Source organism: Budorcas taxicolor, chromosome 6 (assembly GCF_023091745.1).
Source record: "Budorcas taxicolor isolate Tak-1 chromosome 6, Takin1.1, whole genome shotgun sequence".
In the NCBI taxonomy this organism is placed as follows: Eukaryota; Metazoa; Chordata; class Mammalia; order Artiodactyla; family Bovidae; genus Budorcas; species Budorcas taxicolor.
In genome coordinates, this window is record NC_068915.1 from 73,423,466 (window position 1) to 73,567,644 (window position 144,179).

General features: G+C 37.6%; 1 non-coding gene across 1 annotated transcript; it reads right to left on the reverse strand.

The window, feature by feature from the left end:
* Positions 1 to 53,959: 53,959 nt before the first annotated feature.
* Positions 53,960 to 54,066, reverse strand: LOC128050131 (U6 spliceosomal RNA). Its single transcript, XR_008199641.1, has one exon. It is a non-coding gene; the product is annotated as a U6 spliceosomal RNA (small nuclear RNA).
* Between the last annotated feature and the right edge of the window lie 90,113 nt (positions 54,067 to 144,179).

The window sequence follows — 144,179 nt, forward strand, 5'->3', positions numbered from 1 at the left end:
CTGAAGTTTTAGACAAGCCAGAAATGGTGTGAAAGCATTCAGTTTGCTCTGAGCTTCTACATATTCATTTCCTTGTTCTAGTAATAAAATTATGGCATATGATATGAAGATTATTACCTAAATAATTCTTTTTTGAACTGGCAATTAGCCAGCTTCTTCTTTATATACTGTCAGGAACATTTTTCCTTTCTTTTTTTTTTGCTTTATGAGCTCTCAGTTTGACTTCTATTCTAGCAGTGCATCTGTTGACTAACGGTATTTTTATTTGCCTGTGTTGTGTTGTATCATGTGTGTATGTGTGTGTTGAGAAAGAGCAGGAAAATAGTGCCAGAACAGGAGGGAGGAAGAAAGCACATTTACTTTGGATTAACATATGTCATCCTTTGTTATCCATCTGGGAATTCAGAGAGAGAATTATCTAAGGGAAAGAAAGGGATTACTCATTGAATTTATACATAAGATAAAGAATATTTATGTCCAACTCTGTTAACTTTCAAAATTGTACTAAAGCTACTAGCATTTGGAAGAAACTAGCAAAGCTTCAGTCAGAGACAATGCTGATACACGTAATTAAGATGAAGCATGATAAGTGCTTTGGTAGGGCAATAATAGTGTTTACAGAAGCACATAGAAAGGTCATTTAGCCTGAAGAATAAGTAGAAGGTGATGTTTGGTTGGCTTACCAACAATAGCATTTAATCTGCTCAATGTTTTCAGCATCAGGAATTTGAACAGAGCACTTCTGAGCAGCTGTGCTTCATATGGCATCGGATGAGGTCTAAGTGATGTTATTTATATACTGGAAATGAGTGCTCACTGTCACCTGGGAGCCCAGTGTGTGTTATCTGTTAGCCAAGAGCCTCAGTTTTCCATGTGGTCCTCTCCACACACCTACCTGTGCTTCCTCACAGCATGGTGATTGGGTTTTCAAAGGAAGTGTTATTAGACAGTAGGGCTGAAACATGTGTGGACCTTTTAAGACCTTGCAAGAGAAGTTATACAATATCACTTCTAATAGCACTTTATAGTTCAAAACAGATCGTAGGAACCATCCATTTTCAAAGAGAGAGGAAATAGACTCCACTTCGTGATGGGAATATGAATTCCTATTGTAAAGCAGGATGTTGAATGGGAGATTTTTCTGTGACCATCTTTGGAAATATGATCTACCACACTGGTCTACATCTCTTGGCATTTTGCCTGTTTTTTTTGTTTTTTGTTTTTGCCCTGAATTTGGAAGGCAACTAACACTTTCCTCTTGATAATGACTTTTCACACCATGAAGTCATGACGAAAATGATCTTTTCTTTTATCTTCTCTTTCAAACCTTCTTTCCAGGAATATTTGATTAAGTCCTATTTCACAACTTAAATTAGTTATTTTTTATTTTTGGAAAATGGATAATATATTAATATCTTTTAAATCAGCACCTTACATAGGATACTTGACTCTCGATAGGAATTGGTAAGTGTTAAACAAATACACAATAAACTGTGGAAAATTCTGAAAGAGATGGAAATACCAGACCACCTGACCTGCCTCTTGAGAAACCTATATGCAGGTCAGGAAGCAACAGTTAGAACTGGACATGGAAAAACAGACTGGTTCCAAATTGGGAAAGGAGTACGTCAAGGCTGTATATTGTCACCCTTCTTATTTAACTTAGATGCAGAGTACATCATGAGAAACGCTGGGCTGGATGAAGCACAAGCTGGAATCAAGATTGCCGGGAGAAATATCAGTAACCTCAGATATGCAAATGATACCACCCTTATGGCAGAAAGTGAAGAAGAACTAAAGAGGCTCTTGATGAAAGTGAAAGAGGAGAGTGAAAAAGCCGGTTTAAAGCTCAAAATTCAGAAAATGAAGATCATGGCATCTGGTCCCATCACTTCATGGCAAATAGGTGGGGAAACAGTGGAAACAGTGTCAGACTTTATTTTGGGGGGCTCCAAAATCACTGCAGATGGTGATTGCAGCCATGAAATTAAAAGATGCTTTACTCCTTGGAAGGAAAGTTATGACCAACTTAGATAGCATATTCAAAAGCAGAGACATTACTTTGCCAACAAAGGTCCATCTAGTCAAGGCTATGGTTTTTCCAGTAGTCATGTATGGATGTGAGAGTTGGACTGTGAAGAAAGCTGAGCACCAAAGAATTGGTGCTTTTGAACTGTGATGTTGGCGAAGACTCTTGAGAGTCCCTTGGACTGCAAGAAGATCCAAGCAGTCTATTCTAAAGGAGATCAGTCCTGGGTGTTCTTTGGAAGGAATGATGCTAAAGCTGAAACTCCAGTACTTTGGCCACCTCATGCGAAGAGTTGACTCATTGGAAAAGACCCTGATGTTGAGAGGGACTGGGGGCAGGAGGAGAAGAGGACAACAGAGGATGAGATGGATGGATGGCATCACTGACTCGATGGACATAAGTTTGAGTAAACACTGGGAGTTGGTGATGGACAGGGAGGCCTGGCTTGCTACGATTTATGGGGTCGCAGAGTCGGACATGACTGAGTGACTGAACTGAACTGAACTGAAGAAAATACCGAAAGATACAGCCCCTCTCTAATTTGTAACTATGTACTAATCAATACATCTCACTGTTGGTTGTGAGGTCTTAAAATGAATGATGTTTTTGTAGATAGGGACCTGATTCTGGTACTTAGTCTCTGATCACTACTCTATGTTACCTTGAGCAAATCACACATCTTTGGGACTCAGTTTTCTCTTGTGTAAAGATTTGATATCAAAAGCCTATTCAAACCTTAAAGTAAATTTATTTTCAGAAAAATGTGGTGAATGTTAAAATTTTTCGATAACTACTTAAAGATAGCTTTCTTAGTAATTCAGCTTGGAAAGAAGTTGTGCATTTCTTATGTCTGTTTAAGAAAAGTGACACAAATATTCAAATATTCTTTTTAGTCCCATTAAGATTTAGAAGCCAGCTATTTCCAGCTAATGTTAAATTACCTTGAGACTGTGGTTCATTTAAGCTGTTACTATTATGTGTGAAACACGTAGATTTTTCCAACTAAAAGTCAGAAACCCTTACCTTTATTTTCAAGCTGAATTTGAGTTTAGTCAAGTAATATTTCTAATGGCATATACAGGTGACAAAAACCCTTAGAGTTTATAGATCAATGCAACAGAAAGACATTCATGTGAATGTTGCACTATTTGATTATTTCAGCCATTTCTTTCTGTCCTCACCCATGAATTTATTGTGTGCCAGCATTTAATAGTCATGGCATGATTTATTTCTTACAGCAGCTCTATGAGGTGGATGACATTATTATTTGCATTTTACATGTGAGGAAGCAGATGCATGTTAAGAGTTACCAAGCTGCCCAATGTCACATATCTTAACTTGAGAAATCTGTATGCAGGTCAAAAAGCAACAGTTAGAACTAGACATGGAAAAACTGGTTCCAAATCAGGAAAGGGGTACGTCAAGGCTGTATATTGTCACCCTGTTTGTTTAACTTATATGCAGAGTTCATCATGCGAAATGCTGGACTGGATAAAGCACAAGCTGGACTCAAGACTGCTGGGAGAAATATCAATAACCTCAGATATGCAGATGACACCACCCTTATGGCAGAAAGTGAAGAAGAACTAAAAAGCCTCTTGATGAAAGTGAAAGAGGAGAGTGAAAAAGCTGGCTTAAAACTCAACATACAGAAAACTAAGATCATGGCATCTGGTCCCATCACTACATGGCAAATAGATGGGGAAACAATGGAAGCAGTGACAGACTTTATTTTTGGGTCTCCAAAATCACTACAGATGGTGACTGCAGCCATGAAATTAAAAGATGCTTGTTCCTTGAAAGAAAAGCTGTGACCAACCTAGAGAGCATATTAAAAAGCAGAGACATTACTTTGCCAACAAAGGTCCATCTAGTCAAAGCTATGGTTTTTCCAGTGGTTGTGTATGGATATGAGAGTTGAACTATAAAGAAAGATGAGTGCTGAAGAACTGATGCTTTTAACTGTGGTACTGGAGAAGACTCTTGAGAATCCCTTGGACAGCAAGGAGATTGAACCAGTCCATCCTAAAGGAGATTAATCCTGAATATTCCTTGGAAGGACTGATGCTGAAGCTGAAACTCCAATACTTTGGCCACCTGATGTGAACAACTGACTCATTTGAGAAGACTCTGATGCTGGGAAAGATTAAGGTGGTGGGAGAAGGGGATGACAGAGGATGAGATGGTTAAATGGCATCACTGACTCAATGGATATGGGTTTGAGTAAGCTCTGGGAGTTGATGATGGACAGGGAGGCCTGGATCGCTGGTCAATGGGGTCTCAAAGAGTCAGACACGACTGAGTGACTGAGCTGACTGACTGACATATGTTAACACTCAATAGAGCTGGAATCAAATCCAGAGTTTATGATTTAAGAGTCTCTTAATCCCTGTGGCATGTATTTCTTTCTAATCTTGGAATCACAATTATTTTTTTCTGAAATCCGTCCATAAATTCAATACTGTGTTTCCAGGAATGAGACCCTAACACTGGGGCCCTGAGTCTAATGTATCCTGGAAGCGCTGAGCCATTTGTATAATGAATCCCAGACTGAGTGATGAGACAGATATCATGAGGTTTGGAGACTTAACGGGCTTCATCTCCAAGATGTTTAAGAACTTTCCCCTGTGCATCTGTCATCCTTTCATAGTTCCGTTAAAACATCATCATTCTACTTCTACTCTTATCCACTGCCTGGCCAGAGCATTTCTTGCATTTCAGTTTTTAATAGTGTTGCTCCAAAGGAGGAGGATGATAAAAATGTCATATAAAAATGGACTATTAAAATAGTGCAAATTGCATAGGACTGCAAATATGTTTTATCTTGAAAATTTATCTGGAACATTTGCTTAACTGGAACAACTTTGCATATTCAGTTCCATCTGCCAATGAAATATTCCCTCGGATAAAACTGTTCCTTGTTCTGAATATTCAATGTTAACTTTTTTTTCTTGGCCCTTTAATAGATTCACATGTTTATTGCAGACAAAAATCAGGCAGTTTTACCTACTGCAAATATTATATGTGTGTATAATCTTCTGTTTAAAACATTTCTGAGTTATCCTGCCATTTATTAATATACTTTGAAACTGCATATAATAATGCATTTGAAAACAATTTCCAAAACATTGTAACCAATATACTTAATAATTTTGTGGACTCATTTGATGGTTTACTGTCTCATAATGTAGGAGCTAATGTAACATACTCTAAGGCAGCTGTTGATTGCAATCTTCTATTACATGGGTTTAGTCAAAAGATTGAGGTTATACTTTTTAAAAGGACACTTTTAATTTACATTTGTGACATCAAGTTACATTTTGTCTTAGGTTTAGTAAAGATGTAATGAGCACAAATAAGGTATTACATGTAAAGTTACCTTCACAGCTTTCTGACCGTCTTTATATCTTTAACCTTCTTCCTACCCCTTTTCCTGAAACAAGAGCTGCTCTTATCAGGTTTCCTGAAACTCGGATTCTAGTGAGGAGAAGAGTTCTAGATTCTGCTTTCAGTTCTCTGATATGATCCACTTGCTATACTCTTGATTTGCTTCTCTTTTTACATATCCATGCGTGGCTTTCACCTGCTCCTGAGCTAAGGACTCTTGGATTTTACTTTCTACTGGATTAATGCTGGGCTGTCAGCTCAGGTGATCAATTTTGGGTTATGCCTGATGCTGCCCTTTGGCTCTACCTTTTGCTTACCTCTGGCTCTACCTTTTGCTTACTTTTTGGCTCTTGTGGTTTTGTCTCAGACCACCTGTGCCCTACCTGGAATCTTAGAATTTGAGTTACCATCTGAAATACTGTTGCATCTAGAAAAGACATAGACAGGCTCTGTGTCTGGTGCCAACACCACAAAGGAGACCAGGACTCAGTGTCCGTCCCAGGAAACTGGTTGACCTGTTACAGTAAGGGGAGTAGAAATATATAGATTTTTTTTGATGTGATAAATGTAGTACAAGTCTGTGCATACAATTTTGTGAGAACACAGAAGACCAAGAAGTCAAGCCTCACAGTTAGAAAGATATCTGGAAGACTTGCCACTTGAGGCTTGATGATGTGAAGGCAGTAGCTTTGTGCAGCAAGTGTATAAGGGCAAAGCTGTTTTTATTTTAAGGCAAATTATGAAGTACAGAAATAACATTGAGTTAATAAAGAAATACAAGCATTTGGATATTGCCAGAATGTAATATGCAGTGTAAAATGGCAAAAATGACACTGGAGAAGGCAGAGGTCAGATCAGAAAAACTGTGCTATATGTGAAAAGCATGGTCTTATCTCGTACTGATAGAGAATCAGTGATTATAATGCTTTGCTGTTTTATTTAGTTATAGATCAAGTGGCATCTATTTACTCTTCTCCTAGAAGGAGCACTTTAATTTGATTTTGAAATCCTCACCGCTTGCTCATTTCTTGTCCATGGGATTGAGTTATGTTAGGTCCACTTCAAGTTCCAGCACATTAAACAGATCAGACTGGTAAGAACATCCTACCTATCTCACCATAACTGGTCCTTTCTTCAGGTAAAATTTGTGGTAGTGGCTGTTACTACAGTATGTATATGTGTAGGATGTGGAACAGGAATGCATGAGCTGGAAGAGAAGCTCTTATGGGGTAACCAAACCTCCCGAATACCTGGTTGGTGAGATGGTTCCATGGCTCTGAACAAGTAAGGACCTTCCTACTTTTTTCCTACTTGTTTTCAGCTTGTAGGTTTGTTTCATTTCAGATGGATAAATATGGATAGACCATCAAATCGTGTATTTTTTTGTCCTAACACTATTCACTGTGTAGTGTATGGCATTGTATTGTTGCAGATTCTTCCAGTATTCTGCTGCTTTTGGAATTATAATTCTTCCTTAATAGTTATTTTCCTAGGAATTTAGATCCAGGATGTCTAAATAGATCCTCTTTGAAATATGTCTCATGTAACTTCAAGATAGTAATCTAACATTAATAGCAGCAATTTACTGTTTGCAAATCAGTTTAACCATACAAGAAGTTTTTTGATTTGCATTTCAATTCTGTAAACTATGTATTATAAGATATTTCATTTTACATACGAAAAAAATTGACCTTCTCTGGGAGTGAAGGCCGTCATCCATACAGCAGCTTGAGACATGAGTCTCGAGCTTCAGAGGCTGGCATCTTTCTCTATATCATATTGTCTCTCAGTCATTCTAACAGTAAGTTTGGAAGATGAGTTTGAAACATATTCACTACCTCCCTTTGCTAAAAATGTCCCTGAAGTGCAAGATAAAACAAAATCATGGCTAGGGTTGAAATAAGAGACGAGTACAAGTCTTTTAACTTCTTATGAACTGTCAACTTTATCCAGGGTTTCTTTTACATATAGCTAATTTCTTGACACTCATAACACTTACTGGTTTTACTACTGCTGGGTTGTTCCGCTCTGATCTTTCGTCTAAATGCTGGGACACATTAGAAATGCCGCTTGTGTTGTGTTATCAAGTAGGGTATGAATAAGACTTTTTTAACCACAGGGGGGAAAAAAAAATGATAGCTATGTATCAGACTCAGATTCTGTATACCCAAACTGAATTCTAGCTGCAAGGTGCTTGTGATGAGCACCCAAAATATATGTATGGCATGCGTAATGGTAGCAATATGACAAATAATCACATATAAAAATCTGAAATGCACTTAAATTGACATGGTTTTGGAACTATAATTATAAGCAGAAGTCTCCCTGGCTCTTGGTTCACCTTGGGTTCATAATTTTATCTTTTCAACTTTCTCTTCTCTTCTCTGACTGGGTTTTCTTACTGCTTCCCTGTTGATCTCTAGTGTGTCTAGAGTATGTCAGGAAAATGTTTTAACTCTATCCTATTTCTGCTCGGCTGGAAAAAGCTTTTAATCTCTAGAAAGCTCACATTTTGTAAATGTGGGTTGTAAAAGTAATTTCTTTAAGAGAAAAAATGCCATTGCTTTCTAAATATGCAAAAAATTATATGGCTTAGATACATTTTTCGGTTTTATATCAACACACCCATCTCAGGAGAGTGCTTATTATTGCATGAATATGGTGTCTTATCCCTGGTTCAATGTGCAGGTTCAATAAATAGATATCAGAATATGGTGTACAATCATATTAAATGTTATATATTTTTTAAAAGACCAAATATAAGTTCTAAATGATTGAGTTTTCCAAAAATTGTATTAACATTTATTTATTTATTTTACTTTACAATACTGTATTGGTTTTGCCATACATTGACATGAATCTGCCATGGGTGTACATGAGTTCCCAATCCTGAACCCCCCTCCCACCTCTCTCCCCATATCATCTCTCTGTGTCATCCCAGTGCACCAGCCCCAAGCATCCGGTATCCTGTATCGAACCTAGACTGGAGAATCGTTTCTTACACGATAGTATACATGTTTCAATGCCATTCTCCCAAATCATCCCACCCTCTCCCTCTCCCACACCAAAAGTCTGTTCTATACATGTGTGTCTCTTTTGCTGTCTCGCATACAGGGTTATCATTACCATCTTTCTAAATTCCATATATATGTGTTAGTATACTGTATTGGTGTTTTTCTTTCTGGCTTACTTCACTCTGTATAATCAGCTCCAGTTTCATCCACCTCATTAGAACTGATTCAAATGTATTCTTTTTAATGGCTGAGTAATACTCCATTGTGTATATGTACCACAGCTTTCTTATCCATTCATCTGCTGATGGACATCTAGGTTGCTTCCAGGTCCTGGCTATTATAAACAGTGCTGTGATGAACATTGGGGTACACGTGTCTCTTTCAATTCTGCAATTTGTATGGAAATACAAAAAACCTCGAATAGCCAGAGCAATCTTGAGAAAGGAGAATGGAACTGGAGGAATCAACCTGCTTGACTTCAGGCTCTACTACAAAGCCATAATCATCAAGACAGTATGGTACTGGCACAAAGACAGAAATATAGATCAATGGAACAAAATAGAAAGCCCAGAGATAAATCCACATGCCTATGGACACCTTATCTTCAACAAAGGAGGCAAGAATCTACAATGGAGAAAAGACAATCTCTTTAACAAGTGGTGCTTGGAAAACTGGTCAACCACTTGTAAAAGAACGAAACTAGATCACTTTCTAACACCATACACAAAAAATAAACTCAAAATGGATTAAAGATCTAAACGTAAGACCAAAAACTATAAGACTCCTAGAGAAGAACATAGGCAAAACACTCTCCGACATAAATCACAGAAGGATCCTCTATGACCCACCTCCCAGAATATTGGAAATAAAAGCAAAAATAAACAAATGGGATCTAATTAAAATTAAAAGCTTCTCTGGATGCAAGACAGGAAAAAGACGCAGCTGTCTATAACGGACTTTTGGACTCAGAGGGAGAGGGAGAGGGTGGGATGATATGGGAGAATGGCATTCTATCATGTATACTATCATGTAAGAATTGAATCGCTAGTCTATGTCTGACGCAGGATACAGCATGCTTGGGGCTGGTGCATGGGGATGACCCACAGAGATGTTATGGGGAGGGAGGTGGGAGGGGGGTTCATGTTTGGGAACACATGTAAGAATTAAAGATTTTAAAATTAAAAAAAATAATAATAATAAAAAAAAAAAATAAAGTTAATGTTTGTTCCATGAAAAAAAAAAAAAAAAAAAAATAAAAGCTTCTGCACAACAAAGGGAAATATAAGCAAGGTGAAAAGACAGCCTTCTGAATGGGAGAAAATAATAGCAAATGAAACAACTGACAAACAACTAATCTCAAAAATATACAAGCAACTTATGCAGCTCAATTCCAGAAAAATAAATGACCCAATCAAAAAATGGGCCAAAGAACTAAATAGATATTTCTCCAAAGAAGACATACAGATGGCTAACAAACACATGAAAAGATGCTCAACATCACTCATTATCAGAGAAATGCAAATCAAGACCACAATGAGATACCATTTCACATCAGTCAGAATGGCTGCGATCCAAAAGTCTACAAGCAATAAATGCTGGAGAGGGTGTGGAGAAAAGGGAACCCTCTTACACTGTTGGTGGGAATGCAAACTAGTACAGCCACTATGGAGAACAGTGTGGAGATTCCTTAAAAAACTGGAAATTGAACTGCCTTATGACCCAGCAATCCCACTGCGGGGCATACACACTGAGGAAACCAGAATTGAAAGAGACACGTGTACCCCAATATAACATTTATGATGATGATGTTGGAAGATAAAACATGATGAGAACCCTTATAGTTAAGCATGTTATAATCTTTGGAGAATACATGCTTGATATCTTATAAAGAATAATTCTACCTTTCCTGTTTTTGTTGTTAGATACTGTGTGGTACTGATCTTGATTCTTTTAAAAAGTATGTTTATATTATAGTTCTATAGTTATAATGTCCATTATTATTATTTTATTTTGTATATAGGAATGTTTCAAATGGAAAGTGGCTCTAGTTGGATTGAATTTGAATCTTTTTGTGAGGAATCATTTGGTTTTCCCACTGGGTGATGGGCTTTTCTTCTCTTTACTTATGCAATCTCAATTAACAGTGAGAGACATAGAATCCTAGAATGTTAGAACTGGTACAGACCTTAGTAATCTCTGACCACAACTCACATTAAAAGTATGTTTTATATTGCAACCAAAACTCCTCTGCCTGCTCTACGTAGATGTATGCATGCATGTAAACAAAACTGGAAAAGAGTATTATGAAAGAATATTTATGCTTTGTGTGGTATACCTTAGCTTTTGAACTAATTTATTAAGAAAAAGAAAGCTGATTTCAACCCATCAAACTAACTACCAGGACCAGCTGTATATTTTGCAGATCCAAAAGCAACTATGGTTCTCCTTGGTCAAATTATTATTTAAAGATTTATTTAAAATTTTAAAGATTTCAAGATTGTGTTAGCAGATCATTAATCCAAGCTTGGGGCCCCCTGAGCATGAAGCCCTGAGAGGCAGCACAGGTTTTACACAAGTGAAACCACCTCTGCTCACCCCCATTCTGAATGGATTGTGGCCAACAGTTTTAAAACGCTCTAGCAACTCCCTCATTTTATAGAAATGAAGACTGAGGTTCATTAAAGGTGAATCACTTCACATAAAAATATGATGAAATGCAACAGAAAGGCAATTTTCTGACTTCTATTCCAGTGTTATTACCACTAATCTCATTAGCTTACTCTAGGGGCGGGATAATAGATTTATACATTTCCTGGCTTTTTGTAAACTATTTCCTCCTGTGATCCCAACTCTTTAGAATTTAATTTTATTTCAGATGTTGAAAATGTTCTTAATATCACTTAGTCTATTTTCACGTCTTGGTAAAAGTTGGCAATGATTTTCTTTCCTTCTTCTTTCTTCTTTTTTATTTTTTTTTACTTTGAGGCTTTCTGAACCACCAACTACTATTATATAGTATTGTAGTTGCTTGGAGGTAATGCAAGGAAAGACCAGGCATAAGTTTCAAGATCTGGGTCAAAGAAGAAAGTCATAAAAGTCAGGAACCTGTAATGCCCTATAGAAACTGAGAAACGATATGAAGGAGTGAAATACAGGGGTTATATTTAGAGAAGGAGGGAAGCAATTATTCCCCTGAGCCTAGAGGGATACATGAGAGGACAACTGTGTATGCTGAAATTACTTCTAAGTGTGTGGAGAAGAAATGTGTCCATTGTTTTTATTTCTACACAGAAATGGCAACCAAGATCATCATGTGGTAAGGATGGTATGGAGGAGGTCAGACAAAATAGAAGGCTTATAAAAGTAGCCTGGTGAGGCCAGAAGCCTGGTTCTTCATATAAGGGTCTGCAACCTGAAGACTTAAATGATGTATTCAAAGTCAAGTATCTGTATATCCAACTAAATCTGATAAAATGCATTATTGAATTATAACAATGAATAGAATATAAAATGATTAATAATTACATTTCATTGATTATTAAGCTGAATCCAGATTGTTTTAAAATAAAAGTGAATTTGAGCCTACTCACTGGAAAAGATTCTGATGCTGGGAAAGATTGAAGACCAAAGGAGAAGGGAGCGACAGAAGATGAAATGGTTAGATGGCATCACTGACTCAATGGACATGAATTTGAGCAAGCTTCTGAAGATAGTGGAGGACAGGGGAACTTGGTGTGTTTCTGTCTATGGCATCGCAAAGAGTCAGACACAACTTAGCAAATGAACAACAACAACAAAACAAACTGGTCTATCTGAAATAGGGTCCTTGATCTGAACCTATAACAATTTTGTGTGTGTGTGCATTTGTCAGTGAAGTTGTTTAAACTATTTTTATTTGGACTTTGTCTTTAAATTGGTGATTAATGTGTCAATATGAATTAAATTTTTTTAGTCCATCTTTATTTTTTAACAAGAGAAGTCAAGGTGGTGAAAATGGAGAGTAACTGGAGCAGGAAAGTGAATAAAATAAAAGAAAATCCATCAGAATGTCATTTTCTGTTGTTTCTTTATTGAACCTGTAGTGTTTGACCATGTACAGTCAAACCATGAGGGAGTACCACTTAAAAAAATGTGAATGAATATTAAACATTCTTTGTCAGACTTCCAGATATAATACTATGTTACAAAGGCTTTCATTTATTAATAGAAAAACTTTGAAAAAGGCACCAGATTTGAAAGTTTTAAAGTGTTTTCATTCACATCCTAAGTTTTTTCCTTTCACTCCAAGTTAGTTCTCTTACTCTTTTTTATTTACTTTTTCTTTAAGAACTTGTGTTCCAGTTTTAGGCAGGACCTCATTCATTCAGAACCTAATGAAAACATAAAGTCCTTTCACCCACTGTTGTGCTGCAGGGCTTCGTGATAGATATTATTAAATCAACACATACAGTACTTTTTTTTTTTTTTTAAGTTGCTGACCCTGGAGAATTTGGAATCCCTTTTGCAGAAACATTTAACCATGTGCTCTTAGCACATGTGTCTGAAAAACTGTGCTTAGCTGAATCTGAAAGAGAAACTGTTCTTTGTTTGTCTCTCCCTCAGGATCAAGTGAAGATCAAAAGTTAACATACTTCAGGAAGGCCTTTTATTCATTTTGAAGCCCCTTTGCATATCAACTTTTAGTAGAAAACAGTTATGTGATGATTGAAGGCTCTTAGAATCTCTTTATGGGACTTTTCAAATGTTAAATACCCAGGCACATAGTAGGTATAAAATGTCTTTTCCAATGATCAGAGCAAAAGTAAAAATAAAAAAAATTGAAAGTTTCCTTCTGATAGCCCTACTGAGATTTTAAGACAGCAATTAAAAATAATTTCTACCCATAATTTGCATATCAATATGCAATATTCATGCAAACCATGAAATATTCACTCTATTTACTTTTTAATTAAATTCTGATCACTATGATAATTTATTTCAATAATTTTTTGAAATAGCAATCCCTTAAAAAGATCAGTGGTGAACAGTGTTTAAGATCTACATAACTGCCTTCAATCTCTTGCATAGTTTCTCAGTTTACTTAATCTGAAAAGTAATCCAAGGAATCACAATGCCTTAATTAAAATTTGGATGATTCAAAATTTCTAAAATATTATTTTTTCAATGTAGTTATTGTTGTTTTTAATATGAAAAAATTTGTTACTTTAAAAAAAGCCATCTGAGTGAAACATACTTTAATATGTTTCATTTTGATGAGATTTCTAAGAGCCTTTAAAATGTTGGTATTTATTGTAAATTTCTAAGGGAGCATGCATGGGGAATACAGTAGTTTCCATGTTTGTTTGACTAGCTTTGAGAAAAGACACCTCAGGGGACAATTCTATAGAACATGTTTTGGCAAAAACTGCTATAGACGGTGTTTGTATTTCTGTTTATATATCCAAGGACATAATCATGGTATATAAAAAAAGTGTCAAATTTTTGTTAGGTTATGAGAAAAAATGTGTTGTCAAGGTGAAGCAGTCTCATGTGAAATAAATGGAATGGAAAATATTTATAAATTTAAAATAAAAGCAAAATCTATGCCCAAAGTTTCCTGTTAGATTATGAGCTTATGTTTTAACAGACTGTCTTTGAACAAAATTCTTTTGTATGTTTTTACTTAATATGGAGGATGAAAGTGGAAATCATGGGCATCTTAGCTCTAAGAAAATCTTAAGTGACTCAGGAAGATGAATGACTTTGGGGAAGCGGTTGTGTTTTAGGATTCTATGTGTTGAATGACACGGCCTCTGAGTCACTGTGTTGTAGGTGATCTTAAAAAGATATAGATATCCTAAGCTAGACAGAGATTATATCAAATCATTTTTCCATAGAGGGAAAAGAAGATAGAAGACACCCCACATGGTGATGATTGATAATATTATACAAAGTAAAAATTTGTAATCATAATTCACTCTTTTGGAGTGGCTTGCTGCTGTACTAAAGCACTTTATGTAGATCATTTTGTATAATCCTAAAAAAATAAAGTTAGTATAATATTCCCATTTTTAGACAAGAAAATTGAAGCCTGGAGAAGGCTTGGATTGTTTTACCCACATCTCACAGCTATGAATGAATGAACCAGGGAACAAAAGTAGTCTGACATCCAGGCCTGTGTTTCTAAACAGTAGCTGTTTGCCTTCTGTGTTGTTGGTTTTACCACCAGTAATAAAGTTTCCAGTAACAAAGCATGTTATTAGAAGGTCTGTTCTTTAGGAAATAGAGGCACCTTTGTGGCTACAGATGCCCCAGATTTCTTGGACACTTTCTAACTTTTTATTTACTAGTTACTGTTTGAATAGGCAATTTCTTTCTTCCTTGATATGCCACTGTAACTTGTATTTGTAAATAAGGTTTTGAGAGGTAAGGGATGATGTCAGGTAAGGAAGTAGGTTTATGTTTGTCAAGAAGAAAGTGAAGTTCTTTTTGAAATAGAGCAGAGAAAGAAGTGGAAAAAATTAAGCAAATTTTATAACGTTGAGGACTTGCAAAAGAGCCCAATGGGATAAATGTTACAATGTGGATATAGTATGTGATTTGGAGGTTCAGGATGGGGGGCACATGTATATCTGTGGCTGATTCATATTTATGAATGGCAGAAACCATCACAACATTGTAGAATAATTATCTTTCAATTAAAATAAATTAATTAAATTAAAAAAACATAAAAGTATTAAGTAAAAAACGGCATGGGTGGTCATGTGTAGTTGAATACATCCATGCAGATGGTGGCAGAATAAGCTTGCATTTGCTTTAGGAGTGGCTCCGAGGACCAATCAGTTTTTATGCTGTTGGAGCCACAAAGCAATAGAGTTAATGGAGGTGTCACTGCTGCTGTGATCAGATCAGTTACTGCAGGTGGTTCCTAATGGGTTTGGAGCTCAGCATTCTTTACTAATTTCTCATTTCCATTCCTGCTGTCATAGTTCAGGCCCTTATTACCTTTTGTCTGGACTACCAGCTGGTCTGACTACCTTTGGTCTCACATTTCTCAAATTTACCCTACAGAGTTTAAGGTTCTTGAAGCTCCTTTTTTATCATTTCACTCTCCTGATCAAAAGTCTCCAGTGGGTTTCCATCACCTACTGAATGAAGAACAGCCTTTGTAGCCTGGTATCTAATAGTTTCCTGAACTGGCTGTAACACACCTGCCCTGCCTTTTTCTCTGATTAACTTACCCATATCCTTCATCTGTGCCTGCTAACAGCTGCCTGTAGCCCAGGTTTCCTCATGCCATCCCCTTGCTTTCGCTTCTCTGTCAGCTAAAATCATTTCTCCTCTTTTTTTCCTATCAACATTCTACATAGGCACTATTTATTTTTGTCTTTGAACTACTTTGCTGAGGTGTGATTGACATGTAAATGCTGTATGTATTTAATGCATACAATTTGGTGAGTCTGGGGCTATGTACATACCAGTGAAACCTTCATCACCATCAAGGCCGTGGGCACCCATAATCTCCCAAAGTTTCTTCCCGCCCTCCTTATCATCATCATCATCATTTTTTTGGCATGTATATGGTATGAATATTTAACATAAAATCTACCTTTTAACAAATTTTAAGCACATATTAGGGCTTCTCTGGTTGCTCAGTGGTTAAAGAATCCATCTGCAATGCAGGAGACACAGATGCAGGTTCGATCCCTGGAAGATCCCCTGGAAGAGGGAATGACAACCCACTCCAATATTCTTGCCTGGAGAATCCTAAGGACAGAGGAAGCTAGTGGGCTACAATCCACAGGGTTGCACAGCTGGGCATGACTGAAGTGACTGAGCACACACACACACACACACACACACACACACACACACACGCCCATGTTATTGTTAGCTGTAGGCACTATGCTATATAGCAGATCTCCAGAACTTACTTATCTTTTGTAGCAGAAACATTCTGCCCTTTGACCATTACCTCCTTGTTTTCCCCTTCCTCCAGGTCCTGGAAACCACCATTCTACTCTCTTTCTGTGCGTTTGGCTATTTAGACTCTATATAAGTGAGATAACACAGTATTTGCCTTTCTGCGACTGGCTTATTTCAGTTAGCTTATTGTCCTCCAGGTTCATCCATGTTGTCACAAATGGAGTTTCCTTTTTGTAAAGGCTGAATGATATTCCATTGTATCTATATGCCACATTTTCTTTATCTGTCATCCATCAGTGGACATTCAGATTGCTTCACATATGCATTCTTTAATGCCATTACAAATGTCTCTTACTTCATAAATCCCTCTAATCATCTCAGCTATGAGGAACTTTTTTTTTTTTTTGAAGTAGGAAATGGCAACCTACTCTAGCATTCTTGCTTGGAGAATTCCATGGACAGAGGAGCCTGACAGGCTTCTGTCCACGGGGTCACAAAGAATCGGATATGACTGAGTGAGCACACATGCACGTAGTTGATTTGCAGTGTTGTGTTAGTTTCTGCTGCACAGCAAAGTGAGTCAGTTATACAGAGAAATACACCCACTCCTTTTTAGATTCTATTCCCATATAGGTCATTACAGAGTACTGAATACAGTTTTCTGTGCTATACAATAGCTTCTTATCAGTTACTACTTCATATATTTTATATAGTAGTGTGTATGTCAGTCTCCCAATTTAACCTTCCCCCAACATTTCCCCTTTGATAACCATGTTTGTTTTCTATATCTGTACCTCAATTTCTATTTTGTAAATTGGCTCATTTATACCACTCTTTTAAGATTGCACATATAAGCAAAATCACATGATATTTGTCTTTCTGTCAGACTTAACTTCACTTAGTATAGCAATCTCTAGGTCATTCCATGTCATTGAAAATGGCATTATTTCACTCGTTTTTGTGGATGAGTAGGAGTCCATTGTGTATGAGGAACTGTTCATCCTCTGAACTTTACAAGTGGACTTATGATCTCTTTGCATAAAGCTAACAAATTTTTCTTTAGATTATAGCTAGAGTACATGTTTATTACTGGATTGTAGAGGTTGCATTTTAATTATCTCTATACCCCACAGTGATGATCTCAAGGCCATAACATAGGAAATATTAAAAAAATATTTGTGACACTCTGGTGAGCTGACTCCCACAATTCTTGAGAATATTATCCACAAAATCTTAACTTCCCAAAAGCTGGTGGTTGTAATATTTATTTTGCTCTATTATCTCTTCTAGCAGCCTCCATTTTTCTTTTGTAAAATCATCACAATTGGAATGAAAATCTTAATTTGTACAATTATTTATTGGTGATCTTTGTAAGAACAGAGATGAAATATGTCTAGATCATCATTGTATAACTAGCATAGTATTCAGAACAGGGAAGTCACATAATAAATATTAATTGAATGAGTGAACAAGTCTCCTAACATAGTCTGTTTTCCAAAACACCTAAATAATAGTTATTCATTCCAAGATATTTGTTGGGTACTGTATTTGCTACATGGAATACATTGCTAGGACTATGGCAACAAAAATTAATTGGGAATACCTTCATGTCCAAATGTGAAAGCTTTATTCAACCTAGTCAACTGGCAAAATAAATTTAGTAAGCCACTTTAGCTTTAATGATGCCAGAAGTTGATCCATAAATGAATCAGAAAATCTCTCAAAGCCTGATTTACCATCTTGGAAAACAGATATGATCTACCTTACTTGTAAGGGCTATGCAACACCTTAAAGTTTAACTTGATTTGTCCGGTAGAAGTAACCACTTCTTCTTTGTAGTACATTTAATCTCACCTGAATACTGTCATTGGATATGTATCCAACAGTGTAAGACTCGATTGATAATACAGAATGTGCAAACTTCAAATGCTTGATAGCATCCCCATATTTGAATGATCTGTCTTGGCTCCTGCCGAAACTGCAGTTCAGTTCAGTTCATTTCAGTCAATCAGTCATGTCCGACTCTTTGCAACCCCATGGACCGCAGCACGCAGTTAAGATACTTAATATTCAAGTGAATTGCTCTAAGCATTATGTCATCCATAAATCCTGATTCTAAGCCTTACACCTATAGCAGGTTAGATATGTATCAGTTCAGTTCAGTTCAGTCACTCAGTCGTGTCCGACTCTTTGCGACCCCATGAATCGCAGCATGCCAGGCCTCCCCGTCCATCACGAACTCCCGGAGTTTACCCAAACCCATGTCCATCGAGTCGGTGATACCATCCAGCCATTTCATCCTCTGTCGTCCCCTTCTCCTCCTGCCCCCAATCCCTGCCAGCATCAGAGTCTTTTCTAATAAGCCAACTCTTCTCATAGATCTGTATATACTGGCCTATATCCTGTAGAACAACATTATAAAACTCTATCCTTGGATTTTACTGCAGTCATCTGGGAAATGGTCCCATGTAGTAGATCTCCATACTTTTTAATGAAACAGCAATTAAGGATATCATATATAAATTTATCATATTTCTTATATGAGAATCCATGTCCTCATATTTTTTTTCAGAATTTAGGTTTAAAATTAACTTTGTCTACTGATACGTTTATTTTTTTAATTGTAAAAAAATTTTTTTTGGGCTGCACCATGCAGCATTTGGGATCTTAGTTACCCAACCAGGGATTGAATCTATCACCCCTGCAGAGGAAATTCAAAGTCTTAATCATTGGAACACCAGGCAAGTCCCAATGATAAACTTCTTTTCAGTAGTTAATGAAAAATTTGCAACTCATCATCATATACATATATGTGTGTTTGTGTGTGTGTGTGTGTGTGTGTATGCTATTCAGAAAGTTCAAAGGTAAGCCTTTTGCTTGGGTTCCTTTATCTTGATTTTTATTCTATGATTCCTTTCCTTTCCCTCTTTCTTCCCAATTACTGCCTGACTCATTTTTTTTTCTGTGCTTTTGAAAATAGTTTTATTGTATTGATTACTTGCACTGCAGTTTGAATCAATTATTTTTCGATATAGTTGGAGGCATAAATAAATAACACCTAATAAATAATAGACTTGTCTTTAGGCATGCATATTCTCTTTTACAAACATTCGTTGCAGGAGTTAATTGGAAATGCAACTAAATATTACTCTGATTAATTAGTGTTCGTTAAGTTCCCTTGGTGTACTTTATAGAACCCAGGAAGCTTCTGGTGTCTGCCCTAGCACAGCTTGAAGGTACTTTTGGGGACACAGCATTGAATTTTTCTTGTATTTTAATGAGTGTCATATATACAGATTAATTATTTTCATTCAACATTTCATATTGTTCCTTTTGCTTTGAAATGAAAATTGTAAATGCTTAAATAAATTAATTGAAAAGTTGTTTACCATCACTGTAACTCATATAATATTTTCATGTCCTCAGCTGAAATGCAATTTTCTAATGCTTGACACAGGTAATACTGTTTAATGAATCACAGCTGAGTTCACTTTTAGCTTCTTTAAACTAGGGAAGAAAAGAACAAAACTCTCTTCCATTGTTCACTTATATGAGTACAAAAAATATGGAAATGTCCAAGCTACTCATGATCTAGGAAACAACCCTAGACTTATTGGCACACCTAGTCACATTACCGTTAGTGGAGAATATACTTCTCTAGAAACATATCTATCAGTCTCATCTGATATTGGAGCAAAATTTTCCTACTGATAAAACGCAGTATTTGAACATATAGACATGGTTAGTCATGGGCAAAAACTTGACCCTTGGATTGTGCCAGTGACTATTCTGTTTCTGGGGACTGTGCTCTCAAAAAAGGTATCATCTCTAATTTTTTTTAAAGGTATCATCCTTGAGTTGTGTTTCCTAGATAGTATTTAGGAAAATACTAAATATGCAGGATACAGCATGCTTGGGGCTGGTGCACGGGGATGAACCAGAGGGATGTTATGGGGAGGGAGGTGGGAGGGGGATTCATGTTTGGGATCGCATGTACACCTGTGGTGGATTCATGTCAATGTATGGCAAAACCAATACAGTATTGTAAAGTAAAATAAAGTAAAAATAAAAATTAAAAAAAAATTAGTGTTTAGTACTATCTACAAAATGCTGTTCCTACAATATGCTCTGTGAGAATGGGGATTGGGAACTACTGATCAAATACATGGGGAAAATAAAATGTATCACAGATACATTTTCTTAGAGAGTCATAGCTTCTGTTAGTATCAAGGCTCCAAGAACTCTTGCAGAAAATAAATGTTAAATCTAGCTTTTTCCTAAAAGAAAGATTTTCTTCTCAGAACAAGCCAACCATTAATACCCTGAGAAATTCTTCTAGTTGTTGTTGTTCTATGTTCACTTTGATTAGGAATGCTTTAGGGTTTTTTTTTTTTTTTCCCCCCACTCGGAGCTTATTCATGATCTCTTTATTTCTTACAAAATCATGGAGCATTGAAAGGACCTCAGAAGCTACTGTAGCTCAGTGGTTTGCAAACTGTGGCATTCATGATAACAGCCTTTGGAAGCTCTGTTAAAACAAGGATTGCTGGCTTCTTTCCTGGAGTTGGGCTCAATAAGTCTGAATTAGGAGGTTAAGTATTTGCATTCTAACAAGTTCCTGGGTGATTCTGGTGCTGCTGGCATGGGATGAGACTTGAAAACCTGTGATATAGGGGTGTTGTGTGGTCTACCATGTCTCCCTTCCACTTCTAGTGTCTGAAACTTTCATAGAATGTTTTACTCTCAATTTCCTCAAGTATCCTTAATTGTCTAGGACACATTACTTATTCCCAAACCATTAGGCTTGAATATGGGAACCAGGTGGTCACTCATTAGTTCTGGAGTTATTTCTGGAAAGAGAAACAGCTTGTTTTCAATGACCTCTACTGCCTCTGGCTGCTTTTGTTTTTTAGCTGTCTATCCATCTGGATGTTCATTTATTTACTTTTTGAATAAATGCTTACTGAGTACATACTATATTTGGGGCAATCTTTTAGGTGCTGGGCATATAGTGGAAAACAAAACATACACAGGTTCCTACTCTCACGAAAACTTACATAGAAGGGGAAACAATTTAAGAGGGAGATAAGTGAAAACAAAGAAGCAAAAAACAGGACATAGTAATGCTAGAGAGAAGGTCTGTGAGGGACTGACCAGTACTGTGGTCGGAAGATGACTTCGCTGAGGAGGGAGCATCTGAAGCGAATCCGCAGTGGCCAGTCGTATTTTTGAGATTATTTTCCTTTGGATTTGGCCACCTAATGTGTGGATTGTTAGTTCACTGTCAGCCTCACTCTTCTTTGGATTTGGATGCTGTGTGACTCCTTTCTCACAACTTTGCTGCTTTGCTTGCGGCTTTGGATAGAGGTTCTTCCAGCCCAGAGACCTATAATCCAGAAACTTCATCACTCCTGGCCATGCCTCCCTTATCAACTCCCCACTCTCCATCAGCTCTTTGACCCATCATAAAGAGTAAGATATTTGCTGCTTCACCAACTCTGTTCTTGAACAGCTCCAGGAAAGGAATGCTATACATTTTGAAGCTTGCCTTTTCATCTCTGAAATGTTCTTTGTGCAAAATCTCTTCTTCAGTTGTGTTTGACTCTTTGTGACCCCACAAGCTATAGCCCGCCAGGCTCCTTTGTTCATGGGATCCTCCAGGCAAGAATACTGGAGTGGGTTGTCATTTCCTCCTCTGGGGGATCTTCCCCATCCAGGGATCAGACCCACGTCTCTCAAGTCCCCTACGTTGGGCAGGTGGTTTCTTTACCACTAGCACCACCTGGGAAGCTTTGAAATAGTCTTAAAGGAACCTTTTAAAAATACAATGAGCTGAATTTAATTTCCCTGTCATTTCCCTTCCTAACTGTAGCCATTAGCGGTCATATGGATCTAATCTAACCTCTCTGCATGGGACAGCTCTTTGGATAATTGACGACAGCCACCATGTCCTCCACTTCTCTGGTGAGATTTCTTTTTCTTAGACCAAACTTCCACATCGCCTTTGAATCAGTCATTCCTCACTGGATGTGGCTTCAAGTCTCTTCTTTTTCTTGCATTCTCTCCTTCACATGTCCTTTACTTTGCCTTTAACCTATCATCCTGATGTGGTTTGAATAACAGAGAGCAAAAGACTGTTGCTTTTTCTTGATCAATTACTATTCATCTATGATGCAGCCTACATGCACAGACGCTTTTTATTTCTTTAATTTTGAATACGAATCTCATTTTTAAAACTCAAATTGAGTTTGACTAACCTCTTCTTCCCTAATTATGTTTTCCTGCACATTTGCTGCAGTGAAATCATGCCCTCTCCATCACTACATTTAACGTAGTGTCATATACTTTATGTCAGGCACTTTTCTAATGCATTAACTTATTTAATTCTTAAACAACCTTATGAAATGGAAACTATAATTAACTCCATTTTATAGATAGTGAAAGCAAGTCACAGTGAGGTCAAATGACTTGCCAAAAGTTACACAGCTACTTACAAGTGATGGTACCAGAATTTAAACCCCAGTATTCATGCTCTAGTGTTTGTGCTCTGAAACACTGTCTTATGATGCTCTTAATCCTGTTGCAATTGAGTACAAAACTTTTTATTATCCATGTAAAATTTCACATTGTAAGATTTAATTCAATCTCTTCAGCCTATCAAGATTCTTTTGTGTCCTGGCTGTGCCATCCAATGCATTCAATGTACATAACAAGTTCATGTCTTTCATAAATACGAAAAAAAATCCATTAAAGTAATCTATCTATCCATCAATCATTGATCTTTTTAGAAGTGATGTATCATCCATAATTATTCACAGGTTCTGAGAGCCTTCAGCTGATTAGAATTTTTTACTGTATCTCAAGTTAAATACATGCGGTCAGTGGCTTCTCTCTCTATCTTAAATGTTCTAATGAAGAATTTTGACCCATGATGACTGGTAGAAGGTACTCTGGAGCTCTTAAAAGGAAACAAAGATCACGTATTGAGATAGTTATTAAAAGGCAAATTGTATGACTTCAAGTTTTCTTGCAGGGCCCTACCCGAGTCGGGGCAGTGAGTGAGCATGTGTGTGCATGTGTGCACGTGTGGGCTTGCATGTGTGAGGCTGGAAGGTAGCCTGCTTGACTGTGGGAGAAGGAAATGGCAACCCACTCCAGTATTCTTGCCTAGAGAATCCTGGTGGGCTGCCGTCTATGGGGTTGCACAGAATCGGACATGATTGAAGCGACTTAGTATGCAGCATGCCAAGTTTCCTTTAGGCAATGATCATGGAAACAGAAGGTAAAACTTGTGTGTGTATAAGTAGCTTCAGTGTGTCCGACTCTTTGCAACCCTGTGGACTGTAGCCCGCCAGGCAAGAATACTGGAGTGGGTTACCATGTTCTTCTTCAGGGGATCTTCCTGACCCAGTGATCAAACCTGCATCTCTTAAGTCTCCTGCATTGGTAGGCAGGTTCCTTATCACTGATGCCACCTGGCTAGTCCCTAGGTAAAGCTCTGAAGACAATTAAGGTTGGTAGAAGTCCTTTGACGATATGAAGGACATCATAAACTTCTTTACATTTTGGAAGAATTTGGCCAACAATTGTGTAGAAGGTGTCCGGAACAAATGATAGAGTCATATTGTGAATCCAAGGAGTTAGAAGAAAATGCGAAAACTATTGCTGGTGTAGAATGCTGGGATTGTAACTTCTGCCTTAAAGACTCTGTATAATGATTTCAAATGGTGCTGATCAAGTTAGAAATGCATGTACCACACTGAAAGAGATATGACTATGCCTCATAATATGTAACATTCTATAGCATTTGGTCAAAACAGGTGGTCAATAACTGTCAGTTACTTTAACTGTCACCTGAGTCAAGTATTAATGTGCCTCCCAATTTTGGATTTCCATAGGGACAAAATGGCAGCTAGACAGTCTTCTAAACTATTATATTGATAATAGGTGACAACAAGTATAGGAATAATTATTTGTCCTGTTTATTATATCCGCTAGAGCAGGGCTTCTCAATAGCAGCACTACTGACATTTGAAAGAAGGTGAAAGTGAAGTCACTCAGTCGTGTCCGACTCTTTGCAACCCTGTGGACTGTAGGGTACCAGGCTCCTCTGTCTATGGGATTTTCCAGGCAAGAGTACTGAAGTGGGTTGCCATTTCCTTCTCCAATTGACATTTGGAGCTGGACAATTCTTTGTTGTGGGAGGTTTCTGTGATATTGTAGGATGTTTAGCAGAATATCAGCCTGGCTTCTACTCACTAGATTCCATAAGCACCCTCTCATTTGTGATAACCCAAAGCGTGTCCAGACATTGTCCCCTGGGGGTCAAAATTAATCCTGTTGAGAACCACCAGGCTAGAACATCAAACATAACAGACACTCAGATATTTACTAAAAGAGTAAAAAAAAAAATTCAACGAACGAAATGTTTCCTGCTGTCCACATTGTTATTAATTCTTTCTTGTCTAACACGTTAATAATCAAGGGGCAGGGCTCCTACACAAGCCAGCAGAAACTGTTCTCCCATCCAGTGAACCCTTGGATCACTCACTTACCAAACTTTCTTGCTGAAGGGTGACTAAAATTCCATTATTTGCAATTCACTCTTTTACTCAGTTTTCCTTTCCCTGAAGAGTTTCAAAAACAAAACAAAAATCTTCCTGAGTACCCCAGGAAGATTTCCTTAATCATTGTTAACAAGGGTGAGATCATTCATTTGATATTTTCTCCTACACAGTTAGATGTCAACGCTTGGTGGGGGAGCCCTTGGACCTTTGGAAGTTTTAGATGTCACAATGGAAAGAGGAGAAAGTGAAGAAGGCAAATTTCCCCAGCCACTTGAAGTTTCAAGTTTTAAGACTGCTTGAAGTTTCAAGGCTGCTTGAAGTTTCCATGCAGTCTCACCAGTGTGATTTGTTTATTAAATAAACATGCACAGTCTCTGGGACACAAAGAAAACATGAAATGCCCCAATATTCATATTATGATACATAGAAAGTTGTTTTCTTCTCTAATTACTAAGCTCATGGTCATCATTTAATACTTCAGTTCAGTTCAGTTCAGTCGCTGAGTCATGTCCGACTTTTTGAGACCCCGTGAATTGCAGCACGCCAGGCCTCCCTGTCCATCACCATCTCCCGGAGTTCACTCAAACTCACGTCTATTGAGTTGGTGATGCCATCCAGCCATCTCATCCTCTGTCATCCCCTTTCCCTCCTGCCCCCAATCCCTCCCAGCATCAGAGTCTTTTCCAATGAGTCAACTCTTCGCATGAGGTGGCCAAAGTAGTAGTTAATTTGAAGACTGCATTTTCCATCTTGTATTTTCACAACTGTCAATCTCTGAAAAGCTAGTGCTAAAACCTCCAGATTTAATTGTCACAAGAATTATCAGCCAAGCCACAGTCTTTGAACATAAGCTGCTAAGATACTTTCCTCAGAACAGACTTTGGTATTTGTTATTCAAGTCCTCACTTAAATTGATTTCAGTTTATTATTCATTAAAATACATTTGTTAAAATATATTTATACATGCCCTGAAATCTAAATCATGGATAATTTTGTGCTGTATTGACTGATTAAAATTGTGAGTTTGAGCCTTCTACTTAGAGATTGCCATTCTTGTCTTTTAAGCAGAGTTAATCATACCTACCTGAGAGAGGGTGTGTTTCTCTTAACCAATACAATTACCAAACACTATAGAGGGCAATGGGGCTTCCCAGGTGGTGCTAGTGGTAAAGAATCTGCCTGCAAATGCAGGAGACTTAAGAGGTGAGGGTTTGATCCCTGGGTTGGTTAGATCCCCGGGTTGGTAAGATCCCCTGGAGGAGGGCATGCCGACTCACTCCAGTATTCTTGTCTGGAGAATCCCATGGACCGAGGAGCCTGGGGAGGCTTCAGTCCATAGGGTCGCCAAGAGTCAGACATGACTCAAGTGACTTAGCATGCATGCACACAGGAATATTTGTCACAAGAAAAATATCACATGACACAAATTGAGATATTTGCCACAGTAGTACTTTGAAGCCATCCCTGGGATAGTATATTCAGTTCAATTCAGGGTTTACTTATTACATCTCTGTTGATACTGCAGAGAGAAAAGTCAAAGTTACTTACTGGGCAAGAGCGTAAATTTCCTTGCCAGATATTTAAATAGCATGGGATTTTCCTTTGTATGTCCACTCACTCAGACCTTGACAACACGAAAGGGAATTATAGTAGTATTAAGAAAGATTTCACAATCAGAGTAATCTATACATCTATGGCCTCTTGAAGATATGGGCCACATTAGTCTTTGCTATCATATTTCTAGGAATCTTTTATTTGTGTGAGAGCACTTTCTAAATGAATAATCTAGAGCTCAAAATGTCTATAACTCCAGTAACTTCATTAACCATAATAACTGTTTCCTTTGACAACCTGGATTTGTTTCATGAGAAGAAAGGGAAACTTATAACTTCTTCATTATTTGTTTCTGGACTTCCATTAGTATCTATCTGGTTTTGTTCATTATTTATGTCTCAAAGCAAGGCTATGAATTACCCACAAGAATCTGATGGATCATAGTTACGTTTATCTTGGGAGTCTCAGAATTTGCTTTGGCAAGGAGAACATATCCTACATCTTTCTGAGGAAGGTAACACATTACAATGTTCAAAATTCTGACTACTGTGTTGTGGATTGCTACACACACATTTCTTCACTTACCTTACATGTTCCATCTTCCTGTATTCTTGCTATCCCAGAGAAGACAGACTTTGCTGATAAAGCCAGACTAAGAAAAACTTTTACAGCCTCATTTTCTTTTTGTTGGATAATTTTTTTTTCCTGGCAGAAAGGAAAAGTATTTTGAAAATGTGATAAGTGACATATGTATTAGAAAGCATGGACTATCTCTGCCTTGGAGAGCTTTTAAAATTTTCAAGGTAAAGACTATTATAATTTTAATATTATCTGATGCATCTAGATATTTACCAAATAGTAGATCTAAACTCACAAAAGAAAGCATCCTTCATGATGGATAACAGAACTGGTTCATAGAGTTCTATCACCTAGAGTGTGACTTCTATCACTGTGATTTCTAAGAGAAATTCTATCAGCTATGTTACTTCAAACTTCAGTGGATTTTCCTTATATATTCAGGGGACAAATAACTTCCCAGGCAGAGAGAAAAGAAGGCTCATGTTGTTGGCTTTGTTCCTCTTTTTTTACACTTTCTTCCCATTTCTTCCCAGGTACATAATAAATATTATTAACTACTTCTTAAAGTCAAGAATTCAGGAGAAGGTGTTTGGTTGAACATAACTGTATTTGGGGCATGCACCTATCATTGGCTCCTGTATGTTGAGCCAGTGTGAGCTGAACCAGTGTGATCTGTGTTTGCAGTCAGTATGCTCCTCCCCCTTGGGAAATGACTCAGTGGGAGATATCCATTTGTGTTTATAGGAACAGAAGGAAAAACCAGCACACTTACACTTTCTTGTCTGCAGAAACTTTTATACTGGTGTCATTTTACTCACCAGTCCCTATCTTCACTTTTGATAGGACAGAGGATAGTTAAAGCTGTTTTCAGTTTAGCCAGGATTGTGTTTGGAAACACAACTGCTTGAGGACAAAGTGTGTGTGCAACTTGGAATGTATACTTAGAGAAAAACAAACTAGATCTACAATGCAGTTAGAATAAACTCTCCAAAAATGCAACCCGAGAGGAAGCATTTTTCCCATGAGTTTCATGACGCATGTCAGTGTGAGGCCCATACAATGGTTAAGATTGTTTTCTATATTTCCAGTAAATGACTGTCAAACCTAAAGCCTTTTTTTATTATAAAAATAGGCTCCGTGGTATTAAATAAATAATGCATAGATCCTGACATTCATCTACGGCCTAAGAGCTTGTTTTGAAGAAGGTGAGCTTCTTTTCTGTATCTGAACCTTAGCTTTCATGTTATGTACATACATTTTCACAAGTACAAGCCAAGGTAAATATCATTTCATTGTAATGTTTTAAAATTCCTCAGCATGATGACTAGCTATGACATGAATAAGTATGCAGAGAGAAAGCCTTCAACAAACCTATTCTCATGCTTCATTTACATTATTCCCAGAACACAAATAGTAAGATATTAAAACCGGCTAAGACTGTCAAATGAGATTCACTCACCTGACAGTTCTGTCACTTTAAATTGCTTTGTTGTTTATGCCAGGGTTGCAGTCTGAGCCCTGTTACTTCTTAATTGCTCAGTCAATGCAATTGTATCACGACAAATTTATTAGAATTTTTAGACAAGAACTGTCTCTTGCTTAGATATGAAATTACTATGATGGATTGAAGGTGATTACTATCATTAAATGTGACCAGCACAAAATAAAAATTCTGGGTTTGAATTCCTCTTCAGTAAAGACAATAAAATTCTGTTTGGAGCCTTCTGAAAAAGGAATTAAATGTCATGTGAGCAGGTGACCATCAAATCACATTAAATGAAATATTTATTGAGCAATTAAGAGGCGCAGAGCACTTTAAATACTGGTTGTTAAAAACCGAAAGCACTGAACTCATATATAACTTGTGAATATTTGTGTGTGTCTGTGTGGTCAGATTTGCGGAAAGTTTACTTGAGCTTTGGCACTGGGTGGATGACACTGAAGGATTCTTCAGACCCTAGCATCCTTGTTCTTCATTTTGCTGTATAATCATCCTTGTTCTTCGTTTTGAATTCAACTTTTGCCATATACAAACCCTTTTACTGCATTGCATTTATCTTATATTGTCTCCTTTCATTTAGAATAAAATCCCAGTAAAATCCCACTTTTTCAGTAGCAGAGCTGGAGATCATCCTGACCCAGAGATCAAATTTGCGTCTCTTATATCTCCTGCATTGACAGGTGGGTTCATTACCACTAGTGCCACCTGGGAAGCAGAAAGACCAGTAGTATATAGTGTTGGTTGCTCAGGCATGTCTGACTCTTTGCAACCCCATGGACTGTAGCCCACCAGGCTCCCCTGTCCATGGAATTCTCCAGGCAAGAATACTGTAGTGGATTGCCATTCTCTTCTCCAAGAGATCTTCCCAAGCCAGGGATTGAACCCAGGTCTTCTTCATTGGCTTCCCTGGAGGGTCAGTTGATAAAGAAAGAGTACTAGAGTCTAAAACTCAAGTTATACTTTGCACACATTCTCATCTTCTCCAGCATTCTCTCCAAACCTCTTCCTTGTCTTAAATTTTTATGATTCTTGCGAACATGCCTCGTTAGATTATTGACCCAGACTCAAATCTCATTGTCTTTCATTTCTCGCTCTTACCTGATCTGTTTTATTCAACTGTGTGCATTGTTATTTAGTTCAGGTCTTCCCATCATCTCTTCTTCTCTGGATTAGTTTCTTGATCTTCAAATTCTACCTCCAACTTAGATTGCATATTGCAAAACAAAAAGAAAGTTCATAGTACTGTTACAACTCCAAAATTTATTTCTGAATTACATGTGAGTGAAATTTGCTCAGTCATGTCCAACTCTTTGTGACCCCATGAACTAGAGCTCCAGGCTCCTGTGTCGCTGGAATTCTCCAGGCCAGAATACTGGAATGGATAGCCTTTTCCTTCTTCAAGGGATCTACTCAACCCAGAGATTGAACTCAGGTCTCCTGCATTGCAGGCAGATTCTTTACCATCTGAGCCACCAAAGAAGCCCGTATTACATTTCTGACCATATTACTTACCTTGCTTTAATTCACCATGGATTCCTACTAATGACAGGGTCAAATCAAAATTTACCTTAAAATAGCAGGTTCATCTTCTATTGGCCCATTCCAGTCCTATTTTGCATTTTATTCTTTTCCCACCACCCTAATTTGTCCTGTGTTATAAAAATATTCATCTATTTATGGTTTCTCGAAGTAGTCATAGAATTTTATGGCATACCTTAAGTTCGTGTCTTCTGTCTTCCTTCTTGTATGATTATCCAACTGTGGGTTCCACTGGTAGTCCATGATACTCTCATTTTCCTGAGCTATAGTTAATTCCTTCATCCATTTCACCTAGAAGATCTCTCTTTCAGCATTTATAGTAGCAGTTGATATTTTAAAGCACTTACTACATGCCAGGTATGGTTCTATGTGCCTCATTTGATCTTTATAACTAACTTACAAAGTTCAGGGTGTTCTTTTGCTAAGGGACTGAGAAAATTGCAGCCCAGATAGGGTTAGTCATTGGCTCAGCATGAGGAACAGAGCTGGAAAACAGTGATATCAGGATTTGAACCAAACTGGTTTGCAACTGGAATCTGGGATCTTAACCCTGTATGATGTGGTCACCCAATGGAAATGGTTTTGTAGACATATACCTCCTTTTCTGGACTGTGAACTCTTTACTCAGGAACTGTTCTTTATATTTTTAATCCCTGAACCTAGGACAGTGTTGAGATTAGAGTAGATATTTCAGTACACATGAGCTGAATAAATGGTTAGGAGATCGACATGGATTAACCCCCTATCTTTTGCATCACTGAAAAAACTAATTCAAATTTCTGGAAAATAATATTCTTCCTTATATGCAAACCTAGATAGAATTTTAATGCCAATCAATATATTTCAGAGTGCTGATGTGAAAAATATATAAAAGTACTTGAAAACATCAATAGTCATACAAATGAAAGAGAATAATATACTTTTATAAGTAACAGCTTAATAAACTGAATAATATGTAAAATCTACTATGTGCGAGACTCTATTATTGTTGTCTCTTAAAGATATAAGAAAATTAATATAACGTAGTTATTACCCAGAAGTTGCTTAGAATGAGGAAATTATCACTTAACAATTATAAATGGCTTTTCCGGTTACATAGTCTTAACAGAAGATGTAGGTCACCTTAGTCAGAAGCATATTGAAAAATACATTCATTCATCCATTCATATATTGTTGTCTGTACTCACAATGTGATAGGCAGTCTCCTAGGCCCTGTAGATATAGAGGTGAAGAAGTTATACAAAGCCCTTGTTATGTGAAGGAGAAAGATAACGGACATGTAAACTCATACTACAGGAGAAAAAGAAAGTAAAATGATAGAAAGTGATGGGGTAGGTGGGACAATTTCACTAAGGTTGTCTATTCTTTGAGAAGATGGTTAATATTAACATTCTTAGGTAATCATCACTGGAATCTATCTATAATACAATATCCTTTTAGCTTGACCATTGATCTAACAAGAGTGTAGTACACATGGCCAGTGCTCTGCCAATATCCCCTTAGATCCATTTCTGTGCATGTCAACGTCATTTAAAATGGACACCATCTATACCTTTGGACTGCTTGAACACACTGTCAGCTCATACTACAGGCTAGAAGCACCTGGCCATTAATGTCACTTCAAGGCAGTCCTTAATCAATAACATGGGTTGAGGGGGTATGCTCTATCTCTCTCATCCCTTGATCAAGATAGTTCTGAGGCATGCATTTTACACCATTTCCCAGATGTAAAGCTGCAGTTTCCCACTGTGGCAGTTTCCTCTACAATGTACTTCTTCCTTGCATCAAGCAGTCAAGCAATCCCTAAGCAGCAGTGTGGTGGTAGCTGTTGCACTGGCTTGCCATGCTTCCATAGATTTGGCTGGTAAGGAGAAAATACAGTAAACCCAAATGAATTTAGAGAGTTTATTATGCAGACAACAAAGGCAAGATCAACATGATGTCAGCTCCCCACAAGCTAGGCTGTCACAGGATGATTTAGAACTAGAGGCGTCAGATGACAGACCACCTGAGCAGGGTGGCAGGGTCACTGAGGAACCACCTCTGAGTTACAGCCAAGCAGAGTCTATGGTTGTACCCCAAGAAAGAGCAAAGTATTGGTTTGGCCAAAAAAGATCATTTGGGTTTTTCTGTAAGAAGTTATGGAAGATGTTGGGATTTTGGGCCCCTGTTTCACTAGAACCAGAGATAGATGAGAAACTGCTTCATAGCCCTCTACAAGGTATAGTCCCTCCAGGAAGATAGGGACATGGATGAAAGTGGTCTTGTGACATCTTCTCACAAGACTTCTTATCTCATCATGTACCAGAGTGGATCATACGATGTTCCAGTAAGATTTAGATCAAGCTGAAGTTGAGCCTTGACTGTATGGCCTAGCTGGAAACACCCAAAGTCACCATAGCACCATGGTGGAAGCATTCCACCACAGTTTGTTACTTCTCCCATGTAATGGTTAATTGTATGTGTCAGTTTGAGTGGGCTAAGGGAGGCTGGGATAGCTCTTAAGATTTTATTTCTGGGTGTGCCTGTGAGGGTGTTTCCAGGGGAGATTAACATTTGAATTGGTAGACTGAGTAAAATGGACTGCCCTCCCCAGTGTAAGTGGGCATCATCTAATCTGTTAAGAGCTTGAAGAGAACAAAAAGATGGAAGAAGGGCAAATTAATTCTTTCTGTTTGAGCAGAGACATCTATCTTCTCCTGCCTTCATGTCAATGACTTTCTACCTTGCTTTCCCTTTGGATACAGATGAAGACTATAAAACTGCCTGGTTGTAATTTAAAGTTGGCTCCTCAATGACATCGTGACTGGCTACTTATATGACATCAGTGTTCCTGGTTTTCAGGTTCTTGGGTTCCAGGGTCTTCAGAATTGAACTGGGACCTATACCACTCACTCCCTTGGTTCTCAGGCCTTCAAACTTGGGCTGAATTCCATAACTGGCTTTCCTGCTTCTCCAGTTTGCAGATGGCAGACTGTGAGACTTTTCAATCTCTATAATTCTGTGAGCCAATTCCTATAATAAATCCTTCAATCTCTTTCTCTGTGTATCTTCTCTTTCTGTAGAGAACCCTGACTAATAAACCTCTCCCTGCTGCCATCTACAACTTCACATCACGTCTTTACTCCTCTGCTTGCATTTCTGCACCTCCCAAATAACCTCACTGTGCTTATTGCTTGTCTCAGATCAGGGGACCCAACCAAGATACAAAATTATATCTACAACCACATCTAAGAGAGGCAAGTATGCAGAACTGTCAGAAGATTTTGTTACGGTACAGTTCTTAGCCAGAGCATATAAGTCACAAGATTCATTTTGATTTCAGCTATAGAAAGCACATTTGACTTAGAAAGAATAAACAGTAAGAAAAATAACTCAGTCTCACAAGATGTTTGTTTAGTGAAAGATGGAATCCTTTTTTATTTTTTGAAAGAAGAGCATGACTTTTAAATGGAAACTTTCAGCATGAGGGTTTAAATATGAGTGGGTAAAGGGGGCTGGTGTCACTCTAAGAGAAAAATATAAAGCAAATATGTGCAAGTGTTATTGTAGACATTTACCAAAGAGCTGTGTGTGCAAAGTTGGAATAGAACTCTTAAAATAACTGTGATAAGAACAGATCTCTTTTAAAGCAGAAGATGTATATTTTTTTCTAGCCTTGCCAACACCTACCATGCACAGGTGGGCTTTTGGCAGTAGGGAGTTCTTGCATATAAAGATTATTATTCAGATCCAGATTTAAGCACACAGATTTTACATATCCTAAGAATTCCAGTATTTGAATCTATGTAGTTTTTTTGTTTGTTTTTTAGATTTACTTTCTAACTTATTTTAATTGGAGGCTAATTACTTTACAGTATCGTGGTGGTTTTTGCCATACATTCGCATGAATCAGCCACGGGTGTACATGTGTTCCACAGGTGTACATGTGTTCCTCATCCTGACCCTCCCTCCCACCTCCCTCCCCATCCCATCCCTCAGGGTCATCCCAGTGCACTAGCCCTGAGCACCCTGTCTTGCGCATTGAACCTGGACTGGAGATCTGTTTCACATATGATAATATACATGTCTCAATGCTATTCTCTCAAATCATCCCACCCTCGTGTCTCCCACAGAGTCCAAAATTCTGTTCTTTACATCTGTGTCTCTTTGGCTGTCTTGCATATAGGGTCATTGTTACCTATGTAGTTTTGACTTGAAGGTACCTATTCTTTGCATTTCACTACTTTTTAGTATCTGTTTATGTCTAGAGCAATGCTGATAGGAATAATAGCTAACATCTTATACATTTACTTTGTGCTTGCACAATTTCAAATGCTTTCTGTATACCAACTCCTTTAATTCTCATACCAACCTGTGAGACATATCGCTTTTCATTTTAGGAAAACTGGAGCATAGAAACTGCATTATCTGCCCAAGATCAAAGATCTAATAAGTTGTGAAGAGCGTATTTAAATCTACACAATTTGACACAGCCTTTGATCTTAAACACTACCCTTGCATTTCACCAGTTTCTTTTAAATGATATAGTAAAATTACAGTTTAAAAACTAATTTTGGTAGTTGTAGAAAGTCTTTCTCTAGGGTGCTTGTAGAAAAGCTTTAAATTTAAGAGATATGTACAAAACTCAAAAGGCAAAATAATTTAAAGCAACTTTATTGAATATGTTAATATTTACAGGCAGAAATATTATTTGAGAATTGAACTAAAATGGTAGGGCTTGACTTAGTGTTGACAATAAACTGTTGTGATGATTAAAAGCAATGAAAGCTAATTTAAAAACATACCATTTTTCTGAAGATTAAAAAAGGATTAATAGAAATACAACTGTTCCTAAATTCAAAATGTAACTATTTATTTATTTTCCTGCACACTGATAGTAACTCAGTATTGAAACAATCACTCATCTTAGCTGCTCAGTTGTGTCTGACTCTGGGATCCCATGGACTGCAACACGCCAGACTTCCCTGTCTATCACCAACTCCCAGAGCTTGCTCAAACTCATGTCCATCAAGTCGGTGATGCCATCCAACCATCTCATCTTCTGTTGTTCCCTTCTCCTCCTGCCTTCAATCTTTCCCAGCATCAAGGTCTTTTCCAATGAGTCAGTTCTTTGCAATAGGTGGCCAAAGTATTGGAGTATCAGCTTCAGCCTGAGTCCTTCCAGTAAATATTCAGGACTGATTTCCTTTAAGATTGAATGGTTTGATTTCCTTGCAGTTCAAGGGACTCACAAGAATCTTCTCCAACACCACAATTCAGAAGTATCAGTTCTTCACCACTCAGCTTTCTTTATGGTCCGAATCTTACATCCATATATGACTACTGGAAAAAAACGTAGCTTTGACTAGAGGGACCTTTGTTGACAAAGTAATTTCTCTGCTATTTAATATGCTGTCTAGGTAGGTCATAGCTTTTCTTCCAAGGATCAAGTGTCTTTTAATTTCATGGCTGCAGTCACCTTCTGCAGTGATTTTGAAGCCCCACCCCCCAAAAAAGTCTCTCACTGTTTCTATTGTTCCCCCATCTATTTGCCATGAAGTGATGGGACCAGATGCCATGATCTTAGTTTTTTGAATGTTGAGTTTTAAGCCAGCCTTTTCACTCTCTTCTTTCACTTTCATCAAGAAGGTTTTTGGTCCTTTGCTTTCTGCCATAAAGGTGTTATCATCTGCATATTTGAGGTTGTTGATATTTCTACCGACAATCTTAATTCCAGCTTTTGCTTCATCCAGTCTGGCATTTCGCATGATGTACTATGCATGTAAATTAAGTAAGCAGGCTAACAATGTACAGCCTTGACATACTCTTTTCTCAATTTGGAACCAGTCCGTTGTTCCATGTCTGCTTCTTGACTTGCATACATATTTCTCAGGAGACAGGTAAGGTGGTCTGGTACTCCCATCTCTTTAAGAATTTTCCACAGTTTGTTGTGATTCACACAGTCAATAAAGCAGAGGTAGATGCTTATCTGGAAATAATCACTATATAGTTACTAATATCTGTTGTTAATTATAAAATTGTTAGTCAAAAATCAGCTTTTTATCTGATTTTGCTCAGGTTAAGATTATGAATTTATATGGGTAGACCTTTTAATATAATTGCAGATTTCTGTGCATAATGCCCCTAACATCAAAATCAAAGAATGATTCTGGCTCAGGTCTGGACAGCGGGTAGAAGAAGAATGTTTGCCTATAGCTATTAAATAATACACATGTCATTAATATACATAATAAAGAGAAAAAGATTAGCTAGATGTTAGTTTGCCTGAGTCCAATAACATGAAATCAGAAACATTCTCCTTTAGAATACAGAAAGGGAATTGTGGCTGATCTTCATGGTGCCAGTGTGTAAGATTTAGGGCTGAACATTAGCTTAACCAATTTCCTTGCATCTTCTTTAACACCTGTGATCCTTAGGAGTCATATTCCCTGGTAAGCAACATATTGATGGGTTGGGCATATTGAATCAATCATTTTCATATCAGTCAATTTATCATCAAATAGAGTAATATTAGAAGCCAGAAGCAGATGGGCTGAATCCAACTCATGATAAAAGGAAGAGAAATGGCCCAGGGCTAGACCTGGACAAAGGAGCTTCAAGGTTCTGACTACTGTACTAATGAATGAGGTTCCCAGGTGGTGCTAGTGGTAAAGAACCAACCTGCCAATGCAGGAGGCATAAGAGACCAGAGTTCAGTCTCTGGGTTGGGAAGCTCCCCTGGAGGAAGGCATGGCAACCTACTTCAGTATGCTTGCCTGGAGAATCCCATGGACAAGTGAGCCTGGGGGGCTACAGTCCTTAGGTTGAAAAGAGCTGAAGGAGACTGAAGCAACTTAGCATGTACAGCGCTATACTAATAATGATAATTTCAAGAATTAACATTATTTAAATGGTATAGACATTCAATAAATGATCAGTTTGATAGTCCTCTTCTGATTCAAAAACAATTGTTTTCCATTACTGTCCCTTAGCAAAGAGCCTCCTATCGATCCTGTTGTAAAATAGAGACAGGGCTTTGTATCAATAGTTTTTGAGCACTAAGCAATAAAAAATAAACTCCAGCTAGTTTTAGAAGTATAAAAATTTATTAGAGGAATATTAGAGAGTTCTTGGAATAGTTGCGAGACTGGAGATTCAGACTAAGTGCTTAAAAGTACAAATTACACTGAGCCACACTTCAGCCCTGACCTGAAGATGAAACTGTTGCTGCCTTCATGGAGTGCCAGCTGCAACAGTTTGCACTTTGCCAACTTCTCAACCTTATAGCAACTTCTAATGCCACCAAGTAGAGAGACTAGCTTCTCAATTGAAGTTTGATATTCATGCATGTGATCGGTAGAGTTCAGGTTCATCTTTATGCCCTAACTTCAAGGGAACCTGGAAAGTGAATGCTTATATTTTCTCACTTCTGAGAAGAAAATCTATTTCTCCTGCTATGAAGACTTATAAAGTGTAGAATTGCCTCACATAGGAAGAATGCTGAGATGATAAGTGGTTAAAAAGAATGATGATTGTCTAGTCCATGACATCTTTATATAAAGCGCTTTTGAAGAGCTCTGGCCTCTGGCCTTGTCAGAAAACCAAGTTAAGTGGTCTCTAAATTTGCTCCAAGGATTCTGACTGATGGTATAACACTGTTGTTCAAATAATGGATCTCTCAGATGTACTGACATGATCTTGAAGGAAAATTTCCTATACTTATTCGTGTAGTAGTGAATATCAGTAAGTCTATCAGTATAGAGAGAAAAATCTGGAGTTAATAATCGTATGTTTGACACTAGTATTTGATGCCAGAATGAACATGAGGGATGACCAAATGTTCAGTCTTTTTTATTAAGAAAAGAGGTGATATCTTTTGTACATTTCATCAATAGACATAAATTCTCTACTTTTTTTTTAAACTTCCTAAAATGTCAAAGCAGAAGAATGAACATATTATGTTGACCAGGGCACTGAATTTTCTTTATAGGTGGGGTATACCTGATTTGGCAGGAAATTTCTATGTTGTAAATTGCAAAATTTCACCCACTCTTGTCCAACATGGTCTCAAAATTTGTTCTCCAGGTAGAACAAGTGATTTTTTAAAGTGATATATTTTCACTAAACTGACATAGGGAATCTGCCCATTCAACAGAGTTTGTGCAAAATGGTAGTTGGATTAGTATTGGTGATGCTTCTGTAATTTTTTTTTTTTTTTTGTATATGTGTTCTTCTGTGTGCTGTGCTCAGTTGCTTCAGTCATTTCTGACTCTTTGTGACCTCATGGACTATAGCCCAGCAGGCTCCTCTGTCCATGGGATTTTCCTGGCAAGAATATTGGAGTAGGTTGCCATGCCCTCCGCCAGGGGATCTTCCCAACCCAGGGACTGAACCTGCTGCTGCTAAGTCACTTCAGTAGTGTCCGACTCTGTGTGTCCCCATAGACGGCAGCCCACCAGGCTCCGCCATCCCGGGGATTCTCCAGGCAAGAGTACTGGAGGGGGGTGCCATCGCCTTCTCCAGGGGACTGAAGTGAAGTGAAGTTGCTCAGTCGTGTCCGACTCTTTGCGACCCCATGGACTGTAGCCTACCAGGCTCCTCTGTCCATGGGATTTTCCAGGCAATAGTACTGGAGTGGATTGCCATTTCCTTCTCCAGGGATCATCTCAACCCAGGGATCGAACCTGGGTCTCCCACACTATAGACAGACGCTTAGCCGTCTGAGCCACCAGGGAAGTTTAATCCCCCAAGGGACTGAACCTGAGTAATATTAAAATGCTTTTAGGATGCTTATTGCAGAGACTTTCTGCTTCTCAAAAGAAATGAAGAGGCATTGCTTGGTGATTCCAAATTCTATAATCTACAGGGAGAGCATAAGCATCTTTAAAATGACATTGGTAAGTATACATTAGGGTCAGCACCAAAAAAATGGAGCTAAGATTGAATAAGGCTGTGGCAGAAATAGTTAGGTATACGCGGTGCAGTGTAATGATCACAACGACTGAGCAATTATCTGGAACTCAAGTAGTCAGGACAATGGAACTTCTGTTTGACTTTGCATGGCACTGGGACATACACAATGTCTTAACACCCATATCAAAAGTTTGTAGATTGAGCAGTTCATCAGAAACTTTAGAAAATGACACTAGTTAATAGCATCAGCATGGGAAGTAGCGGGTACTATGATGAAAAGGACTTGGAAGCTTCTCTGTGTGTACACATGTATGTGTGCCCACGTGCTATGTGTCTGTATGAGAGAGAGAGAATGAGAGAGAGAGAGAGAGAGACAGACAGACAGACAGGCAGACAGATGAGACAGAGAGGGAAGGAGAGAGGTAGGGAGAGAAGGGTGGGGGAATGAGAAAAAAGTGAGAGTTAAACATTAACAACCTTGTCTTGAAAATCTCTTTCCCACTTAGCTGGTTATGTTATCTTACCCCTTTGACTAATATTATTATTAAAACCAAAATAAAGTAATACTTTTCAGGGAGTGTGCATTGAGAGTCAGTTGTATTCAGGCATAGGAGAGCAGTTAGAATAACTGGGTAAATACTGGATGGTCAATAAATATTGAATCTTGAAATGCTATATTATTATATATAGCTGCTATTATATATCTGTTCTGATTGATCAGTGCCTCTTATGGACAGGTAGGTAAAAATTCTGAATATTACCTAATTATTGAAATAAATTTTAACATTTTATTTCATGTTTATTTCTAAGAATTAAAGCATTCCAAAAGATATTCAGAGTTGCTGCCTAAGTCAATGATTTTTTTTCTAGAAATAAACCAAATGTTTTCCTCCTGACAGGCTGTGTTCTCTTTCTCTCTCTTCTCACAGTCCATTTGTCCTAATACCTAGACATTCTTATTATATTTGAGCTCTTTCTGGAAAGTCCAGCAGCTGTTTCTACAAAGGTTCCCATTGCATACTGACCTCCTCTGTGAAATGCAGTTGAATTATTTACGTGTGCCATGCTTCACAAAATGGAGAGCAAGAGGGGTCACTAATATTCACTCCCCAGTTGGTAGAAGTCAGTAGGAAGGAAAAAGGTAGCCCAAATAAATTACTTAGTAGAATGAAAATCAATGACATCTTTTATCAAGCGCTGTTAGCTCAGGCCTCCAAGTGTCAGGAAGAAGACATCTAAAACATCTGGCCCACTCAAGTGAAGGACAAAGAAAATGCTCTTTTCAGGGGCACCAAGGCCAAGGGAACTCTAGTTAGATAAAATCTGGCGTAAGATGCTGACTGGAGTTGAAATCCTGCAGTTCCTCTGATTAGTCACATGGATGAGCCCAATAAGAACTCAAGTCCTAATGACAGAGCCTTTAGTGGGGCTGTTTGCTTTTGGAGGTAATAGATAGAAAGCTGATGAAGTCTTAGAAATTAAGAACAGCACTAAAGTGATTTTGTCGATTTGCAGTGGAATTTGAAAAAAAAAATAAATCTCCTCTGAAGGATAATGGCTTCTTCCTTTCCTTTTCTCTGTAGATATTTATTTACTTATTATGGAATAGAAACCCATAGAGTTATTTTTTTTGAAGATCTGAAGATTCTCTATAGCACAAAAACTCAATCACAGCTAATGCCCTAAGCAAACAAAAGGTGAAAGTTTTGAGTTCCTATTCATTTCTTTCAAGATTTTGAAATACAACTTTGAAGTATTAATTACAGTCAAGTTGGATGAAACTGAAGGGCAAATCATTGTGTTGTTTCAATTTCATGAGGGTTTGTCCATGAGAATTTAATTTTCTTTCTTCTGCAGGTTAGGTTGCTATCAATATACAGTGGATTCGGGTAACATGAGCTTATTTTATTTATTTTTTTCCCTTGAATGAGTTTTGCAAAGCTGCCTCAGAGAATTTCTAAACTGAAGACGAGAGATGTGGTTTGGTGGTTTTTCTAGACAGTGATGCCACACACAGGGATTGTGGATGGATCAACACAAGTCTCTTGCCACTCATGGGAGATAATTCCAAAGTGCATGCTTCACCAATGGTCAGGAACGTTAACTTCATAAGAAAGGTAGTACATTATGCTTATTTCTCATCTTTGCTATTAATTCTTTGTTACCTTGGGCCAGCCATCTGGGGAAGGAATTTAATAATAAAAAGAGGTATGTGTTCTTCCTTTCCTAAGCTGGCCAAAGGCTTATTTCACTGCTTGAGTTACTCTAACCACTAAAAAACAATTCAGGCTCTGTGCTTCTGCCCAATTTACATTGTGCTTGAAACCAGAATTTACAAGAATCTACTTACTACGCTTGCTTTAATTTTTGCTTGATATTTTGAGGCCCAAATTTATGCAATGATACTTTAAGGCTGTAAACTTATAAAGTTGATTGCTTAAAATATATTTCATCATATACATATTCTGTGTGTCATAATGCATAATGTTGGGGTATGTGTATTCCTTTTCCTGAGTAGTATTCTCATTTCTTCTCTTTTTATGATTTAGAATTCCTTAAAATTAATTAGGAAATATTTGCAGTGAATTTTTATGGAGAGAGAATCCAAACTTCTTTTGGCATCTCAAAACAGAGTATAACCTCCTCCCTCAGTTCACTTGAGTTCAGTCACTCAGTCGTGTCTGACTCTTTGAGACCCCATGGACCACAGCACACCAGGCCTCCCTATCCATCACCAACTCCCGGGGTTGAGTCAAACTCATGTCCATTGAGTCGGTGATGCCATCCAACCATCTCATGTTCTGTCATCCCCTTCTTCTTCTGCTCTCAATCTTTCCCAGCATGAGGGTCTTTTCAAATGAGTCAGTTCTTTACATCAGGTGGCCAAAGTATTGGAGTTTCAGCTTCAACATCAGTCCTTCCAATGAACACTCAGGACTGATCTCCTTTAGGATGGACTCGTGGGGATCTCCTTGCAGTCCAAGGGACTCTCAAGAGTCTTCTCCAACACCACAGTTCGTAAGCATCCTCCCTGCATGCTTATTAACCACTGCTTTCTTTATATTCGCTCTGGACAGTTTCATCCTTTCCAGTGTTTCAGTTACTAACTAATGCCTAGCTCAGTGATTGCTATGCAAGGCAATAAATAAATGATCTTTTAATACATATGTGGAAAAAATAAGAGCTACAGTATTATTGGGGCTTCCCAGGTGGTGCCAGTGGTCAAGAACCTGCCTGCTAATGCAGGAGACATAAGAGATGAGGGTTCAAAACCCTGGGTCAGGAAGATCCCCTGAAGGAGGGCATGGCAACCCACCCCAGTATTCCTGCCTGGCGAATCTCATGGACAGGGGAGCCTGGTGGGCTACTGTCTATAAGGTTGCAAAAAGTTGGACAAGACTGAAGCAACTTAGCACACAGTATTATTGTCAGGAATTTAATATTATTGTGATATAAATGTTAAAAGAGTTCAGACTGGATGTTAATAATGAAGTAATGCAGTTAGTAATGTTAGTAATGAAGTAATGCAGTGATGTTGTTTTAAAATAAGAATTCTTTTTCAGTGTATTAATCTGAATAAGGCGTAAGTTTTCCGTTTTAGAAGTGACTTTAGAAGGGCATGTTCTTTCACCTGTAACTGAATGAACATTTTCACAGAGACACCTGCCTATATAGAGTAAAATATATTTGATATTTTTATTTTACTGTGAAAAGAACACTTAACACGAGATATACTGTTTCAACAATTTTTTGAGTGTACAGCATATTATCATTGACTATAACATAACGTTGTACTGCAGATCTCTAGAACCTGTTCATCATTCTTACTGAAACTTTATGGACATTAAGTAATAACCCCCCATTTTCTCCCACTGTTCCCTAGATCCTGACAACCACTATTCTACTCTTTGATTCTATGAATTTAACTATTGTAGAAAGTTTCTTGGGTTTCCCTGGTTGCTCAAGATGGTAAATAATCCGCCTGCAATGAGGGAGAGCTGGGTTTGATCCTTTGGTTGGGAAGATGCCCTGGAGAAGGGAACATTACTCACTCCAGTATTCTTGCCTGGAGAATTCCATGTACAGAGGAGCCTGGCAGGCTACAGTCCGTGGGGTCACAGAGTTGGAGATACTGATCAACTAACACTTTCATCATTTTATATTAGTGAAATTACGCGATGTTTCTTTTTCTCTGACTGGCTTATTTCACTTAGCATAAAATCCTCAAGGTCCGTTCATCTTGTTACATATTGCAAAATTTGTTCTATTGTATGTACATACCACATTTTCTTTATTCATTCCTCTGTTGACAGAAATTAAGGTAGTTTCCACATTTAGGCTACTGTGATTAGGGCTGCAATGAATATAGGATTGCCGTTATCTCTTTGAGATCCTGGTTTAAATTCTTTTGGATAAATAGAAGTGGAATTCCTGAGTCATATGGCCATCCCATTTTTAATTTTGTGAGGAACCTCCATGCTGTTTTCCACAGCAGCTGCACCATTTTGCATTCCCACAGCAGTGTGCATATGTTCCTATGTCTCTACATCCTTGCCAACACTTACTGTCTTTTGTTTTAATCTCTAAAATACATGATGTTTCTACAATTTTATAGTACAACAAAATAAAAAACCCCAAACTAGTAACCTGATTAAAAAATTGGCTAAAATTTTGAATATACATATATCTCCAAAGCAGACATTCAAATGGCCAACATGTAGATGAACTCAACTTCACTAAACATCAGGGAAATTCAAATCAAAACCACAGTGTAATATCATCTTATCAGTTAGGATGATTATTATTAAAATATTTGTATGATATTTAAGCAAACATTACAGTTTGCTTGCATACAGTTCTCAGGAGTCAGTGGGGAAGAAGTCAGTGGGTCAGAGAAGCAAACTGAGGGATTCTCACTTTTCCAAGTTTGTTCCACTCCAGTACTCTTTCCTGGAAAATCCCATGGATGGAGGAGCCTGGTAGGCTGCAGTCCACGGGGTCGCTGAGGGTCAGACACAACTGAACGACTTCACTTTCACTTTTCACTTTCATACATTGGAGAAGGAAATGGCAACCCACTCCAGTGTTCTTGCCTGGAGAATCCCAGGGATGGGGGAGCCTGGTGGGCTGCTGTCTATGGGGTTGCACAGAGTCGGACATGACTGAAGCGACTTAGCAGTAGGAGCATAGGAGGAGTTCCTAGAGGTACAGACCATTGTTCAATAGCCATGAGTTCTCAGACTATTTGGTCTTTTCCTTTCCAAATATGGTAGATTCAGCTCTTCTTTGATGGTCCCCAAAATATGATAGAACAGATATAAAATCTGTTCCCTTAATATGTCCCTGGCACTAAGTTTTATAGGGCTAGATCAGCATAAACAAACTCATGAGCATAACCAAAGCAGATCAAGAATGGCCAAGTATTCATGTTTATGCTAAGTCACTTTAGTTGTTTCCAACTCTTTGCAACCCCTTGGACTGTAGTCTGTCAGGCTCCTCTGTCCATGGGATTCTCCATCCAGCAAGAATACTGGAGTGTGTTATCATGTCCTCCTCTGGCAGATCTTCCTGACCCAGGGATCAAACCCATATCCCTTAAGGCCTCCTGATTTGGCAGGCAGGTTTTTACCACTAGCATAGACAGGGAAGCCCCAAGCATTCATAAAGCTCATCATTTATTTTGAAACATAAGATTGGAAGTTATTTACTCACTTAACATTTCAATGTTAGTGATGGTCAAACTACTCTCAACAGATTACATCAGCAAGCTTCATACCAGCAGTCTATGGGCTTAAGTACAGTGGCGAAGAGACTGATAGCCCCAGAATGTCTCATCACACAGTATTAATATTATGGGCATATAGTAGGTCTCACATAGACTGGGGAATATGCAGAGAACAATCAAGAAAGTTATTAAGGCAAGCAGTCAACTTGGTTGGCCTGCATTGTATTTTCATGATCTCTCATCTTCTGCCTTTTTTGTCACTTTCTGTACACCTCACATATTCTTTACCTTCTCTAATAGCATTTTATTATTGGAAATAGTTCTCATTGGTAATAAAGATATATTATTAGGGCTTATTAAATTTTTTCCTTATAAACTTTAATTTTTATAATTAAGGATTTAAGTGAATTTTTTTTTCTAAAATTGTAGCTAAAACTACTTTGAAGCATTTCCTGAACTCTAAAGCAGAGGTATTTATTCCAACTATGATTTTGCAAGATTTTGAAAGTATGACTATTAGAACACTCATTACATGCATTATGGTTATTTTTTATATTTGACATCACAACCCTAATGTAATCCCCATGAAGGTAGATGATGCATTTTATTAATTTCTGTATTTTTCTCTGTTCCTGACAGTATATACTCAATAAATATTTTCTTAATAAATAATAGATAACTAAGTGCATGAAGATATGATTTCTATATTTCTCAGGTCATTATGAACAGCATCATGATCATTTCAAGCAGTCAATAAATATATGAGGAATTATTGAAATACTTTATGAGTACCTCTTTAATTGATTGAAACCCTACCTGCAATGATTGTTCCTTGAGTCTTCTATTTGTAGGCAGAAGGAGGCAGTAGAAAAAGTGTTGTCCTAAGAATCGATTTTTAGCTTTGGCTGGAATTTTTTTTTTTTTTTTGTATTATTTTGGGCAGTTCATTTTTACGTTTACAACCTTCAGTATCCTCCTGTTAAAATGAAGATAAGAACTTCCCTGCACTCTTTACTGGGTGGGTTGTGTTGAGAATGAAATGGGATACTCTATTTTGTAAATAAGGGAGCCCTATAAATGTAAGTGATAAATTGGAATATTGGGTCTGCAATTTTGGTCCACCAAGATTAACTTTCTGCATTCAAAACAATTTGAAAGATATATTTTTGTGGTGATCAAACCAGTTAGGAATGTAGATGAACCCCTTTTTTTTAAGGTTTGAAAGTACATTTTGTTCAATATTAACTTAAAATATTTTATGAACACACAAAAATATTTTGATAAATTTAAGAAAAAATTTTAAAGATAGGTGTGCTAAAATATAAACATTCTAATTCATGATAAATTATGCATTCTAGGGAAGTGTTATAAAAATTAGACATGTCTATATATTTCTTCTCCAGGCAGAAGTGATAATCAGGAGTTCTTACATATTTTATTTTTCACTGGAAGATAAGTCACATTCCTAAATTCCAGATTCATAGCTGTGTTGGAGGTAATTTGATTTTTTAGCAAAACATAAACACCAAAGTTCAGGTTCAACACTTCGCTGTTTCAGAATGTCTGTTTCTTTAGCAACTTTTACCCTTTATAAGGATTTTGAATGTTCATATTCAAAGTTATCTTCAAGTCACAAGAGGAAGTCTCTATAGAACCCATTAAATTATATTCATCAGTTATCCCAATATTAAAGTTTAATTAAAAATTTAAATAAAATTAACACAAAATTTGAAGCAGACATCTAAGTATATATTTCCCTAGAAATTTCTGAAAGGCCAGGCATGAGAGCTACAGTAATTAAAGACTTATCAGTAACCTGTTTAAGTTGAGCATCTAACATAGACATTTAATTTAGGTTAGTACTTAACATAACTACACTTGAACTGACTATTACAATATCTGCTCGTTATTAAAAATAATAGCTGGAAAATTAACACTTAACAATTTTGATGAAACATGCTCTATATTCAAGTAGATATTTTCCCCCAAATATGTGTAAATACATATTTAGTAAAGGCCCCTATCTTATAAAAAATCCGACTAATGTTTTCAGTAAATTAAGGAAATTTGTTAATATAATAGAAAGTACCAGAATAGAAGTTATAGAGTGTGCTTTCAAAAAGAATACTTAAGAGAGCATTTAGACATTCAGTGATATTGTAGTTAGTTTTCAGTGGGTATATTACAAATTTAATAAATGCCAATTTGAGCATTTAATCAATAGTTATTGGACACCTATTGGATACTACTATACTAAAGGCATATAGAAAATACCATGGGGCATTTTACAAGATTGTAAAGTGTATTTTATTTGCTTTTAAATGCTTGCACTAAAATAGGAGGGAGTGCAAAGTAGAAAGTTATAAGAACCAAAAGAGTTCAGATTATTAGAAAAATTGAAAAATCACATCTGACTGGAATAACTGAGGGAAATTCTATGAAAAAGCACTTAACTAGCCCTTGAAGGATAAAATATCAGATCATATAAAAACTGAAGATGAAAAGCTAACTAGATGTACAATAGTTTGCTTTATATATTTAGATGCTTCTTTATTAGGTACATGTATTTTAATAAATTTTATATCCTTTTAAAATTTTTATCCTTTTATCATTATATAATGTCCTTCTTTGTCATTTGTTATAGACTCTGCTTTTTTTTTTTTCAGACTTTGTTTCAAAGCCTGTTTTCTCTGATATGAGTGTTTCTACCCCTGCTTTTTTGTTTCCATTTACATAAAATATTATTTTTCTGTCTCCTTGTTAAAATTCTGTGTTCTTCTATTGTTTCCCCAAATTCGTTTAGCATTCTTACTGCTAAAGCTTTGAACTTTTTAATCTGGTAAACTATTCATTTTCTCTCTTTTTTTCCCAGGGTTTTTCTTGTTCTTTGGTTGAAACAAATTCCTCTTCTCATTTTGCTGAACTTTTTCTTCACCTATAAAATTAAGTGAAGCAGTTACCTATTGCAGTGTTGACGGGGTGTGAGTGGCAGCATCCTTATATAGTCTATGTGTTCCCAGTGGCCTTGGTGGATAAGCTGGATCTGACATGAACAGAAGCCACATCTTTCTCCAGGGTGTTCTGTCAGTTATCATCACCTTGGTAGGAGGTGAAACTTGAAGTTGATGAGTTAGGGCCAGAGCTGGGACTTCTCTCTTCAGTGGCCATCACTGTTCTATCAGGGGCAGTGTTGTGTCCCTACTGTTGCAGCAGAAGTTCTGAGGGTCGTGTCTGAGGTGGCTCCATTCCCTTAAAGGGTGTGCTGTCCTCTACTCCCAGCACTGGCACCCTTGCTGGGGCAAGAGGCACTGTTGCAGGTGTTGGTGGGGGTCAGGGTGTGGGCGGCTTCAGTCAGAGACCCAGATTATTTCTGAGGTGCCACTTGTGTAAGGGCTAGTGATGTCTGCCCCCACCCTGCTCAGATGCCTCACCAGGTCTGAGCTGTTTTTGTGTCTCACAGCTGAGTTCTCCCCTTGGCTCAAGGCACCCCTCTCTCTAACGTGGAGTTGTGTCGTGAAGGGCTAGAGCAGTGTCTCAGTTCAGGCTGGTGAGATGACAGGAAACTGGTGAATGACCTGTGGAGTTTCAATCTGCCTTGTCTCAGAAGTAAGCAAGAGTATGCATGCTCCTCCTGAGTGGCGTCCAGGCTTCTCTCAGCCCTTCTGTTAGACCCACTGGCCCTCTAACCAGCCAAAGAGATTTGTCTTCCAAGTGTGGGACTCAGGACTGGGGTGTGCAACATGTAGCTCAAACCACTCATTTGCCAGAGAGGATCTCTGCCCATGTAATCTTCCTCCTTTTTTGTGTTTTTTTTTTTCCTAGTTTTTATAGTCGTGTCTGACTCTTTGTGACCCCATGGACTGTGGCCTACCAGGATCCTGGGTCCATGGGATTTTCCAGGCAAGAGTACTGGAGTGGGTTGCTATTTCCTTCTCCAGGGGATCTTCCCAACCCAGGGATCAAATCTGGGTCTCCCACATTGTAGGCAGACACTTTACCATCTGGGCCACCAGGGAAGAAGCTATTATATTTTTAGGGAAAAAATTTATTATTATAAAATAAAGGAAGTAATTGAGGATCAAAGAAATGAAGTAGCTTATTAAGGTGACTTAAAAATTTACTCCAAGTACTTTTTGGGTGAAGCTTTAAAATAGCTGGTACACTATTTTAGTTTGTTTACTTTGGACATAGTATTTTTTCAGATCACCAGTATGTGGCAAATGTTTAAAGTCACAGTTTTTCCTGTTTTTTCATTGATTTTTAAAAAGTGAATAGAATGTTGAATGGATTACTTTTCTTTTTTGTATGTCTCACAATGACCAAATAAGTATAATCGACAATTTTAGACCATTTTACTTTAGATTTGACATAAAGATAGAAAATCATAGCCCGCAAATTCTTTAAAACACAGACATACACAGATAGTGGGGTGGGGGTAGGAAGAGAGAGTAGTAGAGGGGAGAAGAAAGAGGAGGCTAGAATGAGAGGACAGTGTGGGTGAGAAGAACGGGGAACAAAAATAAACTTGAGGATAGATTAAGGGCTCAAATATGCAGATGACACCACCCTATGGCAGAAAGTGAAGAGGAACTCAAAAGACTCTTGATGAAAGTGAAAGTGGAGAGTGAAAAAGTTGGCTTAAAGCTCAACATTCAGAAAACGAAGATCATGGCATCCGGTCCCATCACTTTATGGGAAATAGATGGGGAAACAGTGGAAACAGTGTCAGACTTTATTTTTCTGGGCTCCAAAATCACTGCAGATGGTGACTGCAGCCATGAAATTAAAAGACGTTTACCCCTTGGAAGAAAAGTTATGACCAACCTGGATAGCATATTCAAAAGCAGAGACATTCCTTTGCCAACTAAGGTCCGTCTAGTTAAGGCTATGGTTTTTCCTGTGGTCGTGTATGGATGTGAGAGTTGGACTGTGAAGAAGGCTGAGCGCCAAAGTATTGATGCTTTTGAACTGTGGTGTCGAAGAAGACTCTTGAGGGTCCCTTGGACTGCAAGGAGATTCAACCAATCCATTCTGAAGGAGATCAGCCCTGGGATTTCTTTGGAAGGAATGATGCTAAAGCTGAAATTCCAGTACTTTGGCCACCTCATGTGAAGAGTTGACTCATTGGAAAAGTCTCTGATGCTGGGAGGGATTGGGGGCAGGAGGAGAAGGGGACGACAGAGGATGAGATGGCTAGATGGCATCACTGACTTGATGGATGTGAGTCTGAGTGAACTCCGGGAGTTGGTGATGGACAGGGAGGCCTGACGTGCTGTGATTCACGGGGTCGCAAGGAGTCGGACACGACTGAGTGACTGAACTGAACTGAACTGAAGGGCTTTTGTTATTTATCTATGTTGTCTGTCTTTCTTCTCTATGACATTCAATTTGAATTCTCTTTGCAGATATTTATGTGTGCTTGTAAAAGGCAAAAAAAGATACATACATACATATGCATATAATTTAAACTTTAAATCTGGATTTTTACCACACATAAATGATCAGTGTCTGTAAAAGGTTATAGAAACTGGAAGGCAGTCCATATATTTTAAACTAATCTCCTTTAGAGTACCTTTAAATTATATTCAACATAGCAGTTTTATTAAACTTCTTGATTTAAAGTATTACTGAATTATCCTGTAATCTACAATTCTCAGGTGAATAGACAAAAACTCCATCAAGCTAAGAAGATGGGAATCTAATTCCACAGAACAAAATGTGCTTTTAATAAACTGTGACAAAACAGTCACAAAAAAGAAAAAAGGTTTAGGAGGCAAAAGATCCAAGTCTCAGACTAATGAAAACATTCAATCCACATGTCACAAGCAAATAAGAGGAACGAATATGGAAAGTCGGCGCTGACCTTCAAGAATACATTTTCTCTACGCTGGAACAGACTCACCTAGGAGAGCAATGAATCTTCCTGGTTAACATTCATCTTACAAAGAAGTGCAATAAAATGGTTAAAAGAATAAATTTTAAAGCAAGAGCACAGTGAAACCAACCTAACTAAAGGAATATGTTTCACACAATGCAAACATAATGCCTATTGAATGATAGTATGTACCTGTGCATGTATGGGCATGTATACACAGCATTGAGATGGATTGGTTGTAGGCTGCTTCTATTTTCCAAACTCTGATGGTATTTGAAAGCTTAATTACAAATTTAAGATTTCTGATTGTAAGTAACTTATATCCATTATAGAAAACTAAAATTACCAAGATTAGAATTAAGGAAAAAATTATTCACATACTTAAAATAATCACTGTTAACATTTTTGTGCATTCACCTTGTATTACTCTTTTAATTTTGCTGGAATTTTATTTGCATAATTGAGATATTACTTTTAGTTAACTTTATATTCTTCTCTTTTCACTAAATTGAACAGAGAAATTTTCAATCACAGTTAAGAGAAAACCTTATTTTAAATGACTGCTTGATATTCTAATAGATTCATATACTTCATAAATATTCCTTATTCATGGACATTTAAACATATTTTTTTGCTTCTTAATAATGCTGCATTAATATTTTTTCTTTGTCAATACAGTTTATGTACCTCCTTTGTATAATTTCTATGAATATAATTTTCAATTCCAAGGGCAAGAACATATTGGACTCTCTTTGGCTTATGTTACCAATTGTTTTCCAGAAGTTTGTACCAATTTGTACAGCACTATATGAGGGTGCCTCTTACCCTTTGATTGAGCTAACAGTGATTACAATTTTTATTTTTTATAATTTGTTCTATTTTTAAAAAATCCCTCTTTATTAAATTTTTGTTTATTCTTGACTATATCGATATTGACAATTCTATATGTATAAAGTGTTTTCTCATTTTATTAACTATTTTCTTTCTTATCTTCTTTTGAGACTTTACTCTTTGTCATCTACTGTGCTTTTTATGTAGGAAGGCTCAAGAATTTTCTCACTCATGTTTTTACTTTTCTATTCTTTATTACTAGTTTTTCCTTGGGTGGTAATTATATTATTTGAATCATGCAAATGTTTATTATTTATTTGTCATCAACATCATTTTTCAGTTGCCTCTACAGATGTTTTTCTATTTCTCTTAGTATTAATAATAATGCTGCTGCTGGTAGCTAGCTTATATGTGTGTTTGGCACTGTTTGAAGTGCTTGTTTTATTATATAACTTGATCCTCATGAAACCCAAGAGGAAGGTCATATTATTAAGGCCACTTTTTAGATGAGGAAATGAGGCACATAGAATTGAAATAACTTTCTCAGTGAAAGTGAAATTCGCTCGGTCATGTGTCCTACTCTTTGCAACCCCATGGACTATACAGTCCATGGAATTCTCCAGGCCAGAACTCTAGAGTGGGTAGCTGTTCCCTTCTCCAGGGGATCTTCCCAACTCAGGGACTGAGCCCAGGTTTCCCACATTGCAGGCGGATTCTTTACCAACTGAGCCACCAGGGAAGCCCAAAATGGTGTTGCTTCCCCATCAGGAAATTCAACCCAGGTCTCCCATGTGACAGGCAGAGATACTGACCACTATACTAAAAAGGAGGGTGGAATCACCTGGCCTCCCCAACTTGTTCAGTGCTACCCATCAAAATACCAACCCAGGCAATCTGGCCCCAGAATTAATTTTTGCCTATGGCACTTTGATAGTATTTCATTCATTACCTAGAGGTTCATGCTCTGCCCATCTTCATTATGTATGAGATCTTTAATCAATTTACGCTTATTCTCTATATTACCTTTGAAACCAGTTTGCAGTTAAAAGAATAGACTTTGATCTGTAAACTCTGTGAAGCACAAATAAAATAGATTCATTTTCTCTAACCATTGACTTCAGCCATCCTGTGTTGAATTTCCCTTTTCCTGGTGACACATAATGGTATTTTTATCTCAGACAAATCCTGTAGCAGTTCCAGAAAGACCCTTTCTGATCAGTAATATTAAAATCCCACCCATTGCACAGGTTACAGATGTGGGAGAGGAGTTCTAGTTCAAACTAGTCCCAATTTCCCTCCTTTGTGTTCTGTCAGTACATCCCACTGTCCCTTGTTTCTGAGCTCCTTGGTCCAGAGGTGGCCTTCTTCAGGATTACCTTCAAGACAGCTCAATCTGTGCTACCTCCTATGGTGTCCATTGGGCCTGCTGAAAACTTGCACATTCTCTCATCTGACACAAGGTTGACAAGCAGGCTACTCTATTGCATCTCTCTACTTTGCTCTTTTCAAATTTCTTCAATCCAATAGGATTTAGGGTAAAGGTGGGGCTCTAATAGCTGAGCCAATCCACTGCACAGGCAGGTATCCGCCTGGAGAATGAGATGCCTGTTCAACTACACATTCCTACTTCCTAGGAGTCACTCTGTCAGGATCCCTTACTTGATTTCAGGAAATGAGGATATTTCTCTCTTTCTCGCTCAGTCTGTCTCTATCTCTTTATTTTTCTCCCTCATTCTCCTTCCCTTACTTCTCTGATTTTTGTTTATACAGACAGACAGGGCCGAGAAGAAGGTTGGATGAGATGACAATTGAGGGCAGGAAATCCACTTCACTTCCTCTCTCTCATAATAAGCCCTGGAAACAGTCTGTCTGCTGCTGTTTACCTTGCTCTTTCTAGAATGTAGTGTTTGTGTTATCTTTTTGCTGTATCTTTGGATCCTGTCAGTTTGGGGTTATCCAGATAAGTCTTGCTACACACTGGTTGTTGCTTGGTGGGTCAGTCATGTCCAACTCTTTGAGACACCATGAACTGCAGCACACCAGGCTTCCCTGTCTTTCATCATCTCCTGAAGCTTGCTCAAACTCCTTTCATTTCAGTCAGTGATGCCATCCAATCATCTCGTCCTCTGTTGTCCCCTTCTCCTTCTGCCTTCAATCTTTCCCAGCATCAGAGTCTTTACACATTCTATTTTTACACATTAGTTTTACACATTAACACATTCTATTTTTCTTGCCAACCCTGATGACTGTTGGGTTAGTGTTCCTCCTTGGTGTTTGCTTAGATTTTAGTCTATGTTTTAAAGGTATGTTTTTTATAAGCAACATAAAGTTCTGTTTTTGTAAGTCAGCTGATACACTGTCTTTTTGTGGCTCAACAAGATGAATGATGTGCCTGAGGTCACACTCTTACTGAGGAGAGACTTTTCAATTCTATCCCAGGTGTGTCTGCCTACGAACACATGCCTCTAATCACTACATTTCTTATTTTTCTTGAGTAATGTGGAAAATATTATCTTGATTTACATTTTATAATTTTTGTAATGTTTTTCTTTCTTTTTTAAAATATGGAACGCTTCACGAATTTGCGTGTCATCCTTGCGCAGGGACCATGCTAATCTTCTCTGTATCGTTCCAATTTTAGTATATGTGCTGCTGAAGCGAGCACTGTAATGTTTTTCAAATATTCACACTTGAAGCTTTAATTGTCTAATTCAAGGATAATACTATAAGCTTTAATCAGATGAGAAAACAAATACACTTCATTTCCTTCCATTTCTACCCACATCATTCCCAATCTTTCTTGATCTTTATTTTTCTAATTGGTTTAGTGATTAAATGCATGAGTATTGGAGTAAAAAAGGCCTGGGTTTAAATCTCAGATCTGACATAGTTTCATTTGTAAACTGAGGATGAAAGAGTTAAGACAATAAATTGAAAATTACATTGTGAGTCTTGTATTAAGCAGTTGATGAGATTTAAACACATTTGTCTATGCCTGGAAAACTGGTGGTACATGCCCAGTGAAAGTCTATTTGCATTATTTAGGAGGTGAATATGCTTCTAGGAAAAAATGTGATTGGCCATCCTTATAGCCTTACCTGGATATAGTGAGATTTATAATTAGTAAGTCTAGTAAAATTAAATTTATTTGCATGACGTATTGTTTAGCTGTGTAAGGAACACCTGGATTTGACCCAAAATGAGGCCTAATGTTTATGATTTTGAGTATAGCTTGGAGCTCTAACTCAAATCTGTTTTTTATGCAGTCTCCAGAGATTATTTGACCCTAGAGAAAGGAATGAACAGAAGTAAAACCCAATAGACTCTTTTGGAAAACTGAATTTTGGAGCACAAATTAAACTACTTTCAAGCTCTTTAAAAAATACATGTATGATGATGCAAAGGCAGAGAATGGCTTTTTCCCTCCTCTCTCTGCCCCATGTTACCACAGGTACCAGTGCTTGATGGGGCTGACCCTGACTAGCAGCTTTGACCGCAGGGAGCCAACTTGACCTGTGGGTGCTCAGTGTATACAGAGCCTGAGTGAGGAGTGAGGAAGGGACAGTGGAGTCTGAAAGAGCAGGAGGTTAGGGGAATAATTGCAAGTATTCCCATTGGCTGCCAGAGGCCATTTTGTCAAGTACAGGTATTTGAGCCAGATGCTTCTACATCTTTGACTTTTCTTTTTTCCCACTTCTTCCTACATTTGATCCACAAAGAAATCCCATTGACTCAACTCTGAAATATAATCTGAACCCAAGCATTCTACTCCCCTGGTCCTGACCCCACCATCTCTCACCTGAATTATCCTGTGGTCACCTCACTGATTTCTCTGTTTTTACCTTTGCCCTCAGTAATCTATTCACAATGTAGCAGCCAGAATGAGCCTTTTAATTTATTATTTTTTATTGAGATACGATTGACATGAAGGACTGTGTAAGTTTAAGGTTTATAATATGTTGATTTCATACTTATATATATATATTGCAGTGTGATTACGCAGCTAACACCTGTATAAAGTCACATTATCATCACTTCCTTTTCCTAGTGGGAACAATTGAGATCTAGTCTCTTAGCAACTTTGAAGTTTATAGTACAGTACTACTGTCAATAGTCACTATTGTGTACACTGGATCTCCAGGACTTATTTATCGACTGGTTGCAAGTTCCTACCTTTATCAGTTCAGTTCAGTTCAGTCGCTCAGTCGTGTCCGACTCTTTGCGACCCCATGAATCGCAGCACGCCAGGCCTCCCTGTCCATCTCCAACTCCTGGAGCTCACTCAGACTCATGCCCATTGAGTCAGTGATGCCATCTAGCCATCTCATCCTCTGTCATCCCCTTCTCCTCCTGCCTCCAATCCCTCCCAGCATCAGAGTCTTTTCCAATGAGTCAACTCTTCACATGAGGTGGCCAAAGTACTGGAGTTTCAGCTTTAGCATCATTCCTTCCAAAGAAATCCCAGGGCTGATCTCCTTCAGAATGGACTGGTTGCATCTCCTTGCAGTCCAAGGGACTCTCAAGAGTCTTCTCCAACACCACAGTTCAAAAACATCAATTCTTCGGCGCTCAGCCTTTTTCACAGTCCAACTTTCCCATCAATACATGACTACCGGAAAAACCATAGCCTTGACTAGACGGACTTTAGTCGGCAAAGTAATGTCTCTGCTTTTGAATATACTATCTAGGTTGGTCATAACTTTTCTTCCAAGGAGTAAGCGTCTTTTAATTTCATGGCTGCAATCATCATCTGCAATGATTTTGGAGCCCCCAAAAATAAAAAGTCTGACACTGTTTCTACTGTTTCCCCATCTATTTCACATGAAGTGATGGGACCAGATGCCATGATCTTCGTTTTCTGAATGTTGAACTTTAAGCCAACTTTTTCACTCTCCTCTTTTACTTTCATCAAGAGGCTTTTTAGTTCCTCTTACATCTCCCCAGTTACATAGCCTGACCCAAGCCCCTGATAACCACTGTTACAATCTCTAATTTCATGAGTTTAGCTTCTTTGGATTCCATGTGTAAGTTATATCCTACAGTATTTGTCTTTCTCTATCTGACTTATTTCACTTAGGATAATGCTCTCAGGGTCCATCCATGTTGCAAGTGGCAAGATTTTCTGTTTTTTTTTTTTTTTTTTTTCATGACAGTAGCCTGACAGGCTGCTCTGTCTTTGGAATTCTCCAAGCAAGAATACTGCAGAGGATAGCCATTCTTTTCTTGAGGGATCTTCCTGATCCATGGATCAAACCTGGGTCTTCTGCATATATAATATAAAGATGTGCATATGTGGAGAGAGAGTATATTTATCACATCTTTTTTATCCATTTATCTAACAATGGGCACTTAGTTTGTTTCTCTATCTTGGCTGTTGTGAATAAAACTTTAATAAACATGGAATGCATATATCTCTTCAGCACTCTATTTTTATTTCCTTTGGACATAATCCAGAGCCATTGCTAGAATGTGGTAGAGCAGAGATCCTGTCTCACATCTCTTGACTGACTCAGAATGCCCAAACTTGTCCCCTGAAAAGTAATTATTAATACTCTGTGTGATCCACTTTGCAAAATAGTTTCCTGAATTCATCTTCTGTTTCACATTTTCACTTAAACTTTCCAGAATAAAGAGTGTTTGGAAAAGTTCTAAGTTGCATTTACCTAATATTTCATACAGTTATGTACCTATGATCATAGATTTCTAAATAAATGTCTTCCACGTTCAAGCTGGTTTTAGAAAAGGCAGAGCAACCAGACATCAAATTGCCAACATCTGCTGGATCATCGAAAAAGCTAGAGAGTTCCAGAAAAACATCTAGTTCTGCTTTATTGACTATGCCCAAGCCTTTGACTGTGTGGATCACAATAAATTGTGGAAAATTCTGAAAGAGATGGGAATATCTGACCTGCCTCTTGAGAAATCTGTATGCAGGTCAGGAAGCAACAGTCAGAACTGGACATGGAACAACAGACTGGTTCCAAATAAGAAAAGGAATACATAAAGGAATACTGTCACCGGGCTTATTTAACTTATATGCAGAGTACATCATGAGAAACGCTGGGCTGGAAGAAGCACAAGCTGGAATCAAGATTGCTGGAACAAATATCAAAAACCTCAGATATGCAGATAACACCACCCTTATGGCAGAAAGTGAAGAAGAACTAAAGAGCCTCTTGATGAAAGTGAAAGAGGAGAGTGAAAAAGTTGGCTTAAAGCTCAACATTCAGAAAACTAAGATCATGGCATCCAGTCCATCACTTCATGGCAAATAGATGGGGAAACAGTGGAAACAGTGTCAGACTTTATTTTGGGGGGCTCCAAAATCACTGCAGATGGTGACTGCAGCCATGAAGTTAAAAGACGCTTACTCCTTGGAAGGAAAGTTATGACCAAACTAGACAGTATATTAAAAAACAGAGACATTACTTTGCCAACAAAGGTCCATCTAGTCAATGCTATGGTTTTTCCTGTGGTCATGTATGGTTGTGAGAGTTCGACTGTGAAGAAGGCTGAGCACCGAAGAATTGATGCTTTCGAAGTGTGGTGTTGGAGAAGACTCTTGAGAGTCCCTTGGACTGCAAGGAGATCCAACCAGTCCATCCTAAAGGAGATCAGTCATGAGTGTTCATTGGAAGGACTGATGTTGAAGCTGAAACTCCAATACTTTGGCCACCTGATGAAGAGCTGACTCATTTGAAAAGACCCTGATGCTGAGAAAGATTGAGCACAGGAAGAGAAGGGGACAACAGAGGATGAGAAGATTGAATGGCATCACCGATTCAATGGACATGGGTTTGGGTAAAATCTGGGAGTTGGTGATGGACAGGGAGGCTTGGCAAGCTGAGGTCCATGGGGTCGCAAAGAGTTGGACACAACTGAGCAACTGAACTGAACTGAACTGAACTGATGCCTCTTTGAGAGAAAGTGCCAGGTAATTGTAATTATTTGTGATTCCCTAAGATTATAAATCTAGGGCCAAGAAAATTAACAGATGCAGAGCATTGTTGATGAGTATTAATGCATCTTTGTTTTCATTTATGTGTAAAATTGTGTTAAATATACTGGTCAATAACCTAAACTCTGTAGTACCGTGAAATCAGTTTCCTATAATCTGCCTTTTTTATTTCAATTTGTTTCCCTGTGAGTTGTTTGTAGGTCTTTTTGAGTTTGAGATTCATATTCATTTTTACTACAACAGTTTTTTAGAATCATAGCTAATTACCAGACTTGACATTAAAAATTGCATCTCACAAAGGTGTAGTCATTTCTCTCACAGGGTGACATTCATATGAGTGAGACTAACTCAGTTCAAGAGCTGTGTTTGAACTAGTAAGAACAAGATTTATAGACATTTTTGCTGAGACCATTCTTGACTGTTAGAAATTAGAACAAAACACCAGTAGCAAGTGGAACTAAAATGATCAAGTCAATGTAAGCAATACTTAGGAGCAAGTCTATTTAGAAAGTCCATTCCACTTATCTCTATCTACCTTGGAGTGTGCTACAATATTATATGGCATTTGCATTAATTTAAAAACATTGGTGTGCTGGTAAGCTGGCTTTGCAATGCCCTTTTTCTCTTCAGTTTTAAATTTGTTATATTCAGTGATCTGGCTCTCAGCTCTCAGGGATAATGATCATATTAGTTAAGGTGAATGACTATTTTTCAAATGATGAAGGGTTGCATTTTTTCACTCAGAGCATCTCAGATGAGCATAAATATTAAACCATAAAGGCCCTTTGCTGGCTGCCGGTGATTGCTGGTGCAGAGGCAGAGTGATGCAGCTCAGATGACAAGAAGAAAGAGTATAGATTGATGCCGTTTTCCTCTGATGTTCCTCCATGCCACCAGTAGTAGGAACAGTCTCAGCTTTCAAAGGATTCAAATATTATTATACTTTTATTTGTTTGCTTAAGTTTGGACAATGCTTTCTTTCCATTCTGCCTAAATCGCAGAGAAGAATTTTCACTTCCAGAATTTTAAATTGTAGAGAGAGGATTTTGCCTAGAATTTTGTCTCATGTCTCAGACTCTGAATGGGCATGGGAGATTTGATCATTTTAAATTATTAGAAGAATTTTCCAGCAAGAACCATTTGGCAGATATAACACTCTAATTCCAAAGTGACAGATTTTTGGTGTTTCTTTTTGTTAAAATTTTATTCATTTGTATAAAACTATAATTAAATTTCTTCTTCAGATGCCTAGGTTCTACCAGCTTTTACTGTAAGGCATGGTATATCACTTTTCTCTATTATCTTCTTCACCTTTTTCTGAAGCATCCCACAATCTTTACCTACTATTGCCTCTAGGTTTCTTTTCGTGGTCAAACTCATAAAGAATGTTGTAGATATCATATATCATTATTTAGTATCAATCATTTCTCAGACTTCCTATGTTTTGGTCTCTGTCTCTTTCAGTACCCAAATTCTTCATTTTCTGGGGTTTTTAACAAATTTCTAACTGCAAAAATTGTAAAAAAAAAAAAAAAAAAAATCCAGCCTCAAATTTTGAAGGTTAAAAATTTATACAGTCTCCAGTAGAAGAGCTGAGTAGACAAATGATGTCTGTGGAAGATTCTAGCTTTTTGATTTTATGGTTTCAGATAATAAGTTCCTTGAAGTTTCTCGAAGTATGCACCCATTTGACTCTAGTGATTAAAATCAGTTTACATTCATCACTTGGGAATTGATGTGTCATTGGGAAGGAGGCAAAGGTGAGCAAAAAATACCCTGCTGCCCCATCAATTTCATTTTGAAACAATGTGACAGCTACTCTCCCAGGGACTTTCAGGTACTTGTGGTGTAGAGTACACCTTAATTCTGTGATAGATTGATATTGGAAAGGACTTTGTAAATTTAGAGGTAAAAATTATAGCCAAATTAATTTGTAAATGTAATTTTGCATAAGTAGGGAGTTTTGTGAAATTTACACATATATCTGCTTTAGAGGTTAATGTAATAAGGCTGTGCTATAGTATTTTTCTGCTTACCATCATCCTTAGGGCAGATTTTCTTTCTTTTAGCACAATGCTTGGAAAAGTAGTCCTTGAAGTTTTTGTTAATCTTAAAACAGATAAATTTATAAATATAATATTATGTGATATCAAGAACTCAGAATTCTAAACAACTGATTTTATTCTGTGACTGTCACTCATCAGGTTCATGATTTTTGATGGACAAAAATAGGCTAAATCACACACTTTATTACTGTTAAACTTCAGACTCAATCTTAGGCAAGACCATTGGAAGGGCTCAATTTAAACAACACTGGGAAAGATTTACTCTATTCCCCCCACACCCAATACATGATTTAACATTCTAATGGTGATGAAAAATTAAGTTTTGATGAGACAGCCAACAAACAGAGGAGTTCAAGAACATTAGATGGACACTGTAAACACTTCTCACTGAAGACTAGGCCCTAAACTCAGTCTTCTTTTTGTAGCCCTGTGGAAGGAAGAACATCCAAAGAGAATGCCTGTCACATAGAATCTGAGTTTCACTCGGTGCCATCAAAATCCCCCCACCCTGCCCCTTGCAGTTGTGATCTAATAAAATATCAGCAAATAAGACACATGTCTCAAATCTCTCCCCTTCTGTGTGAGCAAATTTGAGGTGGGAGTTAGCAAAGAGAACTGGAAGCATTGCTTTTCTCATCCCCTTTGCTCTGTAATCAGAATGAGCAAATTTAACAGACAGAAAAGATGAATTGGAGAACAAAGCGCTTAGCTTCTGTTAAAAATCTCTTTTTGACTGTCTTTCCAGAAATGGTTACTGCCTTTTTTCTATCAACACATAAAAGGTAGATGGAATCTGTGTCCTGCCAGTCTCATTGAATAACAGAGACTCTAGAATAACAAAAAAGAATTGATACAAATAGCTAATCAAACAATCAGAAAAACAAAAAATGAATTAAAAAATCGTGTTTAAGTTTTGAGTTATATTGAATAAGGAAGCATAAAATTTGTTTTATTTTTATCTTGGGTAAAATTACTGAATTTAACTCTTAAAATTCTCAGAATTGAAGCATCTTGTAGGAAACTCAGGATTTGACCTTTAGGACTAATCTGTCCTTTAGGACAGATTTTAGAAGATAATTACCAATGACATGATTTCATTAAGAGAATAGGGAAAAGCTTGGTTTCTTGCTAATACTGGAAAGACTTCTTTTTCTTTCTAAAAAGACTTTCTTTTTAGGGTTTTTCTAACCCTAAGAAATTGCTTGTGACTTTATTGATGCTATGTTCATTTTAGGCTAAAATCAGTTACACTTCTTTTTCTAACTTATCAGAGAAAATGAAGCTAAATTTATTCATAATGAATTAGCTTAAGACCAGTATTCACCATCCCATTGTTCTGACTGGTGGTCTCTTATCCTAGCATACAGCTTTACTTAATACTTTAGGTATGTTCTTTTTTGGAAATGTACTGAAATTCCAAAATGCTCTATTTTTATTAAGGTCAGTTCTCTATTGCATCAAAATGGCAGTCCTACTCATTTTGTGCTTATTCTTCAACTATAATGCCTTTTTTCTCCTGGAAATTTCAAATCTGGATTCTGTTGGTGGAAAATCTAGTGAAGGACATGCAATTCACCTACTTGTCTTGAGATTCTAAATATTCTTGTCAAGCTGGCCGATAAGGAGATGTATCCATGTACTTTGTAAACTTAGCCCATCGTAGTGTGGTATTTACCAAGTTGTATTTTATCGTTGTACCACTGGCCTTTAGGGAAGCACTGAAGGCAAGCTATGGCCCAGTGTGTGTGTGTTTATCAGGTTCTACTTCCTTTTCTACCTGGAACGCAGTAGGATTATTTTTCCCAGGCTTCCTCTCAGTTAGGTGGGTCATCTGGGTTCTGGCCAATAGAATGCAGGCAGAAGTGATCATGCTTAGTCCATATTTCAGGCCCTTTCCCCCCTTATCTGTCATCCAGATGTAGAGGATTCCATGGAAACCCTGTGGAGTAGGTAGATAGAAGTAGTTGAGTCCTTGAATGATTATGTGGAACAAAGTTCCCATCACTCCCATAAATCATTTAGACAGTGATTTAAATGAGAAGTAAAGTAAAGAGAGGGAAAAGAAGAGAATGTCATGAGTAAGAGCAGTTTATAAAGTAAGAGCTGAGGGTCCTGTAATGTGAGATCGAGGGCTGGATAAAAGAAGCATGATCTGAAGTAGCTTGCACTTAAACACACATATAAATCATGCAGTATAAAATTCTCTAGGTCCATCCATGTTGTCTCAAATGGCAAGAGTATTAAGGGTTATAAACTACTAGGTGTAAAATAAGTAAGATACAAGGATATAATATATAGCATAGGGAAGTAGCAAGTCATAGTTTTTAATAACTTTTATGGAGTATAATTTTAGAAAAATATTGAATCACTGTGTTATACACCTGAAACTAATATATTTTATGTCAACTACACTTCAACTTAAAAAAAAGCATGAATAAATTAGGAGTGAAAAATAGAGGAAATAATTCAAATAAGATATATTTTGAATGCTTAGTTTTGAAGGAAGAGACAGAGGATGAGAGAGATGATGGAATAAGGGTGCTATTTCTAAAGTTTCAGTGGATCAGATGGTAAAGAATCTGCCTGCTATGCAGGAGACCCAGGTTTGATCTCTGGGTCAGGAAAATCTCCTGGAGATGGGAATGACAACCCATTCCAGTATTCTTGCCTGGAGAATTCCATGGACAGAGGAGATTGGCGGGCTCCTGTCCATGGGGTCTGAAAGAGTTGGGTACAACTGAGTGACTAACACTTTTTCTTTCATAATCTGTTAGGGAGGAAGGTGCCAGGGCTCAAATGGGCTAGATCAGAGTGACTTGTCAGGTTTTCTGCTGTGTAGAATTCAGTATGTAGTCACTGAACTTATACAGCGAAATAATTTATTATTCAAACTGATAACTTTGAGAGGAAAAAATCTTACTACTTAATTATCCTGGGAAAATAGGCATTAAACTATCCCAAACAAGCAAACAAAACTGGTGAATTAGGATTCTCTAGAGAAACAAAAACTACTATATGCATATATATTTATATATAACTATATATATAAACAAATGTATACATATACATACATTGTATATATATACATACACACATACATATATACACATACATACACACATATATACATACACACACATACATTTATATACATATATATATAAACAAATATATACATACACACACACACACATACATGGAGTGGGTTGCCATTCCCTTCTCCAGATCTTCCTGACCCAGGGATCAAACCTGGGTCTCCTGCATTACAGGCTGATTCTTTACCATCCAAGCCCCTGAAACTTCAGAAATACCGCCTTCATTCCATTATCTCTCTCATCCTCTATCTCTTCCCTCAAAACTAGCCATTCAAAATATGTCTTATTTGAATATACACATATATGTGTATATTAAAAAAATCTATAAATAGTGAAATTAAGCCACCAAATCACTGAATAGTGTTTAGTAAGAGTTTATTGTGCATTTAGGAGCAGTTGGAGAACTGGGAACTTTCAAATTGAAAGCTGATATGCAGCTAAGGGGCATGGTGTTACAGAATGGCTTGTAAAGTGAAAATGTGGGATTTGTTTATAGTAATTAGTAATTATAATAGGGCTTTGCAGATCGTAGAGTATTGGTTAAAAGTCATAATCTTATACTATCTTTTAAGGAAGATGACTTAAGTTTATTTTATTATTATCAGAGGCATTTACAACAAGTAACTACAATTAAGTTTAACTTGTTTTGCTGAATAAGCTAATTTAAGTATTGTTTATATGACTAAATGGTTTTGTCTGCTTGGGAAATTTTCAAGTTCAGTCTCTGTTTTGTATTTCATTTTAACAGTATATATTTCTATGTGTCCATATACATATAGAGAGATAGAGATATATTTTAAGGAATTGGCTCACATGGTTGTGGATGCTGGTATATCTAAAATCTGCAGGGTAGCCACAAAGACTAGAGACTCAATGAAGAATCAGTGTTCAAGTTCAAAGGCAGTCTGCAGGTAGAATTTTGTCTTTTGAGGAGGGCAGTCTCTATATCAACACCTCCAACTGATTGAGTAAGGCCTACCAACATTATTGAGAGTAATTTCATTTACTCAAAATATGCAAATTTAAATGTTAGTTTCATCTAAAAAAATACCTTCCAAGCAAAGTCTTTGACTGTGTGGATCACAATAAACTGTGGAAAATTCTGAAAGAGATAGGAATACCAGACCACCTGACCTGCCTCTTGAGAAACCTATATGCAGGTCAGGAAGCAACAGTTAAAACTTGACATGGAACAACAGACTGGGTCCAAATAGGAAAAGGAGTCTGTCAAGGCTGTATATTGTCACCCTGCTTATTTAACTTATATGCAGAGTGCCTCATGAGAAACGCTGGGCTGGAAGAAGACAAGCTGCAATCAAGATTGCCGGGAGAAATATCAATTACTTCAGATATGCAGATGACACCACCCTTATGGCAGAAAGTGAAGAGGAACTAAAAAGCCTCTTGCTGAAAGTGAAAAAGGAGAGTGAAAAAGTTGGCTTAAAGCTCAACATTCAGAAAACGAAGATCATGACATCCGGTCCCATCACTTCATGGGAAATAGATGGGGAAACAGTGTTAGATTTTATTTTGTGGGGCTCCAAAATCACTGTGGATGGTGATTACAGCCATGAAATTAAAAGATGCTTACTCCTTGGAAGGAAAGTTATGACTAAACTAGACAGTATATTAAAAAACAGAGACATTACTTTGCCAACAAAGGTCCATCTAGTCAAGGCTATGGTTTTTCCAGTGGTCATGTATGGATGTGAGAGTTGGACTGTGAAGAAAGCTGAGTGCTGAAGAATTGATGCTTTTGAACTGTGGTGTTGGAGAAGACTCTTGAGAGTCCCTTGGACTGCAAGGAGATCCAACCAGTCCATCCTAAAGGAGATCAGTCTTGGGTGATCTATGGAAGGACTGATGCTAATGCTGAAACTCCAGTACTTTGGCCACCTATGAGAAGAGTTGACTCATTGGAAAAGACTCTGATGCTGGGAGGGATTGGGGGCAGGAGGAGAAGGGAACGACAGAGGATGAGATGGCTGGATGGCATCACCGACTCAATGGACATGAGTTTGAGTGAACTCCGGGAGTTGGTGATGGACAGGGAGGCCTGGCGTGCCACAATTCATGGGGTCACAAAGAGTCAGACACAGCGAGCGACTGAACTGAACTGAAGCAACATCCAGACATGTTTCACCAAATCTGGATACTGTGACCTATCCAAGTTGATACATAGGGTTACCATTGTTCTTCGTTATATGGCCAGTCAATATGGAAAAGTATACCTCACTGGCAGCCCTCTGATTGAATTTGTCCTGAAAGTGTGACTGTGTTCAGTCAGGGTTTCAAAAGTGTTTTGGTCAACATTTTCAACTGGGACTTTCCACAGACCGACAAAACACATCCACATTCCCAGTTCCTTGTTACACCTACCTTCACTAGGTCCTCATTGCCTCACAGCGACAAATGTCTTGAAGTCAGGAGAATCTGTCTCCTTATGATGGGATATGTCCTTACTCCTCCACAGTCGCCACATTGCTTTGTGTCTTACACCCAACCATCTCCATCCTCCTATATGTGCTGCCAAGATCCTTGATCCTGTAGGCATTTACATTTTAAGTCTTAGCCATATATCTTGTGTGTAGTGAACGTGGATTGAAAATCCCTTTAAAGCTTTGCCCTATGGTTAAACAGTGATAATAATATTAATATAATCAGCTCAAATAACTTTAGCTGCTTCAGAGAGTGCACTCCTACATTAGGTAGGGGCCCAGCTTCCTAACACAGTTGCTTAGAATGAGCAACCTACCACAATAAATACAATTTACCTGGGAGACTTTGACAATAAAAGCAGTAAAAGGGAAGTTTTTTTCTCTTTGAAGTGTTCATTTTCCAAAGAAACCTAGCTTACATGTTTATCTGGCCTGTAGCTATAACTTACATAGTAGTTATAATGGAATGTATAATAGAAGCTTTAAGATAACTCATATGGAAAAAGAGAAGTGTTGACTAGTTCTCTTTAGGATTGCCATTCAATATATTTTTATTCTAATGGACACCTTTAAAGGAAAGGTGAATGGAAATGCATCTGTGTGTTATAGGGAAAATATAGCTTTTAAGGTTTTGACAGCCTAAAATTTCTTAATAATGAGATTCACAATTGATCTGTGATGCATTTCCTTAGCCATATATGTGAGCAAATATGAACTTCTTTCTATGGGCCACTGCTTTCTGTGACCCTGTTCTAAAACCCTTTTAAGAACATTCTTTTGGATTGGCAGAAAATATATAGTACTTTAGAAATGCATACAAGAGAATTTGTTCAAATATCAGCCATTCAGTTGAACTAAATGTACTTTTTATCTGTCAAAAGCTTTCAGGGGAGAATGCCTTATATGGGATGTGTTCCTAAGGTCTAGAGCAATTGGGTTCCTTCTTTTCTCTATTCATTATTTTCTGGTCTTTGGGGATTTAGCACAAAATTCATTTCTTCTTAAAAGCTTTGGTTGATTAACTCCCAACCATGTAGGAATGCAACAGGAGTCAGGTAGGGTATTGGAGTCAACAGGAAAACCCCAGGGCTCTTGGGTATCAGTGGAAAACCCACATTGAGTTGTGTGAGTATATCTGTTTGATGGATTTTGTGTGCCTAACTTAAGGATGAAAGGAGAGAGAGGAGGTGTGTGCAGTATCTGGTGAGAGAGTCCAGTGGTTCAATATCTGGTTCTCAGTTTGGCCTCGGTCTAGGTCTGATTGCTACAAAAAAAGGTGACATTATTCTCAATTTTATGCATGTAACGCTGTCTGAGTTCGGTACAGTGATTACTAAAAGCAATGTAGAATTTTTGGCATTGAAAGCCATCTGGCATTGTGTTGGCATATACCAGAGGAAATACCTGGTCAAGGAATGAGAGTGGAGTTGAGGCCTTATACCCAATGATCATGCAAGTCAGTTTGTCACAGCAGATGCCAAATAGAGGCTTGTTGTAAGATGTCCTCTTGAGATGTGGGGTGTGTGTGTGTATGTGTGTGTGCATGTGTGTGTGTGTGTGTGTGTGTCTTAGTGAGGGAATGGTGAACAATTTGTAAGGAACCAAATTTCTGAAATTAAGAAGATGCAAGGCAGGATAAGAATAATTTGGGTTCTGTAAGACTCCTCTTATATTGGCAAGACTAACCTGGCCAGTTAAAGAATATAATTTGCCAGTAGTACGCCCCATCACTACACTAACTCTACATCTCCATCTAACTACTAACTCTACTAACTGTGCATCTAACTCTAATCCCTGATGAATCAGAGAAGTCCTCAGATCCCGCAGTGCGTAGCTGGAACTTGGTCCCAAGACAAAAATTTCTTTAGGCATTCCACTTCCCCTTTATACATTTTAGTTTATGTACACTAAATTTTCTCATTTTCAGGACTTTCATTAGCATTAACAAATGTATATAGAGTAGTGGGATAATCAACAATCAGGAACAGTCCTATTACTCCAGGATTCCTTGGTGTTTCCTCTTTGTAGCCAGCCCATCCCCCACCCTTTCCCTTTTGAATTGCAAACAAGACGGTTCTTCAGATGGTCTGAAATCTAAACAACTTCTTAGTTGAGAGAAATAATAAAATAACACAGGCCTCTGGCTGATCACCTCTAATTCCTTCACTCTGACTTTTTCCATTAACAAGCAAGTCCTTTGCATTTTTAACCCAAGCTGGCTAGGGTTATATGAGTAATTTCACCTTTAACAAGCTCAATCACTGGTCTTCAGGGAAGTGGGTAACACCTGAAAATTTAACTAGAGTATAAATGAAGGTTTATTAAGCATTGTGAGTCTCTGATCAAATCTCTCTCATTAAATTAATAAGACCTCCCAGGGATAGGTGTTTAGATGCTCTGCTCTAGGTCTGTAAGCCATTTAGGAGTTGTCAGAACAAGCATAAGGGACAATCTGGCTCAGAAGGTAAAGAATCCACCTGCAATGTGGGAGACCCAGGTTTGATCCCTGGGTCGGGGAAGATCCCGAGAAGGGAATGGCTACCCACTCCAGTACTCTGGCCTGGAGAATTCCATGGACAGAGGAGCCTGGCAGGCTACAGTTCGTGGGCTCACAGAGTTGAACATGACTGAAAATACTTAGCACGCAGAACAGGTCTGCTTCTTTCTCTGAGCTCCAGGCTACTCTGTTGTGAAAGCCTTCCAGAGCTGTCCAGGAAAAGACTGGCCTACTCTGTACAGGGAATCCTTGGCATTTTTCTTACTGGTTTAACTGGAATGAAAGCTTCCTTCTTTTTAAATTATGAAGAGTTAGCATTTAGTCATTTATAAGACTATTTTTTTCTGTCTTTTCAGACAGCTTTCCTATTGTCAGTGAAGTGATGTCATGCTCTTTGGATATAATGACCAAAATACAAAATACAAAGAACAATGAAAGGAAATGCAATTTAAGAAAAAAAATACAGAAGACAAACTGTATTAAGGTGCAGTTTAGCGTTATCAAATTATTTGAATGCATTCTTGCATTCAAGAATCGGATGAAACCGGATGCGTTCAGGTATATGGCCTTAGACAGATTCCAAGAATTAGGCAGATTATTCATCCGTTCTTCTTTCTGTACTCGAGTCTTAAAAACTCACTATAGAACTTACTCTCTAGGGCTGTGTTACTTATATTAAAGTAACAGATAACAGGTAGTCAGTTTTTACTTTTACTGGAAGTCGTTTAGATATGTAGTGAATAATACGTATTCATTAGCAACTTTATAGTCATAGCTTAAGGCAAGAAATGATAGAAATTCACCTTATTTTTGGTAACTATTTTAAAAAGTTCTTATCTACATCTTGTTTTGTTTTAAGACTGACATATCTTCAAAGAGAAGAAACAAATTTTTTTTTAATAACTATTTCTTTACCCTTGGAAATGTTCCCTAACTATACTATGCTTTCACAGTTTTAGAGGTGATACAGTTAAGTCAGAATTACAGATAATAGCATTTTACATATTATCAAAGCACTTTGATATATATTAAATCCCTTGAACATGAAAATTTAAATTAAGGCCTTAAACAGAGTACAAACTTTTCAAGAGCTTCTAGTTGATAAATTTCAATCTATTGACTATCAATTGCTGTAGTCCCTGCTTATTTGTTTGCACTTGTACCCAAATAAAATAATTCCACTGACAATAATAGTTATGAATACATATTTTGTTGTTCATGGAGACAATTCTCTGTGTAGGAAAGATGAGCTGAATTAGAAGCAATGAGTACCAGTAGGGATATTTTGCCAAGAGATTAAATAAGAAACTTGATTATGGCTTGAAAATGTTGACTTCATCTCCATAATATTTATATTTTGGACACCTATCTGGGAAAGGGCAAATAGAGAGAACTTTGCATTATGCTTCATTTTTGTGAATTATATCTATTCAAAAAGGGACTTGTATTAGCTACAGGTAGTAATAATAAAACTATAATAATAACGATTTCAATTTTCTGAAGTAGAGATTGAGTTCATATAACCCCATAAACAAAAGTCCTCCACAGGTAGACGTAGAGACTTTGTAGAAGTAGAGATTAATAAACACATTTTATGGGTACAAGCAGCATTTAATGCAGTTGGTATATTCTCAACTGGACTAGTCACAAGATGGAGTCCAAGGAAGTTCCCTTTATAGCTATCTAAATTGTCACTTCATATTTCTGTCCTTTGTCCAAAACTGGACCCATCTTTTCAACTTTCTCTTTGGATCTATGTCTCAGCATCTAAACACACTTGTCTGTTCACTTGGCTCTTTCTTTCTTCTTTCATATCTAACCTCTCCTTTGCATTTCTAGCAACAGTATCTTCAGAACCTCATCATTTCTTTCCCAAGTTGTTTTGCTCTATTATTGATTTTCTTAAAATAGTCCTCCTTCATTACAACTTGGGTACCTTTCCAAACTATAAATATGTTTATGATATACCTTTCATTCACTTTCTGGTTTATTAATTCATAAATCTATTAGGTATTATTCTGTGTGCTGGAAACAGAATTGTGAACAGAATCTGAGTTGTTTCATATTCTCAGAATCTTTCTGTGAGGGATTATAAACAATAAATACACATCAAAGTAAATAAATATGCTTTATCAGATACTGATCAATGCTATATAAAGAAACTAGAATGAGGTAATATGACAGAGAGAATTGTCATGGTAAAATAGCCTTCATTAGATAAATTGGACAGGAAAGGCCTCTCTGATGAGACAGCATTGCTATCCACAGGAACAAGCCCTGCTTATAAAGATCAGGGAGAGAACGTGTAAATATCAGAAACCATAAGTGCAAAGCTAACTTACTAAGGCAGCTAAGGCAGGAATGAGAAAGTGTCTAATAACAAAATAAAGTTGGTCTGAATGGAGCATAGTGAGTAAGGGAGACAATGGAAGGCAAAGAGTTCATGCAAAAGGCATGGACCAGAAATTTGACCAAGGCAGTTCCAGTTTTACTTGTCTGTCATTATTGCCCTCTTGATCTCATTATTGCTCCTCCACCAGGGAGATCCCATTGCATTACTTGGAAGATGCTTTTGTCCTCTCTACATGGTATTCACTTGTCAGTCTCTGATGTTAGGTTATTTCCCCTAGAAATCTTTTGCTAATTCCTGAAGGCCCTCAATTATACAGTTTTATACCTTGCACATACAATCTCATTGCATCATAGTGCTGAATTACTAGGCTATTTATTTATCCCTTCCTTTATTTTCTTTTTAATGTATTTTTGATTTATTATACAAATTCAGTTGTGAACTCATATCGAAGTACATTTGATAATTTATAATTTTATATAAGTCTCAGGTACGCAGCACAGTGATTCACAGTTTTTAAAGGTTATACTCCACTTATAAAATATTGGCTAGGTTCTTTGTATTGTACAATATATTCTAGTAGTTTATTTTATACATAATAGTTTGTAAATTTGTACCTCTTAATTCCCTACTCCCATGTGTCCCCTCCCTTTTTCCCTCTCTCCACTAGTCAACACTAGTCTCTTTATATGTGTGAGTCTGTATCTTTATTGTAATATTCACTAGTTTTAGTTTTAAGATTTTGCATATAAGTTCAGTTCAGTCGTTCAGTTGTGTCCGACTCTTTGTGACCCCATGAAGCGCAGTACACCAGGCCTCCCTGTCCATCACCAACTCCCGGAGTCCACCCAAACCCATGTCCACTGAGTGGGTGATTCCATCCAACCATCTCATCCTCTGTCGTCCCCTTCTCTTGCCCTCAATTTTTCCCAGCATCAGGGCCTTTTCAAATGAGTCAGCTCTTCGCATCACATGGCCGAAGTATTGGAGTTTCAGCTTCAACATCAGTCCTTCCAAAGGACTGATCTCCTTTAGGATAGACTGGTTGGATCTCCTCACAGTCCAAGGGACTCTCAAGAGTCTTCTCCAACACCACAGTTCAAAAGCATCAATTCTTCGGCGCTCAGCTTTCTTTATAGTCCAACTCTCACATCCATACATGACCATTGGAAAAACCATAGCCTTGACTAGACAGACCTTTGTCGACAAAGAAATGTCTCTGCTTTTTAATATGCTGTCAAGGTTGGTCATAACTATAAGTGATATTATACAATATTTGTCTTTTTCTGTCTTATTTCACTTAGCATGCTGCTGCTGTTGCTAAGTTGCTTCAATTGTGTCCGACTCTGTGCGACCCCATAGATGGCAGCCCACCGGGCTCCCCTGTCCCTGGGATTCTCACTTAGCATAGTACCCTTCAATTCCATCCATGTTGTTGTAAATGGCAAAATTTTATTCTTTTTTATGCTGAGTAGTATTCCATTGTATGAGTGTTATTCCATTGTACATGTGTGTGTAAGTGTGTGTGTGTGTATATATGTATGCACATATATATGGGCCTCCTTGGTGGCTCAGATGGTAAAGAATCTACCTACAATGCCGGAGACCTGGGTTCAATCCCTGGGTTGGGAAGATCTCAGTATTCTTGCCCAGAGAATTCCATGGACAGAGCCTGGCAACTACAGTCCAGTCCATGAGGTTACAAAAAAGTTGGACATGACTGAGCAACTAACACACACACACACACACGTGTGTGTGTGTGTATGTATGTATGTGTGTATGTATGTGTATGTATATATATATATATAGCGGGTTGTCATGCCCTTCTCTAGGGGATCTTCTCAACTCAGGGATTAAACACACGTCTCCTGCATTGAAAGTGGATTATTTACCATCTGAACCACCAGGAAAGCCCAAGAATACCAGATCACTTCTCCAGGGAATCTTCCCGACCAAGAAATTGAACTGGGGTCTTCTGCTTTGCAGGTGGATTCTTTACCAGCTGAGCTACCAAAGAAGCCATGTATACATATGTATGTATGTATATATATATAATCTTATTTATTGATTTAGCACTTTAGGTTGCTTCCCTATTTTGGCAATTATGAATAATGCTTTTATGAATATTGGGGTGCATATATCTTTTCAAATTAATTTTTTGTTTTCTTTGGATATATACCCAGGAGTGGAACTGCTGGGTTATATGGTAGTTATAATTTTAGGTTTTGAAGAACCTCCACATTGTTTTCCACAGTGGTTGCACCAATTTACATTCCCACTATGTGGGAGGATTTCCTTTTCTCATACTCAGCAATATTTGTTTTCTTTTTGATGAAAACATTCTAGTAGGTTTTCCTACTAGAAAACCATTCTACTAGGAGGTGATATATCCTTGTTGTTTTGATTTGTGTTTCCCTGATTATTAGCGATGTTGAGCATCTTTTCACATGCCTTTTGGCCACCTGCATGTCCTCTTTGGGAAAAATATCTATGAGGTCTTCTGCCTACATTTTAACTGAGTTGATTGTTTTGTTGACATTGAGTTGTATTAGCTGTTTGTATAGTTTAGATATTAACCCCTTATTGCTCATATCATTTGCAAACATTTTCTCCCATTTGATGAGTTGTCTTTCATTTTGCCTGTGGTTTCCTTTGCTATGCAAAAACTTTTAAGGTTAATTAGGTCCTGTTTGTTAATTTTTCCTTTGATTTCCATTGTCTTAGAAGACAGGTCCAGAAAAAAGTTTGTACAATTTGTGTCAGAATGTTCCACCTATGTTTTCTTCTAGGAGTCTTATGGTTTCAGCTTTTTTATTTAGACCTTTAATCCATTTTGAGTTTATTTTTGTATTTGGTGAGAGGAAATGTTCTTACCTTATGCTTTTACATGCAGTTGTTCAATTTTCCCAGCAGAACTTATTGAAGAAACAGACTTTTCTCCATTGTGTATTCTTGCATCCTTTGTTGTAGATTAATTGACCATAAGCTCATGGATTTGTTTCTGGGCTTTCTATTGTGTTCCATTGATCTATGTGTTTGTTTTTGTACCAATACAATACTTTTTGATTACTAGCTTTGCAATATAGTCCAAAGTCAGAGACTATGAGTCTTCCAGCTCTGCTCTTCTTTCTCAAGATATTTTTGGTTATCTGGGATCCTTTGTGTTTTCATACAAAATTTAAAATTGTTTTAGTTCTAGAAAAAAAGCAATTGGTATTTGGATGGGAATTGCATTGAATTTGTAGATTGCTTTGGATAGGATGATAATCTTAACAATATTGATTCTTTTAATCCATGGGCATAATTTATCTTTCCAGGTATTTGTGTTGTCATTAATTTCTTTCATAAGTGTCTTATAGTTTTCTGACTGCAGGTCTTTTGCCTCATTAGCTAGGTTTATTCCTAGTTATTTTATTTTTTTTTATATAATTGCAAATGAGATTTTAAAAAATGTTTGTTTTCTGATAGTTCATTGTTAGTGTATAGAAATGCAACAGGGTTCTGTATATTAATTTTGTACCTTGCAACTTCACTGAATTTATTGATGAACTCTAGAAGTTTTCTGGCAATGCCTTTAGTGTTTTCTATTTATAGTATCATGTCGTCTTCAAACAGATGACAGGTTTACTTCTTCCTTTTCAATTTGGATTTCTTTTATTTCTTTTTCTCATCTGACTGCTGTGGCTAGGACTTTTGTTGTTCCTGATCTTAGAGAAAATGCTTTCACCTTTTTAACATTGAGCGTCATTTTAGCTGTGTGTTTGTCGTATACAGCCTTTATTATGTTGAACTATGTTCCCTCTATTAGGTTGTGAACTTCTTAAAAGCAGAAATCATATCTTAGTCACTGTGGATTCCTTAGCACTTAGCACAGCATTTGGCATGTAGTAGGCTTCAACAAATGAAACATAAATAAGCAAAAGATTGAAAATTGTGTTGCAAATGGCAATAGCGAATTGATCTTCAAACTGATGAATGTATTTGGCGTGAACCTGTACTTGCATTCTGCAGGACCAGGAACAAAATATGTCCAGCTTCTTATTGCTATCAGTATAAATCCAGACCCTTTTCTTTTGTAGTCAAAGCTCCTCAAAATCTGCTCCCAATCCTAGTTCCATCTAATAAGATGTTTTCCCTAACCCTCAGAAGCTTTGATCATCAGGAACTGATTTCTATCCTTGCACAGCATGTCCTTTCATGTTTTCTTGTCTTCATTGTTACAGTTCAATCTCTTTGTAATTTATTTCCCACACTGTCCTTTGGGGCATATCCAATTTATCTTTAATGACTTAAATCCAATGTTACTTCTGTGAAGACTCCCATGAGCTGGGGAAGATATTCACATATAAAGAGTTAGTAAAGAGTTAGTTTTTCTTTCCATTATGTTTAACAGTTCTCTGTCTATATCTGTATTATAGCATCCACTATATCACTCTGCCCATGTCACTGTTATAGTACATTGTAATAATTTATGTCTTTCCAACTGGGATCTCTGAAGCCTGTAATGGTGGATTACTGTTTTAGATTCAGTGCTTAGCCTAACTGCTGTGTAAATTTTATGCTCTATAAATGATTGAATAGAGAAAATTTGAAAAAACAAGAAAAACAATAGGTAGCTCTGGAATAAGCTTAACTTTTTTTTCTTCTAAACTCAATACTTTTCCTGGTAGACTAAGGCACCTAAGGGATTTCATTAAAAAAAAGTAGCATATCCAGATATATATATATATATATATAAGTATATATATATATATATAAAGTAGCATATCCAGATATATATATATATCTGGATACTTATACTTATATATATATATAAGTATAAGTATCTGGATAAGTATATCCAGATATCCTTTAGTCACTTTAGCATGTCATCACAAAACAATTTGTTTTTCTTAGATGCTACATTTTTGCCTAAGCTTGCTTCAAGGATTTGTTTGCTTTATCATTTTAAGGCAGCAATATGAAATTTTCAGTGCAAAGTTAATGTATGAATAATTATGCTCAGCCATACAACACAGAATAGTAATACAAAAAGCAAAAAAAATCAGATTTTTCTCCTTTGAAAATCTGTTTTCCACTAAGTAAATATTTCCGTATACCTCAGTTTTGCAACTACTTCTACTTTTCTTCATGTTCATGGAGACAGGTGGGACATAGTTCCTTTGTAACTGAATTAATCTGGGTAACAATATACTATTAAGAGTTTTAGGACACAGTTCTAGATATTTCAAGATGTTAATAACTTATTAGAAATGGCTTGCTCTATTTTCCTAAGTAATTGAGAACTATTTATTTACATATGGCTGTTTGGGGACAAAATTCTTCATAATTTTCCTTGCTTCTGTGTACCTTGCATGTGATGCATTAACTATTATTTGTTCTGAACCATCTTTTCAAAGATGTTTGTAGAGCATTCAGAAATGGAAGACAGGGATAGCATGTCTCCCTAAAGTGAAGATTAGACACGATTCCTACCCACCCTAAAAAATTAATGCTCTTTAAGCTTAAGCTTAAGCTTCCTCTCCTGTAACACAACCTATTGCAGGCATCTTCTAAACCTTTCCCCATTACTTTGTGGGATTGAACTCTGGGGTATGGCAAAAACAAAACAAAGAAACCAATACTCTGGCTAGTGCTACTGCTGTGCATAATGCATTATTCATCTCTGAACCAGGAATCTATGTCCTTTACCAACATACATGAAACTGTATTGGACTAACTTATTCGTCTGAAAAATGATTTAAAATTTCAGTCTGAGACTTCACAGTTTTGACAGGTGGCTTGCTGGACCTCTCTGGGCATTTAGTTATACTGTATTTCACAGCCTAAATTTTTAGTTTTGTGAGGCCATGTGATGGAGTTCTGGCCAATGAATTGTTGGCATATCTACCTTCCTCTAACTGGCCCATACACTACTCCATATATTCTGTCTTCTTTGTCTTCTCGCTAGGTATAAATGATCTAGCAGGGACCTCCAAGAACACAATTCCTACCCACCTAGCAGATTACAGAAAATCGCTGGATGGAGGATCCTGGATCTCTAAATGACTGTATGGATAAGTGCCTCCTAGTGACTTTCACTGGACTATGATGAACACAATATATGGAAAAAAAATCTTCATTAGACATTTCCAATTTGGGGTTATAGTGAAGCTTTCTTAATTAACGTGCATACTATGGTCAATTTCATATTTAAAGTCTTTTAAAACTGCTAAATGTAACAGATATTTAGAAGCATTTTACTAGTGTGCTTTTAATTTTGACCTATCTTTCCCAGGGAGTTGGTAATATTTCCAATTAATTAATTGCAAATATTTCCAATTAAATATTTCTTAATTATCCAATTAAGACTAGTTCTATGCCTTAGCCATGCTGTTCTAATCATTTGCTCTCGTAGTCTTTCCTCTTCTTTGACCTCATGTCCTTTTTCATCACTTTGCATGTTACTTCAGAGGATTATGCATCCCTCCAAATCACTCTCCCCCCAATTATTACATAACTAAGGCTTTCCCACCCAGCCTGCTGAGCACTAAAAGTATATTCTCCACTCCATCCCACTCATTGTTGGTTTGCTTTCCAGTTTCTCCCATATATGCTCAGTCATTCAGTTGTGTCCCACTATTTATGACCCCCATGGACTATAGCTTGCCAAGTTCCTCTGCCCATGGACTTTTCCAGGCAAGAATACTGGAGTAGGTTGCCATTTTCTACTCCATTTTCCCATATGCCTCCACTTTATTAGGTTATACACTGTGTTTACAGAAAATCAGTGATTTATTATTGTTTTTTGATACAGTTGTTATTCCATATGAAATCGTTCCTTGCATCTAGGAGAAGTATGTTGTGTGCACAAAGAAGAACAAAGGCAAAAGGCACTGGATTATCTTGACTTGTTCATGGAGCAAGAGAGGCTAATGTGACTGAAAGAGGAGACGATGATAAGAGATAAGATCCAAGAGGTAATGGGGGGCAGAATGGTTTTTAGGCCTTTTTAGGCTTTACTGTGATTTTGTGTTTTAATCTGAGAGGGTTGGGAAGCCATTGAAAGTAGCAGTGACATATTCTGACTTACGTTTGAGCAGTACCAGTTTGGCTATTTTGATACTAAACCATAGAAGTAGGGTGAAAAATTGGAAGGCTTTTGCAGTAATTCCTATGTATCTTGGAGGGGGCATCAGGGAGTAAAGGTGGTAAGAAGTGGTCAGGTTTGAAGTATATGCTGCAGGTATAACTTGTAGGGTTTGATAAATTGACAACAGTATATGAGAAAAAGGGAAGAGGCAAGGCTGGCTTTAAATATTGAACAATAGGATGGATAGTGTTAACATCAACTAAGATTTGGAACTTGGCAAGATGTAGATGTAAAAATTTCAGTTTTGAAAATGTAAAGTTGGAGATAATCAAGAGATAGTTCCTGGTGGATATGAGTCTAAAGTCCAGGGAAGAGATTTTTGACTGAGAAAATATAAGTTTGGGAGTTTTCAGTGTAAAGATAGTACATTAAGCATGAGGTTAGATAAACTTGCCAAGGTAACAGGCATAGATAGAGCAGGGCCCATCTCGTTCTGGTACACTTCTACATTAAAAGATCAGGGAAGCAAGAAGAGCTAGCAAAGGTGGGTAAATTAGTCAGGGTCCTCCAGAGAACAAAACCAATAAGGTGTAATGTTTATACGCTGATGTGATTTGCAGAATGAGAAATCCCACGATCTGCTGTCTGCAAGCAGGAAAGTGGGCAGTGTAATTCAAAGGAGTGAGGGCTAGACAGCTGACAGTGTCAATTTTGGTTCAGTTCTAAAGTCCTGAGAGCCCTGAGCACTGCAGGCAAAAAAAAATACTTGTTTCAGTTGGAGGAGTCAGGAAGGGAGTGGAGTCTTCATTCTCTTCCTTCTCCTTCTTATTCTCTTCAGATTCTCAACAGATTAGGTAATACCCATCCATACTGGGGAGGGCCATCAGCTTTACTCAGTCCACCAATCCATATGCTACTTTTATCTACAAACACCTTCACAGACATATCCAGAAATAATGTTTAACTAGCTATCTGGGCATTCCTTAGTCTAGTCAAGTTGACATATAGTATTAATCATCGCAGGAGCTTAGAAATAGAAGCCAGTGTGGTAGAAGTTGCTATTTTCTCAGAAGTCAGGTGAAAAAGTGTTTGAAAAAGGAGAATGGAATCAACTGTCAAATGCTGCAGATAAAACCAATAAAATGAGGGCTGAGAATTGTTCTTTGGCTTAGTAATGTGGAGGTCACTGTGAAATTGACAAGAACAGTTTCAGTGAAGTTGGAAAAATTTTATGATGAATGAGAGGAGAAGAAATCAAGACAATGAGCATGCATAATTCAAGAAGTTTGGCTGCAAAGGAGGGTAGAAAAATTGGGCAGTAGCTACAGTGTATGAGATATTTAAGAGGAGATTTTACAAAGTGGTTGCTGAAGGGATAATTCACTAAACAGGGAAAAACAACAGATGACAAGGAAAAGGGAGAAAATTGTTGGAGCGATGCATTTGGAGGGTTGAAGGGGGTAGGATCAAATGATGATAAATAATGACACAGACTGAATGTGTAATGGTAGTAATCTATACCAAGGATAGAGGCATCACCAAGGGAAGTGATAAACTTGCCTGAGGGTCAGGGAAGGCCTCCTAGCAGAGGGGGATAGTTGATCTGTACTTCGAATGATAAGGAAAGATTTCTCAGGGAGACAGTTCTACTGTCTGCTATTATATGGGGATATGAAAGAGCGTGGAATATTGAGAACTGGAAGAGGGAAAGGCTGAAGATCTGGGTAGAAGCCCGGTTATGGTAAATCTCATGTGCAATGTGTTTAATGAGCTTGCATTTTATTCTGTATATCATGAAGAGTTTTAAGCTGTAGAGCGATATATTTTATTTGATTTTGCAAATAACACTCTAGTTATAGTGTGGAAGATGGGTTGTAAGGAAGCAAGTTCAAGGGAGAGATGATAAGTCCTGATCTAGTCATGTACCAGGGGAGATGAGAAGAAGGGTTTGATTTTATTATTGCATAAGAAATACACTTGGTTAAATAGCCAGTTAAATGACTGACTCAATATAGAAAGAGATGGTGAGAAGCAGAATCTAGGGTCATTCCTAAATTTCTGGTGTGTATTACAATTAGACGTAGAGAATATAGGTAGAGAAGTTTAGGGATATGTCTGGCTTAGCTTTGTATATATTGTAAGAGAAACTTTTGGTTTATCCAAGTGGAGATTGCCATCACACAAGGAAGAAGTGTGGGTCTAAAACTCAGAAATGAGATCTGGCCAGGAAATACAAATTTGGACATCAGGATACATTTTTGATAGTTGAATAGTTTGATAGTTTTAATAGTTTGGAAATAATCAAGATAACATAATGAGAATAGAAAAGGAATAAAAGCTCCAGAGATAGCTAAGAATATGCCAGTAGAATAAAATTTGATGATCTAGAAACCAATTATTTAGCCCTGCAATTAACTAGATTCCTTTTTTATGTGTGAAGGAAAAAATTGTAGATATTTCAGAAGGACTAACACAATCAATCAGCACCTATCTGATTTAAAATGCTAACAAGTCTGTAGCCACAAATAATTTCAAATCTAGCTTGCTTTTCCATCCTTTTGACGTGATAGAGAAAGAAAATATCTTCCTAATGATGAATCTAACACATTTCAAGATTTCAGTTATCAAAGTGATGAAATTCATCCAGTGTATTCTACTTACCAGAGAAGGATGCTGAGTAGAAAATTTTAGAAATACTATTACTAAAGATAATGGGAATATTTTTTCAGTTAATTACGTCAGTTATTCATCTTCAATCAATCACTTGTTTCTTAATCTTGAAGAATTTCATTCAGTGCAGAGTTTGGAGTATGTATTTATCTAGAGTATATATTTATCTACATATATTATGTAAAGTATATGTTTATCTAGAGTATATATTTATCTAGGTACAAATAGCTTTTATACGACATCTGGCAAAATTCTATTTTTGAAGACTATTATGTTAATGAGGGTGCTGTGTGTTTCTTCTCCTGAGAACATAGTCACAGAGCACAGCAATTTTCCACTTGTGTGACGGGCATGCTGCGGTGGCAGCACCTCTCAGCGCTTCACTAGTATTCCAGAGGTTAAACAGACATTAAGAAATAGCATTCATTTCGCACTGCATGACTTTCTACTGTATCACAGTTCTTACCAATTTAATGCCATCTTCCCGAGTCTTCAGAATGAACGAAGTGACACATTTCACAGGCAACAAGAAAGCAGAGATTCTAGGAAAGCTCTCTCCTGCATGCCTTCAGTTCCTTCCACACTGACAGGTGCTCCCCTGACTCTCTCGGCAGGCAAGATTCGGGCCACTGCCAAAATGTAAGGAGCCTCAAGATTAGTCCTGACACATGAGAATACCTTGCCAATTTCCTTATTTCAGAAAATCCACTTTTTTAAAAAAAATAACCCTAGCCTTGGCTCACTCTGCACAAATATGATTTTGCTAGGCGTTCAACAACATCTTAGAAAATAATGAGTACGTATGATGATAATACAACAGATACTTTGGGTATTTTTTCCTATAAATGACAAGGCAACAAGTGTTGAGCTTAATCCTTCCTTGCATTTCCTGCCTTGGTATTGGCTCTTCTTCCTCCTTTGCTGTCTGGCGGCAGCACTGGCAAGCTGTGAATTTCTTTAGTTGTCTCCCAGGAAACTGCAATTCTATGCACAGAGTCTTTTTGTAGGGTAGCCTCTTCACCTGAGTGTACATCAATGTCTCTTTCCTAGTGTGAGAAAGTCACCCCTTCAGCCTCCCACTTGCCTTCTTTCTCCCGTCAGTGATTTCTAACATTCTCTGAGACCATGCTTCTTTTGGACATATGTGTGATCCAATGTGTGAAACAGGACCATGGCCTTTTAGAGGTGGCAGGAAGATTAGAGACCAGGTAATACAGGTGCTTCATTTTACAGTGGAAGGAACAAGGCTCTGAGAGCAAGGGATGTGGCTCCAGTCACATGGCCTCTTTAGTTGCAGAGTTTGGGTTGGAATCTGAGTTTTCTGTGTTGTGTATACAATCCAAGTTTTCCAGTGTTGTGTATACAATCCCACCTAAGTAGAGCCATAACTTTACTTACTCTTTGTTCTTGGATAAAAGTTTTTGGATGGCCTTTAGTGACCATTCTTCTCTTTTTCCCTCTTCTGCCTTTGTGACAAAGGTGATATCCATAGCATTTTGCTTCTTCTCACCCAGTCCTGTTGGAAGTACATTAACTCTGCTCGTGAGCATGTTCTCTGCAGACTAGAGATACAGTGGTGGGAGGGAAGGCAGCTGGAATAGACAGACTTCTGTAAAGCTAGATTTGGGCTTCCCAGGTGGCACTAGTGGAAAAGAGTCCACTTGCCAATGCAGGAGACATAAGAGATGCAGGTTCAATCCCTGGGTTGGGAAGATCCCCTTTCAATCCTCTAGGAGGGCATGGCAACCTACTCCAGTATTCTTGCCTGGAGAATCTCACAGAGGAGACTGGAGGGCTATAGCCCATGGGGTTGCAAGGCTAGATTTAGGAATCAGAGTATATCTCCCTTATCAAGAGATGCCAAATGTGATTTTTGGTAGAAGAACCAGGCAAAGCAAACTGCTACCAGCAACAACAAAACCTCTTGAATATTCCTCTCAGCATGAAAAACACAGGTCCCTATGTACCATCAGGTACAGGTAGCCTCTCAAACTAGCAGAAGGCATGCAAAGCTGAAATGATTGCCTGAAGAATTGCTTATCACTTTATTAGTTATTTTAACATAAATTTATGCATTCAGAAATGTAATCCGGGAAGCATTTCCTTTGGAATTTCTCTCCTAAGAAGCTGACATGTAGCCATCACATGGAGGACTGGATTATTAAGAGGCAAAATACTAAATTCAAATCCTGATTCTGCTTCAAAATATGTGAACTTGCACAGGCCAGATAACCCTCACATTATATTCACACCTAAAAACTGGCACTAATACCTATGCTGGATGACTTAAGACCTCTGGAGAGAAAGTTGGATCATGTGAAGACTGAACCTTAAAAAATAAAACAGTTCATAGCATCATGCAGAGAATTTAATATAAATAAAAATAGGCCAATGTAGAGAATTCCTTTTTCTATACACCCAAGGGCACATTTACCTGAATTTCTTCCTCCAAGTTCCTACTTTATTTTTAAAACCTAATCTAATATCCTGATAGCAAGGGCCAATTCATGTTTCGTAAGGATTGAAACATATACAATTTGAAGGGCGTTTTTTAAGGAAAAGAATACAAGATTGAATACAAAAGTAAATATTCGTTTAGAATGAGAAATCACAATGAAATAAATTTTTTTTCTAAAGCTAAAATATACCAGGAACATTATACCATTCAAAAAGTATGTGTGTTCAAAAATGTATTACCTAGCATAACTCTCTAATCATATTTACTAGCTACACTTTTTGGCTGTATGCTTTTCGATCACTTTTTTAATGTCAATTCTTTTCTATTATGAGTTTCTACAAAGATAACATCATCTGTATGGAGACTTTTCTGTAACATGATCGATTGCAATTTCTCTTTCATTACTGAGAGTTAGGTTGTGGAAGACATGTGACCTCATACAAAGAAGTTCTTGCTATTTACAGGATTTCTATGGCTTAGTCCCCTACAACACAGGGGAGCAAATATCTTCTAGTGCTTGTAATTCTCCATTAAAAATAGTGTAGAGTATATTGGTAGTCATATTTGTTGCATTACCGTGTATATTCTTGACAGAAGAGGAAATTACATTTTGACTAGGCATCGAGGAGAGTTAGTGTCCCTTCTTCTATCAATGTACTTCTGAAGTCAGAGGTCTCAGGAAATGGTCTTGTCATGTTGTTGTCTGGGTCCTGCATTTTGGGGTTAACTCAGGTCAGTTGGCACAGTTGTCAATAGAGGGAGTTCTTGGAAACCATTCCTATAGCATGACACTTAGCAATAACTTCAATGTGCAAATCAATAAGAACCATATAAATATAACCCCATAAACCCAAACAAGATGTATTCTGGTCTATAATTCCCATTAGTTGGATCCCTAAATCATCTCGGGAACTTCAGTCCATCAAAACAAGAGAAAATGAATGTGGAAGAGAAGTTGGGGTGGAAACGGAATGCAGTCTTAAGCAATAGTGACTAAAATATCTTACATACAGAAAATATACAAAACAATTTGATTATACTGAGACATGACTGGTCCCCAGTTCTTGGAAAGGGCTTCTGTGAGTGAGGGTCCTGAAGCTGAAGTTCTTTGGGTTCTCTTTTGCCTGCCCTTCTGAATCCCTTACTATGGAGCACAATGCTTGCCTTTCAGGTGCTGCATCTTCATTACAAACTGCCTGTGGTCGTGTCCTGGGGCTGTTGTAACAAATCTCCACCAACTTAGTGGCTTAAAGCAGTAGATATTTATTCCGTCTCTTCTTTTAGCCTGAAAGTCTGAAATCAAGATGTTAGCAGTGCCTTGCTCTCACTCGAAGGCTTTAGGAGAGAATCTTCCCTGGTCTCTTCCAGCTTCTGGTGGCTCCAGGCATTCCGTGGCTTATGTCTGCATAACTCCAATCTCTGCTTCCATTTTCACATGACCTCCTTTCTGTGGCTGTCCTTCTCTTCTGTCACTTCTAAGGACACTTGTTGTTGGATTTAGGGCCCATCTGGATAATCCAGGATGATATCATCTCAAAGTTCTTAATTTAACCACATCTACAAAGATTATTTTTCCAGATAAGATTTTATTCATGGGGTTATGAGTTAAAACAGTGGAAACAGTGTCAGACTTTGTTTTTGGGGGGCTCCAAAATCACTGCAGATGGTGATTGCAGCCATGAAATTAAAAGACGCTTACTCCTTGGAAGGAAAGTTATGACCAACCCAGATAGTATATTGAAAAGCAGAGACATTACTTTGCCAACAAAGTTGATCTAGTCAAGGCTATGGTTTTTCCAGTGGTCATGTATGAATGTGAAAGTTGGACTGTGAAGAAAGCTGAGTGCCAAAGAACTGAACCTTTCTGAGGTTTTTAAAAAATGATACTTTTTTTTTTTTAATTTAAAAATCTTTAATTCTTACATGCGTTCCCAAACATGAACCCCCCTCCCACCTCCCTCCCCATAACATCTCTCTGGGTCATCCCCATGCACCAGCCCCAAGCATGCTGTATCCTGCGTCAGACATAGACTGGCGATTCGATTCTTACATGATAGTATACATGTTAGAATGCCATTCTCCCAAATCATCCCACCCTCTCCCTCTCCCTCTGAGTCCAAAAGTCTGTTATACACAGCTGTGTCTTTTTTCCTGTCTTGCATACAGGGTCGTCATTGTCATCTTTCTAAATTCCATATATATGTGTTAGTATACTGTATTGGTGTTTTTCTTTCTGGCTTACTTCACTCTGTATAATTGGCTCCAGTTTCATCCATCTCATCAGAACTGATTCAAATGAAGTCTTTTTAATGGCTGAGTAATACTCCATTGTGTATATGTACCACAGCTTTCTTATCCATTCATCTGCTGATGGACATCTAGGTTGTTTCCATGTCCTGGCTATTATAAACAGTGCTGCGATGAACATTGGGGTACATGTGTCTCTTTCAATTCTGGTTTCCTTGGTGTGTATGCCCAGCAGTGGGATTGCTGGGTCATAAGGTAGTTCTATTTGCAATTTTTTAAGGAATCTCCACACTGTTCTCCATAGTGGCTGTAGTAGAAAAAGAAATTAAGGAAACAATTCCATTCACCATTGCAATGAAAAGAATAAAATACTTAGGAATATATCTACCTAAAGAAACTAAAGACCTATGTATAGAAAACTATAAAACACTGATGAAAGAAATCAAAGAGGACACTAATAGATGGAGGAAAATTGATACTTTTGAACTGTGGTGTTGGAGAAGACTCTTGAGAGTCCCTTGGACTGCAAGGAGATCCAACCAGTCCATCCTAAAGGAGTTGAGTCCTGGGTGTTCATTGGAAGGACTGATGTTGAAGCTGAAACTCCAATAGTTTGGCCACCTGATACGAAGAGTTGACTCATTGTAGAAGACCCTGATGCTGGGAGGGATTGGGGGCAGGAGGAGAAGGGGATGACAGAGGATGAGATGGCTGGATGGCATCACCAACTCGATGGACATGAGTGTGCGTGAACTCCGGGAGTTGGTGATGGACAGGGAGGTCTGGCGTTGTGCAATTCACGGAGTCTCAAAGATGACTGAGTGACTGAACTGAACTGATGAGTTAAAACATGGACATATCTTTTAAGGGGCTACCATTCAACCCACTACACTGCCCTTAACATGTATTATTTGAGAACAGTCAGAATATAGACCTTGGTTAAATTTCATATTCTAGATTTTAAGCCGGAGAGCCCTCCAAAAGCAATTACTGAATATTTAGTACCCAATCCTCCTAAGTCATTCAAAATATGGCAGCTTTTGTTTTTATAGTTCAACAGGCCATGATGTCTGAATCCAGGGGATGCAAAACCTAGTGTGTGTTAGGATGGCTAATCCAATTACAGAGGTAGTGGCTTTGTGATACTGTATGTGTTCATGTGACAGGATATGACTCCCCTGTGGAAACATTTATTAGTGGGAGATGTAAGTGCAGATGTGTTCTCTAATGGATGTTATGGGGCAGTACTATCTGTCTGGTTTCACAGAATGTGTGACTTAGGGCTACACTAAAACAAGTTTATGAGACCTGTAGGCGAGCTCAGTGGCAAGATTACAGTCAAATCTAGGGATATATTACCAGGATGTGGACACCCATGAAAAATAACAATTGCAGAATAGTGTTAGGATGTGCTTGGAGACATTCCCTGCTGACATCCTCTGAGCAATTCATCTGCAGCAAGTTTTTACTGGACTAATCTCCATAGCCAGATGGAAAGGTAGAATAAGGATTATGTGTGGGCAGATGTAATAAAGAAGCACCCTTAAGATCCTTAATGCTTGGCTTTCATTAACACTGTACTAATTGACAACTATGGATATCTCATTTTAATAAAGCAATTGTTCACAACCTCTCTGAGATTCTCAAAAAATTATTTTTAAAGATGCTTTGTTAATCTTTTATAGACTATTTTCTCCATAATAACGAAGTTGTAAAATATAAGCCTGCTGTGCATTTGTAGGTTCTGTGCACAATGCACATAATTTGGCTGAAAGTTACAGGGATCTTAGAACAGGTTTAATTGTAAAGTAAATTCCTTTAGTTTTTTTTTTTTTCCTTTTGGGTTTTGCACTTGTACTTTATTATTTAAAAAGATCATCAGGAATACATCAATTTATTTTGCAATTAGACCACACCGTTACTCCTACTCTTAAGACAGTATAGAACTTAAGAGCAAAAACAATACATAGGGGGTTGATATTTCATTTGTTTATTCACTCATTTTTTTTCCACAAGTATCTATGGAGTTCCTAATATATGCTTAGATATTGTGCAGGGTTTTGTTTGAGTCCAAAACATTTTTTTAAACAAGTTTATATACCTTGAGTAATGAACTTTTCTGAAAATGGAGGAGGAGAAAAATAACAAGATTCATTTGCCTTTATTCATTAACCACTTATTAAGTGCCTACTGTAGGCACTGCTCAGGCTACAATCCCAGATAGAATACCTGCTCTTAATTTACTTTCTGCTTGGGAACAGAGCATGGCAATCAACCTTTAAGGCATAGCATGGTAACTCCTATCATAGACGTGTACACTGGGTGATAGAGCAGAGAAAGGGGCATCAAAATCAGCCTGTCAATCACACCCATCTTGAAGGAGGAAGCCTGTAATCTGAATTTGGAAGAATGAGTTTGAGTAAGATCCATGAAGGAGTGGACATAGGACCTAGATTGTGAAAGTTGCTCAAGTCAAGCCAGAGAGTCTTGACCACTTATTACCATGTTGAAAGCTCTCAACATAGGAAATTTCATAAATACTTTCTAAAGCACTAGCAGATATAAATTTTATAAACAGCTAGATAAGTCCAGGCATAAGATTTGCTGCCAATAGAAATAATTAAAAGCTTTGATATAGAGTAATAAGTAGGAACAACCAGCTTGGCGATGCAGTGGAAGTATGGATGAGAATTAGCTCTAACAGCTCCAAAGTTTATAAACTTCACCATTTCTCCTTGTGGTCTTTAGTGGACAAAGATGTTAGAGTCACCATACAATGAACTTCCAAAAAAAAAAAAAAAAAGATGCACACATCCATATAAGTACATAGCTCAACAAAATTGCCTGCTAAATGGGCAATGTTGGTCACAGAACAAATAGAATGAACTTTCTTAATAGTGTTTTTTCAGGGAAGTACATTTTTCTTAGCATCATTTCTAGAAATACATTGTAAAGGAGAAGGGGGGATCAAATTGTGCTGTGGACCTGAGACTGGAATGTATAAAAAATAATCCTAATGTTGTATATGAGGTGCACATATATGATAAAATATAACTTTAGGACAATCATAAAAACATTTTGTTGAAACACAGTGCACAATATAAAGGATGAATTGTAAAAAATGACAAAACAAAGCCTAGACTAGTATAATTATCAGTATATGCTTAATTAACCAGAGTCCTTGATTAACTAGTGACAGAGAAGTTTGTATAATGACTCCAAAAGAGAAGTTTGGCCTACAAGTTCTGCAACTGTCATTTATGATCACTTACTTCACAGGGCTATTGGGAGGTGCAATAAACATAAGAGAAATTTTACCTTGCTATATAGCCCAGCAAAATAAGGTGCTTTAATAGGCTAAGCGAGTCAGTGCTAAATCAATACAAAAATAGATGATTTGGGTTCATAGGCTGGTCAGCCAAGTTTATTTCCCAGGCATATATCTCTCTACAAAGAAAGAAATTAATAAGTTCACCAAATCAGGACAGTGCCTTTATAGGCAACTGAGAGCACTGAAAATAGATTTCCTGTAGATTTTTACAGATCTCATCTGGTAGGTACCATTAACGGCACTTAAGACCAAATACATTCATAGTGGGTTTTCCTCAACACCAAGTAATGATGAGCTCCCCATACTGAACTGTAGGAATTGTACAATGCCATTGTAAAATTCCCAGGGAATCATAAAGGAATATCTATCCAAATGCGGCAGCCAATTACAGTATTATCTTGAGCTATTAGGATACAATCAAGTTTGTAGGTCGCAGGTTTTAAAGGATTCTGCCCTGCTTTAAATCAACTGTATTTTAAAATCATATTCGGACAGTCAAGTTAGACCCAACAGTACACAGGAAAATGAATGTCTTATATTTGGAAAATAATTATCAAATAGCACAGAATCCTATCCTATCTGCATCTGTAGTAACAGAGACAGTGACACAAGGCTAGTAACCTTTCAGCAGCCTTAAGGAACATAGAGCAGAGGGCATTCTAGAAGAAAGAATAGCATGTGCAAATGCCCTGAGTGTAGATGGGCTATAGTGTATGTATGGAAGAGAGACTTCGGTGATGTTGCAAAAATTCCCAGAAGGTAGACAATAAACCGGTTTCATGCCATATTTCAGTTCAGATTGTATCCTGCAGGTGATGAGATCTTTGAAAGACTTTTAGCAGGAGAATGATTAAGGTAATTATTTGGGTCCGTCAGTGCTTGCTGCCTCTGGAGAGAATCTTGATCAAACCTCAGTGAACTTAACTCTTGCAAAACATGGTTAGCCATATACAACGGGGGCTGTGTGAAGATCCTAATTTAAATTGTCCAAACTTATATTAAACTATTTACTGATAACACACTTACATGTGTTACCTTACTTATTCCTCTCAATAATCCTAAAAGCAGTAAATATATTATGAATAATTTTTACTGATGAGACATTTGGTTAATTTTCTTGAGCAGGATCACAGAGTTCTTCAAAATTATGTTGCTGAGACTGGAATTCTGATCCAGTAGAGCTAGTTTAAAGGTTTAATTTACTAATAACAGTTTTGTCCTGATGCTCCACAGAAGTTCACTAGTCCCCCCAACCAGACACTCTAGGAAGCAGAGTGCTCAGTTGTGACCTGATGAGCTGCTTCTTATTTCTAGCGAGGAAAATAGCACAGAAAATATTTTGTTTATATTTTACTTTGTGTGGTATCAATGAAGAAAACAAGCTTATGCCTTTGAAGAAATGCACCCTTATCTTTAAACTATGTAGGCTGGGTATTTATGAGGAGGTAGTGTTAACCAGCTGTGTGATGGAGGGCTACAATAAGGCATCCAGACCACTAAGCAGAGGGAGACAGCATAATAGGCAGACTGACAGCAGGGGATTTTGGATCTAGAGCTATAACGATTTTCAGGTCTTAGTGCTAACTTCACTAGTCATGGAATTATAAACAAGAAACTTCTCTCTGTGTTTGCTCAAACTCATGCCCATTGAGTTGGTGATGTATTCCAACCATCTCATCCTCTGTTTCCCCTTCTCCTCCTGCCTTCAATCTTTCCCAGCATCAGGGTCTTTTCCAGTGAGTCAGATCTTCACATCAGGTGGCCAAAGGATTGGAGCTTCAGCCTTCGTCCTTCTAATGAACATTCAGCGTTGATTTCTTTAGGATAATGGTTTGATCTCCCTGCTGTCCAAGGGACTCTCAAGAGTCTCCTTCGACACCACAGTTCAAAGCCATCAATTTTTCAGTGCTCAGCCTTCTTTATGGTCCAACTCTCACATCCATATATGACTACCGGAAAAACCATAGCTCTAACTGTATGCATCTTTGTGGCAAAGTGATGTCTCTGCTGCTTTTTAATATGCTGTCTATGTTTGTTATAGCTTTGCTTCCAAAGAGCAAGCATCTTTAATTTCATGGTGCAGTCACCATCTGCAGTGATTTTGAGCCCAAGAAAATAAAGATATAATGAGGGGATGAGACTAAATATTTTTCGGGCTCTTCCCAGAGTTAAGGACAGTCTGTCTGTCGAGATATAATCTAGATAGTCCATCTCTCTAATTGTAATCCTTGCCACATTATAAACAGCAATTCAATAAATTATGCTTCTTTCTGAGCTGTCTTTCTGGCAGCTAGCCTGTCCAGTGGGCAGGTAGCGCTGAAAGGCTTTGTGCATGGTTAACTCAGTTAGTCTTTTTATAGCATGCAATGAAGAAAGGACAAGAATTTTCCAGTTGCATCTGCGTGTAAGTATAGTATCACATTTCAAAATTTCTGGATTCTTTTCCCATTTCATATTTCTTAAACATATTTTGTGATTTCTTTTAATCAATAACAGCGTATCATCAACAGATATATTCTGCTTATTTCTGATTCCTCTCGCTTTAGTGTAAGGTCATAGGAGGCAGACATGTTGCCTGTTGTCTTAATGTTGTATTTCCAATATTTAGAACAGTATGTAGCACATAGTAGACTGTTAACTAAATATTTATTGAGTGAGAACATACAATACTAGCCAGGGAGACTTCAGAATCATCACACAAGTTTCTAGGGAGGAAAATATGAAATTTTTTTGCAGTTTGGATACGAAGAGCTTTTTGCAAATGGTAAACTGAGTCTTGGCATTGCTTTTCTAACTCATTGGAAGTAAATCAGGACTAGAGGAGGAATTATCATTTGAGGGGCAAATTTTCATAAGTTTGAAACTTTTTAAACCTTTGAAATAAAAGAAAATTATCTTAAGAATGGATAACATCCCATGAAATTCTTTCAATAGGCACTGTTCTAACAATATTTAAATAGGAGGCTAATAGTTTTGTTTTTAAGTTTCAGGCTGAGTTTTCATGAAGATTCTAATTTAATTCAAAAGTAGCAAACACAAGCAATTCTTAATATGCTCAGATTAAAGGTAACAGTACATACATATCTCCATGTCCCCTACGTCACATCAGCATCTCATTATCAATGCTTATATAATATTCCAAGTTCTCATTCATATAACTCTAGACCACTATTTAATCATGATAGATTGTGATGGCTGCATCTTTTATGGTGCAGGCTATGATCTGCTATGATTCCTTTGCAAAATTATTATGATGAATCACGCTTGTCAATGATTTTTGAAGGAGACAAATCCAAAACTAATTTGCTATCTGCAATCCAGATGTAATCGGCTATGTATCATAAATCTTCCATGAAAATATTCTTCAGTTCCATTTCTGTCAACAAACAAAAGTGCTCTTCATAGTTCACTCTCCAAGAAAAACAATAGAGTATAATTAGAAGGGGAGGGAGAAAGTGCATAGTTGACTTGAAAATAAAAAAAACAGAAAATACCTTGACCAAATTGGCTGCACAAATGAATGTCTTATCAAAATCATTGTAAATTGTATCTCTCCATTTTTGGTCCAGGGATTTACTACCTTAATACAGCCATAAAATAGTTTATCTTCATGCTAAATTGTGGAAATTAAACAGTGCTTATAGAGTGCTCTAGAACTTGAACATTACATTTATTACATTTATGTTGAACTAGATGAAAAGTTAATTGCAAAATATTGACAAAAGTAGAATTAATTATTGCAGTACAGTTGAACATAAGATTTAAACAATTTTTATTTTATTCATTGAAGGGAGAGTTGTACTGTGTGCTCAGTTATTTCAGACATGTCCGACTCTTTGTGACTCTATGCACTATACAGACCAGGCTCCTCTGTCCATGGGATTCTCCAGGCAAGAATACTGGAGTGGATTGCCAGGCATTCCTCTGGGGGATCTCCTCCATTGCAGGTGAATTCTTTACCACTGAGCCACCAGGGAAGCCAGTAATTAATTAACTATGATATAAACAAAATATAGACAAAACATATAGTTTCAAACCACATGGAGTCCAGAAATCTTTGCACCAGGGCATACCAACTATAGGACAGACTCTGGGGCGTGTGTGTGTGTGTGTGTATGTGCATATGCATATGTGTGGTCTATCTATAGGGTATCCTTGCTTGAAATGAGAAGTAGTTGAAAAATTCTGCATGAGTATAAACCTATAATTCCTATTTTAAAAAATGATTTAAAGTGTTTTTCTTTCCTCAGTAGTGGGTAAGTAATCTCGTCCTCCTGTGTATGAAACAGAGCATTCTTTGTGCAGATTTCCAGCATCTATATACTGCACTTTTTTTTCCAAATATAAGAAAGGAAGCATTTTGACCAAAGTTCAGAAAGTATAAATAGACCCCTTCTCAGAAGAGAACAAAATCTTCTCTGAGATAAAAAGTATCTAATCGGAAATCCCATTTCTTTTCCCCATAGTACGTTCTTTTGTGCTATTCTTCATCTAATCCTTCCTCTTTAAACTACCCTCATATAATAATTTCATTAATAATACTTAGCACTGATATAGTGCATTAAATTTTCAAGGTACGGAACAAATGTTAAATAATTGATGCACATTGAAAGAAGTCAACAAAAGTATAGAACTTCCAAATTCTTATGAGATGAGCAACAATACTTAATTATTAATTTTTGGATGATGTGGTTTGCTTAATATATTTTTAAAAGTATTTTTTACCTTGTCATATAAGAGGAATAATGTTCACAGTGAGGAGCTATATGAGCCCATAACTGGCTTTTACAGATGATTAAATGCTGAGGTTGAAGCCGAGGCTTTTGATAACTGCTAGAGCCATTTATGACTTCATATAATACTCCACTGTGGAACATAAGGTCTTAAATAACATCAACCATGTGCTTTTACTGAAAAGAGGAGGAAGAAAAATAAAAGTCCCTTTCAGATGAAGACAAAATACATGTAGAGAACCCTATGGAAATGTCATAAATATATATGAATAAAATTTTATTTAGTGAAAGTTTTGTAATAGATTTGGGAACAAGGGTATCACTTGACACCTGTCTGGGTAGCCTTTGGATAGAAAACTTATGAAAGGATATAAAAAGATATTTCTATTATCTATGGGTATAAGAAGTACCCTGGGTTTATAATAGATCCTGGCATTAGTCACTGCTGTATAGAGGCCTTGAACTTCCACACAAAGTGACTTGACAACACTTAGAGTATTCGTCTACTTATATTGAATGTGGTCTCTCTAAATGGACAATTTGCGAAATACTGCATCTAAATATAGCATTAAACTGACTATGTAATGCTTAAAATATATGTAGTCAGCAGCATTTAGTGTGCAAATGTGGCCACAGAGGTACCAGGGTTTAACGGTAAAAACTTGTGACAATTAGTAAGTAAGCAATAGAGATTTAGAACACAGTATAATGAATGCAGGCAATATGTTGTACTATAAATAGGTAATGTGATAAACATCACCACATCAACAAGTATATTATAGTATATAAATATATTAAAGTAACACGCTGTATACCTTAAACTTATAGAAAATCATATGTTAAATTTGTCAATTAAAAAGGGGGAAAAAACTAAAGAAAACCATCTGAAAACCATCTATATTGCTTTAGAATATATCTAACAGAATGTGTAGATTATTGTTTCTCAAGACTTCCCCAATGGTCCAGTGGTTAAGACTCCATGCTCCCACTGCAGGGTTCAGTCCCTGGCTAGGGAACTAAGACCCATATGCCATGTGGCCAAAATAGAAGATTATTGCTTCTCAGGTTGCCACTTAAAATATGTCCAGTTGAGTTGCTCAGTTGTGTCCGACTCTTTGTGACCCCATGGACTGTAGCATGCCCAGGCCTCCCTGTCCATTTAAAATATGTCCATTGAATGTCAAAAATTGTAATCATGAGGAGAGGAGAGTATAGATGCAGGATTGATAAAATGCTTTTTTAAATTTATTTATTTATTTATTTTATTTTTTTACTTTATTTTACTTTACAATACTGTATTGGTTTTGCCATACATTGACATGAATCCACCATGGGTGTACATGCGTTCCCAAACATGAACCCCCCTCCCACCTCCCTCCCCATAACATCTCTCTGGGTTGTCACCGTGCACCAGCCCCAAGCATGCTGTATCCTGCGTTGGACATAGACTGGCGATTCGATTCTTACATGATAGTATACATGTTACAATGCCATTCTCCCAAATCATCCCACCCTCTCCCTCTCCCTCTGAGTCCAAAAGTCCGTTATACACATCTGTGTCTTTTTTGCTGTCTTGCATACAGGGTCGTCATTGCCATCTTTCTATATTTCATATATATGTGTTAGTATACTGTATTGGTGTTTTTCTTTCTGGCTTACTTCACTCTGTATAATTGGCTCCAGTTTCATCCATCTCATCAGAACTGATTCAAATGTATTCTTTTTAACGGCTGAGTAATACTCCGTTGTGTATATGTACCACAGCTTTCTTAAAGTCAGGAACAAGACAAGGGTGCCCACTTTCACCGCTACTATTCAACATAGTTCTGGAAGTTTTGGCCACAGCAATCAGAGCAGAAAATGGTTTTTTAAAATATTTTATATTTTTACTGAAGTATAGTTGACTGCTAATGTTGTGCCAGGCTTTGCTGTATGGCAAAGTGTCTCAGTTTTACACTATATATATTCTTTTTTATGTTCTTTTCCATTATAGAATATCCCAGGATATTGAATAAAATTTTTTGTGCTAAACATTGGGACCTTGTTGTTTATCCACTCTAAATGTAATAGTTTGCATCTACCAACCCTAAATTCATAGTCAATCCTTCACCCTCTGCCCCACCTCGGCAATCACAAGTCAACAATTACTTTAAATGTAAATGAACTAAATGCTCTAACTAAAAGACAAAGAGTGGCTGGATGGATATAAAACAAGACCTGTACATATGCTGCCTACAAGAGACTCACTTCAGATCTAAAGACACACAGACTGCAGGATAAGGTATGGAAAATTCATTACATGCAAATGAAAGTTAACAGGAAGCTGGGGTAGCAATACTTATATCAGACAAGTCCCTGCTTGGGAAGACCATGAGAAGATATTACACTTGGTAAATCCAGCTAAGGTCTTGTCCGGCATCTATTGCCTAACATATTAGTGAACAAATCTTCAGATAATCATAGCTTCTGGCCTTAAAGCCCTCTAACTGAGGTTCTAGAAATTATTGAGTAGAGAGAAGCTATCTCCACTATTTCTTGTCCAAATTTCTGAACCACAATATCCACTGACATAATACAGGTTGGTTCTGTGCCACTCAGGGAGAGAAAAATTACAAAAAAGCAAAAACAAAACCCTCTCCTTTGAATAAAAAGGAGACACTATCGCACTAACCAGTCCATATCAACTCTGACATTTTTCTAACATTTTGCTTATAATTCTCATATCCTGGAATGGAGTGTGTGCATTGATTAAGCCATGGTTCTATAATCTAGGAACAACTAAGCCCTTTAAAATAAGCTGGTTACATTTTTACAGGTACAACTTTCTTAAAAATACTGTGTGTTTTCTATGTATCAGATTTGAATTCACCACATGCTCTACAAGCTGCATCCCAGTTGTTTTTGAAACCTGCTCATTTCTCTAGACTTAATTATTGGCATTTTTGATGTGTTAAGTTGCTGTTACACAGCAACATTAAGATTTACAGATGTCCATTTATCTAACTGAGAAGATCCAGTGGCTACCAGATCAGTCTTTTAAGAGGCCTTAACACATAGAAAACAAACTCCTGGTTTCCAAAGAGGAAAGGGAAGGGGGAGGGATAAATTTGGATTATGAGATTAAAAACTGTTATACATAAAATAGATAAGCAACAAGGATTTAATGTATTGCATGGGAAAATATATCCAATATCTTGTAATTACCTGTAATGGAAAATAATCTGAAAACATATATAACAGTATCACTTTGATGTACACCTGAAACTAACACAATATTGTAAATCAACTATACTTCAGTTGAAAAAAAAAGAGGACTTAACAAAAGATCTCCTAGATCCTTGATCCTTTAGCAAAATATTTAATATTAATAATAGAATCTTTTACTTCTTTGAGAGCCTGAGAATGTGAATGATTTTAATTTCCAAACTAACAATTTCCTAAATTCCTAAGCTCTCCACATTCACACTGCATGTTGCTTGGAAACTGGACAGTTCCTTAGTCTACATTTTTCTAGTAGAAACTTACCATAAAAAAAAAAAAAAAAGCAACCAGATGTTTTCAGCCGTTTCCCTGGACATCTCTTAAGTCAAACCCCAAAGTTCATTAGGTATATTTTCTAACCTTCAGGTTACAGGGGACTGTTCTACTAAACGTGAGAGAATTTCATAACACTAGTCACTTTACTTTTCCTGTCACAGTTGTCTTCCAGTCTTTCCAGCCTCCTCTAATTATATGTTAACTACCTAACTCCTGGTCCCAAAATCAATGGATTACATTTTTGTGGCAGCAACACTTAATTTTCAGTATATATAGTTTTTCTCATCAGCTATCTATACCCTTAATTTCCCAGGTGGTTTAGTATCAAAGAATCTATCTGCAATGTGGGAGACAAGAGTTTGATCCCTGGGTCAGGAAGATCCCCTGGAGAAGGAAATGGCAACCTACTCCAGTATTCTTGCCTTGAAAGTCCCAAGGACAGAGGAACCTGGCAGGTTATAGTCCATGAGGTTGCAAAAGAGTTGGACATGACTTATCAGCTAAGCAATGAGAGCAACAATATCTCTAGCCTTAATAAAGATGTGTAACACAACCACAAAATTGTGACAACCTTTACAATTTCTGATTGCACAAATAAAATACTGCTTACAGCAGCTCTGCTGACTGTGCCTGGGTGTTGCTCATTATCAGATGATAATGGTCTTATCATCTTTAGCATGGTCTTATCTGGGATAACTAGAGAAACTTAGCTCTGCTCCTCATGTATCCTATCCTTTATCAGGCTAGCCCAGGTATTTTCTTTCATGACAGTAATAGAGGGCAAGTATAAAAACGAACCCAATTGTGCAAGTCCATTTAAATATTTTCTTTGCATCTAATTTGTTACTACATCATTAACCAAAACAGTACATGGCTGAATCTAGGGGTGGAAATTGTGTCTACTCTTGTGTCATTTGGAGGAGATTACAAAGTTATATGTGTAGAGTCTTCTCTTGTGTTGTTGGAAGAGGGTGTTTGCTATGACCAATGTGTTCTCTGGGCAAAACTCTATTAGCCATTGCCCAGCTTCATTACATATTCCAAGGTCAAATTTGCCTGTTACTCCACGTGTTTCTTGACTTCCTACTTTTGCATTCCAGTCCCCTATAATGAAAAGGACATCTTTTTTGGGTGTTAGTTCTAAAAGGTCTTGTAGGTCTTCATAGAACCATTCAACTTCAGCTTCTTCAGCATTACTGGTTGGGGCATAGACTTGGATTACTGTGACATTGAATGGTTTGCCTTGGAGATGAACAAAAATCATTTTGTTGTTTTTGAGATTGCATCTAAGTACTGCATTTCAGATTCTTTTGTTGACCATGATGGCTACTCCATTTCTTCTAAGGGATTCCTGCCCACAGTAGTAGATATAATGGTCATCTGAGTTAAATTCACCCATTCCAGTCCATTTTAGTTCACTGATTCCTAGAATGTCAACATTCACTCTTGCAATCTCCTGTTTGAGCACTTCCAATTTGCCTGGATTCATGGACCTGACATTCCAGGTTCCTATGCAATATTGCTCTTTACAGCATTGGACCTTGCTTCTATCATCAGTCACATCCACAGCTGGGTATTGTTTTTGCTTTGGCTCATTCTTTCTGAAGTTATTTTTTCACTGATCTCCAATAGCGTATTGGGCACCTACCGACCTGGGGAGTTCCTCTTTCAGTATCCTATCATTTTGCCTTTTCATACTGTTCATGGGGTTCTCAAGGCAAGAATACTGAAGTGGTTTGCCATTCCCTTCTCCAGTGGACCACATTCTGTCAGACCTCTCCACCATGCCCACCCATCTTGGGTGGCCCCACACAGCATGGCTTAGTTTCATTGAGTTAGACAAGGCTGTGGTCCATGTGATTAAGATTGGCTAGTTTTCTGTGATTATGGTTTCAGTGTGTCTGCCCTCTAATGCCCTCTCGCAACACCTACCATCTTAGTTGGGTTTCTCTTACCCTGGACATGGGGTATCTCTTCATGGCTGCTCCAGCAAAGCACAGCCGCTGCTCCTTACCTTGGACGAGGGGTATCCCCTCACTGCTGCCCCTCCTGACAATGAACGTGGAGTAACTCTTCCAACAACACAAGAGAACACTCTACACAGATGGTCACCACCAAAATCAGATTGATTATATTCTTTGCAGCCAAAGATGGAGAAGCTCTATACAGTCAGCAAAAACAAGACTGGGAGATGACTGTGGCTCAGACCATGAACTCCTTATTGCCAAATACAGATATAAATTAAAGAAAGTAGGTAAAACCAGTAGACCATTCAGGTATGACCTAAATCAAATCCCTTATGATTATACACTGGAAGTGAGAAATAGATTTAAGGGACTAGATCTGATAGATAGAGTGCCTGATCAACTATGGAATGAGGTTCGTGACATTGTACAGGAGACAGGGATCAAGACCATCCTCATGGAAAAGAAATGCAAAAAAGCAAAATGGCTGTCTGAAGAGGGCTTACAAACAGCTGTGAAAAGAAGAGAAGTGAAAAGCCAAGGAGAAAAGGAAAGATATAAGCATTTGAATGCAGAGTTGCAAAGAATAGCAAGGAGAGATAAGAAAGCCTTCCTCAGCAATCAATGCAAAGAAATAGAGGAAAACAACAGAATGGGAGAGACTAGAGATCTCTTCAAGAAAATTAGAGATACCAAGGGAACATTTCATGCAAAGATGGGCTCGATAAAGGTCAGAAATGGTCTGGACCTAACAGAAGCAGAAGATATTAAGAAGAGGTGGCAAGAATACACAGAACTGTACAAAACAGATCTTCACAACCCAGATAATCACGATGGTGTGACCACTCATCTAGAGCCAGACATCCTGAAATGTGAAGTCAAGTGGGCCTTAGAAAGTATCACTACAAACAAAGCTAGTGGAGGTGATGGAATTCCAGTAGAACTATTTCAAATCCTGAAAGATGATACTGTGAAAGGACTGCACTCAATATGCCAGCAAGTTTGGAAAACTCAGCAGGGGCCACAGGACTGGAAAGGTCAGTTTTCATTCCAATCCCAAAGAAAGGCAATGCCAAAGAATGCTCAAACTACCGCACAATTGCACTCATCTCACATGCTAGTAAAGTAATGCTCAAAATTCTCCAAGACAGGCTTCAGCAATACGTGAACCGTGAACTTCTAGATGTTCAAGCTGGTTTTAGAAAAGGCAGAGGAACCAGAGATCAAATTATCAGCATTTGCTAGATCATCGAAAAAGTGAGAAATTTCCAGAAAAACATCTATTTCTGCTTTAGTGACTATGCCAAGGCCTTTGACTGTGTGGATCACAATAAACTGTGGAAAATTCTGAAAGAGATGGGAATACCAGACCACCTGAGCTGCCTCTTGAGAAACCTGTATGCAGGTCAGGAAGCAACAGTTAGAATTGGACATGGAACAACAGACTGGTTCCAAATAGGAAAAGGATCACGACAAGGCTGTATATTGTCCCCATGCTTATTTAACTTAAATGCAGAATACATGATGAGAAACGCTGGGCTGGAAGAAGCACAAGCTGGAATCAAGATTGCCAGGAGAAATGGCCATAACCTCAGATATGCAGATGACACCACCTTTATGGCAGAAAGTGAAGAGGAACTAAAAAGCCTCTTGATGAAAGTGAAAGAGGACAGTGAAAAAGTTGGCTTAAAGCTCAACATTCAGAAAACGAAGATCATGGTATCTGGTCCCATCATTACATGGGAAATAGATGGGGAAGCAGTGGAGACAGTGTCAGACTTTATTTTTCTGGGCTCCAAAATCGCTGCAGATGGTGACTGCAGCCATGAAATTAAAAGACATTTACTCCTTGGAAGAAAAGTTATGACCAACCTAGATAGCATATTAAGAAGCAGAGATGTTACTTAGCCAACAAAGGTCCATCTAGTCAAGGCTATGGTTTTTCCAGTGGTTATGTATGGATGAGAGAGTTGGACTGTGAAGAAAGCTGAGTGTTGAAGAATTGATGCTTTTGAAGTGTGGTATTGGAGAAGACTCTTGAGAGTCCCTTGGACTGCAAGGAGATCCCATCAGTCCATTCTAAAGGAGATCATCCCCAGGTGTTCTTTGGAAGGCATGATTCTAAAGCTGAAACTGCAATACTTTGGCCACCTCATGGGAAGAGTTGACTCATTGGAAATGACTCTGTTTCTGGGAGCGATTGGGGGCAGGAGAAAAAGGGGACGACCGAGGATGAGATGGCTGGATGGCATCACCGACTTGATGGATGTGAGTTTGATTGAACTCCGGTAGTTTGTGATGGACAGGAGGCCTGGCATGCTGCAATTCATGGGGTCACAAAGAGTCGTACATGACTGAGTGACTGAACTGAGCTGAACAAAGTTATATAGCAAGGAATGTAGATACAAAGAGGGGCAAAGAATTCGGGCCATCTCTGCAATCAAGAATCTCTTGATGAGGGTTGAAGTGTACAATGAAAAACCTGGCTTAAAGCTCAATATTCAAAAAGCTAAGATCATGGCATCTGGTCTCATCACTTCATGGCAAATAGATGGGGAAAGATTGGAAACAATGGCAGATTTTACTTTCTTGAGCTCCTAAAACACTGCAAATTGTGACTGCAGCCATGAAATTAAAGGATGCTTGCTCTGTGAAAGGAAAACTTTGACAAACCTAGACAGTGTATTGAAAAGTAGAGAAATCACTTTGTGGATAAAAGGTTGTAGAGTTAAAGCCATGGTTTTTCCAGTAATCATATACAGATGAGAGAGTTGGACCATAAAGAAGGCTGAGTTTGTTGTATGGCACAGGGTACTCAAAGCTGGTGCTCTGTGACAATCTGGAGGGAGGGTGTGGGGAGGGAGGTGGGAGGTGGAGTTCAGAATGGAGGGGGCCATGTATACCTATGGCCAATTCATGCTAATGTATGGCAAAAACCATCACAATATTGTAATTGTCTTCCAATTAAAATAAATTAATTTTTAAAAAGGGCTGAATGGTGAAGCATTGATGATTGCTGCTTTCAAACTGTGGTGCTAGAGAAGACTCTTGAGAGTCCCTTGGACAGCAAGCAGATCAAACCAGTCAATCCTAAAGGAAATCAACACTGAATGTTCCTTGGAAGGACTGAAGGTGAAGCTCCACTTTGGCCACTTGATGCAAAGTGCTGACTAATTAGAAAAGACCCTGATGCTGGGAAAGATTGAAAGCAGGAGGAGAAGGGGACGACAGAGGATAAGATGGTTGAATGGCATCACTGACTCAATGGACATGCTGCTGCTGCTGTTGTGAAGTCACTTCAGTTGTGTCTGACTCTGTGCGACCCCATAGATGGCAGCCCACCAGGCTCCCCTTCCCCCTGGGATTCTCCAGGCAAGAACACCGGGGTGGGTTGCCATTTCCTTCTCAGTTTGAGCAAACTCCAGGAGATAGTGAAGGATGGGGAAGCCTGGCATGCTGCAGTCCATGGGGTCACAAAGAATCAGAAGTGACTTAGCAACTGGACAACAAATGCAGCCTATCAATTCTAGATCTTTTGAAATTTCCAATCTTTTTATATAAGACCAATAAACATTGGACATTGTCAGTTTATACTTTATTAGAATTGTGTAAATATTTTACTACAGATTTCACAGTGCTTATAACTCACTTTGTGCATTTACAAATACTAATTAAAGCAAAATTTCCTTTTCAGGAAACTGCCTTTTATTTTCTTCGTTAACAGATGAGGAAACCTCAGTAGAGGGTTTAAGACACTTACTAAATTTCCTTCCCTTTAGGGGGAAATAGTTAATGGTTTTCAGATTGGTTCTATTTGTCAATTAGAACATTTATTTCTACAATTAAATCATAGTAAGTAGCAGCAAAGTTTATTTAGTTTAAGGGGACTTGTCCTCTATGTGTTTTGCAGATACATTTCATTTTTTCATACATCAAGGTTTTAAATGAGATTCTCCTACAGAGGGCAGACTTAGACTATATTTTTCCACACCATATACAGGATTAAATAGATTTCCACTTATATAATGCATGATTGTATATGCTTTGATCCTTCAGGATTTTTTTTCAGAATAAACTATTTTGTCATGGGGAACCATTAGCGGAATTAGAGATGACCAGAATGATAATCAGCAGTTGTTACTGAAGCTGTCATAGAAGAAACCACACCCCTGACATGAAAGTTCACTTAATTTTCTTTAAACATACTGCAGTTGAATTTTATGGAAACCTTTTAGCCTTCTGTGGTCCTTTATTTCCCAAAGTAGTCACTAAAGGAAAATTAACTAATATGTGAGGACAGGGGATGTAATATTTTTGTGACTTTCAACCCTAAGAGCAAAACCCATTAGTAGCTATAGATTTTTCTCTGCAATGAGCTAGTGTATAATCAATTTATATTAGTCTAACACTGTATATCAAGATGGTAAGTCTTGTTGGGTCTGTGTTGTCTGATTCCTATGAGAGCTTGTATCAGGCTGTACATTAAGTCTAAGAGATAAGACACAAACTGGAGTCCCAGTGGTTATAAAACAATCCTTTGTGTCTGACCTCAGTCCCCTTCTTAACAATCCTGGAGCAATAAACATTTAGTTTAATCAATAGCTTTCCTCTGGATGAAACAACTTAATCATTAAAACTTCTGATACTTTAAACAAATTTATACTAACACTAGGCAATGTATGTGCCTAATGTCTTTCCTGCTTTCTTTCTTTCCTCCCTTTCTTCTTCTTTTTCTCTCTGCTTCCCTCTCCTATTTTTCTTCTGTTGTATTTTTAAGAACTATTTTACTTTGAAGTATGAGAAATATGTCATGTGACATTCATCCAAAGAAATTAAGAGAAATTAAGCTTTTAGAGTATTAAATAATCTGAAAACATAATGTACAAGCCTATAATTTCAAGCCTGAATTTTAACTATATTCACTGTTCAAAATATTTTTTTATTTCAAAATTTTTATATTGTGTAGTTTTTACTTCTTATGGTTACAAATTGATGCTTTTTTTTTTTTATTAGGCAAGTACACAAAAGAATGTGTGGGAAAGTTTCTGTTACCTTGGAGCCAGAAATGCAGAATCTTTAACCTTGCAGAATCATTTAAGCCTCAGGTCTTTTATTTCTCAAATTTGAATAACAATATTCCCCCCCCACCCGTTTTTCTTACCCCAACCATGGTTCATGAGGATAATAATCATTAATATGTGAATCTCTTCTGTGTACTATAAATGTTTCTACAGTGCAAACACATGATATGTAGAAAAGAGAGAAAAAGTTTTTATCTTATTTCCCAAGAAAATACCATAACAGAATTTTAAAAACCACCCTCCATACTTCTGTTGAGATGCAGTGCACCATACATACCCTGCCTTCCTTTCAAAGGTCATGGGTCATACTAAACTAGGATTAAGAAACAATGCTTATTTACCCTAAAGTAAAGTGCCAAAAATCGTTTTAGCCGGGTTCAGAATTTTACTAAAAAAGTTTATAAAATACTAGGAAAAAGATTTATCTCTTTTATAAATTCATTTAGTCACCACAAGACTAGACTGAGGCAAGACTCCAACCCCATCCATTCCTTATCTTGTCTCTAATTCCCATGAGGGAGGGAAAATTCAACATAATGAATTGATTTTTATCTGGGTCTGGAATCCAGAGGAGGCTAAATGGACTCCAGGATGTAGGTAAGGTTAAAGACTTAGAAAATAAAGATGAGAAGAGAAGAAAAAGGAAAAGAGGACAGAGTCCTCATGAGTAACACGTAGTGACTTATGATGAACTGATTTGCCACTGCAGGGGAAAACTGAAAAACTCTTTTGTCCTATATCCTAAACTCAAAATCTGTGTTTAGTAATAGCCTTCCTCCTTGCCGATACAAAGACATACTCAGGAGGTCACATTATTTGCACTAAAACAATGATTATACAAGTGCCCAACTTATTTTTGTTGTTTAGTTGCTAGGTTGTGTCCAACTCTTTGCAAGCCCATTCAGGACTCCTCTGCACTCCACTCTCTCTCCAGTTTAATCAAACTCATGTCCATTGAGTCAGTGATGCTATCTAACCATCTCATCCTCTTTAACCCCTTTCTCCTTCTTCCCTCAATCTATCCCATCATCAAGGTCTTTTGCAGTGAGTCAGCTCTTCTCATCAGATGGCCAAAGTACTGGAGCTTCAGCTTTAGTATGAGTCCTTCCAAGGAACATTCAGTGTTGATTTACTTTAGGATTGACTGTTTTGATCTCCTTGCAGCCCAAGGGACTCTCAAGAGTCTTCTCCAGCACCACAATTCAGGAGTATAAATTCTTTGATACTCAGTCTTCTTTATGGTCCAGTTCTCACATCCATACATGACTACTGAGATAACCACAGCTTTGACTATATAGACTTTTGTTGGCAAAGTGATATGTTTGCTTTTAAACATGCTCTCTAGGTTTGTCATAGCTTTCCTCCTAAGGAGCAAGCATCTTTTAATTTCATGACTGTGGTCACCATCTGCATTGATTTTGGAGCCCAAGAAAATAAAATCTGTCACATGCACCCAATACTTAGATCATTTAAGCAGTGGGTCATATGAGATACATATGATGTAGTCTAGTCAGTCAACTTATTAATATATGGTAAAGCTGATGCTATCCTTGTGTTAATGAAGATGTTGCTATCTGATTATAATGTTTTTATTGAGAGATCGTTTATTCACATTTATTAAATGCCTACCAAGTGCCTATCAATGAACTGGGAAAATAAATTACAGTTGACATTTTACAGTGACTTTGGTTAAAGAAGCAGTGAAATCTAATTTATGTACACTAATTAGAAACAGAAAATCAATATATGTTATAAAAATAAACGTTTGCACTTGCACTCTCTCAACATTTGCACCACAACCTCACCATCACCACACACACACACACACACACACACACACACACAACTTCTTTGTATTTTGAAATCTGAAATTTGAAATATTTGATGCAGTGTCCTAACATTTACTACTATACTCTTTTTGTGTGTAGAGAGAAATGGACAGATATTAAAACTTAATTTTTATGTGAGAATGTAAAGCAAATATATAACTAAGACACTTCATCAAAGAATAGTAAATTGGGAGAAATTGCTCTACCCAATATCAAATTTTATTACATAGTTGCAGTAATCAAGACTGTTATTGGTGGAATGAGCGTCATATAGCTCAATGGAACAATATAGATAAGCAAGAAACACCCTACATGAGAGTAGATGATTGACATTTGACAAAGATGCACACACACAAAAAAACCAAACAAACATCTAGTGGAGGAAGGGTTGTATTTTCAACAAATGGTGCTAAAACAATTGGACAGTCTTAGGCAAAATAGAAATACAAACTTCAATCTAGATTTAATATCATATAAAAATTAACTTAAAGTAGAACATGGACTTATATAGTAATTATAAAACTATAACATTTTAAAAAGTAGATGTAGAAGGAAAATCTTCAGAACCTAAGATTTGGTGAAAAGTTAGGTGTGACACTAAAGGTATAATACATAAAATAAAACAAATTATATTTCAGTGAAATTAAAAACCTTTGCTCTTCAAAAATCCCTGTTAAAGAATAAAAACAATGTATAGACTAGAAGAATATATTTACAAATTATATATATGATTGAAACTCTAATCTCAAATATATAAACAACTCTCAGACTGAACAATAAAAAAGTCCAATTAGAAAACAGGTAAAAAACAGGTAAAAAACATGAAGTTCCACTTCACCTAAGAGAATATGCAAATGACAAATAGGCACAGAAAAAGGCATTGATATTATTAGTCATTTTTGAAATCAAAATCACAATGAGATACCACTTTATAACCACTAGAATAACTATGATAAAAAAAGATAGACAATAACAAGTGTTGGTATAAACGTGGCAAAACTGAATCATTCATGCAGCGCTTAAAGGAATGTAAAACAGTGCTCCCACTCTAGAATATAGTTTGACAATTTCTTACAAAGCTAACTTACAACATACTTTTACCATATTATCTTGAAATCAAATTCCTTCATATTTACCTTAGTGAGTTGAAACATTCCATACAAAACCTTGACACAGATGTTCATAGCAGCTTTATCTATAATTGCCAAAACTTGAAAATAAAAGATGTTCTTCAATAGTGTATTAGTTTGCTTGGATTGCCATAACAAAATACCACAAACTAAGTCCCTTAAACAATAGAAATTTATTTCATCTTTTATTCTGGATCCTAAAAGTCCAAGATCAAGTTATTGGCAAGGTTCAGTTCAGTTCAGTCACTCAGTCGTGTCCGACTCTTAGCGATCCCATGAATCGCAGCACGCCAATCCTCCCTGTCCATCACCAACTCCCGGAGTTCACTCAGACTTGGGTTCATTGAGTCAGTGATGCCATCTAGCCATCTCATCCTCGGTCGTCGCCTTCTTCTCCTGCCCCCAATCCCTCCCAGCATCAAAGTCTTTTCCAATGAGTCAACTCTTCGCATGAGGTGGCCAAAGTACTGGAGTTTCAGCTTTAGCATCATTCCTTCCAAAGAAATCCGAGGGCTGATGTCCTTCAGAATGGACTGGTTGCATCTCCTTGCAGTCCAAGGGACTCTCAAGAGTCTTCTCCAACACCACAGTTCAAACGCATCAGTTCTTCGGCGTTCAGCCTTCTTCACAGTCCAACTCTCACATCCATACATGACCACAGGAAAAACCATAGCCTTGACTAGACAGACCTTAGTCATCAAAGTAATGTCTCTGCTTTTGAATATGCTGTTCAGGTTGGTCATAACTTTTCTTCCAAGGAGTAAGCGTCTTTTAATTTCATGGGTGCAGTCACCATCTTCAGTGATCTTGGAGCCCTCCAAAAATAAAGTCTGACACTGTTTCCACTGTTTCCCCATCTATTTCCCATGAAGTGATGGGACCGGATGCCATGATCTTCATTTTCTGACTGTTGAGCTTTAGGCCAACTTTTTCACTCTCCTCTTTTACTTTCATCAAGAGGTTCTTTAGTTCCTCTTTACTTTCTTCCATAAGGTGGTGTCATCTGCATATCTGAGGTTATTGATATTTCTCCCGGCAATCTTGATTCCAGCTGGTGTTTCTTCCAGTCCAGCGTTTCTCATGATGTACCCTGCATATAAGTTAAAATAAGCAGGGTCACAATACACAACCTTGACAGACTCCTTTTCCTATTTGGAACCAGTCTGTTGTTCCATGTCCAGTTCTAACTGTTGCTTCCTGACCTGCATACAGATTTCTCAAGAGGCAGGTCCGGTGGTCTGGTATTCCCATCTCTTTCAGAATTTTCCACAGTTTATTGTGATCCACACAGTCAAAGGCTTTGGCATAGTCAAGAAAGCAGAAATAGATGTTTTTCTGGAACTCTCTTGCTTTTTCCATGATCCAGCAGATGTTGGCAATTTGATCTCTGGTTCCTCTGCCTTTTCTAAAACCAGCTTGAACATCAGGAAGTTCACGGTTCATGTATTGCTGAAGTCTGGCTTGGAGAATTTTGAGCATTACTTTACTAGCTTGTGAGATGAGTGCAATTGTGTGGTAGTTTGAGCATTCTTTGGCATTGCCTTTCTTTGGGATTGGAATGAAAACTGACCTTTTCCAGTCCTGTGGCCCCTGCTGAGTTTTCCAAATTTGCTGGCACATTGAGTGCAGCACTTTCACAGCATCATCTTTCAGGATTTGAAACAGCTCAACTGGAATTCCATCACCTCCACTAGCTTTGTTCGTAGTGATGCTTTCTAAGGCCCACTTGACTTCACATTCCAGGATGTCTGGCTCTAGATGAGTGGTCACACCATCGTGATTATCCGGGTCATGAAGACTCTTTTTGTACAGTTCTTCTGTGTATTCTTGCCACCTCTTCTTAATATCTTCTGCTTCTGTTAGGTCGATACCATTTCTGTCTTTTACTGAGTCCATCTTTGTATGAAATATTCCCTTGGCATCTCTAACTTTCTTGAAGAGATCTTTAGTCTTTCCCATTCTGTTGTTTTCCTCTATTTCTTTGCATTGATTGCTGAAGAAGGCTTTCTTATCTCTTCTTGCTATTCTTTGGAACTGTGCATTCAGATGCTTATATCTTTCCTTTTCTCCTTGGCTTTTCACTTCTCTTCTTTTCACAGCTGTTTGTAAGCCCTCTTCAGACAGCCATTTTGCTTTTTTGCATTTCTTTTCCATGGGGATGGTCTTGATCCCTGTCTCCTGTACAATGTCACGAACCTCATTCCATAGTTCATCAGGCACTCTATCTATCAGATCTAGGCCCTTAAATCTATTTCTCATTTCCACTGTATAATCATAAGGGATTTGATGTAGCTCATACCTGAATGGCCTAGTGGTTTTCCCTACTTTCTTCAATTTAAGTCTGAATTTGGTAATAGGGAGTTCATAGTCTGAGCCACAGTCAGCTCCAGGTCTTGTTTTTGTTGACTGTATAGAGCTTCTCCATCTTTTGCTTCAGAGAATATAATCAATCTGATTTCGGTGTTGACCATCCTGTGATGTCCATGTGTAGAGTCTTCTCTTGTGTTGTTGGAAGAGGGTGTTTGCTATGACCAGTGCATTTTCTTGGCAAAACTCTATTAGTCTTTGCCCTGCTTCATTCCATATTCCAAGCTAAATTTGCCTGTTACTCCAGGTGTTTCTTGACTTCCTACTTTTGCATTCCAGTCCCCTATAATGAAAAGGACAAATTTTTTGAGTGTTAGTTCTGGAAGGTCTTGTAGGTCCTCATAGAACCTTTCAACTTCAGCTTCTTCAGCATTACTGGTTGGGGCATAGACTTGGACTACTGTGATATTGAATGGTTTGCCTTGGAAACGAACTGAGATCATTCTGTCATTTTTGAGATTGCATCCAACTACTGCATTTCGGACTCTTCTGTTGACCATGATGGCTACTCCATTTCTTCTGAGGGATTCCTGCCTGCAGTAGTAGATATAATGGTCATCTAAGTTAAATTCACCCATTCCAGTCCATTTTAGTTTGCTGATTCCTAGAATGTTGACGTTCACTCTTGCCATCTCCTGTGTGACCACTTCCAATTTGCCTTGATTCATGGACCTGACATTCCAGGTTCCTATGCAATATTGCTCTTTACAGCATTGGACCTTGCTTCTATCACCAGTCACATCCACAGCTGGGTATTGTTTTTGCTTTTGCTCCATCCCTTCATTCTTTCTGGAGTTATTTCTTCACTGACCTCCAGTAGCATATTGGGCACCTACTGACCTGGGGAGTTCCTCTTTCAGTATCCTATCATTTTGCCTTTTCATACTGTTCATGGGGTTCTCAAGGCAAGAATACTGAAGAGGTTTGCCATTCCTTTCTTCTAAAGGACTCGCTCTGCTTGCAGATGGCCATCTTCTTCATGTAACTTTACACTGTCTCTTCCCTTTGCATGTGCATGTGTGCGTGCTATGTCACCTCAGTCATGTCCATCTCTGTGCAACCCTATGGACCATAGCCAATCAGGTTCGTCTGTCCATGGGACTTCTCAGGCAAAAATACTAGCGTGGTTGCCATTTCCTTCTCCAGGGAATCTTCTTGGCCCAGGGATCGAACCTGCCTCTCTTATGTCTCCTGAATTGGCAGGCAAGTTCTTTACCACCAGTGCCACCTGGGAAGACTCCCCACCCCAACTTTGTGCATATTTGGACCTTAATATTTTCTTAAAAGGACACCGATCATATCAGATTAGGGCTCAGTCTAATGACTTCATTTTTAACTTAATAACCTCTTTAAAGGCTTTACTGTTAGTACAGTCAACTTATGAGATACAAGGGGTTAATATTTCAACATATGAATAGTCAGGGGAAGACACAAGTTAACTTACAATAGTATGTAAATAGATAAACTGTGGCATATCCATCAAATGGAATACTATTCAGTCCTAAAAAGAAACAAGTCATCAAAACATGAAAAGACATGGAGGGAATTTAAATACATATTAATAAATACAATTTACAATGTAAAAACGCTATATACTGTACGATTTAGTATTCTGGAAAAGGAGAAGCTATGGACACAATAAAAAGATGAGGGGTTGCCAGGGGTTATGGGCAGGAAGGAATTAATAGGTGGAGCACAGAGGATTTTAGGGTAGTAAAACTATTCTCTGATACTATAATGGTGGATACATGTCATTATCCATTTGTCAAAATTCATAATATTCAATTACAAGAGCAAATTCTAATGTAAGATATAAACTTTGAATGTATCAGTGTAGATTCATTGATTGTAATAAATGTCCTGTGTTGTATGGGATGTGGATAGTGGGGGAGGCTTTAGTGTGTGGGGAGGCTCTATGTGTATGGAGTCAAGGGATATATGGGAGTGTTGTCCTTTCTGATCAATTTTTCTATAAACCTAAAACTGCTCTAAAAAATAAAGTCTGTCAAAAAATAGTGACTGTGCCAAATGCTGAAGAGTTACAGAAAAACAGGACCTCTCACACTGATGTTGGGAATTTAAAGTGATAATGTCACTCTGGGAAATAGATTGGCAATTTAGTTAAAAAACTAAATGTATAGTAATCATATAACTCAAAAGTCATACTCCTGGACATTCATCTCAGAGATTTAAAAACTCATACTTGCACCAAAAACTATATAAGAATATTCAGAGAAGCTTTATTTGTAATTTCTAAAAACTGAAAACAACCCAATTGTCCTATAGTAAGTGAGTAGATAAACTATAATACATACACACCATGGACAATTTGCTATTCAGCAATAAAAAAGGGACAACTAAGATGCATCTCAAAAGTTTTATGCTAAATGGAAAAAGCTAATCTCAAAGGTCACAGAATATATATTCTATTATATAATTTCCTTTATACATGTACACAGTCAATTAGTGATTGTGAAGGATTAAGGATAAGAGGGGGATAGATATAAATGGGGTAGCATAAGGGAGATGTTTATGGTGATTCAGTTCGGTTCAGTTCACTTGCTCAGTCATATCTGGACTGCAGCACGCCAGGCTTCCCTGTCCACCACCAACTTACAGAGCTTGCTCAAATGCATGTCCGTCAAGTCAGTGATGTCATCCAATCATCTCATCCTCTGTTGTCCCCTTCTCCTCATGCCTTCAATCTTTCCCAGCATCAGTCTTTTCCAAGGAGTCAGTTCTTTGCAACAGGTGATCAAAGTACTGGAGTTTCAGCTTCAGTGCCAGTCCTTCCAATGAATATTCAGGACTAATTTCCTTTAGGATCGACTGGTTGGATCTCCTTGTGGTCCAAGAGAACCTCAAGAGTCTTCTCCAATATCTCAGTTGAAAGCATCAATTCTTTGGCACTCAGCTTTGTTTATAGTCCAGCTCTCGCATCCATACATGACTACTGGAAAGACCATAGCTTTGACTAGACAGACCTTTGTTGGCAAAGTAGTGTCTCTGCTTTTTAATATGCTGTCTAGGTTTGCCATGGCTTTTCTTCCAAGGAGCAAGCGTCCTTTGTTTTCATGGCTGCAGTTACCATCTGCAGTGATTTTGGAACCCCCCCAAAATAAAGTCTGTCACTGTTTCCATTGTTTCCCCATCTATTTGCCATGTACTGATGGGACCAGATGCTATGATCTTAGTTTTCTGAATGTTGAGCTTTAAGCCAACTTCTTCACTCTCCTCTTTCACTTTCATCAAGAGGCTCTTTAGTTCTTCTTTGCTTTCTGTTGATTAGGCAATTCTATTTCTTGACTAAAGTGGTCAGTTCAAGAAATATATACACGTGATAAAGTGGTGTAGAACTCTGCACACATTGTAGTAATGTGAATTTCCTGGTTTTATTATTACCCTTTAGTTAACATAAAATGTAAACCATGGAGAAAACTAAGTTAAGGATACATGGGATCTCTCTATACCAACTTTTGGTGCTTCTATAATTATTTTAAAATGGAAAGTTAAAGAATGTACTGTTATAAACATATTAGTATTCAACTGAGACTTATTTCCTAAAATACTTATAATAACGACTGTTTGAAAAGTCACTGAAAACTGATGAGAAAAATTTTACAAAATATTCCATGTAGAGAAAATGGTATTGATTTGTGTATATAAAATGCTTTCTACTTTCTAGGATCTATTTTATGTAGATGGGATTACAGTTATGTAAATTATTCTTTTTTAAAATAAAAATTACTGCCAAATGATGGATTCATACTAAACTAAATGATGTTAAAATATAAGATCTTAAAAGGAAAATTATATTTATGAAGTTCTGTTTACTGAAATTAATATGATTACTGCTTCACAAGTTTTGTAAAAACATTTTTATTCCCTTGCTCATTTTTTCATTTATAACAATATGTTAGACCAGTGACTCAGAAATAGAAAAATGCTTTTTAAAAAAAATGTATTTATTTGACTGCATCACAGCTTAGTTGTGGCACATGGGATCTTCACAGCATCATGCAGGATCATTTCCTGTGGCCTGGAGACTCTAGATCTTTAGAGTGCATGCTCAGTTGTTGCAGAGTGCAGGCTTAGTTGCTGAGTGGCATATGATATCTTAGTCCCCTGAACAGGGATGTAACCCGCGTTCCTTGCATTGTAAGGTGGGTTGTTAACCACCTTTTAAATCAGAGTGTGATTCCGTATTGGCACTCTTCCTATTTTAAGTTTTCAGCAATTCTGTTTTCTCAGTAATTTGACATTTGTTTGTTAGATATGTGATGATCATGACAGTCACTGCATGAAGCACTTTCTTGAAATCACAGTAGTACAAAAAAAAATCAAATCTATCCATGAAAATCTGTTCTCATAAAATTTCCTACCATTGAACTTTTTCATTCTTTCCATCATCCAAGTGTGTGATTTTGGAACATTCATATATATGCATGTATATATATATCTATAGCTTTGATTTCCCCTGTTGATGTATTTCTTTAATGAATTTTTAAAACTAAAAGTATATACACATACAAAATTACTTGAAAGATTGTCAAATAATTTGAGTGGAAAAGGAGGGTAGAGGAAGGGGTGCTAGTTCTCCATCTTTTCTAGTCCCAATTCCATCTTTTGATAGTAAATATAAAAACAAAAGGTTGCTCTGGCATAGCATCAGGAGTTGTGGTATCCCTTTTTTACTAATGTTGCATCAGAACTGGAAAATGATAATTATGTCTTTGCTTAGTACCATGGCAACCAACAGACCTTTAAGGATACATGTTATTCATTTTAATTACTTGTTCAAAACTTGCTAACATACACAAGAAAATGTGGACTTCACCTTTCCTTGTGCTAACAACCTTGTTCTTCTATACATTTACTGAATAGTTTATGTTTTCAGAAGACAGATGCTGCAGAATGATTGAGAGTTGAATAATGATAATAAAGGATTATTATTTTTAATCTTGCTGGGATTGGAAATCATCACTGAGTGCATAGCTTATTCTATGGCTCTGTTTACATTCCTTGGAGGAAGGACTTCATGTTAGGCAGAGATTTTCAGAGAAATTGAACCAATATTTACTGTAAAGAATTGACTCACACGATTATGGAAATTGAGAAGTCTAGGCCCCAGAGAACTGATAGTATAGTTCCAATCTGAGTTTTAAAGCCTGAGAACAAGGATAGTGTAAGTTCCAGTTTAAGTCCAGACTTGAAGGCAGAAATTTTTCCTGCTAGTGTTCCAACTGGAAGACAGTGAGGCAGAGAGAAAAAAATTCTTTCTTACTAAGTCTTTTATTCTGTTCAGACCTTCAGTGGATTGATTTAGACCTATCCATATTGATGAGGGCAATCTGCCTATTGGTTCAAATGCTAATCTCAGCCAAAAACACCTTCACAGACACATCCAGAATAATGTATAGCCAAATACTTGGGCACCACATGTATCAGTGAGGTGGACACATAAAATTAACTGCTGCAGGGACTTCCCTGGTGATCTAGTAGTTAAGGTTTCACACTTCCACTGCAGAGGATGTGGGTTCAACCAGGGAACTAAGATCTTCCATGCTGCAAGGCATGGCCAAAAAATAAGTAAAATAAAATTAACTATCAGATTTATTCTGCAGTGGTCACTGAGTGTATTTTTTGCTACAAATGAAATATGAATAGCATTAAAAAAGGATAAGAAAGAATCAAAACCACAGTGACTTCCTTTTATTAAAGGACTCCAGACATCTGTCTTTCTGATATTTTTCCACTGGTTTTATGTGCACCAAAGGCCAAAAAGAACTGTATTTTGTTTTGAAAGTTACTGAGAGAAATCAGTGTTCTGTGTACAATGTAGTATTACTGCTTTTTATCCAATTTCATTTTCCTGACACTACTGAATCAGATATCCATTTCTTCACTTAGCCTCCACAGAAATACAGATCACCATGGTACCCAGTAACTTCAGACAGTCCATAGATAACTGCAGGACACATTGGGAGGTAATGGAAGCTGTTTCTAGAGTCACCAGTTGTTAATTTCCTTTCTAACCTATCAGCGAAAAAATAGTATCAGAGAGGAGATAATGGCAGAAGTTATTCTTCTAATAAATAACAATGCGTAGCTGTTTCTCCAAATAATAAGTTGTGTTTACTTAAACAGTTGCTTATATAATTTATTCAACATACCTTAACAAAACACTGACATGATTTAAGATACTGCAAAGTCCTATAGGAAAACATGAAGAAGAATAAAATATTCTGTTTTAGGATTTAACAGAAATTCAAAAGGCAATGAGCAACAGGGCATCTTATTCAGAAGAATGAGATGGTGGATATTGAGTGATCCTTAGAAGTCTAGTCAGGCAGCTCCAAAAGTTCTGAAAATGGCAATAAGGCTAATTATTTGAACAAGGAAAATATGTCCAGTCTCTGACTGGGACTGAAGAAAGCAAAGAGAGCAATGAAGAAATAGACCAATTACTAGAAGTGGAATTTCAGAAGAGAACTCTAGAAGAATTGAAGCACCTGATGTGAGAAATCAGACATTTGGAGTAAGGTCAGCAGAAATGCATCACCTTGTTGGGGGTCTCATTAATAACAATGGCAACCTGATGCTTACTTAAAAATGCTGTTGGCATGAAGATCCTTAGAGAGCACCCACTTTAATTTATATTTGGTTTTGGAGTAGCTATTTATTCTCAGCTATGGAAAAGAGGAAAAAATACAAAATCAAGTTTCATCATAGGTCTTAACGAAGCCAGAGTTTCAGCCTCAAGAAGCTGTACTTTATCTGCTTCAGTGGTAGAAAAGAGTGAGCGCAGACTTCATAGTTGAATGAGATGGGTTAACCCTTTTTGTTATTAAATGATGAGTGAATCATTTAAATTCCTCATCATTATTGTTCTTGTATTTATATATATATAGGGTTTATCAATTGCACTGAAGGTCTTAATTTCTCAATCTTCCTATTTTGGGGAAGACTTTCTGCCCTAATTCTTGACTCTGGAAATAGTCGTGTGATTTGATTTGACCAATGGGATATTATTATATGATAAACATGATCTAAGTAGAGTGTCTTAGTCATCTGTTGCTATGTATAAAATCATTCCGAAACATAGTGACTTGAAGCAAAATTCATTTTATTTCCGGTGTCAACAGTATGGGCTTGGCTCAGCTCATTGGTTTTTGCTGTCTTTTCTGGGATATCTTGTTTGGATCTATTCATCTGGGGGCTTGATAAAGGGGTTGGCTTGCCTATGATTTCTCACTTGCTATGATTGGTTTCTGCTCCATGTGGTATTGTCATCCTCCAGCATGTATAGCAGAGAAGGCAATGACACCCCACTCCAGCACTCTAACCTGGAAAATCCCATAGCTGGAGGAGCCTGGTAGGCTGCAGTCCACGGGGTCGCTAGGCGTTGGACAAGACTGAGCGACTTCCCTTTCACTTTTCACTTTCACGCATTGGAGAAGGAAATGGCAGCCCACTCCAGTGTTCTTGCCTGGAGAATCCCAGGGACGGGAGAGCCTGGTAGGCTACCGTCTATGGGGTCGCACAGATTCGGACACGACTGAAGCGACCTAGCAGCAGCAGCAGCAGCAGCATGTATAGTTTTTTCACATTGTAACATGACTTTCCAAGAACTTGAAAGCAGAAGATACAAAGTCTCTTGAAGTGTAGGCTCAGAAGTTGAACAATGTCAACACTTTTGCCAGTCAGAGAAAGTCACAAGACTAGATTCAAGAGTTGAGTAAATAGACACATTGCAAAAAATCCTGTATAAAGGGAGAGGTGGAATCATTATGGCCTTTTGTTGTAAACAATTAGACATACAAAGGCATGAAAAGCATTTTGAGACTTGATGCCTCCATCAAGCCCTCCAGTTATCATTCTGGAGATTGAGATCTGTGGAATGGAGCTGCACCATTCATCATCCCCCCTGTGCCAGGCTAGACTTCAATCAGCTGATCCCCATATATGAGTTAACTCAGTCAAGAACAACTGGCACACACTTGAATGCGATGCATGAGCAAACCTATTTAAGCTCTCAGAATTACCAAGTTAACCCAAAGACCCATGAGCAATAATAAACAGTTGCTATCTTAAACCAGTGAGTTTTCTTCATTTTGTTACACAGTATTATAGTGCCCATAGATAACATAAAGAAGCTATGTGTGTGTGTTCTCAGTTGCTCAATGGTGTCCAACTCTTTGGGACCACATGGACTGTAGCTCACAAGACTCCTCTGTTCATGGAATTTTCCAGGAAAGAATACTGGAGTGGGCTGCCATTTCCTACTGCAGGGGATCTTCCTGACCTAGGACTCAAACCTATGTTTCCTACATTGGCAGGCAGATTCATTGTTACCACTGCACCATCTGGGAAACCCCTAAACAAGAAAGAATAAAACTAGACTCAGAGGAGTTTTTGTATATGTATAGTGACTTGCCTGGTGGCACAGACACTGACCTGGGTTCAATCCCTGGATGGTGAAGATCCTTTGGAGAAGGAAATGGCAACCCACTCCAGTACTCTTGCCTGGAAAATCCCATAGATGGAGGAGCCTGGTAGGCTACAGTCCATGGGGTCGCAAAGAGTCGGACACGACTGAGCGACTTCACACACACACACAGGAGTGTGTGTGCATACTTGTTTATGTGTGCAATAGATAAAGATCTTATCTATTTTGATAAGCAATCAGTAGAATGACTGGCATACAACTACAACTACAGTTGACCCTTGAATAAAATGTCTTTGAACCACGAGGATCACTTACATATTGATTATTTGCAATGATTATATTGGAAAGTTTTTGGAGATTCAGTTCAGTTCAGTTCAGTTCAGTTCAGTCACTCACTTGTGTCCGACTCTTTGCAACCCCATGAATCGCAGCACGTCAGGCCTCCCTGTCCATCACCAACTCCCAGAGTTCACTCAAACTCATGTCCATCGAGTTGGTGATGCCATCCAGTCATCTCATCCTCTGTCATCCCCTTTTCCTCCTGCCCCCAATCCCTCCCAGCATCAGAATCTTTTCCAATGAGTCAACTCTTCGCATCAGGTGGCCAAAGTACTGGAGTTTCAGCTTTAGCATCATTCCTTCCAAAGAACACCCAGGGCTGATCTTTAGAATGGACTGGTTGGAACTCCTTTCAGTCCAAGGGACTCTCAAGAGTCTTCTCCAACACCACGGTTCAAAAGCATCAATTCTTCTGCATTCAGCTTTCTTCACAATCCAACTCTCACTTCCATACATGACCACTGGAAAAACCAGAGCCTTGACTAGACGGACCTTTGTTGGCAAAGTAATATCTTTGCTTTTCAAAATGCTATCTAGGTTGGTCATAACTTTTCTTCCAAGGAGTAAGTGTCTTTTAATTTCATGGCTGCAGTCACCATCTGCAGTGATTTTGGAGCCCAGAAAAATAAAGTCTGACACTGTTTCCACTGTTTCCCCATCTATTTCCCATGTAATGATGGGACCAGATGCCATGATCTTAGTTTTCTGAATGTTGGGCTTTAAGTCAACTTTTCGACTCTCCTCTTTCACCTTCATCAAGAGGCTTTTTAGTTCCTCTTCACTTTCTGCCATAAGGGTGGTGTCATCTGCATATCTGAGGTTATTGATATTTCTTCTGGCAATCTTGATTCCAGCTTGTGCTTCTTCCAGTCCAGCGTTTCTCATGATGTAGTCTGCCTATAAGTAAAATAAGCAGGGTGACAGTATACAGTCTTGACATACTCCATTTCCTATTTGGAACCAGCCTGTTGTTCCATATCTTGTTCTAACTGTTTCTTCCTGACCTGCATATAGGTTTCTCAAGAGGCAGATTAGATGGTCTGGTATCCCCATCTCTTTCAGAATATTCCACAGTTTATTTTGATCCACACAGTCAAAGGCTTTGGCATAGTCAATAAAGCAGAAATAGATGTTTTTCTGGAACTCTCTTGCTTTTTCCATGATCCAGTGGATGTTGGCAATTTGATCTCTGGTTCCCCTGAGATTAGGGACAATTTAAAAAACTTGTGGATGAAACATGTAGCCTAGAAATACCAAAAATAGTTATGATAAAGTTAGATATGTCATGAATGCATAAATTATGTCTAGAATCTAGTTTATCTTTACATAGGCATAAGGTAAATGATGCTGGGAAAGATTGAGGGCAGAAGGAGACGGAGACAACAGAGGATGAGATGTTTGGATGGCATCACTGACTCAATGAACACGAGTTTGGGTAAACTCTGGGAGTTGGTGATGGACAGGGTGGCCTGACTGCTGTGATTCATGGGGTCACAAAGAGTTGGACACGACTAAGCTAGTGAAGTCAACTGAACTATTTATTACAAAATTAATAATGCATTGGTTTTTTACTGTTTTATTGTCATAGGTAAGTGGTTATTAAAGTATGTAGCAATATTTCCAATATAGTATTATTAATATGACTGTGATACTATATGCCGTAACAATTTTATAACAATTTGTTCATTAGTGTATAGGTTAGGCTACCACAACGCCTTTGTATCGATTTCATTAGGCTACCATAGAGCAATCATATTGCTGCTTGTTTGTTGTCAATATATAAATCATTATCAGTTCAGTTCAGTTTAGTTCAGTTGCTCAGTCATGTCTGACTCTTTGTGATCCCATGTACTGCAGCATGCCAGGCTTTCCTGTCTATCACCAACTCCTGGAGTTTACTCAAAATCATGTCCACTGAGTTGGTGATGCTATCCAACCATTTCATCTTCTGTTGTCCCCTTCTCCTCCTGCCCTCAATCTTTCCCAGCGTCAGGGTCTTTTCAAATGAGTCAGCTATTCACATCAGGTGACCAAAGTATTGGAGTTTCAGTTTCAACATCAGTCCTTCCAAAGAACACCCAAGGCTGATCTCCTTTAGGACGGACAGGTTGGATCTCCTTGCAGTCCAAGGAACTCTCAATAGTCTTCTCCAACACCACAGTTCAAAAAATAAAGTAAAAAAAAAAAAAGCATCAGTTCTTTGGTGCTCAGCTTTCAAGTCCAACACTCACATCCATACATGACTACTGGGAAAAACATAACTTTGACTAGATGGACCTTTGTTGGCAAAGTAATGTCTTTTCTTTTTAATATGCTGTCTAGGTTGGTCATAACTTTCCTTCCAAGGAGTAAGTGCCTTTTAATTTCATTGTACCTGTAAATAAATATACGTTTCTTTTTCACATTATCCTTTCTTTTTTGATGACGTTAGTAATACATATAGTATCTATAGTGTTTTTTATCATATAAGACAGTATTCATAAAGGTACTGACAGACAGTCAATCCCTTAAACAGAGGATATAAACTTATAAAATTGGTAAGTGCAGTACACTTTTATAAATGAATATTCTTTACCTTATGATTTTCATAATGATATTTTCTTTTCTCTAGCTTATTTTATTGTAATGGTATACTACATAATGCATATGACATATCTTTTTTCCATTTAATTTCTTTTTTATTGGAATACAATTGCTTTGCAATGTTGTGTTATTAAAAGTTTCTGCTGTACAATATCATGAATCAGCCATATATATATACATATATCCCTTTCCTCTTAAGCCTCCCTTCCATCCTCCCATTCCACCTCTCAAGGTCATCACAGAGTAGGAAGCTGAGCTCCCTGTGCTATACAGCAACTTCCTCTAACTTGCAAGCTATTTTACATATGATAATGTATCGACTGTTTATTGTATTGGTGAGGCTTCTGGTGAACACTATGCTCTTAGTAGTTAAGATTTCAGGGGGTCAAAATTTATATTTCAATTTTTTTACAGCATGAGGGTGTTGGTGCCCCTAATCCTCACTTTGTTCAAGGGTCAATTGTATTCACTGAATGGATATATTCAGATGCTAATGAATATTAGCAAAGAGGTCTCAAAATTTTGTTAAAGAGTCTATGGTGGTAGAATGTCATGTAAACACTGACTCTGGATAACTGTAGAGACATTTAAATAGCTTGAGTTCTCTTTTGAGAAATGCATTGAGTTTAGACTGATTACTTTTATTTCACAACATGAGTCAGTGATTTTCTCTGGAGAAGAAAGAGAACCCTTGGAGAAGTTGTTCCGACCTACAGCAAATTCACTCAATGTCTTCAAAGCTGTACTTTAAATGACCAGGGGGAAAAGTGGATCAAAGATTGATTGGTTTATTGTAATCACTCTTCTGACTAATGCATTAATCTCTGTTTTGTTACTATTGCATTTTAGAAAAAGGTATTTTTCCTCTGGAAACTTTATGTCACGGCAGGTAGAATTTTACAGTTTAAGTAGAATATATCAAACACTCTTTTGTGAGAGACTATTCCCATATGGCACATAAAAAGATAGGATTTACTTTTGGTGGGTTGAATTCTAGCTGGTTCTATTTATTCAAGTTTGCTTGGAAGGCAGTCTCCTTAACTCTAAGTGGGCACAATCTTATTATGTTTTAAGGAGTTGTAGGTTTAGGGTTTAGGGTATTGTTTTTCAAATTTTTTATGCTTCCCACCTTAATTTGAAAAAGGAAAAAAAAGGAAGGAAAGAAAGAATGAAGGAAAAGGAAAGGAAAAGAGAAGAAAAAAGAAAAGAATCTTTATAAGCTAAAAAAAAAAAGAATCTAAATGTAAAATAATTGAAAGGTCTCATAGTTAAGCCCTGTGGTTGTTCTAACTCTGTTGATATAATGTCTGATGTTTGCTTACAATGTTGCACATTTTGTGAAGAGAAAGAAGAAGGAAGGACAAGAAGAAAGAAGGGAGGAAAGGAGAGAGGAAGGGAACCAGAGAAAGAAAAAGGAGAAAAGAGAAACAGAAAACACCACCTACAACAAGACATTTAGTCACCTCTGAATGGTATTTCAAGTGTTTGAGGGTTTGGGGAGACAGGATGCAACATGTAACCTTGTGTAATGTTGCAGAAGTAAATATTTGGGCAGCAGAAGAGAAGTAGATTACTGGCCTGGGCCTGGGGCAGTGAGGAGTGAACTGCCGTGGTGACTTTAGTGAATAAAACACGGTGATGTCAAGATCTGTTTTCAGATGACGAGAACTTAATCTCTTTTGTGAGGGTAACAAGTGGAATGGCGGATCAGCAGTTATTTATGGTGTGGGCATATATCCAGATTTTCAGAACAACAGGAAATTTACTTCTGGCAAGTTCTGCATGGTAAATAGGCAGTGTTGCTATTATCATTATTGCTAATATGTTACAGAAATAGAAAAACATACTTTCAAGTAGTCTAACTAAAGCAGAATAGCATTCTCACTAGCGAAATGTTAACTTTGCAGTTTTGCTGTTCTTGACTGACGGGGGAAGAAATGAGGCAAGAAACTGGGAGGAGCTGACTCTTGTTCAAATCACTGGTGGTTTAGTCCTCAAGTCCTGTCTGACTCTTGCGACCCCAAGGACTGTAGCCTGCTAGGCTCCTCTGTCCATGGAATTTTCCAGGCAAGAATACTGGAGTGGGCTGCTATTTCCTTCTCCAGGTGATCTTCCCAACCCAGGCATTAAACCTGGGTCTCCTGTATTGTAGGAAGCGTTCACATCACTAGCTAGTCAGTAATTGAACTTGAGAAAGTGCCTCAATTTCTCCGAATTTCAGATTTTTTGATTGATGTTTCCCTGGTAGCTCAGACAGTAAAGCATCTGCCTACAATGTGGGAGACCTGGGTTCGATCCCTGGGTTGGGAAGATCCGCTGGAGAAGGAAATGGCAATGCCTTCAGTATTCTTGCCTGGAAAATCCCACAGACTGAGGAGCGTGGTAGACTACAGTCCATGGGGTCACAAGGAGTCGGACAGGACTGAGTGACTTCACTTCACTTGTCCTAACAATTACTGCAAAAAGCAAGATATTTGTATGAAAAAAAGCTCTGTGGAAAGTAGTATGCAGGCTAAGGTTTATTTCTGTCATGACTCTTGAAAAAATAATTGGACTTTTGAAACAAAAAATAAACCATATCTTATGATGTCCCATATAAAAGAATATATTTTTAGGTGCTGTTCTTAAGATTCTTTATATTGTTTTTAATATAAATAATACTTTTATCACTCATCATAGTTTCTTTTACTCCATTCTCAATAATAGAAGCTTTGTTTCATAGTTTAGAATCATTTCTGGATATTAATAGAATAAAAATTGGGACCCTGTGGACTGGACTGTCCTAAGAATGCTGTGTTCAAATGATTGATTTTATGATTTTTATTGAGTGCAAACAGTTAATTGATACTATGCAGGGTCTTTTCACATACAGTGTTGGTATTTTTCACAATTGTACAAGTTTACAATATCATTATTATTATTACTTTATGGATAAAATGGCCTTGTGTATAGACAATTTAAGTAACTAGCTTGATATCATAAAGGAAAGAAACATGTCTTCCAATTATGTCAGACTATATAACTTATGCCTACAGGGAGCTTAGGATCTAACAAGAGAGGAAAATGCAGATATAACTATTACAATAATTTAAGAGACACAGTGATAAATATCATAAAAGCAAAACAAGAAAATATCATAGAGGTTACCTCTGCTTATGGGGATCATGAAAGAGCTAAACTTCCAAAAGAAGTTTGGAATATAAAAATGCAGAAATAGAGGGGAATCTATTTTAACTAGGAGAATCTTGATGATAAGTTTATGGAAGATAGAAATAAGGTGCATTTGGGAAATTTTAAATGTTCTTTTTTCTTTGGCCTCTTTAAGTACATGGCCTTGGTTGTGACTTTCTGGGGTTTCAGATGCATGGACTGATAGTGACACTTGTTATCATGGAATATAAAGTGGAGAACTGAGGCAAGTTTCAAGTTTGAGTGTGCAACAAAAGATTTTGCAACAAAGGCAGTGTTTGAATACAAAAGAAATTTCCAAATTCATTTATTATGCATTGAAAACCTCAAGAACTAAACAAGACTTAAAACCATCAAGTTTCTTCCATAATGTAGTGAAGATGCTCTTTCTTCCAGAGTAACCAAACTATGAGACTTACCTTTGTTGAAGAAGGGACATTTGGTATGGAGGAAGAAAAATAAAATTTTTCATGCTGACTCAGTGGGTATTTGGAAGAAGAAAGAGGAAGGGGAAGGCAGAGGTGTTTTAGTAAGTAAAATAGCACTGAATGGGAGCCAGTGGTGCTTTCACCAAAGGTCCTCATTAAAATCTCAGGGAGGGACATTCCTTGCAAACCATCATATGCTAACCTGCGGCACAGTCAGCTGTGCTGCCCTGGGTTCTCAAATGACATAGACCAAACAAGATATGTTTCCAGAGGGAATATCACAGCAGGGGAAAAGTGCCTCTTTTTGAAGTTTTACTCACTTGAGGACTGTATTCATGTGAGTCACAGGGAGATCCCAGAGGAGTTGAAAGTACTAGAAAGGTGTGTGTGCGTATGTATGTGTGTTTGTGCATGCTCAGTAGTGTCCAACTCTGTGACCCATGAGACTATAGCATGCCAGGCTCCTCTGTCCATGGAATTTTCCGGGCAGGAATAGTAGAGCAGGTGGCCATTTTCTACTTTAGAGGATCTTTCTAACTCAGGGATCAAATCTATGTCTCTTGCATCTCTTGCATTGGCAGGAAGATTCTTTACCACTGCGCCACTGAAGCCCCTAGAAGGGTCTAGTTGAGGCTTAATTAGCCAGGATGTAGCACCAAGTTCTACCAGTTTAAAGTCAGAGTATGAGCTATATCAGTGTTGGAGGCCATCAGGTAGATGAGAACTGTGGTCTTAGAGAGCAGGGAAGCCTAAGAATCCTGAGTCAATCTTTTAACGTGAGGTTGTTTAAGTCAAATCTCTCCTTCCATATACCCAGAAGCTCCCATGAAAAGGAATTGAGAAAGAAGAAGGAAGACTGAGGCATTTGAGAGACATAGCATGTTTTCCCTAGAATCCTAGTTAATCCAAAGTAAATCTTCAATGATTACTCATTTTCCACATTACAGTGAATTCAAGTTTAGGAGGAAGACTATGTTGTTGGTAGCTAAAACTAAAGAAGTTACATTTTCTCTATGAATCTGAGCTGTATGAATTCAGTTTGTAATTGTGCTACACTAAAATGTGAAGGAGATATTCCAAAGTTTTGATTAAAAAAAAAATTGGAGTAGCTCTAATTTGACCAAGGTAACAGAACAGGTTCCTATGCAATATTGCTCTTTACATCATCAGACCTTGCTTCTATCACCAGTCACATCCACAACTGGGTGTTGTTTTTGCTTTGACTCCATCCCTTCATTCTTTCTGGAGTCATTTCTCCACTGATCTCCAGTAACATATTGGGCACCTAATGACCGGGGGAGTTCCTCTTTCGGTATCCTATCATTTTGCCTTTTCATACTGTGACACCGCCCTTATGACAGAAAGTGAAGAGGAGCTAAAAAGCCTCTTGATGAAAGTGAAAGAGGAGAGTGAAAGAGTTGGCTTAAAGCTCAACATTCAGAAAACGAAGATCATGGCATCTGGTCCCATCACTTCATGGGAAATAGATGAGGAAACAGTGGAAACAGGGTCAGACTTTATTTTTCTGGGCTCCAAAATCACTGCAGATGGTGACTGCAGCCATGAAATTAAAAGACGCTTACTCCTTGGAAGGAAAGTTATGACCAACCTAGGTAGTATATTCAAAAGCAGAGACATTACTTTGCCGACTAAGGTCCAGATAGTCAAGGCTATTGTTTTTCTTGTGGTCATGTATGGATGTGAGAGTTGGACTGTGAAGAAGGCTTAGTGCCGAAGAATTGATGCTTTTGAACCGTGGTATTGGAGAAGACTCTGGAGAGTCCCTTGGAGACTCCCTTGCAAGGAGATCCAACCAATCCATTCTGAAGGAGATCAGCCCTGGGTGTTCTTTGGAAGGAATGATGATAAAGCTGAAGCTCCAGTACTTTGGCCATCTCATTCAAAGAGTTGGCTCATTAGAAAAGACTCTGATGCTGGGAGGGATTGGGGGCAGGAGGAGAAGGGGACGACTGAGGATGAGATGGCTGGATGGCATCACGGACTCGATGGACGTGAGTCTGAGTGAACTCCGGGAGATGGTGATGGACAGGGAGGCCTGGCGTGCTGCGATTCATGGGGTTGCAAAGAGTCGGACACGACTGAGCGACTGAACTGAACTGAACAGAACAGGAGGGTCTTCTCAGTATTCTTGCCTGAGAAATACCGTGGACAGAGGAGCCTGGTGGGCTACAATCCATAGGGTCGCAAAAGAGTCAGACATGACTTAGCTACAATAACAGAACAATAATGCAAAAACAATAACAGTAACAACAGTAGAACAGAAGGAGGATGAGGCAGGACATGAGTTGGATATTATGACTTCATAAGTCGTTTGATCAGAATACCATGCGATAATAAGGAAATCAAGTAACCTTGTTTAGATGGTCTACAAGAAGCATGGCTAGGAATTAAAAGTGTAATGTCCTGTCTTGGACAAACTATGAGGTAGCTTTCATAGGAATTATGAAAGTCAACAAGGAGGTTTGAAGCCCTAACCTAATTTAGGTCTGGTAAAAACCATAGGAAAAAGTCCAGGGTGTGTACACCTATCATACATTCAGTTCAGTTGCTCAGTCATGTCTGACTCTTTGTGACCTCATGAATTGCAGCACACCAGGCCTCCCTGTCCATCACCATCTCCCGGAGTTCGCTCAAACTCATGTCCATCGAGTCCGTGATGCCATCCAGCCATCTCATCCTCAGTCGTCCCCTTCTCCTCCTGCCCCCAATCCCTCCCAGCATCAGAGTCTTTTCTAATGAGTCAACTCTTCGAATGAGGTGGTCAAAGACTGGAGCTTCAGCTTTAGCATCATTCCTTCCAAAGAACACCCAGGGCTGATCTCCTTTAGAATGGACTGGTTGGATCTCCTTGCGGTCCAAGGAACTCTCAAGAGTCTTCTCCAACATCACAGTTCAAAAGCATCAATTCTTCGGTGCTCAGCCTTCTTCACAGTCCAACTCTCACATCCATACGTGACCACTGGAAAAACCATAGCCTTGACTAGATGGACCTTTGTTGGCAAAGTAATGTCTCTGCTTTTGAATATGCCATCTAGGTTGGTCATAACTTTCCTTCCAAGGAATAAGCGTCTTTTAATTTCATGGCTGCAGTCACCATCTGCAGTGATTTTGGAGCCCTCCAAAAGTAAAGTCTGACACTGTTTCTACTGTTTCCCCATCCATTACCCATGAAGTGATGAGACCAGATGCCATGATCTTCGTTTTCTGAATGTTGAGCTTTAAGCCAACTTTTTCACTCTCCTCTTTTACTTTAATCAAGAGGCTTTTTAGTTCCTCTTCACTTTCTGCCATAAGGGTGGTGTCACACATTATTGAATTAATATTAAGGGCTTCCTAGGTGGCGCGGCGGTAAAGAATCTGCATGCTGATTCTTTATTCTAATTTATCATTTTATTTTTTAAAAAATATTTTCTTAAGAACTTAAAAGATCAGGCCTAAATATTTCACAAATTTGCAGGTTTTATTCATGATATAATAATAAAAGTATAGGATTATTTTCTTATATTTCAAATTTATATCTGAGTTATTTTAATTAATTTTCATAAATAGAGTATTCATTTTAGATATATAAAAGTGGAAATGTACTTATCACATTTTAAAATAACATTGCATGTGTGCCTGCTTGTTGCTGAGTCATGTCCAACTCTTTATGATGCCATGGACTGTAGCCCACCAGGCTCCTCTGTCCATGGGATTCTCCAGGCAAGAACACTGGAGTGGGTTGCCGTTTCCTCCTCTGGGGATCTTCCTGCCCCAGGAATTGAACCTATGTCTCCTGTGCTTCCTTCATTGGCAGGTGGATTCTTTACCACTGAGCCACCTGGGGAAATAACATTCTTTACAGATAAAAAAGTCTTAGTTTTAGATTTTTGCCACAGTTTCTCCATCTTTATGTTTTTCACCCTTAGTTCACCCTAGTTTCTACAAGGAAGCTTTTGAATTACAATACTGAAAAATATAAGTTCAGTGAAGGCACCAATTGATAAGATGTGATTATTTTAATATCTATTGCATGTAAAAAGAAATGCAGAGATGCAACGTCTTAGGAAATGAGTTTTGTCTTATTTCACGGGATCGAAAAGATTTGGACACAACTGAGCGACTAAGCACAGCACAGAGTCCCTGTGGGCTTCTGAAGTATACTTGGAACGATGAAGATTAGGCTGTTCATAGACCTGTCACTTTCATGTATTTTTTAAGTTCTATGGATACAGAGAACAGACTTTGTGGCACAGCAGGGGAAGGAGACGGTGGGAAGAATTGAGAGAGTGGCAGTGAAACATGCATTACCATATGTAAAACAGATAGCTAGTGGGAAGTTGCTGTATACCCTAGGGAGCTCAACCAGATTCTCTGTAGCAACCTAGAGGGGTGGGATGGGGTGGGTGGTGGGAGGGAGCTTCAAGACGGAGTGTTAACATATATGTGCTGTGCTTAGTCCTTGAGTTGTGTCTGACTCTCCGCGACCCTGTGGACTTTAGCTCACCAGACTCCTCTGTCCATGGTGATTCTCCAGGTAAGAATATTGGAGTGCGTTGCCATACCCTCCTCCAGGGGACCTTTTGGATCCAGCAATGGAACCAGGGTCTCCTGTACTGCAGGCAGATTCTTTACTAGCAAAGCTACCAGGACAGCCAGATAATATGTATACTTACTGCTGATTCACGTTGTTGCATGGTATAAATGAACACAACATTGTAAAGCAATTATCTTCCAATTAAAAATTAAACAGAACAAAAAAAATAGAAAAAAGTTATGTGGGATCTTGGAATCTCAGAGATCTGAATTTGAAAGCCAACTCACTACTCTCTTCTGTGAAGCTATACTATTTAACCTGTTTAAATACCCAATTTATCATCTCTAAAGGAGAAATAATGTATTCTTCAAAAATGGTTGTGAAAATTAAATGAAATAATGATACATAGTCAGAATACAGTAGGCGTCAATTCTGCTCTATTACCTGCTAATCAAATCTGCTGTATCATGAATATTTGCAGTTCTATACATGTGTTCAACCAAGTAAACCACCACTCAGGTCAAAATAGGTGTTTCCAACACCAAGTATGTCCCCTTATTCTTCCCTTCAGTTGGTGTACACTCAAAGATAGCTGCTATTTTAGTCTCTATCATAATAGATTGGCTTTGCCTACCTTGAATTTCATGGTAATTAAACATAGTACATATGCTTATTTCTGCCTTTGGTTCACTTATGAGTGTGAGATGTATTCATGTTTTTGTCTGTTGCAATAGTTCTTTTTTTTTTTTTTTTTTTGTTTTGTTCATTTTGTTGTTGTTGAAGCTTTTCATTTGTTCCTTCTACAGTTGTTTGGCATTTGGATAGTTTCCAGCTTTTGGATTTTTGTAAATAACTATGCTATGAACATTCATTATAGTCTTGTACATGTCTTTTCCTTGTTAAAGTACTCATTTCTTCTTGAGGTATACGTAAATTTTCAGTTATACAACGTGTGCTTGTGTGTGTGATTGTCATAGACACCATCAAACTGTTTTCCAAAGTGTTTGTAGCAATTTATAATCCATCAGAAATGTATGAGTGCTTCGGTTGTGTCATATCCTCATTGACACTTGATATTTGTCAGTGCTGGTTTTGTAAATAAAATAAAAAATACATATCTATCCCCTGGAGAAGGAAATGGCAACCCACTCCAGTATGCTTGCCTGTGAAATCCCGTGGACAAAGGAGCCTGGTGGGCGGCAATTCGTGGGGTTGTAAGAGTCAGACATGACTTAGCAACTAAACTACAACAGATGTATAATTTTAACCGTTTGTGTGGGGATGTAATATTGTGATTTCAGTTTACATTTCTATGATGACTAATGATGCTATCTTTTAATATGCTTATTTTTCATTTTCATTTCCAATGATGTTCCCTTTTAAGTTTTGTTCACTTAAAAAGTTAGATTGTAGGATTCTGAGTTCAAGTCCTTTGTTGTACCTAAATATAGGGAATATATTTTCTCAGTCTGTAGCTTGCCTTTTCATTATTTTGGGTTTTTGATGACAGAACTTTTTAATTCAATATTTTTTCTTGTATAGTTAGTGGTTTTGTGTCCTATTTAAGAAACAATGCCTATTTAAGATTAAAAAAATATCCCCTTATGTTTCCTTCTAGAAGCTCTTTGTTTTGTTTTTCACATTTAGGATTATGATCTACCTCAAATTACTTTTATATATTGTTTGAGGTAAGGGTCAGTTTTATTTTTTTCCTTTATAGGTACCTAGTGGACCAGCACAATTTATAGAAAAGACTGTCCTTTAAGTCTGAATTGAAATGGTATTTTGTTGTAAGTCAGGTAACCATATATGTGTGAGTCAATTTCTAGACTTTATAATCTGTTCCATTAGTTTCTTTGTGAAAACTTTATTATAATTTTGTTTATATTTGACATCCATTGTCAAATGTGTGGTTTTGCATTCTTCAATAAAATAAAACAAACATTTATAATTTTGGAACGACTGGATTGCAAAGTTATTCTCTTTCTGAAATACATGAGTTGTTTGCTGACAAATCCTGCTTAATTTTCTATAAATAATTGCAAATTCAGAATCAAAAGCGAATTGTATATGTTGGTTTCAAGCATTGATTTATCAATATTCTTCTTTGTAGGGTTTGAGTTTCAAGTTTGGTCCATAATGGCTTATTTGTTTATCCATTCATGTGCTCACCGTTTGAGGACATGATGCTTGGTTCTCAGCACTAGTGCCAGAGTCACTCACTTGTCAGTTTCCATACTGGCGTCTGACATGTATCGGCACGTGCTATTGATTTGGACCTAAGGAGTGTGGACCATAAAGGTAAAGGTAGGGATGGATTAGAGTGAGGACTGGGGGATGGATTTGGGAGATAGGATCTAAGGTTCACAACAGAAACTAAATTTTTCATTTTGAGTCATTCTTTGTGTAATAATGCTGAAAATAATAGCTTTGGAGTTTTGATTCTTGAAATTTTTTTTCTAAGGAATATCCCTTGAAAAATTGTCACTGATTTTAATGCTCTCATGCTATTCCAGTTAAATTCAATTATTATATTAACTACCTATTATTTAGATAGAAGAATTTTCTTTTACAGCATGTTTGAATCTGATGTATTCCCATAGAAAAAAAAATAGTGAAGCTACTCAAAATACTATTAAAAATGTATTGCAAGTAAGAGCTCTATTTTCTTTACCCATTTTTTAAAAAAAGAAAATACAAGTCATTTGATGATGGATTCAGTTTTCTTTGAGCAGTCTTTTATCACAGATTTCAAAGAGAAATTACTTTGAAGCCCATCTTTGCTGAAATGTAAAACCACAAGTTGTCTAAAGTAGATGTTTGCTACAGTGACTTAGTCTGGAATATGGGAAGCAATAGGAGGGTTTCTCAATTGCAATGAAGAGCTACAAAAGCCTGTCTCCTACTTTTTACCATAGGGTATGTTGAACATTATATGTCTTTCTTCTGAGATAGCATTAAAATCGATCATTTTCTTATTAAACTCAAAGAGTATGTTTCAACAGTGTTGTGTTTGGCCTCCAAAGAGCAAAACTGGGAGGTTAAATGTGAGTCATAAAACTCTGTTTATCAATAAAAAGATTGGGTAGGTGGCAAAGGCAACAATGGCCAATAAGAGTTGATATGTGGTGGTCATTGATTCTGTATAATATTCCAAGGCTTTCTTTTTCACATTCTTGTGTCCGAAAAAAGAAATAAAACCAGGCCTGATTTCACTTCATTTTTTGAATAGGTCACGTGGGTTCTTAAAGAACAAAATTCAGCAGAATAGTTCAGACATCATAAAATAGATCATTATTATTTTTCTAAAGTAGCATAGCCACAAACAACAGCAACAACAAAAATGTATCAGTTGGCCAAGTAACTGACAGCTGTTATCTTGGTTTAAAAAGTCTAATAGGTTTTTAAAGGTATAAATGGGAAGATTCCTTGTTATTTATTTCAATATACTGCACTTTGTTTCCTTTGTAATTGTTACTTTCACCAAGTCACCGTACTTTAACGTACTGAAGATAGATTTTAATGCAATTGGTTTGATATGAATATAGCAGCTTTCCAAATATTTAGTATCTTATTTATAGAACATACTACTGAGAATATTGCTATCCTTAAAGCATCTGTTTTCAGGGAATATATTAATGCCTACTCCTTCAGAACCTTTCAGTTCTGCTATCAACACTACTGGTCAAACAAACATATTTCATAGTACTGTCTAATGGAATCTTGATTTTTTTTTTAAAGGTAATTTCTATTCCTGGACAAGTAAGTTTTAATCTGTGCTAGAGAATCACAAAAGACATTTATTAGTCTTAAATTTAGTCAGTCAGGGTGCTAGTAAAAGACAGAGGCACACTTAAAGTGTTAACTGATATGAATCAAAAGAAGGGGAACTAACTATGAAAATGTAGGCAGAATTAAGAGAAGCAAAAAGGGATGCTTAAGCATTCAGGGACCCACCACAATGGAAAGCCATGACTACTCTAGTACCCACTGAGGGTAATGATAGAGAGACTACCCACCATCCCTAGTGATAGATGAGGCTTGGGAGATGGCCTGCCCAGTAGTAGTGGACACACATAGGGGAACAGTCACTGTCAAAATGATGGGCTGGGAGGGAGGGAATTGAGGTGTGGCAGAAAGCTGTACCTGATAATTTTGACTTCTTTTTTCCTGGTTCCCTGCTGGCTCAGAGGTTAAAGCATCTGCCTGCAATGCAGGAGACCTGGGTTCGATCCCTGAGTCGGGAAGATTCCCCTGGAGAATGAAGTGGCAATTCACTCCAGTATTCTTGCCTGGAGAATCCCATGGACAGAGGCGCCTGGTAGGCTACAGTCCACGGGGTCGCAAAGAGTCAGACATGAATGAGTGACTTCACTTTCTCCTGGTAGAGCCTCCTATTGGTTGAAACCAATAAGATGCCAGAGGGCAAGAGAAACAAAGTGATATAGTTCTGGGGCAAAGATCAAGGTGAAGAATAGATCCAGAAAAGGTAAAAATAAATGCAGAATGTTCAATAGAGCCCACCCTGATTTTCCAATTAGCATTCATTCCTATTCTTCATTTAGATATACAAATCTGAAATATAAGGAATAAAAAAATCCTCAAACATAGAAAAAACATAAAATCTTACTACATTATCATCTCAGGGACAAATTATTGTAAGAATAACATTTCATCAGGAATTTCATCAGGAATTTTAATTGTAACCATTATTGAGCATCAGTGTCCTTCATAGAAAGCAAATACCAATATCAGGAATGGATGGAAAGGGGGATAATGATTAATATAAAACATAGCTGATCATAATGCCGCTTCTATAACTGATTATAATGTTTAGGTTACTAGTCTTGTTGAAATTATAACTTCGTTATTTGTTTTCCAATTTCATGTTCCCTTTATTCCCTGCTAACATCAATTAGTGAGGCTCTTTTTCTTGATGGGGTGACCCAAATCTTCACTCCTATAGAAGCCAGGTCTCTAGTGGCCCTGACTAGTTGGTAGTGTCCCAATTTCCCATTGGCAATTAATAAAAGAATGACTGTGCTAACAGGTGCCACTGTGAGTTGCCTGGTTTTCAAAACTCTCTTTGTCCCACTAGTTGGAAGCAATCAAATTTCTCCTTGGAAATTGAATTAATTATTCAAATCAGCACTCTGACCCAATTCTTTGCTGGATGGTTCATCAAAATGAGAAGCCCAAGATAGCCTGAGGTCAGTCTGTTTCTGTTTCAGTGGAATCTGAACTGTGTTCCCTCCTAGTGTTTGGAAGCATCAGCTTTCCAATCATACTGAGCTCACTTCTAGTGCACAGTTAGGTGTGATAGTAGGAAGGGCTATTCTCAGATCCACTCCTTGTTCCACAGACCCTGCATTCTATCTATAGGAGAAATAACACTATTTATTGTCTACTGCCTTGAAACATATTCTGCATCCTATAAATAGCACTACAAATTTGCATGTGATCTTTACTTACCACGTGCCATTCTTGTGCGCTAATCCACCCCTGTGGTTTATCCACCACTTTATCAACCAACTGCTCTCTGGGGAGTATGATTAGACCAGAGAACACATTGAGAGGAGCATGTTGCTATATTTCTTTTACCATAAAATGTGTCCCCTCAGCAAAACTGATTTTTTTTAAAGATACTTAGCACGCAAGGTGATGAATGAGGCATTCTGTTAGTCCCCACATAGCAATACCAGATGGAGTTCTGCAGACACAAAAGAAAATCTGTTTTTGGAATATGGCTATATTCCCATGAGAACAGACTTTGTGATAAAAAGGCTCCAAAGTAATCATCTCTCACCTGGTGAATAGATAGCTCCCCAGGAAATGGTCAGAGCAGGGACCTAGCATTTACTTCTGCTGTTGACATGACAGATACTCAGCAGCTGATGTGACCAGATCAGTCTTAGCGAAGGGAAGTCTATGTTGTCCATGTTACTGAGCCCATGCATAGCCTCCAGCCCTGCCGCTATGGCCGCTTTGTAAATGGGCCCATTAAACAAGCAATTTAGTGGCCAAGGATAGAAGCTGACTTATATCCACACAACAGGTAATGTTTCTTCGCTTGATTCGTGAATGCCTTCACTTCACTGGAGAGAATTTATGTGGTCCATGAATATTTTCACACTCTGTGCTCATTCTGAAATGTTTATTGACAATCCTCTCTTCCAGATTCCCTTGTCACTGATTTCTTGTTTTTCCCAATACATGCTCAACAACTAGCCTCTTATCTATTGACTATGAATTAATGTAGATTTTACATCAGGTCATCCATCTCACCTTCTAAATTCTCCACAGTACGTAGACAAGCAGACATACTGACCAAAATTCCCCACTCCAGTTTTCAAGGTTTTACTTCTTTCTAACTGGTGTCTTTAAAGTTAGCCTGAGAGGTCTGAAGTGATTATGCATTTAGCTGGCATTGCATCAGCACTTATAATCAGGCTTTGTATCTGATCCACAGTCATGTCTGTACTTCAGCTAAGAGAAAAGCTTCAGATCAGCTTTCTGTACATTGAAAGGTCATTCTAAGCTTTGAGTTAACTTTCATGTGTGTTTGTGAGTCAGTTAGAAGAAACAAGCATATTTAAAATTCTTACATCAACAATATCAACATAGCAACAAAATACCACTGAAAATTGATCTCCCAAAGTCTCTTTGCACTGCACTCCATCTTACAATGACAATTTGAATAACCATGGCGCCACTGCCGCCATGAAGTACCATTGTCTTTTTGCCCCCTAGCAAAAAGATGATCTGTCTGCTCATTGAACAGATGGGACAGTGATCTTAAAATTCAAATTTTAGAGGTTATTTCCTGGGTATATTCCTGGGAAAATGATTCTGGCAAAAGTCATTGACATATTGAAGGATATCATTCAGTTCAGTTCAATCGCTCAGTTGTGTCCGACTCTTTGTGACCCCATGAATCGCAGCACGCCAGGCCTCCCTGTCCATCACCAGCTCCCAGAGTTCACTCAGATTCATGTCAATCGAGTCCGTGATGCCATCCAGCCATCTCATCCTCTGTTGTCCCCTTCTCCTCCTGCCCCCAATCCCTCCCAGCATCAAAGTATTTTCCAATGATTCAGCTCTTCGCATGAGGTGGCCAAAGTACTGGAGTTTCAGCTTTAGCATCATTCCTTCCAAAGAATACCCAGGGCTGATCTCCTTCAGAATGGACTGGTTGGATCTGCTTGCAGTCCAAGGGACTCTCAAGAGTCTTCTCCAACACCACAGTTCAAAAGCATCAATTAAAAAAAAAAAAAAAAGCATCAATTCTTCGGCACTCAGCCTTCTTCACAGTCCAACTCTCAGAGAGTATAAAGATGGGGTTATTTACAAAGTGAGGGCAAGGTTAAAGGTAACATTAAGAAAGGATAAGATCTCTAGGTATTATCAACAATTAGTATGCAACAGTCACTGGACTAGCTGTTACCAAGCCTAGTTTTAAGGGGAAAATAGGAAGCAGTAATTTTGGAATGCACTGAGAGGAGACACTTGGCTGACTGATGACTAAGTGGAGAGGATTTGGGCCATTGTTAACATGGAAGGCCAATGGTAAGAAGCTAATGGGCACCTTCCTGATCCCTTCTCTCACTTTGGTGCCTCACGCTGGTTTGAATGCACCTGGAAAAAGGGGAAAGTCTCCTGCTGATGCAGTGTCTAAAGTCCAGCAACCAAGGTATAGAGAAGGGTGGGGCATTCATTCCTCTGGAAAATAAAGAGGAGACAACCCAGGACCATAGACGAATTATGTTTCTGACTAATAAAGAGATTCTTTTGGATTGGCATATTTTTGTTTTATTCTTTTAGTCACAAATCTATAGTTATGTTGATGCAACTTCCTTTGAGGTTGAGACACAGAAAAGTTTTCTGATTTACTGTCAGTCACTGCAATATAGGCATCAAGAGAGAGGGAGATTCCCTGCTCCAATCCTGTGTTAGTTTGTTAGGGCTGCTGTAACCAAGTACTACAAACTGGCTGGCTTAAATAACAGAAGTGAGTTGTATCACAGTTCTGGAGACCACAAATCCAAGATCAAGGTGCTAACAAGGATAATACTTTCCAAGGGCTGTGAGCCCTTGACCCTCCTCTTTCATGATGGTTAGCAGGAACTCTTTGGTGTTCCTTGGCATAAAGTAGCGTCACCCCAGCGTCTGCCTTCATTTTCACAAAGTGTTCTCACTATGTGTATGTGTCTATGTGTCTGTGTCTAAATTTCTCCTCTTTATAAGGATACTGGTTAGATTAGGGGCCTACCCTACTCCAGAATGACTCCATCATCATTAACTACATCTGTAATAATTATTGGGCTTCCCTGGTGGCTCAGACGGTAAAGAATCTGCCTGCAATACAGAAGACTGGGGTTTGATCTCTAGGTCAGGAAGATTCCCTGGAGATGGAAATGGCAACCTTCTACAGTATTCTCACCTGGAGAAGTCCATGGACAGAGAAGCCTGGAGGGCTACAGTTCATGGGTTCGCAAAGAGCTGGACATGACTGAATGAGTAACACTTTCACGTTCATAATAACTCAGTTCAGTTCAGTTCAGTCACTCAGTGGTGTCTGACTCTTTGTGACCCCATAAACCACAGCATGCCAGGCCTCCTTGTCCATCACCAACTCCCGGAGTTCACCCAAACCCATGTCCATTGAGTTGGTGATGTCATCCAACCATCTCATCCTCTGTCGTCCCCTTCTCCTCCTGCCCTCAATCTTTCCCAGCATCAGGGTCTTTTCAAATGAGTCAGCTCTTCACATCAGGTGGCCAAAGTATTGGAGTTTCAGCTTCAGCATCAGTCCTTCCAATAAACACCCAGGACTGATCTCCTTTAGGATGGGCTGGTTGGATCTCCTTTCAGTCCAAGGGACTCTCGAGAGTCTTCTCCAACATCACAGCTCAAAAGCATCAATTCTTGGTGCTCAGCTTTCTTTATAGTCCAACTCTCACATGACCACTGGATAAACCATAGCCTTGACTAGATGGACCTTTGTTGAGAAAGTAATGTCTCTGCTTTTTAATATGCTGTCTAGGTTGGTTATAACTTTCCTTCCAAGGAGTAAGCATCTTTTAATTTCATGGCTGCAATCACCATCTGCAGTGATTTTGGAGCCCCAAAAAATAGTCAACCACTGTTTCCGTGGTTTCTACTTCCAAGTAAAGTCACATTCTGAGATATATTGTGGATTAAGGTTTCAACATATGAAGTCTGGGATGGGGGCACTATTCAACTCATAACAAATCCTAATATTTAATACAGTGTACGACCCAAAGTAGATACCCCATAAATACATATCTTTGAATAAATTTATGGGTAATGGAAGAATAGATGAGAACCTATTTATCGGTTTTTAAAATTTTGGGTGTGTTAAATCTTATGCCCTATCTATTAATCTACATCTGATTATCCTGAAAGTATTAATTTTAGAAACTAGAGCTTATATCAGGATTGCCTATTTGCCCCTAATGATTAGCTAGAGATATAAGAACTGTGAAATGTACTGGATATTGGTTCCCTTCTACTTGAGTTCTATCTCTGGCAGTGTCCATTTAGCCAGTTTCAGAGACAGAAATCTCTCAAGACCATAAATGTCATTCTGACCTCTGAATTTCAGTTTACTTCCTGCATCATGAGGCTTGATTAAAAAACTATTGCTAGAGCTAGTTACCTGCAAGTACCTTTGAAGCTTATAAAATAATTCAATCACTTTCAAATCTAATTTCAATATGTATCCCAGTGATAAATTGTGCATAAGAACAGTTAAGATAATTTTTGCTGGCATTCTCTCAGTCATTTATCCAAGTTAATTTCATTTGCTGTCCTGCTGCCTGTCTGGCTATCTCCTACATTTAAATCCACCGTTGCTTTCTGAAATACACAGGCAGCTTTGCCTTTTCCAACATCTAAAATTCACAGGAGGCTTTTCCTTTTTCGATAAATGCTCTCCAAGATTTTTGAACATGGAAATAAATATTCTGATATTTTCAGTTTCCCCATCTAATTTTCTTCTGTGCCAAATCCTGAATAGCAATAATGTGTTTATAAAGCTTTTCTGCAGGAGCCCATCTGTAGGACTTTACAATGCTGTGCTGTGTAAGAGACCCCTGGAGTTGGAACCTGATTCTTTAGTTAGGAATTTATGTATTAAATAAGATAAGGTTACATTTAATACTTGCTATGTTAAGCAAGTATTATTTTTTTCTACAATTACTTAGCTGTTATTTGGTCTTTTCATCTTCACTACAACTTTATTATAAATTTCATTTAATACATGAGGAAATTTTTAGAGATTAATTAACCTGCTAAAAGATATGATGGCAGAATCTTTGACTACATGCTTGATAGTAGTGAAATTTCAAACTACAGTTGTCTGCCTTCAGAGGGCATCATCACTTACATCATCACCTAATGTTAAAGAACAGTTCAACAAAATAGCAAGCTTGACAATTCCCTAACCACATCTGCTTCTTTTCTTTTTTGGCCTTGAATTCTCTTTGCTCAGTTAACTAGTTAGCTCTTGCTTACCTTTTCAGTTTCAGCACTGACATCAACCGTGCAGAGATAGCTTCCCTGCTCACGCTTGCCTTTTTTACTTGATGGAATTTATTTCACTAATAGTTTCTTGTTTAGTGTCTGTCTTCTTTATGAGATGGTAAACTCTGTTAGGGCAGCGATTGGCTCTGACTTGTTTATCACCGTATCTCTAGCACAAAGTACAGTTCTTGATTGTGCTCTATACACGTTCCTAGATACACAGATGAATAACAACATGTTTGTCTTGCACAGGGCCTAAAATGCAAAGATGCAGGCCTGCAGTTTAAGATTTAAGATTTCTTTTTAAATATTCTGAAAATTTATAAGGAGATGATAGCACAATGCCTGTTTTGAGGTCATTTAGACTCCATGAAATTCTAAAAGACACATACACATATATAACACAGAATGTCCTTTTCTGCAAAGCTATAAACATTAATGCATTTGATTAAAATAAGAATTAGTGCTCCAAAAGACACTAGTTTGGAGTAATATTTTCAATTTTAAATGGATTTCTTATCATTCACAGAGTATGTTCTTGTAAACATTAAGCCTGTGCTTTCCATCTCCCATTTTAGAGACTATAGCTTATAAGATTAGATCTATTTAAAATTCACCTTAATAAGATTTTGATGCAAGCATGAATCATAAATAAATGGTTTTAATTTAAGCATATTGAATTATTTGTTCATAGTAAGATGATTAATCATAAAAAATATATCAAGAATTAATGCTTATTATTATGGAAAACCCATAGTTATTAGTTCTTCAAATTGATGTCTAATAACTTTCAGTCAAGTGGTTCTGAACATCAGAAATGCTTTGGGGAGCATTATAGGGTAACACAAATGATAATACCTCATTCTGGGATATTCGTAAGATGTTTGAGTTTGAACCATGGAATCTACAATTTTGAGGACTTTTCCAGTGATTTGAATTTTAACATGGGGTTGGGAATAGCCAGACTTTTCAGTAACAGGATAGCAAATTTGACTGTTTCATACATAAACCACTACTTAATGATACATTTGTAACTTGGGGAGTTGAATTATTTCATACAGCAGTCACTCACCATTCTTTTTCAAACTGAAATATAGAGGTCAGGAATTTTCATCCATCCTTTATTTAAATAAAATGAGATATTAGGATAGGCAGTAACCTTGGGGATGAAATTAATATAATGTCTTTTGAGTGCAATTATTTTATGCATTGAATTCTGCACTAAAGACTATATTTCAAACTATAGTAGGAGGCCACATAAAACTCAGTTCTCCTCATATATATATATATATATATATATATATATATATATATATATTCAACATGTGCTTTTCTTTTAAAAGCAAAATAAAGATTCATGACCAGAAAATTGAAGCTAAAAATATATATGAGGCGTATATAATTTTCAAATCTTTATTTTGCTCTTTCCTAACCTAAATCCCAAATTACTTTCAAAAGCCCCCATTATTCCTGTATTATATAATGCTTCATTTAAGGAGCCAAGTTTTGGATGAAAGTATAGGAGACCTTTACTTAGAGCCATTAGGCAAGAATACCAGAACTACCTTAGCCAAACTTCACAGAATTGATGCCCAAAGAAATGGAGGTGGAGGTGGGATGGGAAAGAGTTTTTATTTCTTATGAATGCCTTTTTCCCTTTGAAATGCTATATTTAACTGTGAAACCATTTTCTAGGTTCCAACAGTATTTGTGTGAGCTAGAAGCTCAATAAGTGTTTTCTCTATGACAAAGTGTTTGATAGAAGTGTTAACAATGACAGACGAGACAGCTTAGAATGGCGTTTACCATGAGAGAGTGTCATTACCGTTACAGTCAATCTGGATGAAGCTACATGCAGATCACCTCTTATAGCTGGCTTCTTCTCTGTTGAACAAGAATCACAAAATCTGATGGCTCATCTTTGTGTGTCAAATTGGATTAATTTCTGAAAAGTTCATGTCTAAAGTCTCTTTCCTAAAAATCTCAAATCAATAGATTAGTTCAGAAGTTGGAGAAGATATTCAGGTTTGTTCCTTAAAGCATTTTAAAATATTCAGGTTTGTTCCTTAAAGGGTTTCAAGTTTTATACAGTAGGAGATAATTCTTGATGGTCTTGGAACCAAGAAAGAAGATAAAATATAGATTTTCCTCTTCACTAATATTTTCAGATTCTTTTTGATTGGAAAAGGAATTAACTTCTTAGTTCTTAAATATTGTTTCAGCAATTTGATTTATTTATTTGTGATTTCTTTTTTGTGATTATTTATAATCACATAATTATAACACAAATCACAAATTATAGAAGCTTGAATCACTCTTTCAAATAGTCCTTTGCCATTTGTGGATTTAACATGTGAGATTTCAGTAATTATCCCGTAACCATAAATTTTTGTGTAATGTAAAAACTTAGTATTTGGGAAAAACACACTTGAACTCTATGTACTGATATACTGGAGCCTATCATGAGGGAAGTACTTAGTCAACTGGGTCTAGGGTCATTTTTGGGCTTCAACTCATTGTCACTCTTGAAATAAATGACTTCAGGTCCCAAGAACTTTATACTTCATGAAAAAGTAGCTCAAAATAAGTTCTGTATAGGTTAAAATGGTAGCTAAGTTGAAATGGATATATAGATATATAAATATAATTTTGCTTGGAAATATAGTTTGAACAAAAGCTGTCAGCCTGTAGTCACATTTCCACATTTGTGAAGGTATCAAGATTTATCATCCCTTGAATGTAAAATGTCTAAGGTAGGAGTCTACTGTAATATGATGAAATTTATTATTTCTTTTCATAAAAGCTGTCATTGAACTTTGTCACACTTTCAATTCATATTTAAAAGTGGGGAATAATTTAGCTTGCATTATCCTCAATTTTCTGCATGTGCCACTATTAAAATAGTAAATTGTAATATAATGCTTCATAGGACTGAATTCCTCAGGAAATTTTTCTCTTCAAATGATTAAAAGCTTGGTCCTAAAGAGGTTTGATTGGAAGCTATGGCTATTAAACATGCACAGACACACAGGTTTTAAATTTTTTAAGAATTTCTGAGGCTTGTGTGGGTAACTTTGAAAGATGAGAAACTATGTATTGAAATATATATCTATGTTATTCTAGCTGGGAAAGAATAGAAGGTAAGAATTTTTGTTTATGCCAAAATCACAAAAAGTGAAAAAAAAAATACAGAAGATGTTATGAAAAACATCAACCCATAGGAGTAAATTACATGGTGCAGAGAAGAAAGCTGAGTTCTGAATCTGCATTCTAGACAAAGTGTTACTGAGTCCAAGCTCATATTGCTTGCCACATGACAGGCCAATATATTGAGAGACGACTTGTTGGGACAAGGAATAGTGACTTTATTTGGAAAGCCAGCAGATCGAGAAGATGGTAGACTAGAGTTGTTCCAAAGAACCACCTTCCTTGAGTTAGAATTCAGACTCTTTTATGCTGAAAAGAGGAGGTATTATTGATTGTTTTCAATATTTTAATGGTTGCTTAATATTTCATTGAATATTTTGAAATGCTCAAGATAATCTTTGGGAAAAAGAAATTTTAAAATATCACTGCATAACCACAACAATAAAATGAGAAAAGATTGGCAATATTATGCTTAAGTAATATTGAGGAACAAGTGTAACTTTTACAAGTTGCTAGGGGAAACGTAAAATGCCACAAGCCAAGTTATAGCCGGAAAACTGCTACCATGTAGTAATCTTGGGTAATCATAGAGCCCACCTCATAAATTACCCTTTTCACAGGGGTTACATTCCTTTGTTGCCTATTTTCCAATGCCTGCAAACAGAAGTTTCATGTGTTTTATCAGGTCTTGTAGTTTCCTAGTGGTGGGAGAGAAATCTCTGTGGGAGGTTAATTTTTCAGGTGTAGAATTAGAAATCGTTTCCAGAAATTTCATAAATGCCTAATTCTAACTTTTCCGGTTACTACTTCTGAGTAAAAATTATCCTTAAGCATGGAAGCTTTTAAAAAACATTTTACTTTTCTCATAGTTTTGTATATCACATATTTGGGGCCATATGTCTGGAAAGTTTTTGCTTGGGGACTCATATGGTTGCAGTTTGATGAGGAAATTCAAATAAATTAGATTCTGATAAGGCTGATTTGATGGCCTGCAGTTGATTTGATGGCTTGTCAACTGGCCTGTCCAACACAGTACTCTTGGTACAGTTAGTTTTCTTACATGGCATCTGGCTTCCCTCACAGAGACTATCCCAAGTGAACTGGGCAACAACTTTACAGATTATTACGATCTTGACTTGAAGGTTATATGGAGGCCACGTGTTATGTTCTCTGTAGTTGAAGGAGATACAAGCTGATTCAGGTTCATGTGAAAGGAGAGTGGACCCCTCTCTCAGTGGGAAGAATGTCAATGAAGTTGTGGTCATTTTTAAAACTATCACATCTCTGTTAATTTCCTTCCTGCTTGAAAGGTCTGAACTAATTAATTTTTCTGACTAAACCCTGAGTAAATTCAGAAATTGCAGCCATAATTTGGGTGCTGCCATAACAATAGAACTAAAATAAGTGAAGTTTATTTAGCAAAGAGGTGATAAGCAGCAATGAAAAATCTATAGTAGCCAGAGGACTGCAGAGTCCTCATGCTATGGCAAGACATTTTATAAAATTGCCACTTGTCATAACTCAAAATCCTTTTAGGGGGCAGTCTGAAGGTGAGTGACGGTGTGTGCTGGCTACTACTGGTGACATTTTGCCAGGTGTTACAAGAAACAGATTAACTCAAGCAAGAATTAACTGGTAGAGATCAAAGAAGAGATCAAAGGTAATAGGGAAAGTTCAGAGTTCGAATGCCTTGTAAGATTGGAAAAGTTAACTGCTTCTCAAAATGAAATACTAAAAG